This window comes from Hibiscus syriacus, unplaced genomic scaffold (genome assembly GCF_006381635.1).
Source record: "Hibiscus syriacus cultivar Baekdansim isolate YM2019G1 unplaced genomic scaffold, ASM638163v2 tig00110607_pilon, whole genome shotgun sequence".
NCBI classification, from domain to species: Eukaryota; Viridiplantae; Streptophyta; class Magnoliopsida; order Malvales; family Malvaceae; genus Hibiscus; species Hibiscus syriacus.
In genome coordinates this window covers 1,732,435-1,876,613 of record NW_024062799.1, presented here as the reverse complement: position 1 = coordinate 1,876,613, position 144,179 = coordinate 1,732,435, and the positions used below count along the sequence as shown (strand labels likewise).

The 144,179-nt window shown below is 34.8% G+C and overlaps 5 protein-coding genes, 1 long non-coding RNA gene, 1 other non-coding gene and 2 pseudogenes across 9 annotated transcripts; 3 read left to right on the top strand and 6 right to left on the bottom strand.

The window, feature by feature from the left end:
* Positions 1-23,915: 23,915 nt before the first annotated feature.
* Positions 23,916-25,599, top strand: LOC120135349 (3-ketoacyl-CoA synthase 1-like). Its single transcript, XM_039151625.1, has one exon. It carries the CDS (start codon positions 23,921-23,923, stop codon positions 25,514-25,516), a length of 1,596 nt encoding a protein of 531 aa, XP_039007556.1. The 5' UTR covers positions 23,916-23,920; the 3' UTR covers positions 25,517-25,599.
* A 172-nt stretch (positions 25,600-25,771) lies between these two features.
* TRNAQ-CUG lies at positions 25,772-25,844 on the bottom strand. The gene has a single exon. It is a non-coding gene; the product is annotated as a tRNA-Gln (tRNA).
* Positions 25,845-27,242: 1,398 nt separating this feature from the next.
* LOC120135269 lies at positions 27,243-31,799 on the bottom strand (annotated as a pseudogene).
* A 5,965-nt stretch (positions 31,800-37,764) lies between these two features.
* On the bottom strand, positions 37,765-39,900 carry LOC120135258 (protein IQ-DOMAIN 1-like). Of its 2 annotated transcripts, none has more exons than XM_039151556.1 (5): positions 39,742-39,900; positions 39,374-39,613; positions 39,027-39,275; positions 38,805-38,942; positions 37,765-38,708 (listed from the first exon to the last, which is right to left on the bottom strand). In XM_039151556.1, exons 1-5 carry the CDS (start codon positions 39,877-39,879, stop codon positions 37,854-37,856), a joined length of 1,620 nt encoding a protein of 539 aa, XP_039007487.1. In that variant the 5' UTR covers positions 39,880-39,900; the 3' UTR covers positions 37,765-37,853. The 2 variants fall into 2 exon arrangements, with proteins under 2 accessions (XP_039007487.1, XP_039007486.1); XM_039151555.1 differs by having other exon boundaries at positions 37,766-38,708; positions 39,374-39,616.
* Positions 39,901-45,455: 5,555 nt separating this feature from the next.
* Positions 45,456-63,080, bottom strand: LOC120135276 (annotated as a pseudogene).
* A 10,392-nt stretch (positions 63,081-73,472) lies between these two features.
* LOC120135350 lies at positions 73,473-100,709 on the top strand. The gene is made up of 3 exons (XR_005517244.1): positions 73,473-73,482; positions 86,216-86,220; positions 100,575-100,709. It is a non-coding gene; the product is annotated as an uncharacterized LOC120135350 (long non-coding RNA).
* Positions 100,710-102,687: 1,978 nt separating this feature from the next.
* Positions 102,688-104,238, bottom strand: LOC120135287 (NAC domain-containing protein 43-like). The gene is made up of 3 exons (XM_039151573.1): positions 104,061-104,238; positions 103,711-103,979; positions 102,688-103,528 (listed from the first exon to the last, which is right to left on the bottom strand). Exons 1-3 carry the CDS (start codon positions 104,230-104,232, stop codon positions 102,896-102,898), a joined length of 1,074 nt encoding a protein of 357 aa, XP_039007504.1. The 5' UTR covers positions 104,233-104,238; the 3' UTR covers positions 102,688-102,895.
* A 19,943-nt stretch (positions 104,239-124,181) lies between these two features.
* Positions 124,182-124,679, bottom strand: LOC120135406. Its single transcript, XM_039151668.1, has one exon. It carries the CDS (start codon positions 124,677-124,679, stop codon positions 124,182-124,184), a length of 498 nt encoding a protein of 165 aa, XP_039007599.1.
* A 13,585-nt stretch (positions 124,680-138,264) lies between these two features.
* Positions 138,265-141,007, top strand: LOC120135310 (RNA-binding protein 24-B-like). 2 transcript variants are annotated; one of them, XM_039151590.1, is made up of 7 exons: positions 138,265-138,348; positions 138,437-138,914; positions 139,004-139,136; positions 139,313-139,439; positions 139,531-139,567; positions 139,642-139,888; positions 140,029-141,007. In XM_039151590.1, exons 2-7 carry the CDS (start codon positions 138,708-138,710, stop codon positions 140,115-140,117), a joined length of 840 nt encoding a protein of 279 aa, XP_039007521.1. In that variant the 5' UTR covers positions 138,265-138,348; positions 138,437-138,707; the 3' UTR covers positions 140,118-141,007. The 2 variants fall into 2 exon arrangements, with proteins under 2 accessions (XP_039007521.1, XP_039007520.1); XM_039151589.1 differs by having other exon boundaries at positions 140,026-141,007.
* The last annotated feature ends 3,172 nt before the right edge of the window (positions 141,008-144,179 follow it).

Below are 144,179 nucleotides of genomic sequence, written 5' to 3'. Positions count from 1 at the left end.
TGATAAATAATCCATTCATAGTTTCTTCAACTATGTCTTGATCTTTCGTCAACTTTTCTTCTTTAAAGGCTTCAACAAGCTGCTGTTCTACATTAATTGTTCCCCCTGATCTGAATGTTGTCTTCAACTGTGGGAAAGACATGTGTTTCCAAAGGATTTCTCCCCCTTTCAATTTTGCCTTTCTCTCTTCACATCTTCTTTTCATCTCTTTGTTCTTTTGCTGAAGATTGGGCTTAAACCCTAGCCCAAAACGGTCTTTTTTCATCTTTATACTGATAGGAACTGAAATCCCTTGAAGATTCTTTCCTAGACCTTTCCCAGCTTTAGCTCCGATGCCTAAAGTTTGTCGTACCGTCATCTTGGTGCAATCAGACAATCTGGGATATGGAATTTTGCTTCCTTCTGCAATAAAGGTTGCATTTACAAATTCAAGAGCTCGAAAAGAGCATTCAAGAGCATCATCATTGGTGTCGATATATGGAACATCGCTTATTACAGACGCAATGATTTCTTCTTCAGCACCGACGCATATTAGTTGTCCATCAACAACAAATTTCAATTTCTGATGTAATGAAGAAGGAAAGGCTCCTGCTGAATGAATCCATGGCCTCCCTAATAGACAATTATATGTGGGGTGGATGTCCATCACCACAAAGTCGATATTGTACACGACTGGGCCAATTAACAACGGTATTTCCATTTTCCCAAGCACTTCTTTTTGAGTACCATCAAATGCTCGTACTACATTCTGATAACTCTTCATGTGTGATTGATCCAGAGGCATTCTTTGAAGTGTGACTAGAGGCATCAAGTTGAGAGCGGATCCATTGTCAATCAATACTCCTGGCAACACATGACCATGACAATGTGTAGTGATGTTCAAAGCTTTTACTGACCCCATTCCGCCTTCTGGTATTTCATCATCCGTGAATGTTATGTAATTGTCAGCGGCTATATGTCCCACAATTCTGTCAAGTTTATTGAGGGATATATCTTCAGGGATAAAGGTTTGATTGAGAATTTTCATCAAAGCATTTCTATGTGCTTCTGAATTCATCAATAGATCAAGAATAGAAATTCTCGCTTGTTGTTTGTGTAGTTGTTCAACCACACTATACTCACTATGTTTCAGGAATTTCAAAAATTCTTGGGCTTGTTTTTCTGTCACAGGCTCATTAAATGCTGGAAGGGATTCATCCTCAAATACTTTCTGAGGTATTGCCATGGCTTTTCCTTTTGCTTTCACTTGTTCTGAAGCATTGGATGTTTCGGGAGAGTAACATCTCCCACTTCTCGTAAAGAAACCGACTTCGCTCACTGCTTCAGACGTCGATGTTGTACCCAAACTCTGTATTTTCTCTTCTGTTTTTTCTAGAGAAACAGATCCTCCTACCATTGAAATATTGGTAGTATAATTCCAAGGTACCCTGCGGGTATCTTTGTATGGAAATGGTAGAGGAGTGGTGATAACTACTTTCGGCTTTATTGGTGCAGGAATCACTGTAGATGATTTCACATTAATGATCACAGGATCATTTGTTCTTTGACTAGGTTTAGAATCCTCTGATGAGCAAACATCATCTTCTTTTTTTCCTGGTTCTTCTTCAAAGAATTCTATTTCTCTATTGTTCATCAATTTTTGCACCAAATCCCTAAACTCAGGACATAGTTGAATTTTATGCCCTTTCTCCTGATGATATTCACAATAATTCTTGCCTTTATTCTGCTTTGGCCTGAATTGTTGTGGAATTATACCGGCTACAGAGAGTTGTTGGAATATCCAAATAAACGGAGATTTAATTTCAGAAATGTCAGTTTTTGCTTTCTTTCTGTTCTCTTCCTGAATTGCATTCACGTTTTTATCTCCATGATTTGGCAATGGATGATTTGATGCAGATGGTGTATTGAATTCCAATTTCCCAGTGTTGATCAAATTTTGAACCACCCTTTTGAATGCTAAACAGTTTTCAATGGAATGACCCGTAATTCCTTCATGGTAAACACAGTGTGCCTTTGTATCATACCAAGGAGGGAATGGTGGTTGCATGGGAACCAAAGGATAAGGCCTTATGACATCTGCTTTTAACAGTGAATCATAGATCTCCGCATATGGTACTGGTAATGGTGTAAAAGACAACCTTTCATTTTCTTTTCGAGATCCTCTGGACTCTGTTCGATTAGTGTTTGTTTCCTCTCTCTTAACCCTTGGCTGGGTTATTGTAACACTTTTCGATGAATCCTTGCTGTAAGAATTTGCATTGTTGACTTTATTCTCCTTTTTCCGGTACGTAGGTCTTTTGGAACTAGACCAATCATTTGATTCAATTTTGCCACTTTTCAAGACATTTTCAATGAGTTCTCCAGAAATGACCAAATCTGCAAAATTTCTGGTTGCATTCCCCATTAGATGATCTAAATAAGGAGCCTTCAAGGTATGAACAAATATTACTGTGGCCTCTTTTTCTGACAAAGGTGGTTGAACTTGGGCCGCAGTGTCACGCCATCTCTGGGCATACTGTCTGAATGTTTCATTATTCTTTTTCTCCAAATTTTGGAGAGCCCATCTATCAGGGACCATGTCTGTTACATGGCGATACTGCTCTAAAAATGCTTTAGCCAAATCTTTCCAGGATCTAATGTTGGCTTTGGTCAATTGAGTATACCATTTTAAAGCCGGTCCTGTCAAACTATCCTGGAAGCAGTGAATTAACAATTCTCGTCCTTCACATATCCTGCCATTCTTCGACAAAACATAGTAATGTGGGATGAAGGGAATGTAGTACCGTCATATTTATCAAATTCGGGAGCTTTGAACTTGATGGGGAGGATTAGGTCTGGAACCAAACTTAACTCACTAGCATCAAACCCATAGAATGATTCAGTTATTTCCACGGATTTCATTCGTTCTTCTAAGTTCTTGATCTGTCTGGTCAGTTCTTCATTTACTTTTTGTTTCTCATTCAGCTCATTCAAATCTGGGATCAAATGCTCAGTATTAAGATCCCCTATTTTCACATCGGATATAAGCGGATTTTTGCTTGAAGATGCAGGATCCACTTGTTGGTTTTCATGTGGTTTGGCTTCTTGAAATGCAGATGTACGAGCATTGATTTGTATAGGTGTAGTACCAGAATGATAAATTGGTTCTGGTGGAAAACCTAGAGGATATATAGGTTCTTGGTCGAAAGATACAGGATTTTCATGCATTTTTCCACTGATAGCCTGCCTTTTAAACAAGTCCTCTATTTTCTTCATCATACTGTCTTGTGAATTTGCAATACTGGCTTCAATTTTTTCCAGCTTCATTCTCATTTCTTCTTGTTCTTTATGATGTTGTTCCTCAATACGCTGTATTTTATCCTCCATAATTCTTTTAGTAGCTTGTCTAGTACCGTAGTGATGTTGTATTTCTCTTTTGGCCAGAATAACTGCGATTGAAAAATCTTTTAATATTATTATTTTTTTCAAATTTTAATTAATGAATTTTATCTTATTAAATAAAATTATTCATAAAGAAAATTATGAAATGAATGATGAATGTATGCAAAATGTATGTATGCAAAAAAGATATTGATCCCAAAAAGTTAACTGTCATAGAACAACTTTCATTGGCATACAAAAGTTTCTTTATAATAGTTCAGAACTACAGATAAGGCGTAGCTTTCCTATTAAGCTCTATAATTTCTTTCATTAACCATGACACATTCTTTCCGCACTTAGAAACTGGATCAACGTGATGCTCAATTATTTTGGCTTCAACAGCTAGTTCCCCAACATATCTAGCAACTTCGCTCATTTGAACCATGGCCTCGAACACCATATTACTTCTTTCTTCACTTCTTTCAACATAAAACTCAGTTGACTTTTGCCATTGTTCATTAATTTCTTCAAGAGTCTGCTCTAATTCATTGATTCTGACTTGACAATTGTGCAGAATTTTTTCAAGATCTCTAATGCGTCTTCGCAGTGAAGCATTTTCCTCATTACTTTCTTTGAGGTCATTAGGCCCTAGACGAACCTTTTCTTGAAATAACGATTCCTTAAGTTGCAAAATGTAAGCATTAAACTCTGAGTTTTTATTTCTAGGCTGATCCAGATCTTCTTCAAGTTTTATTCGTGCTTCTTGCGTTCTTTGATTAAGCTTCTGGATCTGAACATCTTTGTTTCTGCATCTTCGCATCCAATTTCTAGCCACTTCCTGCTCTACCTCAAGTCTGGTGTTGAAATTTTTTCTTTCCAGCTCCCATTTTTCTTTTTCAACATTGGATTCTTCCATCTTTTGGCCTCTGACTTCAAGTTCAGCAATCAACTGGTTCATTTCAGATTCAAATCCTTTGAACATGATTTTTCTCACCTTCAAATTTATTAAAGAGTCATTCTTCTTTCTTCTACATCTTTGGCTCGATCTCTTTCTCTTTGCATTTCATTCATGATCTCGCGCTGCTCAGCCTTGTGTTTTATAATTCGCTCTCTTCTGTCGACCTCAAAATCTTCCATTTTTTGCTTTCCTTTCTCAAGGCTTTTGAGTAGACGGCTATTCTTTCCTTTCAGATCTTCAACTCGTATTTTCTCGATGTTCAACTCTCTAGTCATCTGTATTGTTGCTTGGCTTGATCCTGATGTTTTCCGGGATTTATATAACTCCTGGTAATTTTTCTGTAATGCTCTGAACTCATCATCACCTTTTTCTTTATCTTTTCTCAACATTGCACATTGTGATGAATGAAAGTCAATGTCAAACCCCAACATAGCTTTATCTTGTCTCATTTGCTCTAATTCTTTCGACCAGCCTTCTCTTTCTGCTTCAAACTCAGCTCTCAAGATTTCAATCTCTGACGGAACCACCTTAATGCGATCTTCCATAGAGATATCCTCATTTTGATCTGGTAGAGGAATATTTTCGTTTTTTCTGACAGATCTCCATTCTTCATAATCAGGAGTTAGCATTTCTTTTGCTGCTTTAGCTCGGATACAAAAAGTTGTTTTCCAAGCTGTAACGGCTTCCATGATACTTCTTTTATAATTTTTGCTGTGGAATGCGAACTCAGATGACTGTAATCTAGCAGTGACAGGTACAAATTAACGACCTTCATACTGTCTTATAACCAGAAGTGGTGCATATCCAATTCCTCCCCATAATCCGAGCAGCATTATCCAGTTGTAATCTCCACATTTGTAAAAGAATTCCCTTTGGATTTGCCACGGGGCTCGCCAAATCACGTCATTGCTTTGTAGATTTCGAAAGGCATTAATCCACATCTCTTTCTTAATTTCTTTCGGCCATTCCTGCTCCAGAAATTCTTTTAATGGTGAGTAATCCGTATTAAAACGTCGGTATGACACTTTTTCTGTCCTCCAGAAATGACTACGGATCCAAACATATAACAACTGGGTACACCCTGAAAATCGTCCACCTCCTAACTTTCTACAAGCATTTAACGATCTGAAGGTCTCTGCTAGGATTGCAAAAGCAGGATTAATCTTTTTCGGCAGCTGTTCAAACAAATCTACCACTGCAGCTTCAACATATCCCAATACTTTTGGGAAGATGACCATACCATACATACCCAGAGCAAATAAATCGAATCGTACTTTAATATCTGGATGACTCTGAATAAGTTCTTTAATATTGGTCCAAGCAATGCCTTCGCTTTCGCCTTTTTGTTTTGTACGGGATGCCACCCATTCTTCTCGTACCCCGGCAATCTTTGCTAATTTAACTCGAAAGGGTTGAGTTTTAATTGACTTTGAATAGATTCGATTCTCCAAAACCCCATCTATATGTAGCAAAGTTGTGTACTCTTCAATAGTAGGGACCAAGTCTTATTTATTGAGAGTGAAGCAATTGTACCCTGGATTCCAAAATTGAATTAGGGCTCGGAGTAATTCATCATCAACTTCTACATAGAGCAAATATGGGATGTCTCCGTAAGTCTGATAAAACTGCAATTTTTTTTTGAATCCCAACTTTCTCAAATACTTCGCAAATCTTGCATATCATTTCTTTTTAGTGAAACTGGAGCATAACTGGCCAAGTCAGATACATAATCATCCTGCAGACTGTCTCCTTCTTGTCTTTGTAAGTCCTCAGCCCACTGTCTTACTTCTGAGTTTAGAATTACTTGATTTGAACACTTTTTATCCATAGATGAAGCCTTTCCAATGAGACAATTAACACAAGGATCAATGTCTTTATCCTGTATGATGCTATGCAAACAGAAAAATAAAGAACACACAAAAAGAAATAAATTAGTTTACATAATAAAGAAATTCAATAATAACATTTACATAATATTTTTTATTTAAACTGCTTTTTCTAAATTTAAATAATTTAAATAAACATGTAATTTAATCAATAAAGAAAATAAATAAACAAGAAAGTTAGAATTCATTTCTCCTGTATGTACTCCTATTTAGACAAAATTTCGGCATGACTCGGATCGGAAGAGTTTCTAAGGTTTTTTATATGCAGGTTTCAGATCTAAGAATAAAGGTACCGAATTGTCCTTGTTAGTGCCCCCTTGGGTTGCTAACCCTCAATCCTAGTCCATCACAGACTAAAATGGATCAAGTTCAATTCGAGGGGATACATTTCTCTATGCCTGACACGGAGAATAAATCTCACGAAGACATAGAGCATATGAACCCCGAAAGTTACTTGCTAGGTCTGACACGGAGAATAAATTCTCACGAAGACGTCGCTTTCACTCCCACTTAAAAGGGACAACTCAATTATAGAGCTTTATGTTATGCAATGCACGTGTTGTGTGTGAGGAGAAATGTTCATACCTCTGACAGAAAAATAATGAAATAAAATAATTGCAAATAAAATAAATGAAACAAATATTATGAAAATAATAAATAAATATAAAAATTTTGAAAAGATAAAATTAAATTAAATATATGAATTTTTAATTCTTAATTAATAGAGACAATTCATAATTGATTTTTAAAAGTTTGACCTGTCCCCAGCAGAGTCGCCAAGCTGTCGTAACCATTTTTCGTCCGGGCACGAAATTTTAAATTTGGCTGGAAAATTGATTTAAATAAATGTTTTTGAAAATAATTTGAGAGTCGCCATCGGCCTTTTGGGTCAGGTAGGTCGAATACCTAAAAATTATTTTTTAAAAGAGTTTAAGAAAACACTAATAAAAATGAACTGATCTGCATTTATAACCAAAAATTCATTCTTTTTAATAATAAAAAGGGATTCGTGGTCGATTACGTTTAGGGAAGGATTAGCACCCCTACAACGCCCAAAATTGGTACTTTTTAATTATAAATTGTCTCTATTAAAAACAAATTCAAAAATATATTTAATTTATAATTCTATTATTTCAAATTATATAAAAAAAATATTTATTTATTTAAAAATCATAAAAGAACTTCTAGGTGCCTTAAGACATCTCTTTTCTTTCTATTTGATTAATTTACATAAAATTAAATAATAAATTTTTATAATGTTTAATTTTAAATACCAGAATAGGACATCCAGTTGTATTAAGACTGTCCTTTTCTTCGATATGAAAAATAAATATTAAAATAATTATTTGAAGTAAATATTTATTTATATATATATATATACTATAAAAATATTTAATAAATAACAAGTAAAATAAAACAATAAAATACAACTAGAACGATATATTTAAAATAAATAACTAAATGATAAAAAAATAAAATTAAAAACCTAATTCATAACTAATCAAAATATTAGGGATTAAACATGCTATTTATTTATTTTATTTATTTAGTGACTAAAATAAAATTATCTAAAATTCGGATATTATAATAAAATAAATTAAAAATGTAAACTAGGGATTAAAATATATTTATTAAAAATTAAGGATTAAATTTGTTATTTATCCTAAATATATTATTTTAATAAAAAGGATTAAATAAATAAATTGAAATTCAAAGACTGAATTAAAAGTTTTTATAAATTCGATTTAGTGACTAAAATGTAAAAATTATAAATTGGAATGGCTTCGGATGGGATTTACCCTTTGTGAAATTACAGAAATACCCTCCCCGAAACGACGTCGTTTGGGAGAGAGTATTTATAACCCAAACCGGCTGGCCCGTAGGGCCAGCTTCTCATTTCATTTTCCCTGTTCTCTCTCTAACAGAGAGAACAAATTTGTTCTCTGCCTTCTCTCTAGCTTCCCTCATCGGAGGAAGCCGGTCACCGGACGGCAACCGTCTGCCGCCGTGACTGTCACCCCGGCCACCGCATCCGGTGGCCGGGAAAAATTTATTTTTACACTAATAGATAGATCGGACCGTCCTAAGGACGGATCCGGTGGTATTTTCTCCTAAAAGCTCCCAATCGGAGCGAATCTACAAAAGTACTTCGGTGTTTCGAAGGTTCCGGTGAGATCCGGTCGGGGCGTCCTCGGTAAGTTTCTCTTCTTCCTTTTTCCTTCTTTTTTGTTTCTGGTTGTGGGATGTTTGACTGAGATCGTTGGTTTAGTTTTTTTTTGTTTCTCTGTTTTTTCTTTCTCCGGTTCTGTCTCTCTCTTTTTTTTTGTCTCTGTCTGTTTTTTTTTTCAGGTTGGGGTGGTGGCTTTTATAGCCACCACGGTGTGGCCATCGGACCGGTCCGAAGATGGGGTTTCGGTGAGTCACCGGACTACCAGTGGTGACTCACCCCGTAGCCATGGCGTGTGGAGGGCATCTGGTCTTCTGGAGTCTTCATTTGAGACGTGGCAGCGGCGGAGGCGGTGAAAGAGTGTCGGCAGCGGTGATTGGAAACTGGGGCGCGCCGCGTGGCCCTAGGGTAATGATACCCTAGGGTTTCTTCTGGCATATCTGAGGACCGTTGATCTCTCAGTCCAACGGCTGTGATGAGCGTCGGCTAGATTAGGGTTAGGAAACCCTAACTGAAACCCCCAAATGTTTAGGGTTTCTGGTTTGTTCTGGACCGGTTCTGGTTTGTTTGTAACTGGGCCGGTCCATTTGTAATTGGCATGTAATAATTATTTATATATATTTAATATATATTTAATAATAATAATAATGATAATAATAAATAATAATAATAATAATAATAATAATAATAATATGGATAAAAAATTAGTATCTTCAGGTGGTATTGTATCTCTGTATTATTCTCCTATATATCCTAATCACTCTTATCCAACTTAGTTCAATTCTGTACGTTTATCTTGAGATACACATAAATGTTATTTAGTGACTTAATAGTCTGTTCTGCTTAGGTAAATGATTTTCGTACTTATACAATAGTGTGTTATTATTAGGTCTTCAAGCCGCAATATCTAGTACTATCGATCGTGAGCAGTGTAGGGATTTATTGGCACTCATTAGCTACTATAGGTGTGTTCCCTTCAGATGTTCGATACATTTAATATTTTATGCCATTATACTGTATGATGTTATCTATAAACATATACGTAATCTAATTATGTTTATCTGGGATATGACTAATTTTTGATTAATTGTTGAACTATATTTTGATATAACAATTAAGGCAAAATGTTTTTGGACTTGAATTGAATTTATTCAAAGTTTTAAAAAATAATTCAAAGTACACTTAACTTGGAATTGAGCACAAAATGTTTTTTGGACAAGCAGTACAGATACTGTTCTTGCAGTATCGATACCTCATGAACAATATCGATATTGTTCACCAGCGTTGCTCAAATTCCAGAATACAAAAATCGTACCCATTCCAGAATACAAAAATCGTACCCAAAGGGGTTCCGATACTACTTTACATAGTGTCACGATCGTATTTCGGTTGGGCCCAAAATTGGGCTTCGATTTGGATTAAATGAATTGGAAGTCGCCACCAATCACTTTAGAAAACATTTAGGTGGATCAGACACCATCTTACCTTGTCTGCGTTTTACCAAAACTATGTCGGGTTCGGGAGTCGGTTACAGTCAAGGAAGGATTAGCACCCTTGAACCGCCCTTTCGGTACCAATTAATTTGTTGGTTGTCTTTAATTACGAAAATTAAAATTTAAATCAAAATTTAAAAATTCGATTCAAATTACTTACCTTTGATTGGTTGGAGTTCTTCTAAAAAAGTCGAAAATGTTAGAAAAATTAATAATAAATAAATGTTAGATAAATCAAAGAAAAACATAAAAAATTAAATTTAAAAATAAAATAAAATAATAAAATCAAAAGGAATTTTTTTTATTAAATCTAGGTGAAAGATAAAATAAATAAAAGTAAAAGTAAAAAGGTAAAAGAAAAAAACAAATACAAATACAAACTAAAAAATAAAAAATAATAACATATATATATATATATAACATAATATTTAAAAAAGAAAAAAAAAGAAAAAAAAACGTATATACATATGAAACAAAAACGAAAAGAATGATAAAACAAATAAAAAAAATGAATATATATATATATATATAAAGTGTTAGATAAAAAATAAGAAAATGGGCTAAATTACATTAATTGAAAATTCAGGGAAACAATCAATATAAACAAAGTGACCAAATTAAAATAAAGAAAAGATGAGTACAAGAAATGAAAATACGAAACTCTTAGATGACCCTTGTAATGATTAACCAAATAATTCCCAAAGGCATAAAATCCATAGTTTTCACATGTGAAATTCATTCTGAGAGTTATCTCCCTTCTTTCATTTTTTTGCGCCGTTGTGCTCTTCCTCTCTTCTTCTTGATTCCTTCGATACGAGATTCCAAAAAAATTGGCGGTATGGCCAGCGATAAACAGCAAGCTTTGCAGTGGTCGATGACGACTTTAACGGCGGAGGACGATGATTTTACGGAGAAGGATAGTGGTTACCACCGAAATGGTAATTACTTTACCTTTCTTCGTATTCCTTTCTTGATCTTGATGTGTGCAAAATAATTTCGAGTTTATTATAATTCTCACTAATTTTCCCTTCGATTTCCCCGTGTGTTTTTCCTGAATACTCTGTATATCTCCCCTTTTCCGTGTGTGTTTTACACTTATTTATAGCTTTATGAACCCCTATTTTTGGGTGGATTTAGAGTCCTAATAGAATTCAAAAACTGATTTGAGGCTGTTGATTATTTTTTTATTTTGAGCGGGTGCCGGGAATTTCGGGTTGTTGGAAGCGTGAAGAGTGGGGAGATGTGGCGGAAAATTAGTGTCTATAGTTGTACCTCTTAATCTTTTTTCATGAAACGAAAAGTAGGATAAAGATAAAAGGACACAAATTTTTGTTTGGTGGAGTTGAAAAATTGACTCTGAAAGAATAACTCCCTGTCGAATTGTGTTGTGGGTGGCTTCTTCGTCGCAAAGTCGAGTCCATCTTGAAATGATATGGAATTCAAGCCGTAATTCAGAATTTGAAATCAGAATACAACTTCTCGTTATCAAATTGCAATCAACTTCGGTCTTATTCTCGGTTTAAAGACCTTGGTTTAAAAATTCGACTGGAAAATAGTTTCTTGACTCCACCATGTGGTTGATAGGCCCTCAAGCTGAATGAAATCGAACTCGAAAGGCCTTCGTTGACAGATAGCTTTTCTCGACTTAAGCTATGCTGCCGGAAAATAGTTTCTTGTCACTAAGGCACGGCTAACTCAGGTCTTCTTCTTGACTTGAAAACCTTGGCTATCACCGGAAAGTAGTGTGACTGATGTGTCATCGAGCTAAATGAAATAGAACTCGATAATTTTGTTGACAGATAACCCTTCTTGCCTTAAGCTATGCTGTAAGTTTTATTTGCCTCTGAGCTGAATGTAATCGAACTCAAAGGTCTTGGGTTGGCAGATAACCTTTCTAGCCTTGAGTTATGCTGCAAATAATGCGCCTTGGAGCTGAGCGTAGTCGAACTCGAAGGTCTTTTGTGCTTCAAGAGAAAGGTTTTTTTTTTGTGTTTCAAGAGAAACAATTTCAAAGGTTTTTTTGTGTTTCAAGAGAAACTGTCTCAAGGGAGGCAAAATTTTGTTTCAAGAGAAACTGTCTCAAGAGAGACAAAACTTAGTTCCAAAAGAAACTGTCTCGAGAGAGACAAAATTTGTTTAAAGGAATACATATTCAAAGATTTTGTTTCAAGGGAAACTGTCTCAAGAGAGACAAAATTTGTTTCAAGGGAAACTATCTCAAGAGAGACAAATTTTGTTTCAAGGGAAACTATCTCAAGAGAGACAAAATTTGTTTCAAGGGAAACTATCTCAAGAGAGACAAAATTTGTTTCATGTGAAACTGTCTCAAGAGAGACAAAACTTAGTTCCAAAAGAAAATGTCTCAAGGGAGACAAAATTTGTTTTAAGGAAAACATATTCAAAGATTTTATTTCAAGGGAAACTGTCTCAAGAGAGACAAAATTTGTTTCAAGGGAAACTGTCTAAAGAGAGACAAAATTTGTTTCAAGAGAAACTGTCTCAAGAGAGACAAAACTTAGTTCCAAAAGAAAATGTCTCAAGGGAGACGAAATTTGTTTCAAGGAAAACAGATTCAAAGATTTTGTTTCAAGGGGAAACTGTCTCAAGAGAGAAAATTTGTTTCAAGGGAAACTGTCTCAAGAGAGAAAAAATTTGTTTCAAGAGAAACTGTCTCAAGAGAGTCAATTTTTTTTGAGTAAATTAGTCTTAAGCGAGATGACCCCTTGTTTCGAGAGAAACAATCTCAAAGGTGATCGATAATTTGCTTGTTCCTGCATGTTAAAGAAATCCTTTCAGAAGCTCTAATTGTTGACTTAAGGAAGTCAAGTATGTGGATGGCATGTTTGTTATGACACTAAATCACTTCATCAGGAACGATATCCTTCTTCGTGAAGTCGAAATCGTGGATGGTTCATTCGCTGTGAAATCGAGCTTTTAATTGGACGTCCTTCACTGTGAAGTTAAAATCCACACTTGTAAATTGTATCTCTTTCGAGTTCAATATCTTTCGCTATGAAGTTGGAATTGACTCTAGCATGAATCTACAAAATTATGCACATTTACGATGCTATGGATGCAATGCTCTTTTGTATGCCTAAAATGTATATAAATATGTTAGGGTTTGGAGAGAAATCTCAATCTCTGGTTGTCAGTCTTGGTGACTCTTGATTCTGGAATCTTGAATTTCTGATTCTTGATCTTGGATTCTTCAACATGCTTAAATCTGATGTATAGAACGTTGATTTGTGAATGGAATAATTGTGTGAGCAGTCTTCATTCTATCACTGACTCAGTTTGTCTTCATTTCTACCAGGGTGTACTATTGCAAACCTCAACTTGAGACAATTTGTTTTCCTTACTCCAACAAATTTTGCCCAAAAAAATTGGCTTCTCTTGCCCCAGCTTCTATATTGAGCTTCGGAGAGATATTTGTTGATTTTCAAGATATGCTTCCAAAGAACTTATCTTGTTTGAAAATGTTTTCCTTCTTCTTATTTTCAAAATTTTGAAAATTATCGAAAGGAGTTTTTGAAAATGTTACTTGTTTCTAGGTTTCACAGTTGAAGCAAATCATAAAACAGGAGTTCATAAATATCAAAAGAATCAAATGATCTTTTAATCTTTGATAGTTGCAATACTTTGACAAATATCAAGATCGAAAAGTTGTTTTAGAGGTGGGTTATTTAAATTAAGGTTTGTTTCATCGATTTGGTCATTGTGAAGATCATGGCATGCCCATCTTTCTTGATTTGGCATTTTAATCGGAGGTGAACAAAATGACACAACTAGCATAATCAATGGCTAGACCTTTCAGAACACTTTTGTTTCAGTTTTCTGAAATCTTTCATTTGTTCAAGCTTCGTAGGCTTACCTAGTCAAGGTAGTGCAGGAATATCGGCCTAAAAATGAGATTTCTGTGTGTTCGTGTGAATTCGACTATAACAGGTGTTCCTCAACTCCCTTAATCCATTTTTACCGAAACTCCTTATTTAAATTTGCCATTGTCTGGCTAGATGAATCCATAAAGCTGGGGCGTTTAACCAATTTCTCTAGAGGGACAACTTAATATCATTGTATAGATATTACAATCGCCTTTATTAGGCTAGCTAAATATTATCCATAAAGACAGGGCGTTTAACCAATTGCTCTAGAGGGACAACTCAAGTTTTATTGTATATTATAATCACCTTTATCAGGCTTAGCTGAATCTTATCCATAAAACTGGGGCGTTTAACCAATTGCTTTAGAGGTACAACTCAAGCTTTATTGTATATATATAATATTATTATAATCTGGGTATACGGATCCAATTTCTTAAGTTTTTCAAGAAGAACCTGTTATAGTCTAGATGTTTTTGAAAGTCAAGGAATCTCATCTTTAGAGTTCAATTTCCAAACAACTGACCTAAACTAGATTTGATTACTCGACTATTCCATATGTGAAGATCATTATCATCATTGAACGTTATTAACAGAAGTAGAAACCAATTAGCTTTGTAATTTCAGGCACTAGATGCCCCCATTTTATATGTTCCTAATACATGTCTGAATGCCAAACCCTTGATGGACTCTTCATGAGAAGAGAAAACTAGCTCTGTCCCTGCAAGAAAAAAACATGTAGTCTGGTGTATCTTTTAAATTAGGATCAAGGGGTCTTTGTTTTGCAGGGTTCAATCTTGTTATTTGTCAAAGATTTACAACCTCAATTATTAAAAGGTTTTTAATTAAGGTGATATTCAAGGAATTCAAGATTAAAATTTGCTCATTTCCTCAGAAGGAAGCATTTTATTTAAAATGTTTGAACGTCAAGTGACTTTTAAACATAAGAAGCACAAAAAGAAAAATATTTTCAAACAAGATCACCTGTATGAGAATACAACTAAACTCCTGATGGATGCCCCAATCAACTCCCGATAGGAATACCCTATTACACATTAAAAGCTAATGCCCCTGAATCGATCAGATCTTGGACCCTACGCTTCAATGCCCCACAGTTCTCAGTGGTGTGCCCTGTGCTCCTAATATGATAGTTGCATATGACGTTAATATCATGGCCTTCAGGATATGGGGCCTCTCTAGTTTTTGAAACATGGTAATGTGGGCGGATGAGTAGCTGTTTCCATCAAACTTCTTGAACTCCGAGGACTTGAATTTCAGAGGAAGAACCAAGTCTGGGACTAGACTGAATTCTGCGGTATCGACTCCATGGTAGTCATGGTATCCTTTAACTACCTTCATTTGGTCCTCCAATCGCTTAATTTTTTCTTCCATCTTCTTTGCTTTATCCTCTTCATCCAAATCCGGTATATGGTAATAACCTGGATTGTTCTCAATATTAGATACAATAATCTGTATCTTTGTAGCAGATGGGGTCTTTACTTTTGCAGCGGATGAGTCCCCTTGAAGTTCTGGTAAGATTCCAGATAAGACAACCACTTACGGGATAGGTGGCATAGTTACCCCTTCCAATGATTCTGCCCCAGGTGCACTTGTTTGACTTATGCCAGCTAGCTTGGCCATAATTTAATCGACCAAGGACTCATGGTTCTTCTTGATGGACTCCAGGGTACTTTGACTGTTCTGAGTCATCTTATTATCCAGCTCTTTCTGTAATTTTTCCATATTCTCTTCGATTTGAATGATTCTGGCCTCCATTTGCTTCTTTTTCAAGCGGGTTTATACGGATGGGGTGTGTCCAACGCTTGATGTGGTGTATCTAATATTTGTTCCTTTTCATGAGATATTCTTTCGTTAGTAATACGAATGCAAATGAATGAAAATAACAAAATGCAAAATATGTCTAAATGCATGATGCATGAAATATCCAAGGCATTGATCCAAAAAATGTTTCTTTTATTATAAATAATCCTTATTGGGGACAAAAGTGTTACGTCTGAAAAGACAAAAAACATTTTGATGGTTAAAGATCCCGAACAGCTTCTGACAGGTTGAGTTGAATACCCTGTCGAATCGCTCTAGCTTCTCTGGCTAAACCATGCAGGTGACGAGCTGCTTGTCCCAAAAAAGTCTCGAAGGACTGCATCCCGGACTTTCACTCTCGAAAGTGCCATTGGAGTCCTCCATCGATAGGAATTATCCGAAGTTTATCTGTTTGCTTCTTGAATTCATCAACAATGGTCTCTAGCTTAGCTAAGGTTTCGTCATCTTGTTCTTGTTGTCTTTGAAGGGATTCTATGGGTCGGTAATCTTTTTCTCGTCTTTCCCCTACAACCTTTGTTAGCTCGTCTCGGTCTATCCTGAGTATTCTCTGACCATAGCTGGACTCCTGAGTTTTTTCATCTCTTGTATTATAACCCCTTTGTCCATTAATACAGATTATTCAAATTTAACAAACACATTTTTGGTGGATCAACACCTCTTTTAAATGATGCGAATGATGAAAACAAAATAAAAGTGAACAAAAATAAAAAAGTTAGTGAGGTAAATCAAAACGATAATAAAAATGAAAAATCCTACCCCACATGATATCTAACCCACATACTTATTATTCCTACACGTACATGATCTCTGTCCCGCATGCTAATTTCAAACAAATCATAACCGCATATTTGTCTAGTTCACATGCTTTGAACAGAAAGTAAAGCAGGAAATAACTCAGGCATCCTAGGGTTTGAAATGAGGTTTTGGGGAGGGCTCTAATTTTTCATAGTCTCCTGGTTTAAGTTCTAAAAAAAAGGTACTCGAGTTCTCCTTACCGGTGCCCCCTTGGGCTTGCCAGACCCTTAGTCCTAAGCTCATTACAAACTTGTGTGAACTAAGTTAAACTCAAGAGGAAACATTCTCTTATGTCCGCACGGTGAATAAATTCACACAAAGACATAAGGTATATGAATCTCGAATGCTGCTTGCTAGGCACGCACGGTGAATAAATTCACACGAAGACTTCTCTTTCACCCCTACTTAAAAAGGGTTTGGAGCTCGGGTATAGAGCCTGAGATGAAAATTTTGAAAATCTGGAATCATTGAAAAAAAAGTCACTACAACTATTATTTTTAAAAATAATCAAAGATAAATAATTATAATCAAATGAATAAATTAAAATTTAAACTTGTAACTTTCGCGAAAAAAGACAACCGTAAATTAATTTCGGCCTGACTCACTTACCTGTCCCCAACATAGTCACCAAGCTGTCGCGGTCGTCTTTCGGTTGGACCCGGACTTGGGCTTCGACTTGGATTAAATGAATTGGGAGTCGCCACCGATCACTTTATAAAATATTTAGGTGGATCGGACACCATCTTACATGGTCTGCATTTTACCAGAAATATGTCGGGTTCGGGAGTCGGTTACAGTCAATGCAGGATTATCACCCTTGAACCGCCCTTTCGGTGCCAATTAATTTGTCAGTTGTCTTTAATTGTGAAAATTAAAATTTAAATCAAAATTTAAAAATTCGATTCGAATTACTTACCTTTGATTGGTTGGAGTTCTTCTTAAAAAGTCGAAAAGGTTAGAAAAAAAATAATAATAAATAAATGTTAGATAAATCAAAGAAAAACATAAAATAATAAAATCAAAAATAATAAAATCAAAAGGAATTTTTTTATTAAATCTAGGTGAAAGTTAAAATAAATAAAAGTAAAAGTAAAAAGGTAAAAGTAAAAGACAAAATACAAAATACAAATACAAACTAAAAAATAAAAAAATAACATATATATAACATAATATTTAAAAAATAAAAAAGAGAAAAAATGTATATACATAAGAAACAAAAATGAAAACAATGATAAAACAAATAAAAAAGAATGAAAATATAAATATAAATATATATATAAAGTGTTAGATAAAAAATAAGAATATAGACTAAATTACATTAATTGAAAATTTAGGGAAACAATCAATATAAACAAAGTGACCAAATTAAAATAAAGAAAAGATGAGTACAAGAAATGAAAATACGAAACTCTTTGATGACCCTTGTAATGATTAACCCAATAATTCCCCAAAGGCATAAAATCCCTAGTTTTCACATGTGAAATTCATTCTGAGAGTTACCTCATTTCTTTCCTTTTTACGCCGTTGTCTTCCTCTTCCTCTCTTCTTCTTGATTCCTTCGATCCGAGATTCCAAAATAATTGGCGGTGTGGCCAGCGATGAACAACAAACTTTGCAGTGGTCGATGACGACTTTAACGACGGAGGACGATGATTTTACAGAGAATGATAGTGGTTACCACCGAAATGGTAAATACTTTACCTTTCTTCGTATTTCTTTCTCGATCTTGATGTGTGCAAAATGATTTCGAGTTTCTTATTATTCTCATTAACTTTCCCTTCGATTTCCTCGTGTTTTTGTCCCCGAATACTTTGTATATCTCCCATTTTCTGTGTGTGTTTTACACTTATTTATAGCTTGATGAACCCCCTATTTTTGGGTGGATTTAAAGTCCTAAATTCAAAAATTGATTTGGGGCTATTGGTTATTTTTCTGTTTTGAGTGGGTATCGGTAATTCCGAGTTGTTGGAAGCGTGAGGAGTGGGGAGATGTGGCGGAAAATTAGTGTCTACACGTAGTATTATCGATACCATAGGCATAGTATCAATACTATCAGGCCCCAACGGCTAGTAACGACTAGTTGTATTTAAAAATAACAAAGGTAGTACCGATACTCCCTTTAGGAGTATCGAACCCTCTCTACTGGTAATTTTATTTTACAGGGATTTCATCCCCAAATGGCTAAAAATCATCCCCAACGGCTAGAAACGGCCACAACTTCATTCCAACATATAAATACAAGTTCAAGACACTTGAAGAAGGGTTAGAACACCTATCCAAGCAATCAAACATAAGAGAATAACTTTTCACTCTTTATTCCAATTCTCTTGTAAATATTTTGTTCTTGTGAGCTAAATTTTGTTAACACCTACCTTAGAGAGATTTCTTATTTACTTCTTTTATTCCTTTGTAAATGGGTTTTTGGTTCTATCTTAGCCAAGTGAAAAACTAGGGAGTGTAAAGGTTATCTCTTGATCATGTAAAAAGAAAGACAAATTAGTGAATTTGTTAGAAAATCCTAGTGAGGAGCTTAGGTAGTGGAGGTAGACTTGGTTGATAAGTCGAACCACTATAAATTGTTGTGCCAATTTTTCTCTATCTTTTACTCTCCTTACTCCCTAAACATTTTATTGCCAATTCACCCCATTGCAACTCTTTCAGTCGTCAATTCGAGCTTCCACAAATCCTAATAATTGGTATCATAGCCTAACTCTTTATAAGATTTAACCACCTTGAGACGTTCCTAAAAGAAGCTCTACAAATTTCCGATGCAACCGACAAAGAAATGGATTCAACCTCCGGTGCCTATTTCATTCAAGATTCACAACCGGTCAACAAGCCACCCTACTTCAATTGAGAAAATTATGCCTATTGGAAGAATATGATGATGCTCTTCATTCAAGCTAATGATTTAGGAGTTTGGAACTCAATTATTAAAGGATACACCATTCCAACATACGAGATGGATGATTGGAGTGATTGAGAGAATAAAAAGTTCCAACTCAATGCTAAGCCTGTGCACATCATTTTTTTATGCACTATGCCCTTATGAATATGGAAAAGTCGCATCTTGTTCCAATGCCAAGGAGATATGGGATAAGATCTAAGTCACTCATGAAGGAACCGATGAAGTGAGAGAAACCAAGATAAGTCCTCTCAACCATAGCTACGAGAATTTCAAGATGAAACCCGATAAAGGCATCAAAGATATGACGGATAGATTTTCCATAATTGTCAACGATCTAAAGGGATTAGGAGAATTAATCCCTAATGAGAAGCTTGTGAGGAAGATGGTATCCTCTTTTCCAAAGTCTTGGCAATCAAAGAATACGAAAATTATCGAGGCTAAAAACCTAAGGTCTCTCACTCTCGACGATTTTATTGGTTCTCTTCTTACTCATGAGTTAATGATGAAGGAAGAGGAAGGCGATGAAGAAAAGAATGACAAGAAGAAAAGAAGAAGGAGGTAGACGTTGCCTTCAAGTCCACCAACGAGAGCTATCAATATTAAAATGAAGAGGTTGATGAAGACGATGATGAAGAAGAAGAGATGGCTAAGCTCTTCAAAAAGTTCAAGAGATTCATGTCTTCTAAGGAAGTGAAGCATTAATCGAGCAAGAAGATGAGTCCCCCTGTGTGCTTCAATTGTCAAACAACATGGCATGTCAAGTATGAATGTCCCTTCCTAATGAAGAATGGATCATTTAAGAAAAAGACATTTGTGGCAGCTTGGAGTGATGAAGATGATTCCAATGATGAAGGTGAAGTAGCCAACCTATGCCTTATGGCCATCGAAGAAGATTCAATGGTATATTCTAACTCAAATGATTTAAATTCACATTCTTTTGATGAGTTACAAGATGATTATAATGATTTGTATTTGGAATTTGAGACCATGAATTCCAAATATAAGAAATTAATTTCAAAACTTAAAGTTGAAAATGATTTGGGTTTGAAATCAAAAGTTGATTTTGAAAATCAAAATGAAATGTTGAAAAATGATTTAGAGCTTTCAAAAGTCAAAATCAATGATTTAGAAAAATAAAATTTTGATTTGAAAGTTAAGCTTGAAAGCTTAACAAAAGAAAAAAAATTAATTTCTAAAAACAACTCATTCTGTTTAAAAATGGCAAAATGCTCACATTGCCATTTTCATGGTCATTTGGAACATACTTGTCCCATAAAGAAAAGAAAATCTTTTAAAATTAGACAAGTATGGGTTCCTAAGGGAACAAGGGGCATTGAAACTAACGTCCAAGGATCCAAAGTAATTTGGATACCAAAATCCAAATAAATGTCTCTTGTAGGTGTGTGAGAGCAATGGTGATGAAAATGAAGAAATCAAGATGCTCTAGCCACACTAAAAAATGAATGGGTAACTTCTAAGCTTAAAAGCTTTTTAATTTTGCTTAATTGGTTGCTCATTTCTTTATGCATGCATGAGTTTGATTTTAAATGATTATGCATCGTTTTTTAATCTCATGTATGTTAAAAAATACTTTATGATGAAATTTTAAAGTTTTAATGTTTTTTCATAATTTTTAGTTCATCATAATGAATTTTGGTCAAAATTGATTTTCAATGCAAATGATATCTCTCTAACAATTGATATCAACTTTTCAAATTTTAAATTTTTGACCTAATTTTAAATGTTTATGCATGTGTTTTAAATGCAAAAGATATATCTCTAACAATTGATATGAAATTCTTCGAATGCATAACATTTTTGAAAGCTTTATGCACATGTACTTAATTTCAAAATTTGGTATTGCATAAAGTATTTTAGACTTGCATATATTGAATTTCATGTGTTACTAACATGTTTGTTACTCTTGTTAAAATTCAATTTGTTTAGTGTAAGCTTTTAAATTAAATTTTTTGTTTGGAATACACTTTTTGAGGGGGAGCTTTGATTTTTCAAATGCTTTTAATGTCAAATTTATCACTTACTCTCCAATGTTGTTTTAGAAATTTAAAGTTGAATTGTTTTTTATGTAACAAAAAGAGGGAGACGTATGAGTTTGAAATTTTCAAATTTCTTAATGAAAAAAGGGGGAGATGAACATTTTCACATATTTTCCAATAATTGATATTTTTTCGTTAAATATTTTATTAAGGGGGAGTTTTGCAAAAATGATTTTTCAAATGTTTTATTATATCAAAAAGGGGGAGATTGTTAAACTATATTTTGATATAACAATTAAGAGAAAATGTTTTTGGACTTGAATTGAATTTATTCAAAGTTTTTCAAAGTTTTCAAAAATAATTCAAAGTACACTTAACTTGGAATTGAGCACAAAATGTTTTTTTGGACAAGTAGTATAGATATTGTTCTTACAGTATCGATACCTCATGAACAATACCGATATTGTTCATATGGTAACGATACCAAGGTAAGGGAAGTATTGATACTCACTAGGAAGTATCGATACTCACTAGGAAGTATCGATACTCACTAAGTAGTATCGATACTACCAGCATTGCTCAAATTCCAGAATGCAAAAATAGTACCGATACCGAAAGGGGCACCAATACTACTTTAATTAGTAGTATCTATACCATAGGCATATTATCGATACCATCAGGCCCCAACGGCTAGTTGTATTTAAAAATAACAAAGGTAGTATTGATGCTCCCTTTAGGAGTACTGATACCCTCTGTACTGGCAGTTTTATTTTGCAAAGATTTCATCCCAAACGGCTAAAAATCATCCCTGACGGCTAGAAACGGCCACAACTTCATTCCAACATATAAATACAAGTTCAAGATACTTGAAGAAGGGTTAGAACACCTATCCAAGCAATCAAACACAAGAGAAGAACTTTTCACTCTTTATTATGATTCTCTTGTAATATTTGTTCTTGTGAGCTAAATTTTTTAACACCTACCTTAGAGAAGTTCTTTGTTTACTTCTTTTATTCCTTTATAAAGGGGTTTTTGGTTCTATCTTAGTCAATTGAAAAGATAGGGAGTTTGTAAAGGTTACTCTTGATCCTTTAAAAAGAAAGAATAAATGAGTGAATTTGTTAGAAAATCCTAAGTGAGGAGCTTAGGTAGTGGAGGTAGACTTGGTTGATAAGTCGAACCACTATAAATCCTTGTACCAATTTTTCTCTATCTTTTACTCTCCTTACTCCCTAAACATTTTATTGCCAATTCACCCCCTTGCAACTCTTTCGCTTGTCAATTCGAGCTTCCTCAAATCCTAATATTAATGTTGCATCACTTTTATTCTGTATATTGATGCATTTCTGTCATTTGCGTGGGATCATCTTCTGATGGCAATATCTCTGTCATGTTTCTGCATGGGATCATATCCTCGTCATGTTTCTGCATGGGATCATATTCTCATCATGTTTCTGTTTGGGATCCTCTTCGGAGGGTTATATCCTCATTCCGATTTTTGTATTCTGATTTGGATACCTCTTCAGACGACAACGTCCCCATCATGATATCTACGGTGAAAGGTAAAGTTGAGTAAGTTTCCTATTATTACATTCCAATAACGGTCAATTGGTTTACAATTGCCTAATTTTAAATTGCATATTTATGACATGTCATTTTTAATTATGTTATTTATCGATATTTGTTTTATTGTAGAGGACACATTAAGCTCTATAGCTAACTCTTTTAGTTTTTGTTAGATCCCTCATACCTCTAGGATTACTACTGATGCTTGGAGGATCATTTAGTAGCATGTTTTCCTTTCAGATCTCATATAGATGTTTTTAAATTTTACATTATTTATTTTTTTAAAATTTAAAATTTATTATATGAGACTTTGAGATACTATGTTTTACATGTTTGGGCTTTAAACTTGTATTATAATATATATTATGAACTCTTATTTCTATTTACGAATTTGTATCAATTTCTTGACGATGTATGTTATAATTGAAATTTCATGATTATGTTAATCTGAATTTCTATGGTCTCTGAGTTTTGATCCTAATGTCTAGATCGAATTTAGGGGTTACATAATTAGTTTTTAGAAAAACATTTTCTACATTTCCAATATTTATTTTACAAAAATCATTTTTTGAAATCCACTTTACCTGAAACGGACTCTAAATTTAAATACCAACCTCAACTGTTTCTATGCTGGGAATTTGGACAGGTTAGTTGTCTGTCAATAGGCATGACCTACAACAATCCATTGCCTAACCTTTCCACTTTACCCACAGTATACTATTCTCCCTCTTTTCTTCCCATTTATGTTAAAAAAAACACTGCCAATAGTTCCTTGGCAATAACTACAAAACTCTGAACCACGTACAATTGGAAACTTGGAGACGTCAAAAACTCTTTTCAGCTTACTTGCGAGAAACCTCGCTCTCTTTATTAGATTTTTTAACATGATTTCTTTATTTGTATTATCATTAAATTTATTGTTGTATCGAAATTTCATCTTTCATCTTATAATGATTTTACCTATAAATAAATGAATCTATTTGATAAAAATGGAAACCTCGCTATAATCTCGTATATACACAAAGTGAATATTCCTTAAATCCCTTGAAGAGAGTGATTAGAGAGACGATATGGAAAGGGATAGCTTAGAGATGGATAAAGAGAAGCCGACGGCGGAAACGATCTTCAAAGACTCCTCATCCGCCGTCATCAAAGTCCGGCGGAGATTACCTGATTTATTGCAATCTGTAAAGCTCGAGTATGTAAAGTTAGGCTATGGTTATTTATGTAACCCCTACTTGATACTCATGTTTGCCCTAATCCTACCGCTTTCCATTCTAAGTCTGGTTTACTTCGCGGGTCTAAAACGGGATCCGAATTCAGAGCTATGGACCAATCGAGCCCTTCGGCTTGAGAGCATTGATGCTGCTAAAAGACTAGCTGGTTCGCTAGTTGTATTCTTTCTCCTTGGTCTCTACTTGGCCAAGCGGTCCAGGCCGGTTTACCTCGTCGACTTCGCTTGTTACAAACCCGAAGATGATCGTAAACTATCATTCGACTCGTTCCTGAAGATTTCGGAAAACAGCGGAGCTTTCACGGAGGACACGCTTGAATTTCAAAGAAAGATATCGATTCGGTCTGGTTTAGGCGACGAGACGTATGTCCCTCGAGGAATAACATCGAGTCCACCGAATCTCTGCATGGAAGAGGCTCGAGCTGAAGCTGAATCTGTCGTGTTCGGAGCACTCGACTCGCTTTTTGAGATATCCGGAGTCAAACCAAAGGATATCGGTATCCTTATCGTGAATAGCGGCTTATTTAACCCAACCCCATCTCTCTCATCCGTGATAGTCAACCACTACAAGCTACGTACTGATATCAAGAGCTACAACCTTGGAGGAATGGGGTGCAGCGCCGGCCTTATATCGATCGAGCTCGCTAAAAACCTCCTCCAAGCCATTCCGAACATGTATGCAGTAGTGGTAAGCACCGAGAACATCACCCTGAATTGGTATTTCGGGAATGACAGGTCCATGTTGCTATGCAATTGCATATTCCGCATGGGTGGAGCCGCAGTGCTCTTGTCGAACAAGTCCCGAGACAGGGTTCGTTCCAAGTACGAGCTCGTCCACTTGGTTCGAACTCATATGGGTGCGGATGATGTACATTACAACTGTATTTACCAAAGAGAAGATGAAAAAAGGACTGTTGGGGTTTCATTGGCACGTGAACTAGTGGATGTGGCTGAAGAGGCACTGAAAACCAATATCACCACTCTGGGTCCACTTGTATTACCATTGACAGAACAGTTGAAGTTCTTCGTTACCCTTGTTAAAAAGAAGATTTTCAAGGCCAAATCTAAGCCCTATATGCCTGATTTCAAGCTTGCTTTCGAGCATTTCTGCATCCATGCGGGTGGAAGGGCGGTTTTGGATAAAATACAGAAGAAGTTGAAGCTAGCAGATTGGGATATGGAGCCTTCAAGGATGACTCTACATAGATTTGGGAATACTTCAAGTAGTTGCCTGTGGTATGAGTTGGCATATTCGGAGGCAAAGGGTAGGATCTCGGGTGGTGACCGGGTATGGCAGATTGCATTAGGGTCGGGTTTTAAGTGTAACAGCGCTGTTTGGAGAGCTCTTAGGAAGACACCCATGAATAAGTCCAGGGGTAACCCGTGGAAGGGTGAAATGGACAAGTATCCGGTGAAGGTTCCTCTTGTTTGATGACTTTCTTTAATGTTTCTGTAATTTCTTTAAATACTGTTCAAAGACCTGCATTTCCTCCAAACTAATCAAACGACATGTATCTGGAAAGAACATTATGGCATTCTATACGTTTTCAATAAAGAACCCTTCAAGTAATGCTGTCATGATTTTTATAAGTAACGATTCCTAAAGAGAGTAATTATGCTATGTATTATCATCTAAAAGATGAATAATATATGGAAAATAATCTTATACAAGTTCACAATTTTCTGAAGGTTCCACTGAGATTTAAACTCGGGGTTACTGGATTCAGAGTCCAATGTCCTAACCACTAGACCATGGAACCGCTTGACAATGTTGGCTACTATTATTTAGTCTAGAAACTCTGTTTGCTAATTCCCTAGTTATATTTTTTAAATAATGGTGAATTTTATTGTTCAAAGTGAGCAGAGTAGTGATTCTAAATTACTTAAAGAAATAAAACAGTGCTAATTGCTTTTAGGGTAAACTATACATATGATCACTTAGTTATTATTTTTATTTTAATCATGATCTTTAATTTATATCATCAAATCACATGTCATTAATATTTAAAGAGATTCCAATTAAATCACATGTTAGTATTGCACGAAATATGTTATGTAAAGCTGATATAATTACACATTTGTTCTCTTATGCTTTATATTATCATTTTTAACTTTTCAATCAAGAAGTAATGTATCGGTATTTAGCGAAAATATTAACATGACAATTAATAAAAATGTATGATACGAAGAAAAATGGTCTGGTCCCCTAAATGAATTTGAAAAGCAGGGAAGATGAGCATGTGGAATTCGTCTCTCAATGCTTTCGTACCTTGCTTGCCCGCCCTCATTCCCATACGAACAAAATATCGACCTCCTTGTCATTTCTGATCAACACTTGGGCCAATTACCATCGCCAGCCATCCGCCTCTATTCCCAGCAACAAGATGGAAAAGAGATAACTAGATCGGATGTGTGTGGGCTCTGCAGAGAGCAGTCACCTAGAAAAAAAATGCCAAGGGAAAGAAGAAGGGTTTACCATGGTCTGAAGTTCACAAATATGGACAATAAAAAGATTTTATGTTAGGGGACGAACTTTTAAAATTTGAGAAGAAAATGAGTATATAAAATTTTAAGGGTAATAATATATATTAATTAAAATAAAAAAACCAAGAATATATATTAATTCAGATTTTCAAAGAGGACGATTGTATCCATAATCACATGGAAGGGATGGCATTGATTACATTAATGGTAGAGCCTTGGAGATGAAGTTTATATTTTTTAAAGCTTGTGTTTAGTTTCCAGCTTCAGGCTGTTAATAATGTTTAAGCATTCAAGTTGGACTTAAACTTAAAACTGCAGTCACCAAATTGCATAATTTCTTGTCCGTCTATTTCCTTGTTCATACCCACTAGGGTTTTGGTAGGTTCTTATTCGGCCATTAACGTGTAGGATTCTTTCATGTTCGTTGGTTTTTCTACCACCAATATCCCTTTGGATATTCAATCAGTTTATACTTTAGCAATCGACCATAAAACAAATTTCCAGAAAAATTCATCCACTTCAACCATTAAAACAGCTTTATATATATATATATATATACTCGACTACTCGAGATGGTCTTTTAGCTTTGAGCGCTTTTTAAAAGCATGCTTTAAAAAGGGAAGGCATGGACAAACAAAAAATAATGAAAAATGGGGGAAAAACATGATGGCTGCGCCAAAAATTTAAGTCGAGATTTTCCCAAAACCAATCCAATCCAACCCAATCATATTATTACCACAATACGGAGTGGCGCCTGTTACTGTATAGCCCTTGAAGGCAAAAGCCAACTTTCTGTTTCCTGCTACGTAACAATAAAACAATCCACCACGAACCAACTAAACACGTCAAACAATACTAATTCAACTACCTCTTCTAAACAGAGAACCTTTTAATGTTTTTCATATGATGCTCCAGTTTCCTGATTCCGGCATTGTTTATGCTCCTCGATTTTGGGTTGTTAAGGAAACCATCCAACTACGAGGTCTCCTGTTTGGGCAAAAGCTGCATGTCATGTCTACACCTCTGCATGAACTAATAGGGTCTATACCTTCTACTGCGGTTGCATCTGCGCCACCATTATTCCACCGCGTCCTGCTGCTCCACTTGAACCATTGCTCCAATCTGCTCTTCGAGGGAGTGGGGATGGCATCTGCACTCCAGGCTGCTGGCTGCTCAAATTCAACAATAAAAGCTATTGTTGAAAATGTGTTGTCATCTTACAAAAGTATTATAGTTTTAACGAAATGAGTGGACTTACAGGACATATCCTATTTGGCCATCTGGAGAACCATCGGTACCATAGCCATATTTGTTGGCATTGGCCCTCTTCCATATATTACTGGCTGTTGATGTGCATGATTATGCATTAGTTTTACCAATACGAGAACTATATCTAAGAAGAAAAAATGATACAAATCAACCTGATTACCTGTTGAAAAACTGTAGCAGCACCAAATCCAGCACTTGCAGAGCCATATGTAGAAGCTCCATTAAAACCACCATACCCGGGATGCTGAAGATGGTTTTGCATGAGGCACTGCACATAAGTATATGCTGCATCTGTCTTCCTATCAGCCTGAGGTTTGGCAAGGACAACCTCCAAGACTTGGCCTGCATTCAGTCAGTCGAAAACTTTTTTAGGGGAAGGCAACGACGATAGCATGTCCTGAAGAAATATTTTTAAAAGCCAACTGTAAGCAAATCCTGAAAAATGGAAAGTTTTTTTCCTTGTATATTCACAAGGCAATATACTTACAAGGACACTGATTCTATTAGATCATAATAAAGTAATTCTCATCTTCACTAGAATCCTCAATAAAATGCATAAAGATCAGTTATCACAGCAGTCTTGATATCAGTTCACTGAATTTTTTTTTGATAGAAAATATGGCCTCGTTAAAACCCCTTTCATAACCGCCAATCTACAAAGGTAGCTCAGCGGACATTGGAAGGAGGAAAAGAGTGCCATAAATTTATTACTGAAAAACCAGATACAACAAAAGTACATTATACCAATTACATCCGAACATCTCCTACCACCGAACAACAAAACCCAGTACATAACTCCTAACCAATCCCTACTTTAAACCCCCTCTTCAAACCTAAACCAATTCCCAATTTGACTCCTAACCAGTTCACTGAAAATTGATTACCTGAGACAGATGGACAAGCAATACGGGTATGGCAACCAGTAATTCTAAACATCACGACATAAGTACAACAAGACACAACACCAAGAAATATTATGATGCACAAGTATTTATTTTTCATTCACATACAGTCAATTTCTCCACAACAATTATTATCATTAAATTTCTATTTCCACCGAATAATGTCAAAAGCCAACTATTCAAGCCAAAGTTAAACAAAGATCCAATACTCATTCAGAAGGCCCAAAGTATTTCAACCCATATTACAAGCTTGCATTCAGTAGAGCATGTTACAGAGCTTATAAAAGGGGAGCTTTTATCAGGAAGTAAATAACTTCCAAAAAGTTAAAGAGAAAAAGTGCACAGGAATTTCTATGCAACTCGTAAAAGAAAAACAATCGAACATTGAAGATATGTATTAAAAACCATTATGCAGAATTAAATGGCATGCAAGCACTAAGAAGTAGATTACATGCAGAATATAGCACAGCTTTTTCCTCTTGAATGATTTAAGTAGCAGCCATACCAATCATACCTAGATTTTTTGTTTCCAAAAAGGAGTATGGGGAAATTCAAGAGAAAAATTACCATCTATTTCATATTTCTCTGTATCTTGGACAGCCTTCAAGGCACTTGACCTTTCAGCGTAATGTATAAAGCCAAAATCTCGCTTACTGGCTTTGCCAGGTGGCATAACCCACTTTTGTTACGTTCCCATGGCGCTGAAATACTTCCTTGAGTTTCTCCGTAGAAGTGTTATCGGGAATGTGTTTTTGACATACAGTGCTTTCACCTAGTAATTTCAAAACATGTAACACAGTACAATAATCTTAATATGAAGATTAGCTCTTTGATTAGTGATATGCTTAAAACAGGAGGTTGCATACATCCAATTATTAGCATTTAGCAATTTATGATACAAACAAGAGCTAAAAAAGCTTTACCCCCAGCTTTAAGAAAGAGGGGATGCGGGGGGACAAATGAGCCATAGAAGAATCCCGATAGTGGTTCCACAATATGGCACTTCAAAATAAATTTCAATATTAGAATTACCTGCAAAGCAGCAGAATTTCAGGTGTACTCTTCGGATCAGCCAGGTGACAGTAGGGTTATTGCCATCCAGCTTAAAATTTGCATTTGCCATTTTCTGCCTTGAATAATCAGCGCATGCATTGTTGTAGTACAAGACAAAAGCAAAACCACGGTTACGGCTTGTATTTTGAGGATCCTGCAATTCACAAATTAAAATGGTAAGTGGATTTCCTAATATTCACTTACCATAAACTAAAAGCATCATCTAGAGAAAAAAATCCACCTTTATTAGTTCTATATTTTCAACTCCAGGACCAGCACTCTCGACAGCTTTCTGAACTCATCCTCAGTCAAGTTCTTAGGAACATTACCGATAAATAATCTGTTCTTAGTTTCAGAGAAAGAACACCTTATAGTTTTACCCTGCAGAGATTATTGGGCATATTAAAAAGAATAACAAACACATTCGAAAGAAGCAATGGAGGTAAAGGATTGCATCGACAAGCAAATGCAAGGGACACCAAAATTACCTTGAACTCTTTACTGTGCAGCTCTTCAACAGCCTTTTCAGCAACCTCTTTTGTTTTAAATGCCACAAACGCGTAACCCTTGCTTTCACCAGATTCCTTATCTTTAATCAAACGTATCTGCAAACAACTTGCTGTTAACAGCTAACACGAGATTACCCCCACCACAAAAAATAAAAGTGCTTCAAAATCACAAGCACAAAATTGCGACCTCAAAAATTTCTCCTATTGGATCGCAAAGGTCCCTCAAGTCATCTTCTGAGGTATCCTTCGGAAGCCTCCAATAAAAACCTCGAGCCATTAGGAGGCAAGGCAAGAGGTTGAGCCCACTCCCCTTTTTCTTCTTCACTGATCGAAGACATGGGCGTTTCTTCATCTTCAGCATGTTCTGTTCAATGCGGCTTCTTTCTACTTCGAATGATGATCTTTTCCATCCGCTTCAGATTTTGAGTCCTCAGACTCTTCTTCATTTGTTCCCCATTTCATCACCACCACTATCCACTCTGTCCTCATAATCATGTTCTTCAAAGTCATCATCCTCTTCCTCCGTGTAATTGTCATCAAGATCCACCGCTCATCAACTTCTGCATTCTCCGCCATGTCTGGTTCTTGTTTCTGATCAGATTGAATGATACGAGATTACATATCTATATATTACCAAAAACATGTTCACGTACGTAGCAATAGTATATGAATATTCATAACATTCAAAATTATTCCGGTACGTAGCAATAATATATGATTATTAATAACATTCAAAATTATCCTGGCCCAAAAAAACAAACGAAAGTTAAAAGAAAAAAAAAAAGGATGAACAAATAAACAGCTGAAAAAACTGCAAGAAGGAAAAGATATAAAATTTGATACTCGATTTCTCAGCAACCAATTAGAGCTGTACTGTCATTAAAACTGAAGGTAAAAGAATCAAATTCCCCTCTCCCAGTAAATTCCAACAGCAAAAAGAAAATTAAAAGAAGAAAATTTTGTATAAATAAAGTAGCAACTGGATATCAATTTGTATAAAAAAAAAACTCAAATTGAAACAAGCCTAAAGTGGTTAACTGAAAAAAATATCAATTCCTCATTCAAATAATTCCTAAAACCCAGAAACAATATGAAGAAAGCTAAAATTCAATGCCAAAAATGTAAAACCCTACTTAAAGATAATGTCACGACGTTTGTCTTCCCCTATATACACATGCAAAGCATAGCAAATTTCAACACCAAACTATAAACAAATAAATTCCAACGACAAAACAGATGTAAATGTGACAAATCTAATCAATATGAAGGAGAAAAGATTGAGACTTTAGGGCATCAGAATGACCATAAGAACAAAAAAAATCACTAAAGAAAAGAGATTGAAATTTGGCTTACCTCACCAATGATAAATATATTGACTTTGTTAGCTAAAATTTTGATGGCTTTGTAATTGAGTAATCGGAAATATTTCCCAAAATCCAAACAAGAAGCAGTATATTCAACTACAAACAGAATTTGTTTGGGTATTCATCAGAAATAAACAGAAAAGGGAATACCCGATTTTGAATTGATGGGTTTCTTTTTGCTGGGGAAATGACCATCGAAAATGTATATATATATATATATATATCTTTGGGTTGAAATTAATTGGTTCTCCGGTGGTTAACCTCTGCTAGTTTTATTACCCGACAGCGGCTAATGTGCTGCGTGTTTCTTTGTTCCAGAACCACCCTAATTGGGAGAGTGACAGAATACGCTGCGGTTTCGGTTTTACTGGTAAAGTGTGATTGACCAATCAAATTTCGCCATGTAATTGGCAAGGGTAAAATTTTGCTGCGGTGGTGATTTTACTGGAAATGTGGGATCGACGAATCACTTTTCGAAACATATTTAGTTGACACGTGGGTGTTTTGCTCCTTTGTGCGATGAAATTTCCTAAACGCGGTTATTGAGCTGGGCCGATTATCTAATACAAATAAAGGGTTAATGCATGATTAAGTCTCATTTTTTTAAAACTTTTTTCATTTTTTCCTTAATTTTTTTTAATCCATATCAGTCCTGAATTTGAATTTTTGGGAACCATAACATTATAGAGATGTCATATAATCTAAATGAGAATAAGTGAAAAGATTATAAAATTCAGTAATTAAATATTGATTTACCTCAATAATAAACAACGGGCGGACTTAGACAAAATATGAGATTAATATTCAAGTTAAATTGAACTTAAATAAACACAAATTTATTAATCTCATGTATAAACCCAATATAATTCAATTCATGAACACATCTAGATCTACATAAAGTCATTAAGATATAATTTTTTTGGAAGTGATTCACATTATGGATACTATAAAAAGCCACAAAAGCTTAAAAGTTGGTGAGAAACATATAGTGTATGTGAAATCAGGTAATCTTTCAAGTTTCAGTCGAATCCGATCAGGTCAAGTCAAATCAGATATAGATCGTGTCAGGTTAATTTGATGGTTCGACTCGGATTACGAAAGGTCTTAATCAAATAAATTCATGTCATTTTCAAGTTGTTTTGACATTAAATTTAGTTAGGGTTCGAATCGATATCAGTTAAGGCCAAAACAGTTCAGGTGTGAATCAGTTAAATACCAGGTTAATTCAAGTTTAGATGGATTTCGGCTCGTATCTCGTTCAAATCGGGCAACATCTTTGACATACAAAATTCAAGTCGGATCTTACAGGTACAGATTGACTTCAGGTTGGGTCATTTTTGGGTTAATTATTTTTTGCCTCTCATGAATGACAAGTTCTAATTTGTAATTGTATATGGTTTGGAGTGAATTACAAAAAAATATAAATAATTATGGGTCAATTTTAATAAAAAAACATTTTTAAGGACTAAATTGAACAAGCATAAAATTATAATTTGAGATTTAAATAAAAATAAATAACATGCATGGATGAGGGATCAAATCGAAATAATTATAAAATATTAAGTTGAAATTAATATAAAATGGACTAAATTGAATACATTTAAAATTTTGGTGAACAAAGTTTATAGGGTTTTTAGATTATGATATAATTTATAGAGTTTGAAATGAAGTTTATTATGTGATTTATTGTGTTTGAAGTAAATTATAAAAATATAAATAAGTATGGGTCAATTTAATATACAAATATAATTTTAAGGACCAAATTGAACAAATATGAAATTACAAGTTAAGATTTAAATAAATTAAATAACATATAGGGATCAAATCGAAATAATTGTAAAATGTGAAGTTGAAATTATAATATTTATATGGACTGAATTGCATTCATTTCAAATTTGAGAAACAAAAGTTTATAAGTTTTAAATATCATAATATAATTTTAGAGACTAAATTGATTAAACATGAAATTATAAAATAATTTAAATAATAAAACAACATGTACGAATCAAATTAAAATAATTAAATATATATTATTTATAATATGTGTGTGATGAATGTTATAATACATAGTATATATGAGTACATTACACTTATGCATCCATTGTGCATAATATATATATACTTATGCATATTTATTTATATAAATTTATACTTATATATATATATATGCACGAATCAGCTTACCTTAGTGGTTGAAGAAATTGTTATTGTTCCTAGAGGTCATGGGTTCGAGCACTAGTTGATCATTCATTGTAGGTGGTTGTTTAATCCCTATGTTAAGAATTTGTGTACACAAATTTTAATATATAAAAAACGAGTTTTATTATTGAAAAAGAATATATATATATATATATATATATATATATATTGGGTATTGGGTTTTATTTAATAGACATATATTACTTATTTTGTCTACTTATAATGTGCACTACTATATTTATATTGAATTTACTATATTTAATGAACATGTATTGTTATGTTATTCAAAATTTCAATTTCAAGTAAATTCATCTTTTATATATATATTTTTAAAATTGTAATTTAAATTATATTTAAATTATCAATCAATTATTGCATAAAAATAAATTAAACCTATAAATATTTAAATTAATTTTATATAATCTAATAAAATCATGTTCAACACATAAATACATAATTATTTAATAAATTTAATTAATCATGTTAAATAAATAATTATTAAGTCTTCTCACAAGATTTCAAAAGTTAAAACTTGTATAGAAGAGAAGAAAGACCAAAGTAAAAGTCTTGTTACTTTGGATGTTGAGACAAGATGAAATTCGACATTTTTAATGCTTGAATATGCTATCAAGTTTAAAAAAGACGTATGCTAGTTTGTACATGAATGATTCTTATTGTTTCGAAGAATTTAGAAAATTTGGTGATGGTCTCAATGAAGATTATTGAAAGAGAGTGAGCCGTTTTTTTTACATTTTTTAGTGTTTTTCATGATGTAACATTGAGATTATCTGGCTCCCGTTATGTGATTTGTAACTCATACGCACATGAGATTTATGGGGACTAGATTCTTGATTCCAAACAATATAAATGATGAGGATGAAGGGGTTAGGAAAATGACAGCCTAATGATGTCAAGTATGAAAAATATTATGAGAACATTGATGATTTCAATGTTTTGGTGTTTGTGGTTGTGATCCTTGACCCTAGACACAAGTTGAATTATATTGATTGGATTGTACGAGGCTCTTATGATAAAACAGAAATCAATCTTTTGTGCCTCAATATTAAGATGGTTTTGTGCCTCAATATTAAGATCGATGGTTTTGTGCCTCAATATTTGATACATATGCTTCCTCAGTACCTTGTTCAAAGATAAGTGGTACTTCTTCTTTCACTTCTACATCTTTCTCTACTTTCTCTCAAAGTGGACATAAAGTTGATCTTCAACAATTCTTGACTTTAAAGTATAAAAGGAATACATATTGCTCATTAACTAATGCCAACAAAAGTGAATTGCATAAGTATTTAGATGCTTGTGAACTTAATGTTTCAAGTTTTGAAATCTTGCAATGGTGGAAAGATCAACCAATAAGATATCACATTCTTTATAAGATGTGCTTATCATACCCATTTCGACTGTAGCTTTCAAGTCGGCTTTTAATATGGGGTCGTGTTCTTAATTCTTTTCGTACTTCATTGAATCCGAAAATAATCGAAACACTTGTTTACTTTCAAGATTGGTTACACACCTCTTGATCACCTCTTATAATAGAGGAAAATTTGCTTGTCTTGGAAAAATTGGAGGAAGACTAGTTTAGTTTTCATTACTTTATTTGTTGTTTATTTAATATTCAAACATAAATGCATGTTTTAACTTTATTTTATTTCATGTGTTATAAGCATGAAAATTTTAACTTTTGAGCAACCGAACATCATAATTGATGAAACAATTAATATTTTAGATTATTTCTAAAGTTTGGAACTTGAAACTTTAAAGTACTTACTTGGTGGCCTTATTATTTGTTTTATTGTGTTACTCCTTTAGATTTAGAATGTTTATTTTGAACCTTTTGTACACTTGTGATATGTTTATTTTGAACCTCTTGTTAAGATTTTTTATTATGTTGTTGGTTTTATTGTGTTGTTAGTACTTTGGATAATTATTAATGTTTATGTGTAATGTTTATTTATAACAATTAATATATGTTATCGTGTTGATTTTATTAATGTTTATTAATATTATGATAGTAGGTTACTGAATGTGGAAATTATGTTTCTACTGAGTCCGTAAAGATTAATGAAAGTTCTCCCTTTTATCAATAGTTAGAAATGAAAAAAAAATTAAATGCATAATAGGATGTATTTTCTAATGTCTCTTGAACTATTACATATAAAACATATTATTTGAGTGCAGTAGATACTTAAGGGAGATGTCTGCAGTAGATGTCTTCTTGAAGACTTAGAAATTGAAGAATGTCCTTTACTCACAGTCTTTCCAAAATAGAGTTTAGCTCCTAAATTAAGAATCTAAGGGTGTATCAACTTATGTTTTCTACTTAAGGGATTGACGCAGGCAAACAACAACAAAAAAATAGTTTAAACACTAAAAAAAGTGACATTTGGATCGGACACTCGATTTGAAATTTTGGATATCCGAAAATTCAAATATTCAATTATTTTGGATCATATTTGGATCACTATTTTGGTAATCCGAAATTTCAGATCAAATATACGATTTTGTATACCCCTAGTTCTGTCATTACTAATTTGGATTTGAATCGATTTCGAATCATCAGTACTTCAAGTAACAAATAATTTTAACTTAAGTCGGTTTCAGTCAGTTTTTTACATCCCTAGTTCTTGGTTGGTTTTCTCAAAGATAACATAATATATAAAAACAAATAGAATTCTTTTTTGTCATAGGGATATTTATAGGCGAAGGTAGGCTTGTGTTAGGAAAATAAACCGAGTACAAGTAATTTCCCTATAACCAGATTAGTGAGAATGCGAAATAAAAGCGGAAAAATAATACCCGAAAATTGATAACGGAGTTCAGCCAATTGTGCTTACGTCTCCGGGCTGCTGCAGATCTTTTACTAAGAGAGAAAATTTACAGGTGTTTACAAAACACTCACTACTCACAAGAAAGCTTTCTAGTATAGGAAGAAAGAAATGTTTTGGGATGATTTAGAAGCTAAATGAGCTAGGGTATTTATAGTTGAAACTTAGGGACTAATCTTTGAAAATACCCTAAAGTGCAATGACTAAATGTGTGATTTAACCATTTTAATTTTCAACAAAATTATACCAAACTTTGAACCAAGCATTATCGGTGCCAAACTTTGTTGAAACTTCAGCCCTCTTTAATTTCCACAGGCGGTGCCCACCCCCTCCTTTCTTTGACTTTACAGCTTGGGTTTGGTACCGGCTCCTTAACGCTTTATCCCGCATGCACAAGTGATAGAACAGAACATGTAAATAATAAAACAGTGGTTATTCGCCCTTTATTCTATTCCCTTGACAAAATTGCTTCTTTTAGGATACAGCTTCGTTACGATGGGAACAGTTGATACTCGGATGTGTGTTTGTATATATATATATAGTTATGTAACGTAGGAGAGGCTTATGACATTCATTTCTGCCTCCCATCATGTGACTCCGATTAACGTGCTCAAAAGCATTGACTGGCAGGACTTTCTGAATCTTTCACATAAATCTGGCTACATGCAATGATATAAACCATAGCACATGCTCTTTCCCAACCCCAGTCTATTGCGGTCAGGCCCTTTTTGTTGGTGGGGGAGAGGGTATCTTGCCCATCAAATGCATTAGCACCAGCTTTGGAGATGACAAATAATAGAGACTTCGAAAGCTAGATTTTACTGTTGTGGGTCTATCTAGAATTGCTGTAAAGTACATCTCATATAATTTTAGATATATTTGGTTGATGTTGGATCAAAATGAGGTTCCAGAGTTATGATAGTTCAACATTTCCATATATAAAAGCTAAAGAGATATAGAGGGGAACAAAAGTGAAGAACAAGAACAAAAAGTTTAAATGAACAACGAACACACAAACTTTGGTAACCGAAACCTCTATGAATACGATGAAAGCAAACAAGGCAAAGAAGCTATACATTGTTGGTCAAGCTGATTCTAAAGTTTAACCGAGGACGAGGATTACCTCAACCACCTTCTAAGATCATTAGTTTAAGATGGGGAGATTTCACCGCCATGGCTTTCGGTATAGCAAGAAGAACAGTTAGACTGTTGTTCCAATCCAAGATGTGACCCTGTTACACTCCTAAAACTTGGACTCCTCAAATTGGGACCATGACCTCCACATCCCGTCCGACCACCATAAGATTCCAGGACCGGATACGATAGCTGTTTCCTTGCTGACCCGTTTCTGTCCCTCTCCAATATAGATGGCCTTTGCCTTGGTGCACTTTGAGACCTTATTCTGGCCTTCGCAGACTCTGTTGCAGCCATATAATTCGGCAAAGTTGCAGCATTGTTGCCACTACTACAAGCATGAGTATCAACCCTGCCTGTGTAATGGTAATTGGACCTTAAGCTTGGTGTTTGAGATGAAACTGAGCTCCTATCTCCTCTAACACAATTGTTGCCATTACTACAAGCATGAGTATCAACCCTGCCTGTGTAATGGTAATTGGACCTTAAGCTTGGTGTTTGAGATGAAACTGAGCTCCTATCTCCTCTAACACAACGAGGGCTAGCAGATTGAACTTGAACAGGCTGGTTTCTGGACGGAGAGGGGGTAATAGGAGAATGGTGGATGGATGCATTGTGTTGAGCTCTATGTAGAGGTGAACTAGGCCTTTGGTTATGGTGTTGGGTTTCATTCTGGTGATATTGGTTAGAATTAGTTCTATAATTAGGTGCTAAATATGAGTAAGGCTGGGGTTTATCTATTTCTACAGTTTTGGAAGACATCCTTTGATCTGTTGAAGCTCTTCCTCTTCTATCCCACGTGCTAGTAGGAGCCCAACTTTCGAGCTCATACTCATCACCTATCGACGGGCTCCTACGAGCTCTTCTCATCTATATGCAAAAGATGGGACTAGTTAATTTTATGGGAATCAAAAGAATAAAGCAAAGGAGGCATTCAAGATAAGGGCTAAGAGCAAAAGCATGAACCTGTTGAGACAAAGCCCGAGATAAGTTCTTTTCACGCTTCAAAGCAGCTTCTTTCCTTTGTTCTAGCATAGCTTTGACTTCCTCTATTGTGTGTGGCCTTTCATCCCAATCATCTGCAATACTACTTCCTTCTCTTGACTGAATATTATACAAATGCCTAAGTTAATACTATTAGCATCTGAATCCTTAAAGTAGAAAATACAAAACAGTTAAACTACTTACAACTAGTGATCTTCTGTCTGAAATGTCCTGAAGATACCGAGAATCAAGTACGCTATTCGTGTCGCTGAATGCGGATTTTCGGCTTCCATCATGCGAGAGCCTCATTCTTTGATCAAGAACCCGAGCCTGCACTCTAACAAGAGCTTGCATGCACCTGAGTGTCATCTTGGCTTGCTTTCTCACATTGTGACCTCTTACCAAAGCTTGCAACTTCACTAATCCCTTTAGTGCACGAAGAGCTCTCCTCGCCTTCACATTCACAGATTCCATTTTTTTTTCTCACGAGGGCCAAAAAAAAAAACTTATAAATTCCTACTAGATGCTAGCTATGCACAAAATTTTCATACCAGGTAGCCTCTAAAAGCCGTCTGAATAACAATGACAGCGTAGTGGTGCTCTCTAGGATAATTGGAAGGTCTAGTCAGCCGAGCCACCGGAAGCGGCGCCTCATCCGTAGCCACATCCGCAGCCTCCCCTGCTGCCCTGGCCGTATCATTATGACCACTTGCCTTAACAAGTGTTGTTTGCTGATGAATCACCGGTTCTTGAATCGTGGGTTTCCTAAAGATCCACCGTCGCTTCTTTCTCTTCTATCAAATAACAAGTAAACAGATGGAGAATTTTTATCTAATTTAGAGGCATTGAGAAAGGAACAAACAACTGCATCTACTTGTGTTTCATTCATAGTATAAAATAGTAATTACAAAGTAGAAACCTTTTCTTCATCTTCTTCAGGGTGGTGGTCGGATTCATCCTTTCTTCTGTTACATTTCTTTTCATGACTCTCTTTAGTAGGAGATCTAAATGCCCTTTTCACAGCGGTCAACCACGATGTCCCTCCTTTCTTCCCCATCAACTACCAGGGTGCATTAAGAGCAGAAAGAAGGAAAACTTTGCATAGAATGACAGCGGTCACTTCTTTTAACCAACAGGGAAACAGGCAACAGATTCAGATTCATTCAAACATTGCATGTAAGTAAATCTAATATTAAACATTAAAACCGGGTGTTTTGGTTAATTAATTTGAGGAGAACGTGAGGAACAGGGTGTAGTGGACGTGGTGTGGTTGTTGGTTATCGAGAATACGTTGAAACCCAGATTAGATAATTAGAAAATAGTAAAAAAGATAAATGAATAAAATAAAGGGAACCACGTTGAATTTGCACGAAAATCAAAGCGGCCAAAGGGTTGTTTTTCTTTTAAAGTATTCATCAATAATCATTGCTTAAAGCTGAAAGCTTTTGATCACCACTTGCCTTTCTTTCATTCTGCCCGACTTGGAAAAAAAGAAAGAAAGTATAGCAACTGGACAGGTCTCGTGGTTTCACGTGGCAGGAGGCGAGCAAGCAGTGAAAATTGAAAAGGATAATATAGATAGATAGAGCAGAGAAATGTGGGTGGTCCAATTTGCTTTTATTTAATTGCTACTAATTGTAGTAGATAATAGTCCAGTGATGTTCATTAATGCAAGAGATCAAGTAAATGGTCCAAATTCGATAGCTGCCAGCTTCGGAGTTGTACTGCAAATCTGCCATCTTGTGGGATCTTACAGTATTAAGATAGTCTAATTCTTTACTCCCATTCATTATAATAAAACCAGCAGAAGACAGTAATAAAAATCTGGGGAAAATACACCCACTTCCCATTCAATTCACACCACTTTATTACTTTAATTTTATGATTTGAATTGGCACAATGTTAAAGGGGAAAAAAGTAAATTGGCTTATCATCAATTGTAATAATCGATTTATATAATTATCAAAAGAAAATCAAATTATATATACATAGTCACCTCAATGCATAACAGGCTTCAGTTTCTGGTATTGGGCTTTGAACAGCTGTGCAAGAAGCACTAAAATGATGATCACCGAAATGGGCCAAAGATTTTACCTTTTGTGAGGTTTTTTTTTCCCAATAGGGTAAACAATTTTTATTAATTAGCCCAATAGGGTATATTGAAGTTTATTTTGGAATTTACGACATTTGTTACAGTGTTGAAAAAACTTGTCACCACGACGTGATGAATCTTACTGGAAATTATATTTTATTTGATCGATTACTGGAAAAAACTTGTTATAGTGCAATCAGTTACGAAGCATGTTTAACTGTATCAAAACATACAACAATATATGTTGAGATAGTAATGATCTCAAGTCTGAGGATCATATATATAGTCATCACCATGAGCAATGTTGTGACTGTCATATAATAATCCAAGACATGCTTACAGTATGTCAAATCCAGTACATTGTTCTCTAACAATATAATCATGTATCAATTCTAACATCTATATGTCAATGACAACTCATTGTCATCAATCAATAACATGTTTGTCTTAAGTGAATTGAAACCTTATCCATTTGAAGCATCCTCAGCGATATCGAAATCATCAATTATTGGTGTGTCATCGTTTACTATCATTTGAACAAAAATTTCATCATCCTTGCCAACAAGGTTATCATTTGTTGATGGTCCTACTTATTCAGTAAGGAACGCAACTATTGATGAAGTAGGAAGATCTACAACATTTTTTTATTTCAGTGTATATCTTGATCATTTGATTATTTGAAGATTGATATAGTCTAACCATCACAACAATATTGTCATCATCTTTAAGCTTGATCGCTCCATATGTGACTGGAGTCTCTAAAATTATGTGTTGATAACTCAAACATAAAACAAAAACTCCAAGTTTTATTTTCAATTTTCTATTTCAGATGGCAATGAGATACATCAACATGAAACATCATGTTTACATGCCTTTGAGATGTAAACACAACACTATCACCAGTTTGTATAATTTGGCCATTTGAATGGACAACTGTGAAAAAATTGTTAACCATTGTTTGAGAAAAGTTTCTGGTGGTTTAATGAAGTGATATATCATTAAAAAGTTTATGAAAAGAAACTTTTCAGTGATATATTACTTCATTTCAGAAAAACATTTCAGTGTCTAATTACTTCATTTCAAAAAAATTTCAGTGATATATAACTTCATTTCATAAACTTTTTAATGATATATCACTTCATTTCAGAAAAACGTCTTTTTCTCATAAACCATTTAATACATAATGACATAAACCTTTTAGTTCCTAATTACTTCACTTCATAAACTTTTTAGTGATATATAACTTCATTTCATAAACTTTTCAGTGATATATCACTTTATTATAAAAAAAAAACCTTTTCTCATGCACCATTTAATACACAATCACAAAAACTTTTCAGTGCCCAATCACTTCACTTTAGAAACTTTTCAGTGATGTATCACTTCATTTCAGTATTATATCAGACAAGGACTGATGTAAACATATTTTTATATGCTTTTATTTGATGTTATATAGTTTTTCATAAACCTATTTTTTGTTATATTAGCTCATCCTACAGGGAGCACTTCCTGAGGGTCTATAAATATATGTGAAGTGAAAGTTATTTTACTCAATTGAAACAAAAATCATCTAAAAGATTTTGAATCTTTCACTTCCAAAGCTTGAGTTTTTTTTTTTTTTTTTTGCTAACATGGCTACTATCCTTGCAAATGTTTTTTATGATTGCAAATCTTTAAGCATGTCTTCAACTCGAAGCAATAGAAGAATATCTTCATTATATATAAATTGCCATTATCATACATGAGGTTTCATCTAAGCGATGATGTCGACCTTGTTGGTATGATTGAGACATACTACTATCATTCTATATCTAATGTCCATTTGTTTGTAGAGTTCGCTGATGTCTACCTTGCTCGTGTGGTTGAGGATGCTACTTCCAGCTCGAATATCCTATCAACTAAGAAAAATCATGAAGAAATAGAGATAGATGATGGGGACCCGAAAGCATGGTTGTAATTTGTACGTGAACGACAATAAGAAAAAACATAGAGATTTGAAGAATTGAATATTACTTATGACGAGTCTACTGATTACGAGGATTAAAGCATTAATATGTAATGTTTTTATCTTCTTAATGTAATGTTATGGTTTGTTTTTATCTCTTTAATGTAATGTTTTATGGTTTAGGGCTTAATATAATGTTTATGATTCGATATTTTTACAAACAAAATCTATTACAATCTCCTCAACTTTTCAGTGAGATATCACTTTACTTCAGTGCTCAATCACACCATCAGGGCCGTGGCTAGGACATTGGAGACCTTGTGCAAATTCTTAAAAAGAGGTCTTTAAATCTCATTTTTTTTAAAGATGACTTTATTAACTAGAAAACCTTTACAATATTCGACCGGAGATTCTGTGGTTTTTGGCCTAAAAATTTTACTACTGGTCCATAATATTTTATTTGTTTTTTTATTGTAACAATAGTAATAAATCTAATTTTTTGGGTCCTAGCTATTCCGGGGCCCTGTTCCGTCGCGCATGTTGATCATGCCTAGCCCCGCCTCTACACACCATTTAATACTTTATATTTAATAAAACCTATCAATATGATCGTTGGAATTCGTCTCCTCATCATGACGAGTTCCATTTATTATTATTTTTATATTTGAAAAAAACACTTCAACTTCAAAAAAATATTTTTTAATGAAACTCGTCACCTTGACAGGATGAGTTCCAAGAAAAATAATAAAATACTAAACCAAAAAAATCAGTCGAATAAAATATATTTTCCAATAAAACTCATCACCTCAACGTGATAAGATCCAAAAACACTATAAAAAATGTCATAAATCCTAAAATAAACTTCTACGTGCCCTGTTGGGCTTAATTATATTTTCATTTTGTCATATTGCGCCAATTTTACCTTTGTGAGGAGGCGTTAATTGAGGGTGAACCAGCTCCATAAAAATAAAAGATGAAGCACAAAAAAAAAAGTACGTTAATTGAGGGGAAAATTAGAAGAATATTACGGGCAAAACAAAGAATTACGAAAATGTCACCGGTAAAAAATTATTTAGGCATCTATGATATTTGTTACAATAATTTGGAATTCGTCACAAGAACCTGATGAATTTTATAAAATATAAAATTTTTATTGGAACTCTTCATGAGAGATGACAAATTCTATATATGAATTTCATAAAATATAAAACTTTATTAAACTTGTCATTTTCTAGTGACAAGTTCTAATAAAAATACTCACTATGTCCTATTAAATATGTTCATTTTTTTATTTTTAATATTTTTTAATTTGACTCATTATTGTTTAAAATTTATTATTGATAGAAATATAAAAAAATATTTAAAAATCTTTAATCAAGTATTTTTAACTATATATTTTATAAAATATAATTATTTGAAATATTTAAAATAATTAAGTTAAAGTTTAAATTTTTTATTCTTTTCTTTTAAAAGTCAATAAAAGACAGTTTTTATATGACGAGAAGTATACTTTATAAAATTTGTCATACTCTCGAATTCTTAATTCATTCTAGTAAATGCCTTTTATTCTTAATTTTCCATCAAAAATATATTTCAAATTAAATTTGGCATCAATATTATTTCACTAATTTTGTTATGACATATACTCTTTTTTTTTTTTTGCTACTCTCCCGATTCGTCACACACCTGGTTTTTTTGGGTGAGTCTCCCGACATGAATTTTCTACATACATAAAGACTCAAACTTGAGACATTGCTTAAACTATATCAAGATTCTTATCACTTGAACAAACTCATGTCGGGTTGAACAAACTCCTGTCGGGGTGGACAATGGATACTTTAAAGCCAATATTAAAGACAAAACGTGACATCATCACAACAATGATTATTTAATTAAAATTTTGAATTCATTTGCTTAAATATTGTTCTCTTAAACCTTGAATCTTCTTCTCATCGTTTTGGTTGGCATCGGAGGAGGCTAGTTGACGATGTAAACGGAATTTGAACGAGAAATTGACGGGAATATGATGAGAGATCGATATTGGGGGTTTGATGGGTATGGGAGCGGGCAAGCAAGGTACACAAGAGACGTAGTCCACATGCTCAGAAACACATTTTTCTAACCATAAGAGGAGAGAGAGAGAGAGAGAGAGAGAGAGACGGTGTTTATCATCAAAAATAGCTAACTAATTCACTAATTGGCTCAGTTTATAGAAGTAAAACCTAAAAAATAAGCTTAATTAAGTCCTGTATATCGTAGTTGTGAAAATATTGTCTGAGAAAATAAGCCTACATCTGAGATAGAAATATTTGCATTATAAATTTCAGGACGGTATAATAACATTACTTTTAAAGACGGCTAAAAATCTGCTTCGACCTATTGGCTAGAGGTTGTTGACGAATATATAAGTATTCATTGACAACGCTTAAAAATTGTATGCACGGTTTAGCTGTTAACATAATATAAATATACTATCTTGAACAACCGGTCAAATACAGAGTTAAAACATGATTCTCGAGCACTAAGAAATAACAAAAAACATAGAAGAAAGACACGTGCTTGGCATCCAATGAATTGACTCCACTTGAAGATGATATCAAGCAACAGGTACCTTCACCGGATACTTATCAATTTCACCCTTCCACGGGTTACCCCCGGTCTCATTCATGGGAGTCGACCTAAGAGCTTTCCAGACGGCACTGTTACACTTAAAACCGGACCCGAATGCAATCTGCCACACCCGGTCACCACCCGAGACCCTACCTTTAGCTTCCGTATAAGCCAACTCATACCACAAGGAGCTGCTTGAAGTATTTCCAAATCTATGTAGAGTCATCCTTGAAGGCTCCATATGCCAATCTGTTAACTTCAATTTTTTCTGTATTTCATCCAAAACCGCCCTTCCACCCGCATGGACGCAGAAATGCTCGAAAGCAAGCTTGAAATCAGGTATGTAAGGCTTAACTTTGGCCTTCAAAATCTTCTTTGGAACAAGGGTAACCAAGAACTTGAACTGCTCTGTCAATGGTAAAACAAGTGGACCTGTAAACACCCGTTTTTGTCCGGGTTTTTTCCGTTATTTTATTATTATTATTATTATTATTATCATTATATTATTATTTTATTATTATTTTATTATTACAATTTTTGCAGGCCTAATCCCTAAGCCCAATTCAGATTACAGAGGCCCAACAACCCGAAGCCCATTTGGCCCAGAGACCCGAAGCCCAATTCAGATTAGGGTTTTAAACCCTAAAACATATTAGGGTTTCAAACCCTAATCCCCTTCCAGCCGCCGTGTGACCCTTCTCTGCCTCAGCCGCCACAGCCGTTTGGTCTTCAATTTCCCAGCCGTTCAAGCTGGCTGCTTCCCTCGCCGCCGCTGTCATCGGAGCTGTGAGGAACCCATCCATCAAACAGTGACCGATCCCTGTAAAAAAACAGTAACCAAATCAAAGAATAGTGGCCTAAACTTACCAAATCTAAAAATCCATTAAAATAACACCCGAAAATCCCGAAAAATCTGGATTGTATTCACCCAAAGCAGAGAAATCAAAACCTATCTACCTAGATATCATCATCATCTCAATGGAAATTCACATGCAAGCAAGCATAAAAGAAAAAAAGAAGAGTAATCTGAAAAGGGAGAGAGAAATTCGAAAAAAAAAACAGAAGAAAAAAGGAAAAAAATAAAAACCAAGCAAAGAGAAAGAGAAAGAAAGAGGTCTTACCTTCCGAGTTATCTCCGTCGTGAGCTTCACTGGACCAAACCGCTTTTGTTTCAAAGGTAAAGATTTAGTTGTTTTAGTTTGGTTGTGGGAAAAGGGGCTCTGTTTCTATGTTGGGTTTTTTAGGAAAGTAGAGGAGAAAGAAGGAGAGAAGGGGTTATTAGGGCGTTTAACCCCGTGGCCATCGTTCGCGGTGGCCGGGGCTTTGGTTTGCCACATGCGGCGGCGTGAGGGTTGTGGTAGAGAGAACTCTCTCTGTTTGTGGTATTTCGGCTGAGGGAATGAGAGGGGAGAGGAAATGATTTTTAGGGTTTCATAATAACCCTTAAAGGGGTTATATTCCAGACGTCGAACGGCGTCGTTTTGAGGCCGAATGCTGGGTTTAAAAGGGCTAATAGCCCATTTGGTCCTCTTATCTCTGTAATCTTGCACGCGTGTCCTTAGCATTCATGGGTGAACTACATTTTAAATCCTTTAGCTTTGTAATGGTTGTAATATGATCCTAAATGAATTTCATCTTTCTATTTGAGCTCTTTATTTACATCTTGTTCCGTTTTAGTCCTATATGATTAGTATTATTTTCTAAGTGTTTAGATTTTTAGTTGCTTGTTTCATATAATGATCGTTTTAGTCCTTATTTGCATGTGTTGTGTAATTTTAGCTGATGTTCGAATTTGGCCCTCAGATTTATTCATCTTCTGTTTTAGTCACTGTTTTGGCATTTGGTTTAAATATTTGTTTTATCCTTCATGTTTTTGTGTAATTTCAGTTTAGTTATTTAACTTATGTTTCTTCGATTGTAGCCCTTTAAATTTCTGTATTTGTATTTTGGTCCCTGAAATTATCATATGTGCTTATTTGGTTTGTATTTGGTTTGTAATGTTAACTTAGCTTTATTTTAGTTATTTATGTATGAATGTATTTTAAATATTCTATGGTTATTTGTATTGTGTAAGTAATGTATTTAATATAATTTAACATAAACGTTTATATTCCCAATTGTATTTATTTTCATTATATTTGATTTTATTCTCAAGAACACATATTTATAGAACGGGCGTGGAAAGTATCACTTGATCGAAGTGGTACAATCTGATACGACGTTCAAACTGAATAAATAAAAAATGCAAATTCTTCCTTTTACAAGCTTATAGAAATTATTTTTATTGTTTTTATTTTTTTTTTTGATTAATTTATTTGATGGTCATATTGTTTAATATTTAAATTTTAATCTTTATTATTATTTCTTCATTGAATCTTAATATGAGTGATGTATGTTTTGGAAAAGTATAATATGATGTATTTATGTCAATTTTCGTCATTATCTTTTAATTTAAAGAGAAATATTCTTTACAAGTAAGAAATAGACGAGGTAGCTTTCCCGGTGGAGGATTGCAAATCTCGAGATTTCTTATCGAGAAAAGGATTTTTTTATTTAACTAATATTCAATAAATAAATCATAATTTATTTATTATTCTATTTTCATAATTTTTATTGTATTAATGGTTGTTCTGTTAATATTAACGATACATAAATTAGGCATATGGTATCTTCTACTTATGACGATATTATTTAGTGGTAATTAAAAGATAGGATGTACTTTATAGATAAGAAATAGATGAGATAGCTTTCCCGTTGGAGGATTGCAAATCTTGAGATTTCTTACCAAGTGAAGTATTTCTATTATTTTAATTTTAACAAATATTCGATAAATAGATCATATTTTTACTTCATATTCAAATTGTAATTTCCACCATTTACGACGATGTGTAAGCGACACAGTACCGATTTTGGGCGTTTTGGGGGTGTTTATCCTTCCCCACACGTAACCGACTCCCGAATCCATTTTAATTGAATCTTTGGTAAACGCAGACTATTTTTGTCTTAAAAATGATCTTTCTTAAAATTGTTTTAAAAGACGTTTTTAGGTATTCGGCCTACCTAACCCAAAGGTCGATGGCGACTCTATTCAATTTAATTCAAATTAATTTCAAATCACCAATTTTTCCAAAATAAAGTCGTAATCGTTTTATAAAATAATATTTAATTGTTTTACAAAAAAATGGTTATGACAGCTTGGCGACTCTGCTGGGGACCCTAGAGAGTCAGGCTGTCGGTCGCTTATATATGGTCGTTATGGTGGAAATTATAAGTTCGAATCTTTAGTAAAGCTATGATCTATTTATTGAATTTTTATGTATTATTCTTATTTCTTTATTTTTATATACTAACATTTTAATTGTTTTCATTTTTTTCCAGATATTTCTTAGTTCTCGTTGGGTTTTTTTATTTATTTTTATTTTCCCTGTTTTTGAGTCAAAGGTTTGTTTGTTTCTCCTCACACACATCACTTTCATTAGCATAACATGAGCTCTAGACATGAGTTTCGATCCAAATTAATTAGGGTGATTGCTTTACTCTCGTAAGAATTTATTCTTCGTATGAGTTTTAGCAAATAACCCATGGGATACATACCTTATACCTTCGTAGGAATTTATTCCTCGTATGGGTATAAGGCAGTGAATCCCCTCGAATTGAACTCGGTCTGTTTGAAACCTGTAATGGGTGAGGATTGAGGGTTTGGTAGCCCAAGGGGGCACCGACATCAAGGACAATTCGAGTTCCTTTTTTCCTGTTAGAGCTGAAACCATGCATATAGTGAACCATAGCACGGTCACACTAGGTAGAGTCATATTGAACCTCTGTCCGTCAATAGGTACCCAAAATAGGCGTACACAATGGAGAAACTCTCTAACCTCTTTATTTTATTTTATTTATTTATTTTTGAGTGTGTAGAATAGATTTATTCTGTTAAAGCATGTGAAGAATTTAGGTGCAGTTAGAATTTAATTAATTTAGGAGGGTAGAGAGCATGTTTGGGTAGGACCCTTTTTGAGGAATATTATTCGGGTAGATAATACATAAATATAATAGATTTATTTCCCGTTTTACTTATCTTTTTATGTTAAATTTATGCAATTGTTTTGACTAACTGTTTTGTTTGTTTTGTTTATTTTTTTCATTCTGCATAGACATATCATTAGAAAAGGCGATGATCTGTGAGTATCGGTAAAGTGGAAAGACTTTCACGATGGAAAGGAGTTTCCTAAACAGAGAAGTGAATCCAGCAGATGTAAGGAACTGGTCCGAAGCCAAGCAGAAAGAGCAGGGAGATAGTCTATCAGGGGACTACGTGTCGGATCTGTCTGATTATACACCAGCTTCTTTAAAACAGAATGAGCTTCAGGGATTGAAAACCATTTGGGAAAGTTGGAATCTTATTGAGAGGCAAGCTTTTCAGCAGACTTATGGGGATATTTTTCATCTGATATACGTGAAGGTAGACCCGGTTCTCATACGAAGCATAATACAGTTTGGAATCCGGCCTATAGTTGTTTCACATTCAACCGAGAGGACATGACTCCAACCCTCGAGGAATACCAATTTCTGTTGAATTTGCCAAGCGTTAAAGTAGACAAAGTTTACTCCCGATCGATAAAAGGGCCTTCCTTTAAGTCAAAGCTTGCAAAGATCTCGGGCACAAGCGACAAATGGGTGAATGATCGTTTGCAACGCAAGGGAGAAAGTGAGGAGTGCCATGGTCTCACTTACAAAAGATAGCTGAAGCACATGTAGATGAAAACGTGCGTAGAGATGTATTTGCTTTGGGTATATATGGTTTGGTAATTTTTCCAAAATGTTTGGGATTGATCGAGCTAGCAGTAGTCGATTTGGTTGAGAAGTTAGGAAGAGAGGTGAATCCAGTCCATGCAATTCTTGCTGAAACTTTCCGATCTTTGAATATATGTAGGAGGTTGGGGGGAGGTCGTTTTATGGGCTGTGCTCAATTGCTTACTGTGTGGATCAGAAGCCATTTCTGGAAGGAAGAAAAAGTCAACTATAACCGTTTTTTGAAAGATTATTCTCCTATTGCTGAGTACCTTACGAAGGAGTGGCCTGAAGTATCTCAGAAAGATCAATGGATTGATTTCTTCCGGAATCTACAAAGTCAAAACATAGCATGGCGAACACCGTGGCTGATGCATACACAAATCTTGTTCAAGTGCGGAGATTTGGACTGGATCATATTATTGGGACTGTGGGGAGGAGTGGGATATGCTCCTTTGTTGATATTGAGACAGTACGGTGCCCGACAGTTTGTTCCCGTGACTCAGGGGTTGACTGGTGCTGAATTTGATTATAAAGAAGGCAATTATAGAAAGAAAATCAAAGATGCGGCTGATTCCTGGAGGATGACTTTTAGGACTAAAGTAATTGGAGCGGATGTTATCTTGACGCCTGATTATGAAGCCTGGAGAATCAGGAGGATAATGATAAGACACCTTTAACATCTGGAGAGGGATCAAGGTCGATAGAAGAACAAATCAGAAATATCCCTTCGAATTTGGAAATCCAAAGAATTGAGTTTGAAATGGAAAAGGCTAAAGATTCCAAGAAAATAGAAGAGATGGAGAGAGAAAACTTCATGTCGACTATCGAGGCTGAATTTCATGCCAGACAGTTTATAATGATGAGAGAACGGAAAGAGGAGGTGGAAGCTGATTTAGAAGACTTAAAAAAAGATTATCAAAGGGTGCAGCAAATGAGAAAGAAACTTGGATCCAGAGAATTAGCGGCTGCAAGACGGCGAATCAAAAGTCTGGAAATTGAGAACAAGTGTCAGATCAAGAAGATAGAAGCTGGAAAAGCAAAAGTATGCGAGCTAGAGGCCGATAAAAAGGAATTGATCAAGCAGTATAAAGCTGAGGCTCGTAGAGCTCAAAAACTCCATGAAGAAAAAGAAGTCAGCCTGAAAGAATTAGAAGAAGAAAAGAATCAAGTCCAAGGGTTAAAAATTGAGATGAACAGTATAATTGAGGACTTTGAGGACAAGATCGAAGAATTTTAGAGCTCGAAGAAGAAAGAAAGCAAAAGAAAGAAGAGATGTGGTCTGAGAGACAGGGATGGAATCGATTCCTCGATAGAAAGCAGGCAGAGATTGGATCGTGGATGCAGAGATTCTCGACAAAAAGTCAGCAAGTAGATGAGCTCACGGGAGAAATGGGAGAATTACAGATGAGATTCGAACATGAGATGAACCAATCTCGAGCTATGAATGATGAGCTCAAAAGTCATGTATCGAACCTTGAGCAATCCCTTCTGCAAGTGCAAGTTCCTCCTGCTTCAGTGGACCTAAGAGTTGCTCTCGAAGAAACAAATCCTTCCAGAAGGAAATCAGAGAATTGAAAGGTGAACTCCAGAATGTCGAATTCATATTACCAATCTAGAAAAAGAGATCAAACGCATCAATAAGGGATGGGAAAATACATACGAGCATTATCGATCCTTAGTAGAAGAACGCGAGCGCATGATGGGGGAAGCTATTGCTCAAATGGGTGAAGTGGCTCGGTATATGAACGAATTAGCCAATAGAGCGGAGATCATCCAACTGCGCACAAATCCGGTTTCTGAACATACAAGGGAGATCATCGCCATTATGAATGAAATTGTAGAGCTGAGTCTGAGGGCTAGGCCTTATATGTAATAGAACTCCTTTGTAATGAGTGAAACTTTTTATCCAATGAAAGTATTTCCGAATGGTTACTGCTTGGGTCAACGCCTTTTATTTGCATTTCATACTTGCATCATTCATTATGCATAAGTAAATTCATCATTTATAATGCATCACCAATAAAATGTATCATTTATAGCACATTACCAATAATATGCATTCAAATTTAAAAGAACAATAAAATTAATTTCCGAAGGGTTATGTGACAGACGATTCTGGCAAGTAAGAACTCCAATCCTTATCACACGCGAAGTAGAGCCATAGAGGCCAAGCTTGATCAATTAAAGAAAGAAATGCAAGAAGATTTGCTAAGAATACAACAAGAATGGCAGGCAAAGATGGATCAGTCACAAAAGTCAATTATAGATCAAATCCTGCAAAGCCAGGCTAATATGATGAATGAGATGATGACCAAGATGTCTGGGTTACGTACTGAAACAGTTAAAGAACCAAGCGCTGCCCCTGTTGAAGTTTCTAGGCAGGAGTCTACCCCGAGACTAGTTATCTCACCTGAAAAGCTAGTGGAACATCCTGCAGGGTCTTCAGCTGTAAAGGTTCAAATGGCCACGACTAACCCTCAAAACAGTCCTTATGAGTATATTGATGTAGATCCTGAGGAATTGGAGAAACCTAAAACGGAAGTACCGGAGCATTTAAAGGACTGGTGCAAAGGGTTTTTTAAAGAAATGGGAAAGCAGGGTTTTCAAGACGGAATGAATGCAGAGGAATTGAGTCTTGTGCCAGACCTAGTATTACCACCAAAGTTCAAAATGCCGGAATTTGAAAAGTATGATGGAAAAACTTGTCCTGTTGCTCACTTGACCATGTTTTGTCGAAGAATGACAGGATTCGTGAAGGATGATGGGCTATTAATTCACTGTTTTCAGGCCAGCTTGACGGGGTCAGCTGTCAGATGGTATAACCAATTAACCCGAGCTAAAATAGGGTCTTGGAAGGATTTGGCCAATGCGTTTAAAGAACAATATCAACACGTTACCGATATGATGCCTGATCGTGTTACTCTCCAAAATATGGAGATGAAGCATAATGAGACCTTCCGACAGTACGCTCAGCGCTGGAGGGATATTGCTGCTCAAGTGCACCCACCACTTATTGAGAGGGAGTTTATAACCATGTTTATAGATACGTTAAAATCTCCTTATATTGATCATATGTTAGGAGTGGCAACTAAGAGCTTCTCTGATATCGTGATGTGTGGAGAGATGATCGAGAGAGCATTAAAGAAGGGGCAGATTGCCGGTAGCCAAGTTCCTGCAAAGAAACCCTATGTGAAAAGGAAAGAAGGAGAGGTGAATAATGTAAATTTCTCTGTGAGTAAGCCGAAAATGGGAAATTCTTCTTCATCCCAAGGGGAGACTAAGCGCGAGCATAACAATGAAAGGATGACGTTCACTCCCATACCAATGACTTACAGTGAGCTCTTCCATGGATTAGTCCAAGCTCACGTAGTGTCACCAAAATTCATTGATCCAATTAAACCACCTTATCCAAAATGGTTCAACGAAAATGAGACATGCGAATATCATGCAAATCTCAGAGGACATAACATTGAAAAGTGTCTCGCTTTTAAAAGAGTGGTTGAAGATCTGATCAAGAGAAAGGTGGTGTCCTTTAATGATTCTGAATCACCCTGTGTTGCTGCAAACCCGCTTCCAAATCATCAGAATCAGGGAGTGAACGCTATTGAGAAAAATCAGAAAATTAAGAGGAGAATTGAAGAAATAAGAACACCACTGAAATGGGTATATGCTCGAATAAAGGAGAGAGGGTTGTTGAGCCCTAGAAATGAATGCTCAACGGAAAAGACAGAGATCTTTTGTGAATACCATGGTGAAAATGGTCATCATATTCAGGACTGTCAAGAATTCAGGCAAATAGTCCAAAAATTAATGAACAAGCAGGAGTTGCAGTTTTATGAAGAAAGAATGAGTGAGAATGAAAGATATATCTGTGCTTCTGAAGAAAATTCAAGGGAAGCTGAAAAGAATTTGAAAAAGCCTGTCCTGGTCATATCGAAACCAAATTACGGGGCCAGCAGTGGAAGTATAACATCTAGGGTGGTGATCAAACCCCTACGCCTTTTGCCTACAAGAGTAACAAGAGTGTTCCCTGGGACTATACATGCCAAATTAATACTCCTGAGAGTAAGGAGGAAGAGGTTGCTGAAGTTGGATTTTTCACCAGAAGTGGAAGATGCTATGCTCCTGGAAAGGCTGATAAAGCAAGAGATGTGGTTATTAAAGATCCTGAGGATAAATTGAATGAGCCTGTTAAGATTGAGGAGGCTCAGGAATTTTTAAAGTTTCTGAAACACAGCGAGTATAATATTGTGGAACAGCTTCATAAGACCCCAGCACGGATTTCAATGTTATCTCTACTATTGCATTCGGAAGTACATCGAAATACTCTGATCAAAGTGCTGAATGAAACTTTTGTAGGGAAGGATATACCAGTGGAACGTGTGGACAGGATGGTAAATCATATTAATGCAGATAATTTTATTTATTTTATGATGACGAAATACCTGAAGAAGGAAAAGGCAGGGGCAAGGCTTTACACATTACGGCTCATTGCAAAGGAGTCATCGTCTCAGGGGTGTTAATTGACAACGGATCGGCCTTGAATGTTATGCCATTCGCCACTCTAAATAGACTTCCTGTGGATGTATCACAAATGAGGGTTTGTGGCAATGCTGTAAGGGCATTTGATGGGACAGAACGCAAGATAATGGGGAAGATGATTATCCCTCTCAGAATTGGCCCTACAACATTTGAAGTAGATTTTGTTGTCATGGATATTCATCCGAGTTATAGTTGCTTGCTAGGGAGACCCTGGATTCACATGGCTGGGGCAGTTCCTTCCTCCCTCCACCAAAGCTCCGATTCATTGTTGATGGGACTCTAGTGACCATCAAAGCGGAAGAAGATATCATTGCCTCTATCACTACAGATGCACCATATGTGGGGGTAGATGAAAATGCACTAGAGTCCTCCTTCCAGTCCTTAGAATTTGTTAATGCTACTTTTATCTCTGAGGGCAAAAGAATTCCCATTCCTCATCTTTCAAAAAATACAAAGATGCAATTAAAGGAGACCTTAGCTAGAGGAGCAAAGGTAGGGAAAGGCTTGGGAAAGAAACTGCAAGGAATCACTGAAGGGTCGGCTCCAGTTCCTAAGAGAAATTATTTTGGTCTCGGATACAAACCAACGTACCATGATAAAGTCAAGGATGCACAAAAGCTTAAGGAAAGGAGGAAGGCAAGAGTAAAGGGAGAAGATCTTGTTTGGGGACCCATGGTCATTCCACCACTCTCCAAATCTTTTGTGTCTGGAGGATTTGTGATTGGCACGCTGAAACAGTCAGGAGATATTGAAGATACAGAATTTGTTGAAAATTTATTGGGAAGCCTGAGCATCAACGTTATCACAGAAGATTCTACTGGAGAGTGTTCATTGGCATCAATTCGTCCGTGTCCTCCCGGCTATGTTTTGAACAATTACACTGTTGAAGAACTCCCTGTGTTCTATAAGCACTTTTCAAAGTAATGCATAATAACAAATCTGTCTCCTTTTGACCCAAATATAATAGGGCTTTTGTAAAAGGACAAATTGTTATTTGTCATTGCTTTAATGAAACAGTGTTCTCTTTCATTCTAATCTTAGCAAGTATTTTATTCATCTCTTGAGTATTCTTTATTCTTTATTGATAATTATTCTCTTGATAAATATATATAAAATTTTGTCCACAGCCAATATACTCCTTTGATTCGCAGGTCTTCAGATATCAACTGTTCGAGTAATGATATTTTTGAACCACAAATTGATTTTGAAAATGACATGTGTCTCGAAGAATCTGAGGGTTATAAAGATGAAGAGGAATGTGAGTTAAACTCTGAGCTTGTTAGAATGATAGAGCAAGAAGATAGACAAATATTGCCCCACAAAGAGACAACTGAAACAATAAATTTGGGAACAGAAGAGGATATAAAGGAAGTTAAAATTGGCACTTCACTCTCACCAAAAGTAAGAGATGGTCTTATAAGCCTTCTTCGGGAATATAGGGATGTGTTTGCTTGGTCTTATCAAGATATGCCGGGGTTGGAAACTGACATTGTAATGCACAAGCTACCAATAAAACCGGAATGCAAGCCTGTTCAGCAAAAACTTCGAAGAATGAGACCAGATATGCTATTAAAAATTAAGGAAGAAGTGAAGAAACAATTCGATGCTGGATTTTTACAAGTGGCCAAGTACCCTGAATGGGTAGCAAACATAGTGCCAGTTCCAAAGAAAGATGGCAAAGTTCGGATGTGTGTTGACTACCGGGATCTCAATCGAGCGAGCCCCAAAGATAATTTTCCACTCCCACATATCGATACTTTGGTTGACAATACGGCTGGTCATGCTCTTTTCTCTTTCATGGATGGTTTCTCAGGTTACAATCAAATTAAGATGGACCCAGGAGACATGGAAAAGACAACTTTTGTGACAATGTGGGGTACGTTTTGCTACAAGGTGATGCCCTTTGGACTTAAGAACGCCGGGGCAACATATCAAAGAGCCATGGTTACGTTGTTCCACGATATGATGCACAGGGATATAGAAGTGTACGTGGATGATATGATTGCCAAATCAAAAACTGGAGAAGAACATGTAAAAGTCTTAAAGAAACTATTTCTAAGATTAAAGAAATACCAGCTTAAGCTTAACCCGGCCAAGTGCACATTTGGAGCTACTTCAGGGAAGTTATTGGGATTTGTAGTCAGTGAGAATGGGATAGAAATAGATCCTGATAAAGTCAAAGCAATTTTGGAATTACCTCCCCCTAGAACGCAAAAGGAAGTACGAGGTTTTCTGGGAAGGTTAAATTATATTGCCAGATTCATCTCTCAGTTGACCGAGAAATGTGATCCAATATTCCGATTACTGAGAAAGCAAAACCCAGGAGAATGGGATGATAGTTGCCAAGAATGCTTCGATAGAATTAAGAGTTACTTAATTAATGCTCCTGTCTTGATGCCACCAATCCCAAACAAACCATTGATTTTATATTTGACTGTCTTTGAGAAGTCAATGGGATGTGTGTTGGCCCAACATGACGAAACTGGAAGAAGAGAGCGAGCTATTTACTATCTCAGTAAGAAATTCACTGACTGTGAGACTCGATATTCCTCTATTGAAAAGCTGTGTTGTGCTTTAGTATGGACTACTAAGAGGCTGAGACAGTATTTGTTGTATCATACTACCTGGTTGATATCAAGACTGGATCCATTAAAGTACCTGATGGAATCAACGGCTCTAACTGGAAGGATGGCGAGATGGCAAATGTTGTTGTCCGAATTTGATATAGTCTACATGAACCAGAAATCAGTTAAAGGAAGTGCTATTGCAGATTTCCTGGCAAGCAGAGCATTAGAAGACTATGAGCCAGTAAAATTTGATTTTCCGAATGAGGACTTGATGAGTGTATTTGTTACTGAAGAAGATACTCCGAAAAATGAAGCATGGAAAATGAACTTCGATGGCGCTTCTAATGCTGTGGGACATGGAATTGGGGCAATACTAGTTTCACCTGAGGGAGATCATTATCCTTGTACTAGTAGGCTCGCCTTTGAATGCACTAACAATATGGCAGAGTATGAAGCATGTATCTTGGGTATTCAAGCTGCAATTGAGCGCAAAGTTAAAAGCCTAGAAGTATTCGGTGATTCTGCTCTGGTTATTTATCAGCTTCGTGGGGAATGGATGACTCGAGACTCCAAGTTGATAGAATACAAGAACTTAGTGATGGAGTTGATCAGAGAGTTTGAAGAAATTTCTTTTGCTTATCTTCCTCGTGAAGAAAATCAAATGGCAGATGCCTTGGCTACGTTGGCAGCTATGTTTAAGGCCGATGATCAGTCTCGAATGATGCCTATTCGGATGAGTATAAGAGAAATGCCAGCTCATTGTTGCAACATAGAGGAAGAAGAGGATGATAATCTCCCATGGTATTATGATATTCTCCAATACGTAAAGTATCGGGCTTACCCGGCAGAGGCAGCGGAGAATGATAAACGGACCTTAAGAAGATTAGCAATGGGGTATGTCCTTGATGGAGATATATTGTATAAAAAGGGCAAGGATCAGGTGCTTTTGAGGTGTGTGGATAGAATTGAGGCCAAGAAAATACTTGAGGAAGTCCATGAAGGAGTTTGTGGAACACATGCTAATGGATTCACAATGGTTAGAAAAATCATGAGGTTTGGGTACTATTGGTCCACTATGGAAGGAGATTGTATCAGATTTGCTCGAAGATGTCATAAATGCCAGATTCATGATAACCAAATACATGTTCCTCCTTCACCACTCCATGTAATGAACGCACCTTGGCCGTTTTCAATGTGGGGCATCGATGTCATTGGGGCAATTTCACCGAAGGCCTCAAATGGACATCGTTTTATCTTAGTGGCTATAGATTACTTCACCAAATGGGTTGAAGCTGCCTCTTATGCTAATGTCACGTAGGAGCCGTGTCAACATTAGGATAACCAGCCGTCCTCATCACGTAGGAACCGAGTTATCACCCTTCCTAAAGGTGGCCAGAGTTTTTCATCATGTATGAACCGTGTCATCCCCAGACCAGATCTCTTCATCACGTATGAGCCGTGTCAACCATAGATAACCAGCCGTCCTCATCACGTAGGAACCGTGTTATCACCTTTAGATGGCCAGATCTCTTCATCATGCAAGAGCCGTGTCAACATTAGGATAACCAGCCGTCCTCATCACGTAGGAACCGAGTTATCACCCTTCCTAAAGCTGACCAGATTTCCTCATCACGTAGGAGCCATGTCACCCTTAGACGACCAGACCTCTTCATTGCGTACGAGCAGTGTCGTCCCCACCAACAAAATTATCCATTTTTTTCAAACCCAAAAAGAGGAAAACCAGACAAAAAACGTGTTTTCTTGTCGTCTTTGCCCTATTCTTGTTAACACAAGAATGTGCAAAGAGGGGCAGCTGTAAACACCCGTTTTTGTCCGGGTTTTTTCCGTTATTTTATTATTATTATTATTATTATCATTATATTATTATTTTATTATTATTTTATTATTACAATTTTTGCAGGCCTAATCCCTAAGCCCAATTCAGATTACAGAGGCCCAACAACCCGAAGCCCATTTGGCCCAGAGACCCGAAGCCCAATTCAGATTAGGGTTTTAAACCCTAAAACATATTAGGGTTTCAAACCCTAATCCCCTTCCAGCCGCCGTGTGACCCTTCTCTGCCTCAGCCGCCACAGCCGTTTGGTCTTCAATTTCCCAGCCGTTCAAGCTGGCTGCTTCCCTCGCCGCCGCTGTCATCGGAGCTGTGAGGAACCCATCCATCAAACAGTGACCGATCCCTGTAAAAAAACAGTAACCAAATCAAAGAATAGTGGCCTAAACTTACCAAATCTAAAAATCCATTAAAATAACACCCGAAAATCCCGAAAAATCTGGATTGTATTCACCCAAAGCAGAGAAATCAAAACCTATCTACCTAGATATCATCATCATCTCAATGGAAATTCACATGCAAGCAAGCATAAAAGAAAAAAAGAAGAGTAATCTGAAAAGGGAGAGAGAAATTCGAAAAAAAAAACAGAAGAAAAAAGGAAAAAAATAAAAACCAAGCAAAGAGAAAGAGAAAGAAAGAGGTCTTACCTTCCGAGTTATCTCCGTCGTGAGCTTCACTGGACCAAACCGCTTTTGTTTCAAAGGTAAAGATTTAGTTGTTTTAGTTTGGTTGTGGGAAAAGGGGCTCTGTTTCTATGTTGGGTTTTTTAGGAAAGTAGAGGAGAAAGAAGGAGAGAAGGGGTTATTAGGGCGTTTAACCCCGTGGCCATCGTTCGCGGTGGCCGGGGCTTTGGTTTGCCACATGCGGCGGCGTGAGGGTTGTGGTAGAGAGAACTCTCTCTGTTTGTGGTATTTCGGCTGAGGGAATGAGAGGGGAGAGGAAATGATTTTTAGGGTTTCATAATAACCCTTAAAGGGGTTATATTCCAGACGTCGAACGGCGTCGTTTTGAGGCCGAATGCTGGGTTTAAAAGGGCTAATAGCCCATTTGGTCCTCTTATCTCTGTAATCTTGCACGCGTGTCCTTAGCATTCATGGGTGAACTACATTTTAAATCCCTTTAGCTTTGTAATGGTTGTAATATGATCCTAAATGAAATTTCATCTTTCTATTTTGAGCTCTTTATTTACATCTTGTTCCGTTTTAGTCCTATATGATTAGTATTATATTTTCTAAGTGTTTAGATTTTTAGTTGCTTGTTTCATATAATGATCGTTTTAGTCCTTATTTGCATGTGTTGTGTAATTTTAGCTGATGTTCGAATTTGGCCCTCAGATTTATTCATCTTCTGTTTTAGTCACTGTTTTGGCATTTGGTTTAAATATTTGTTTTATCCTTCATGTTTTTGTGTAATTTCAGTTTAGTTATTTAACTTATGTTTCTTCGATTGTAGCCCTTTAAATTTCTGTATTTGTATTTTGGTCCCTGAAATTATCATATGTGCTTATTTGGTTTGTATTTTGGTTTGTAATGTTAACTTAGCTTTATTTTAGTTATTTATGTATGAATGTATTTTAAATATTCTATGGTTATTTGTATTGTGTAAGTAATGTATTTAATATAATTTAACATAAACGTTTATATTCCCAATTGTATTTATTTTCATTATATTTGATTTTATTCTCAAGAACACATATTTATAGAACGGGCGTGGAAAGTATCACTTGATCGAAGTGGTACAATCTGATACGACGTTCAAACTGAATAAATAAAAAATGCAAATTCTTCCTTTTACAAGCTTATAGAAATTATTTTTATTGTTTTTATTTTTTTTTTGATTAATTTATTTGATGGTCATATTGTTTAATATTTAAATTTTAATCTTTATTATTATTTCTTCATTGAATCTTAATATGAGTGATGTATGTTTTGGAAAAGTATAATATGATGTATTTTATGTCAATTTTCGTCATTATCTTTTAATTTAAAGAGAAAATATTCTTTACAAGTAAGAAATAGACGAGGTAGCTTTCCCGGTGGAGGATTGCAAATCTCGAGATTTCTTATCGAGAAAAGGATTTTTTTATTTTAACTAATATTCAATAAATAAATCATAATTTATTTATTATTCTATTTTCATAATTTTTATTGTATTAATGGTTGTTCTGTTAATATTAACGATACATAAATTAGGCATATGGTATCTTCTACTTATGACGATATTATTTAGTGGTAATTAAAAGATAGGATGTACTTTATAGATAAGAAATAGATGAGATAGCTTTCCCGTTGGAGGATTGCAAATCTTGAGATTTCTTACCAAGTGAAGTATTTCTATTATTTTAATTTTAACAAATATTCGATAAATAGATCATATTTTTACTTCATATTCAAATTGTAATTTCCACCATTTACGACGATGTGTAAGCGACACAGTACCGATTTTGGGCGTTTTGGGGGTGTTTATCCTTCCCCACACGTAACCGACTCCCGAATCCATTTTAATTGAATCTTTGGTAAACGCAGACTATTTTTGTCTTAAAAATGATCTTTCTTAAAATTGTTTTAAAAGACGTTTTTAGGTATTCGGCCTACCTAACCCAAAGGTCGATGGCGACTCTATTCAATTTAATTCAAATTAATTTCAAATCACCAATTTTTCCAAAATAAAGTCGTAATCGTTTTATAAAATAATATTTAATTGTTTTACAAAAAAATGGTTATGACAGGACCCAGAGTGGTGATATTGGTTTTCAACGCCTCTCCAGCCACAACCATTAATTCACGAGCCAATGAAACCCCAACGGTTCCGTTTTCATCTTCTCTTTGGTAAACGCAGTTGTAATGCTTATCATCCGCACCCTTATGGGTTCGAACCAAATGAACGAGCTCGTACTTTGAACGAACCTTGTCCCGGGACTTGTTCGACAAGAGCACGGTAGCTCCACCCATGCGGAATATGCAATTGCATAGCAACATAGACCTGTCATTGCCGAAATACCAATTCAGGGTAATGTTCTCGGTGCTTACCACTACGGCATACATGTTGGGATTGGCTTGAAGGAGGTTTTTAGCAAGGTCGATCGATATAAGGCCTGCACTGCACCCCATTCCTCCAAGATTGTAGCTCATGATATCAGTACGTAGTTTGTAGTGGCTGACAATCATGGCCGAAAGAGATGGGCTTGGATTAAATAAGCTGCAATTCACGATGAGGATGCCGATATCATCCGGTTTGACTCCGGTTTTCTCAAAAAGTGAGTCTAGTGCTCCGAACATGACAGCTTCGGCTTCAGCTCGAGCCTCTTCCATGCATAGGCTAGGTGGACTCGATGTTATTCCTCGAGGGAAATACGTCTCATCGCCTAAACCAGACCGAGTTGATATCCTTCTTTGGAATTGCAGCGTGTCCTCCGTGAAAGCTCCATTATCTTCAGTCATCTTCAGGAACGAGTCGACTGACAGTTTACGATCATCTTCAGGTTTGTAACAAGCGAAGTCTACTAGGTAAACCGGCCTGGACCGCTTGGCAAAGTAGAGACCAAGGAGAAAGAATACAACCAATGAACCAGCTAGTCTTGTAGCAACATCAATGCTCTCAAGCCTAAGGGCTTGGCTGGTCCATAACTCTGAAATCATGTTCCATTTTAAATCCGTGAACTGAACCAGAATTGCACTGGAAAGTAGCAGGATTAGAGCTAACAAGAGTATCATGACGGGGTTACATGAATAACTGTAACCTAACTTTACGTTCTTAAGCTTCACAGATAGCAAGAAATCAGGCAGTCTCCGTCGAATTTGATGACGGCGGAGGTGGAGTCTGTGAAAGCCATTTCCGCCGTCAGCCTCTCCTTATCCATTCTGTCACTCTAATCACTCACTTCCTAGGGGTCTTATGGAATATGCACTTTCTTGTTTGGGGAAGAAGGCCAAGGGTGCAAGCATATAAAGTGTCTCGAAGAGTTTTATACGTTTCCACGTTTTTTCCCACTGCATGTCGTTATATACACGTATTTGGTTATTGCCAAAAAATTATTATTGGGCAAAAATTTTGAGTTATCGTAAGCCATGGGTGAAGTTGCGTAGGTGACTGGCAATGAGAGAACACTAAACAGGGTCAAATAAGGTTTGCCACGCCAAATGACAAGCAACTTTCCACGTGAAGAAACACAAAAGGTCGGTCTTTTAACTTTAGTCTTCTTCTTCACAAATATGACAAATTTGCAACGTGTTTGTTTGAAAATTGAAACACGAGAACTAATGTTTTTCTACATTGCAAAGTGCAAACAAAAACAGAAATTTCTGACAACTTACGTACAGGAACTAATTTACACTATTCGTTTTTTCAATAACCCAAGTTGAAGCTTTTTAATCTCTAAGAATTCAAGTTAAATTCAAATACTGCATACTTTGTTCTGGGTTTTTGCATGCTGAATTTTCCCATGTACTGCATTCGGGGAATATTCCGATGCATCGTCTTGCTATTAACTCTTCTCTGGACGCGGATTTAATCTCTCTGATTATATATATTCGAATAAAATAAATCGTATTCTATAATTAATCATTTATCTGTTGGAAGAACACAAGTAACAAAGATGATCAATGACTCTTACTAAAGGTAAATATCCTAGCTTTAAGGGGAAGACAATAGGAGGTGACAGTGATTTGGACGAGCCATATAACTTGTGTGGCCCAACAGAGAGCATTGGAGCAGCTTTTGTTTTTTTTTCATATGGGCTGAAATGGGTTTTAGAATACCGACAGTGTACATTTTGGTACAAGCAATGAAATTATTGGATTCTCATAGGAAAATGAACCCCGAAGACTTCAGGTTCAGAAGGTTCAAACTAGGGGTGGGACGGAACGGTCTTACATTATCTAATATGTCCCTAACAATTGTAGGTACGATTTTGAGAATCTCTATTATATGTTTAAGAGATTTTATTGTCTTCATACTATCACTTAAGGATCCATGCGAGTTTCGGTTAATCCTAATCCTAAAAAATAAACAAACATTTTTGAAATCAATGCAATACTTAAAACATGTAAGATATATCAGATAGTCTCAAATTGGTATCTATCTATCTATATAATATGAAATTTTCAAACGTCAATATTCATCTAACACCCAATATATATGTACAATCTTAACCATTTTTAATCTCAACAAATCAATGTATATTAAATGAGAAAATATTTAAACTTCAATTTTAGTTCCTTTAAGATGTAACTGTGACAACACGTAATCTCACAATCTTATCATATATAATTTTTTATTAAAATATGTATTACGGGTATATAAGTAAATGATTATAAATATATTTTTAAAATTTTGTAAAATATCAGGGATTCCTACGGATATTTTTCGGGTGATCCCCATGGATATTCACAGGGTACGGTTTGGTTCTCCCCACAGTTCAGATATAGCAATCCCCATCCCCCTTGAGCTTCGGAGATAAATCTTCCCCCATCCCCGTGGGTGAAAATTTCGGTTATTCTCCATCCCCATCGATTCGGATCCCCACGATTTTCGGTTTTTCCCCACCCAATTGCCACTTCTATTTCAAATCAAATAATCCTAAATTTTATCAGCAGACGATTAAAATAAAATTTAATATTAAGTATCATTTTAAAAAATTATTAATAATTAAAATAAATAAAATGTTTGTTAGAGTATTTAATGTGTAATTTATTTATACCTAAAACTTAATTGAGATTTACATATAAATTTATAGATTATTCATCAAGAGTAATGGTGACAGGATTCGAACTTGACCTTATAAACTCAAATTTGTGAATCACAACCACTTGTACAAACTTATCTCAAGTTAAAGAAATCATTGTTATTACTAGAAGTCATAGGTTCGTGCACTAGCGGCTATAGCAAGGTAATTGAGCTCCTATTGTCAAATGACTGTGAGTATTTGAAACAAATACTACTTTATAATCATTTTAGCTTAATAAAAAAAATGTGTAACATTAAATTCTTTTGTTAAAAATAAGGAAACCACGTTGTGATTTTTTTTATAAATTTAAGATAAATATAAAGAAATATCTATTTAAATATTATTAACCTTTAATAATAGAAACACACACCTTAGAAATATACAATGTTGAAATTTAAAATCTTAAAAGATAACAATAATTATTGAGATTATTTAATTCGGGTTATAATTTAAACCAGGCGAAATGAAAGATTTTGCCTTTTGAAGGGGCGGGATAGTGGTGAGAGGGTGGACCGTGGAGGGGGCTCGACGAAAATAAAAGAAGATGTTCAACTAAAAGGTACACCTTTTTATATGCAATAATTAGCAGAAAATTATAAGAGCAAAATTATTAGTAGTTAATGACCAAAAAGATAATTATTAGTAGTTGATTTCTTTATCATAAAATATAGTTTTTTTAGAAATAAATTAAGTTTAATTATAATTGGTATGATGATAAATTTAACTCATAATATTTATATTTTATTAATTGAATTTGATTTTTTGCATTGCTAAAAAAATCAAATGACTCCTAATTTTTTTTAGAAATAAATTAAGTTTAATTATAATGAAAAAAATAAACTGAAAACATAACTATTAAAATTTTGATATTTTTTTAAATTTTCAATTTTTTAAAGACTTTGTTTACTTTTATTATACATTAACAACCTCTAATTGGATGATGAAATTTTTTAAAACGAGATTTAAATAAAGTAATAAACAAAATAATACTATAAGGGATAGATAAATTAAAATAATGCAAGAAGTAAATTTAAATTAAATAGAATACAAGGAATAGTTACTAAGGCCTAATATAAATATTTTTGAATAAAAAACTAAATAATTTTTTATTAGTGATAGAGGTGTCCATAAACGAGTTGAGGAAAAAAAATAAGGCCAAACAAAAAACATTTAAATCCGTTTTACTATTTAAAAGATTTAAAAATAATTTATAATATTCTAAAATATATTTTTTGGAAATTAGACTGCTGCAAAACGAGACATCAACATTGAATAGAAAATATTAAATAAAACAATCAATGAGAACGATAATTGTGTTGTGATAATCCACTGCTTTAGAAGCAAATTCGTCCCGATGTGTGTAATCGCTATAATGGACGAATGACTCCTCGAGGTTTAGCACGATTATTCAAATCTCGTACACCCGAAAGATAGAGTGGACTTGGTGGTTTTGTTCTTCTCTCAAAACTCAAGGCAACAATCTAAACAGGTTTATAAAAACTAAAGACAATGTTTCTAAACCAAACAATTTCTTAGAGATATTTCTCTTAAAATGCCATATAAAATGAAAAAAAAATATCCATTTATAGGCTCAACAAAGGGGTAAAATCGTAAAAAATCTAATAGCAATTACAAAATAATTAATTGTCATAAACATTATTCTAATGACCATAAATTATATTAATTATTTTGTAACAACTATAAATGATAAATAAACTCTGATAAATAATATTCTACCGGGAAGATATGGACTAAAAGAAACACGTGCGAATCGAATCAAATCATGTCAAATGGTTTATACCCAATGTAAAATTCTTTGTATTACCAACATTCCCCACTAATACAAAAGAATTATTTTATAAAAATGAGAAATTTGAAGCTAAAACACGAGAAGAGCAATAACAAAATTAGTTGCTTAAGCACTAGTGAACGTATCTAGAACTAGTACATAGTGATGACAAGTAATTTAAAATTTAACAGATTTATCTTTATAATATAAAATTTTACTACACTTATACATAACCACTTAATATCTTTTCATATTTTTACTTTTTCTTATTATTTTTCTTATGCTATATTATTTCTCATTTGAGCATGGTTTATGTACTTTCCTTTTTCTAACACTATATATAAAATATCTATAATCAGACTTATTTTAAAACAGATTTCTTTTGGTTGTTGTCTACCATCACACTACCACCCATTGACAATAACTTTTATTATATTATCATCATTACATAGATATGCATATCGTTCATATGTCAATTCAAACCAATATAACTCCTTGTGTATAAACCTTTCAATGTAATTTACATTATTTTTTAAAAATTTAACTATAAAATATAATAATTAAACTTGTATCGTTTCTTTTCCTATACTCACTCTTTTTTTTTCTTGTACTAATCCTTTCATTATACTATTCTTTTTCCTGTATCGTTCCTTTCACCATATTGTTCCTTTTTATGTGATGATTCTTTTACTGTATAATTTCTTTTATTATACTATTTATTTCACTATATTGTATTTTTTATTGTTCTATATCTTTTACTTTTGTTTTATGACCCAATGTATAATCATGAAAATAAATGACACGTGAGTCTATGCTTGAGTGTTCTATGCTATGTGCAATATAAACTGCCAGTAATTATGTGGCATATTTGTGCCATGTGTGCAGCAGAGGTGCCTGTAATCTATAACTATATGGCACATTTAGTGCCTTGTGATTGCACCGCAGGTGCACTGTATTGTACTATATACAACATAGTTTCCTGTGGTCTATAGCTGAATGGCACATTTAGTGCCCTATGATTGCGCCGTAAGTGCACTATGAATGTACAAGTACTGTAGAATACATAAATGTATTCGGTAACTATGTTGTACATGAATGTAACTTGGTATGTTCTATCAATAACATTCCACCTCGCATACCACTGTCTCTCAAGTCTTATACATTGGCCTTTTATTTGAAATCTTATATCCTTCTTCCTATAAAAATATTTATAGAAAGATTATCAAATTCGTTTACTATTTTAATCACGTGTTCATACTTTAATTAATATAATAAATTCATAATCGTATAATTATTCTTAAAATACCATGAATATATATTAAATACCAATTTCTTTTACCAAATTGAAAACTAATTTTAACTCTATCGAATTAACCTTCTTAGTCCCTTGAATAATTTATTTCTCACAACAATTCACCTAACCTTTCAACATTTCACATTTAGCCACCATAAAATTTTCTTTAAATTATAATTTCAATATTTCAAACTATCAAAATCAGTTCCTCAATATTCCATTTGAATCCATATCAATTATTTTCAATCTAATGCATTAACTTATATATAATTATCATTTTACCACCAACTTTCCTAAAACTTACAAATTGTACCTCTATCTTATACAACTTTCCATATTGATATAAATTCATTTTGTCCTCTTAATTATAATTTTCAACATACAAATTTTCTAACCTTTACATAGTAATTCTTTAATTTCTCAAGTAATGTAAAAATGTCATTTTCAACTTATCCATAATTCAATTTGCCTTTCAAATCCCGAACATTTATTATTACTATTCACTTAAACCTCTCATATCATCTTATACTAAATCTATATTTTAATCCCATAATTTCTCCTCCTTTTCAATTTGATCATTTGGCTTATACATATTTCTAAATCAGTCTCAAATAATATTTTAATACCAAAGTCATCATTCTATTATATATTGTTCAAGTACTTTTATTATTCATATTTATTTTGTAACCTTTAAGCTTACCATTTAAGTATTTTATATTTTTGTTCCCAAATTTAACAAACTAGTGCAAAATCAACATTTCGATATTAAATCATTATTTTAATATTTGATTCCAATATATTATTTAAAATCTTTTTTAATAACTATACAATTGTCATTTAAGTCTTCAATCTCTTTCCATTTTGCGATTTAACTCTTATACCATTATAACTTTCCAAATTCAATTCTAAATTCATTATACCATAATTTTAAGAGAAAATAACCTCAGTGACCAAAAATCCTAGATAATATACGATTTTGACCATTTTTTCTTGGATTTGCGAAAATGACCAACAAAATCGCAATGCGATCTCTAATTCGCATTGCGATCTCCACTATCGCAAATTCGCGTTGCGATAGTTGAAAATCGCAACGCGATTTTCCATTTCGCGTTGCGATAGTTGAAAATCGCAACACGATTTTCCATTTCGCGTTGCGATAATCTACAGTTGTTGTTGCGATTTTCCAAATTCGTTGTGATAGTTAAAAAAAAGATTTTGTTTCTTAAGAATTTTCTCTAAAAAGATAGTATCCGCACGGACGTGTCGAAGACACGTATTACCACGACCAGACCACGACCACGACCCGAGACGGACGGCGGCGGCGGCGGCACGCGAGAGTCCCCCTTGTTCTCTATCACTCAACAAGGAAGTGGGAAAGCCAAGCCTTAAATATCATTCCCAATAGTGTTTCAAATACTATGTGGGATTGAGCATTACCAACACTTGTTTCCAATACAATGTGATTATTCAGGAAACAATTAAAAATCATGCACCTTAAAACAACTGAATTAGCAACCAATTGCATTAGTATTATACGATTAAATATGTCATAATTAAAAGTCAATCTACAATCAATCGCGATTATTGCAATTTTAAGCAAAACATTCAAAAATAATATCACTATTTAAGGCTCAATCCCACATAGTATTGGGAACAAGTGTTGGTAATGCTCAAATCCCACATAGTATTGGAAACACTATTGGGAATAGTATTTAAGGCTTGGCTTTCTCACTTCCTTGTTGAGTGATAGAGAACAAGGGGGACTCTCGCGCACCGCCGCCGCCGCCGTCTGTCTCGTCTCGGGTCGTGGTCGTGGTCGTGGTCGTGGTCGTGGTCGTGGTCGTGGTCGTGGTAATACGTGTCTTCGACACGTCCGCGCGGATACTATATTTTTAGAGAAAATTCTTAAGAAACAAAATCTTTTTTTTAACTATCGCAACGAATTTGGAAAATCGCAACGACAACTGTAGACTATCACAACGCGAAATGGAAAATCGCGTTGCGATTTTCAACTATCGCAACGCGAAATGAAAAATCGCGTTGCGATAGTCAATTATCGCAACGACAACTGTAGACTATCGCAACGCGAAATGGAAAATCGCAACGCGATTTTCAACGCGAATTTGCGATAGTGGAGATCGCAATGCGAATTAAAGATCGCATTGCGATTTTGTTGGTCATTTTCGCAAATCCAAAAAAAGTTGGTCAAAATAGTATATTATCTGGGATTTTTGGTCACTGAGGTTATTTTCTCTAATTTTAAACATAGGATAAATTCTTTTTAAAATTTTATCTCAAATTTTCTATTTTATTTAATATAATCCTTTTTGCTATCTAATCGTAATTTAAGCATCGTAAAATAAATTCGAACATTCCAATAACATGTTTAGTTTCTACTTATTAACTTATACCAATTTCCATTTCATACCCATAACTTATACAAATTTGTAATTTAGTCCTCGATCTTAACAATCTTGCATATTTAACTTCAATTCAAGCTTTAATTAACATAACCAAAGTTTCCAGCATTTAATTAAAACATATCACCTAAAAAATTACAAAATTTTCACTTAAGTCTTTATATTTTCCGTGTTTATTATTTAATCCCAAAACTTTACTAATTTTTCAAAGTAATCCAATTTCATAATTTAACATTAATTCAATATTCTAAAAATATAATTTCTAGCATAGTACTTTAACTATTAAATAATTAAACCTTAATCCTCATATTTTACAAAGTATGCAAATTATTCCTATCATCCCAATAAACATCCTAATGTCAAATTTATCATTCCAACATTCAATTTCAACATAACACATCAAATATTAAAAAAACATTACATGAATCCCCATGTTTCTCAATTTATGCAATTAAGTCCCTATACTTTCAAAAAATTTCAAATTGGTCCTAATTATATTTAATCATGCAAAATCATTCAAACATCATTTCTAGACCTTGTATAATTTTTTCACTATTTTTCTTTGTCTTCTTCTCTTAGGCCTAATTGATTAAAGTGTATTAAGCTTGATTTTCAACTTGGTTCAGGCATGATTTCATATTCCTAATAATATTTCCATGTAATATCAATCATTTCCATAACAAAAACTAATCAAAATTTCATTTCTTCATGAATCTTAACTATGACCGAATAGTATATAAAAATTTCTAAGCAATTTTGGTCATTATTTAAACTTGAAAACAACTTTATAACATTAATAACACAAACATATATCCATGAATAATCAAAATCTAACTTATCCACTCTAGAAAAAAAAATCATTGATTCAAACATGTAAATTATGTAATATTCATCAAATGGTAGATAATTTGATATAGATCATTTTTCGTTTTTACAACTTATTTCAAAAACCAAAGTAAAAAAGACTAAAATGAAGAAAATAAAGGAAGAAAACATACCTTACTTATTTTATCTATGGTGTAAAAAAATTATAGGGAGAAAGAGTTTTCTTGATTTTTCTACAAAAATATCTATGTACACTTGTTAAATTCTAATTAAAATGAATTTAAAATTCATTTTAGTCCAAAAGTCATTTCTACCCTTAATGAATCTTGATATTTACCACTTTTACATGCTTTCACCACCATTCTTACATCATCATATAAATATCAACATTTATTTGATTAATTTTATCTTAGCCCTTTCACTTTTCCAAAATTTCAATTTAGTCACTTAACTTCCACTATTCAGCTTTGACATGGAAAATCCACTTAATCCCACAATTCCATGTTAAATTCTACTGATTAAAATTATAAATATAATATTTCAAACCCAATAATACCATTCTTCAATTTTTTGTAAAATTTTGATTCGATATGATTATCTGAATACTTTACCGAACTTTATCGCTTACTAGCTCTTTACACAAATTTCATATCAAAATATGAATTGCATAAAGAATCTATTCTTAAATATGAACTATTTATGTATAGAATAAATTTTATTTTTGGGAAAATTACCTCTTTGGTCCTTGAATTTTTCTAATTTTCTACTTTGGACATTAATCTTTCAAAAATTAAGTTTATCAAAGTTTTAGGGTATTACATGAACAATATTGATACTGTTCTTCGAGGGGTCAAAATAATGGACTGTTCTAGTTGGGAGTATCAATGCTCATTCTTTGAGTATATATGTTGTCTCTTGGGTACCGATACCCAATGGGTAGTATCAATACCATTTTAGGATTTAGGATTCTAGTAGCCTATCGATACTCAAGGTAGTACCGATAATGAGGTAAGGGTATCGATACTTAGCTAATTTTACAAACATTAAAGACATTTTTGGTATCGATACCAAGAAAGTGACATCGAAACCCAAAAGACTAGTATTGATACTATAAGGCTAGTATTGATACCCTCATTATGATTTAGGTAAAAAACCTATCACATCTCACGTGAGTTTGGTTAAAAGATCAAAGGCCATCTAAACTTCATAAATAATATTCTAAGAGAGAACAACACTAATGACTATAATCTCATGTAGAAACGATATAATTTAAGGAAATAAAACTAGCCTTGTATGGTGTGCAGGAAATGAACATGACAATAGAGCTACTCTAGTAGCTAGGTAAATGCTTGTGTGGTAGAATTTTTGGACAAGTCTTAATTAGTGCACAAGACACTTCTTTACTGATTGGACGTAGATGCCTCAAGTACTCTTTTGGAGTAGGTTGGTTATGTGAACTTTCCGATGCAGAAATTTCAGATCTCATCCTAGGTATGCTAGAAGGGTGTGTGTCTCTTAGATGTAGCGAAAACCTCCAACCACACCATAATCCCCACCTTTATATGTATGTTTAGATTTTTATTTTCGTATGCAAATATTTATGTTAGCAAGCATGATCATATAATGGACGCATATAGTATAGTTTGGTTATTAGTGTGGCAATGAGATTATGACCTCATTGTTTGAAATTTGTTTCTGTGCATAAGTTCTTAGAATGAGTGTTTGAGGAACTTATCGTGCAGTTCGCATTCCATACCAACATCATCTTTTGAGTACGTTTTAAGCATATTTTTAGAGGGCATGTACTATATATGGACTCTCTTGCATTTGATTCATATTTTATTTTGAATTACTTTTTTTAAAATGGTTAGATGTATATTTTGGCGGCTCCCGTAATTGTAAACTTTGGCATTATACTTTTAGTTGTTTGGATGATTTTCAATGGATATTTTAATTCATTTTAATCGCTTAAAAAGAAAATTTTTGGATTAACTACCTCGGTGGTCCCCGTGCAGGGTAATTCATCGATCTTCGGGTCGTGGTGGATTAGGACATTATATGTTTGTTGACGACGTTGTTCCTTCATGTTGAGGACAACTAGTCGTATTTGAGAGACTGCATCTGAAGATAATAATATTCCTTCGCGTTGAGGTTTGATTTTGGAAATGACTCTGCTCCTATGTGATAAGGAGTTCTAGTCACTTTTGAGTGATTTGCTCGATGTCAAATCCGATGATGACATTGCTCCTTCACATTGAGGATGTCTAATTAGTGGATGACATTGTTCAATCATGATGAGGAGATCTTGTAAAAATTGTGCATATTTAAATGCAACTATCTTAAATGTTTTCATGAATGTCAATATGAAATTCATCTGATTTTTTTTTATCTTTTTGAAAATAAGCTTTCAAATTTTTCCTCATGAGAGGTGGAAATGGTCTTAAATAAGAAAAAATTTCAAGATAAATTTTAAAGACATCCTCGTGAGAGGGAAGTCTAAGTTTTTTATGTTGTATGTGACGATGAATGTTTGATGCAAAGATGCAAATTCATGTAACATGTATGTATAAGTGAATGTATGTTTCTTTATCAGTAGTTAGGAATGATTGCACGGTTTTCTTTATTCTCATCATGATTCACCCATTTCCTTCTTTTTCACACCAGAGTGCACACTTAAAATTCTTAACTTGTGTCCACTTGTTATTCTTGCCCTAGTTTTGATTCTAAGCTTCTATGTCCGAGAGACATTTTCCAATTTTCAAGATATACGCCAAGAGATTTTCTTGTTCTATATGTTTTCCTCCTATTTAATTTTCAAAAAGTGAAAAAATTTGATGAAAAAGTTTTGAAAAATGATGCCTCTTACTTTGAGTTCACAATTGAGACAAATTATAAAACAAGAGTTCATTGGACATCAAAGAATCAATTGCTCTTTCGATTCAAAATTATATAGCTCTTTGATAAGTGTCAAGATTAAGCAGCCTGATTTTAGGTTGGCTTCTTAAATTTTCTATGGTTTCTGTCACTGAGTTGTCATTTTCTTCTCTGTCCATGTGAACATTGTGACATACCCCTTCTTCTCGGCTTGGCATTTTGATTAGATGTGTATAAAATGATGCAACTATCATACTCAATTACTAAACCTGTTAGAACACTTCTATTTTGATTCTTTGAAATATTCCTTTTTTTCAAGTTTCGTAGACTTCTCTAATATAGGTAGTGCAAAAATATTAGTCTAAAAACAAAATTCCTAAGTGCTTGTGTGAAGTTAACTATAACAAGTGTTTCTCAACTCCCTTAGTACCGATACTCTCAGAGTATCGATAGGGTATTGATACTCTAGGTGTAGTACCGATATTTTCCTATTCTTAATGGCTAGAATTTTGTGATTAATACAGGCAGTACCGATACTCCAAGCCTGTGTACCGATACTTAAGGTGTCTAGGATGCATTTATTGCGTGAAAAATTCATCACAATGACTCTATTAACTCCCACAACAACCAAAACAGCTAGAATTGAATGAAGGGGTATAAAAACAAGATTTCAAGTCATATGTGAAGACAAGAGAATATAAAGAAAGCCAAAGCAATCAAATTGAGCCAAAAATCAAGTCAACATTCTTGAATATTCTTTTTGCTTTGAAAGAATACTTGTGTACTCCTTTGTTTTATTTGTTAAGTGTTCTTTTTGTTCTTGAACTGCGCAAACACATTCTTAGTGAGGGTTTTTCTAAGTTTTCTATTTGTAATTTTTTCTTAGGAAGGGTTGTGCACTTGAAACTTTGGGGTATAAGTCTAAGTGTGTTGTAAGGTGTAACCTTGTCCTAAAAGGTTTGAACAAATTAGTGAATTTGTTGAAATCCTTAGTGTGGAAACTAATGAAGTGGATGTAAACTTCATTAAGGAAGTTGAACCACTCTAAAATTGCTTGTGTCCAGTACTTTCATTTTCTCTCAAAAAGCTTCCATCATTTTTCTTATTTGTCAATTCACCCCCTCTTGTCATTTCATTGGTTCGATTTACTCAACAATAATACATTTGATTTTAATGATCATAATCAAGACTATTGATAAAATAATTATTAAATACCATTTAAGATAATTTACAACTAATTTATCATTTTTAAATAAAGTGTTATTTTTCACCATAACTAAAGACATTTAAAAAATGATATTATTATTTTTAATTAATAAAATTTCACAAAAATATCGTTCTATCCACAATAATTCAAACGTCTCTATATTTATCTAACCACCATTTTCATTAATGCATAGTTTACAAAAAATTTAATTGTCATAATGATGCATATTAAAAATATGCATATTAATGCATGTAAACACTCAGATGGCATTTGCCGTTTCAAATTACCATTGCAATTTTATTATCCGAGCATAATATTAATTTCATGTATTATTCATCATTAGTCAACCAACCATTATCAAATATGGAAAGATTTATTCAATGTTTGATATCCTTAACACTAAAGATTAATTCTGACATATTTCTTTAGTAATTTTGTAGGGATACAAAACGTTTATGAATATTCTTCCTTCAGTAATAAGATAGATTGAACCTGAATTCGGATTAAAAGTTCATGTATCGATAATCAATCATGACAAGTATGAATCCTTTTAACTGATCAAAAGATTATTAATCCTCGGAAAAAAATACTTATTCTTTACTTTACCTTATTTTGGCTGATAATAATCCACTCATAATTGTATAGACTCATCTTTCTTTTTCACAATTAACATTAATACATCACAGATGACACGCTTAGTTATGTAAGTATCCGATCTTAACAATTTTCATAACTACACCTTTAATTTTCTAGGCTCAGTCGGAGCCATTTAATACGAGGCTATAGAAATAAACGCAGTACCTGGTAACATCTCTATTTTATATTATATATACCTTAATCTGGAGGTAATCGAGATAACTCTTCTAGAAACATATATGGATACTCTCAAATAGTTAGAATATCTCCCAACCTAACCTTAAATTTCTATATATACTTCACATTGATTAAGAAGACTTAACAACCTTGTTACAACTTCTTGGCAGTTATTGCTAAAATCACATCAGATAACGGGTTTACTTACCAATCTCATAACCTTTCGAGTTCTTTTAAATCGATCACTTTAAGCGATAATTCATTATGGCATGGTAGGAGGCAACCAATCCATACAAAAAATTACCATGGAAAGATAATTCTATTAAGTCCGTCAAGACTCATCACTTTGAATTTTTAGTAGACAATTATTGGCTACTAATACGACTTACCCTCGCACTCTGACCTAAATTGTTAGTTATGCACATGTCACTTATGGCCTATTCTATCATAATGTCCCTCTATTTAATCAATGTAGTACTTGTATATGAACAAGGTTTTCTTAATCTTACATTGGTACTTCCTATGGTGCCGGTGCACTATCAAAATCAGATTAATCAGGAAGATTATAATTAATTATATTATCATCACTATCTTTCTATTCTCGAGCCTCTTGTCCGATCATTTACCTTAAACCTTCTATTTCAAATATTTTATACATATATTATGCTTATTCACTTTCATTAGTAAAAAGAGTGACATCAATCAAATCATATATATAACAAATCGGTAACAATGACATCCTAGTGGCATGTATACACTTTTCAGCTCAAAATAGGTTCGGTTTAGGCCTAGAATCGGTTAAACTTGATGCTCTGATACAAAAAAAATGTAACAACCATAGATCGTATATGTCTCAAAATGCGAGCTAAATATGATACATCAACTTTACAAACATTCACTGATAAAAAATGCTTAAAATTTTGTTCCATTATAAAACATTTCATTATTAACTTTACATTTATTCCATTGTTTGTGTAAAATCATAAATAATAATTATCATATAAATCAAGATTAATTTTAGGTAGAAGTTTAGTAATTTAATAGTAAACAATACTGCTTAAAAACTACCTAATTTTAAAATATTTCTTTGTTCTCGTAAAATACCCTTATAATATATCTTAGACATTTCTTATTTGTATACATGTCATCTAAAAAAATTTAAAATAGTAGGATGCCATTATTGATACTTGTAATTGTTCTTTGTTGATTGATGCTAACTAAACTCCTTACTTCACTTGCCCTTCTTTGCCTACACATGAAAATCATCACACATTAAGTATTGACTTAATGATGCATTATAAACAAACTAAGGTGACATAAAATATTAAACAACTTAACAATATCATAACATTATTTTTCTTTATATAAAACTTAACTTGAAATATCATAACAATTCTAAACATTACATTTAAATTCAAATAAAATCATTAAATATCCAAACCGATTTATTCAAGTCATCTTTCCTCATCAGAGACCTGAAAATCATCATCTCATGATTTTATAAAAACCACGATAATCAATAATAAACATAACAATCATATCATACTCTATTTCGTTCAAATACTTTTCAAAATTTTCTTATTTTTTTTTATCATTTTCCACTTTCATATTCATTCACATATTCATTTTTATATTCCATTTTCATAATAAATATTTTCACGTTTTAGAATTTATTTTCCGAATCAGAACTTATTTCTAGATTCATAGCTTATTTTCAGATTCATAGCTTACTGTCAAATTCATAGCTTACTGTCAGATTCATAGCTTATTTTCAAATTCATAGCCAAATGCATATTTATGAGAATGCAAGGTATATGAGTAGAACATAAGGTGCGCACAGGGCACATCATAGTGCCAATCTTAATTGAAACATATAATGCATTCTGTTATGTATGGCTCATAAAAAGTCTCGTTGTGGGGTTACGAATTATGTGGGTTGGGGGTGCGGGGGCGCAGACTCCGCGGTACGGTACAGGGTTGATTTTGTAATTATGTACCAGGGTTTTCTATTATAAAATAGAGATGTAACCTAGACCTAAAATATCATTGAATAAAACTTCTAGCGCCGCCTAGGCACCGAGGACGTAAGCACATTGCCGAACCTCGTAAAATTCTCATGTTCTTTTGTTTTCTTTACCCGTTTTCGTCAACAATTGGTATCAGATGTCAGGAGCAAAATTCGAAGTCGCGAAATTCGATGGTCAGGGTAACTTCGGATTATGGCAAACGAGGGTGAAGGATCTATTGGCGCAACAAGGGATCTTGAAGGCTTTGCGACCTACAAAGCCGGCGTCGATGGATGAGGAAGATTGGGAAGAATTGCAGCAGCGAGCGGCAGGAACCATACGATTATGCTTGGCGGACGAGGTCATATATCACGTCATGCATCTATCGTCTCTAGACGAAATTTGGAGGAAGTTGGAAAGTCAGTTTATGTCCAAATCCTTAACGACAAAACTGTATCTGAAGCAGCGGCTGTATGGGCTGAAGATGTAGGACGATCACGATTTGGCGCAACACGTGAATGTCTTCAATCAAATCGTTTCTGATCTGGCTCGGCTTGATGTGAAAATTGAGGATGAAGACAGAGCGATGATTCTGTTGTTGTGTTCATTGCCTCCCTCTTACGAACACATGGTGACTACTCTTACATATGGGAAAGAGACTATCAACGTTGAGGAGATTACTGCAGCCTTGTTGGCTCACAACCAGCGGAAGCAGAATGCAGGGGAAAGCTCTTAAGCCGATAGCTTATATGTCAAGGGTAATCGAGATCGTGGACGGAAGCCAGAGAAGACAGGGTCCGGGAAGCGGAATTCCAGATCCAAATCCAGGGATAAGAAGACGATTCACTGTTACAAGTGCAAGGAGGCGGGACATATAAAGCGAGACTGTCCTAAGTTGAAAAAGCAGACTGATGAGAAGCGTGATGGCTCATCCAAGTCTGTGAACGTGGTCGAGGATGATACTTCTGATTGCAGTGAGGGTGATATGCTTTCTATTTCAACGACACAATTGACGGATGCTTGGATTCTTGATTCTGGATGTTCTTATCACATCACGCCAAATAGGGAATGGTTTTCGACATACAGGCCGGTTAATTCTGGTTCGGTTTATTTGGGTGATGATCGATGTTGCAATATTGTTGGTATTGGTGATGTCAGAATTAAGATGCACGATGGCTCCGTTCGGACATTGAGTGGTGTTCGACATATCCCAGACTTGAAGAAGAATTTGATTTCCTTGGGCACTTTGCACAAGAATGGTTTTATCCCTAAGGCTGACGAAGATAGGGAAACCATTCGGATCGTTAAAGGAGCATTGACTGTGATGAAAGGCAAGATGACTGCAGGGAATATCTACAGATTGTTAGGGAGTACCGTTGCAGGTGGAGTTCACTCTGTTGAGTCCTGTGATGATACGACAAAATTATGGCATATGCGCCTTGCTCATCTTAGTGAACGTGGTATGGCAGAATTACATAAGAGAAACTTGTTGCATGGTGTCAAAAGCTGTAAGCTCGATTTTTGCAAGTATTGTGTTCTTGGTAAACAGACTAAAGTCCGTTTCAAGACTGCGAAGCACACAACTCAAGGGATTCTTGATTATGTGCATTCTGATGTATGGGGGCCTTCCACGACATCGTCTTTGGGTGGATCTAGGTACTATGTTACTTTTATTGATGATTTTTCACGGAAAGTTTGGGTGTATTTTTTGAAACAGAAATCTGAAGTTTTTGAGAAGTTCAAGCTGTGGAAAGCTGAGGTAGAAAACCAAACAGGACGAAAAATCAAGTGTTTGCGGTCTGAAAATGGTACGGAGTACACATATTCACAGTTCCTACAATTCTGTAAGGAGCATGGGATTCAGAGGCATTTTACAGTGCGCAAGACACCACAACAGAATGGTGTTGCGGAATGAATGAACAGGTCGTTGAATGAAAGAGCCAGATGATTGCGGTTGAATGCGGGGCTTCCCAAACACTTTTGGGCTGAGGCTGTTAACATGGCGTGTTACCTTATCAACAGATCGCCAAGGGCATCGCTGGCTGGGAAAGTTGCAGAAGAGGTATGGACTGGTCATAATGTTAGTTTTGATAACTTACGGATTTTTGGTTGTCCTGCTTATGTGCATGTACCTGCTGATGAGAGATCCAAACTTGATGCAAAATCGAATGAGTGCATTTTTCTGGGTTACAAGAAAGGTGTCAAAGGATTCAAGTTCTGGGATCCATTTGCGAAGAAAGTTGTGATTAGTAGAGATGCCGTTTTTGATGAACAGTCCATGTTGCAGCAGAAGCAAGACACGACAGTGGTAGATTTCGAGCAGTTTCCAGTTGAGAAACCAGAAACTTCTCAACCGACTTCTGGTGGTTCCACTACGGATGATTTGCAGGATTATAGTCTCGCCAGAGACAGGGTGAGACGGATGAATATAAAGCCTCCGAACAGATTGGGTTTTGAAGACTTGGTATCTTTTGCACTTATTGTTAGCAGTGATGATCCGGTTACTTTTCATGATGTCGTTACTAGTCAGGAAAACGACAAGTGGATGGCAGCCATGGTTGAGGAGATGGAGTCTTTGAATCACAATCGCACATGGGAGTTAGTTCCCCTTCCTGAGGGTAAGAAGCCGATTGGTTGCAAATGGGTGTATAAGAAGAAACCAGCAGTAACAGAAAAAGAGGGGGAGAAGTTCAAGGCTCGTTTGGTAGCGAAGGGTTTTTCACAGCTGAAATGAGTTAATTATGATGAAATATTTTCTCCTGTGGTCAGGCACACTTCAATCCGAGCAGTACTTGCATTGGTGGCTAGTTGGGATTTGCATTTAGAGCAGATGGATGTTAAAACTGCTTTTTTGCATGGTGATTTAGAGGAGCAGATCTACATGCGGCAACCTGAAGGTTTCACTCAACCTGGAAACGAGCATTTAGTTTGCAGATTGAAGAAATCTTTGTACGGGTTGAAACAGTCTCCGAGACAGTGGTATAAACGGTTTGACTCCTATATGATCAAGATTGGCTACAACCGATGTGAGTATGATTGTTGTGTCTATGTTAAGAGCCTTGATGATGGTTCTTTTATTTTTCTATTACTGTATGTTGATGATATGTTGATTGCTGCGAAGAACATGGATGATGTTATCGGTTTGAAAACTTTATTGAGTCATGAATTTGATATGAAAGATTTAGGTGCTGCAAAGAAAATTCTTGGAATAGAAATTTGCAGGGACAGAGACTCAAGGAAACTGCGGCTATCTCAATGGGGTTATGTTGAGAAAATGCTAGAAAGGTTTGCGATGAGCAGCGCGAAACCAGTTAGCACTCCATTGGCGAATCACTTTAAGCTCTCATCAGAACAGTGCCCTAAGACAGATAAGGAAGCTGAAGATATGGCAAAGGTTCCGTATTCTAATGCTGTTGGCTGCTTGATGTATGCGATGGTATGTATTCGTCCTGATTTAGCTCATGCTGTTAGTCAAGTTTGTAAGACATGTCTAAACCTGGTAAGCAACATTGGGAAGCAGTCAAGTGGATCTTTCGGTACTTAAAGGGTACTGTGGGACATGGAATTGTTTTCGGGAGTCAGCGGGATAATCCTTTGGTTGTAGGATATGTGGATTCAGACTATGCAGGTGACTTGGATAATAGAAGATCTACGACAGGGTATGTCTTTACTCTTGGTGGAGGGCCTATTTGTTGGAAGTCTACTGTTCAATCTGTTGTGGCTCTATCTACAACTGAAGCTGAGTACATGGCAGCGGCTGAAGCTGTAAAAGAAGCTTTATGGCTTACTGGTTTAGTGAAGGAGTTGGGTGTTCAACAAGGTGGAGTTCAGTTGCTTTGTGATAATAAAAGTGCTATTCACTTAGCTAAGAATCAGGTGTGTCGTGCTAGAACTAAACATATTGATGTAAGGTTCCACAAGATCAGAGAGTTGGTTGCATCTGGAGAGGTTTTGTTTCAGAAGGTACATACTGATGAGAATGCCGCTGATATGTTCACCAAGCCAGTTACGACAGACAAGTTCAAGCATTACTTGGACTTGTTGAATGTTTCGAGTTGTTAAAGAAGCAAGGTAACCCAATCCACATTGAAGTTTCCAAGGGGCAGGATATTCACCAAGGTGGAGATTTGTTATGTATGGCTCATAAAAAGTCTCGTTGTGGGGTTACGAATTATGTGGGTTGGGGGTGCGGGGGCGCAGACCCCGCGGTACGGTACAGGGTTGATTTTGTAATTATGTACCAGGGTTTTCTATTATAAATAGAGATGTAACCTAGACCTAAAATATCATTGAATAAAACTTCTAGCGCCGCCTAGGCACCGAGGACGTAAGCACATTTCCGAACCTCGTAAAATTCTCGTGTTCTTTTGTTTTCTTTACCCGTTTTCGTCAACACATTCCAAGTGCAATCATAACATGAACACCAATTGTGCATATCATAATGTAAACGAATGTACCTATAACTCTCAATGCAGCAAACAATGGGCTTTTCCATTAATTATTATATATTATTCAAATATTAAAAATATCAATATATCAACATATCCAACTCTTCATATCATAACATAATGGGCATTTCATACCCTAAACATTTCATTTCCACATAACATTTATATATCGTAATCATCGTCAATTATATTTCTTTAACATATAAACATCATATTGATCATGTAATAAATATCACAACTATCATACCAATTGTAATAAACTTGACTTATTTCGAGCATTTATTATAACCTATAACATAGGATTAACATGAAAACATAATTTATGACAAGTTTTACATGCTGGCAGTATGCACTACTTGCAAAGAAATATTATTTTGTATTAATATACACACTTAAAATTATTCCATTTATACCAATAGAAACTAGAATCAAATGTAAATCTAAATATATAAGGCACTTTTTCTAGTTCATCTTATACAATTTATAGTGAATTTTCAAAGTTGACCTACAAAAGCTGTTTTGAGCGGAATCTGCTGGCCTGCTTTCTGACTTATCCTTAATTAAAAATTCATATATTTTTCTATACATATCGAATCAGTATCTGCTTGTTTTAAACGAAACTATACTGACATACAAATCCAACGGAGTAAAAATCGTCCTCTAATCATTTCTATATAATTTATGATAATTTTATAAACTTACTGTTTAGAACACAAAACTTGGCAGATTTCACTAACTTATATTTTCAACTTATTAACTAATTCTATTAGAATATTAACTGAACATATATGTATGAATCACAATTCACATAATAGTTAGAAGTTACTTCTTACCATAGTAATTCTGTCACTAACTCATCGCAAGCCAATGTTTGATCGATAACACAAATACAAATTAAATATGCACTCACCTGGTGTTCTTAGCTTGTTACCTTCCTAGCACTTCATATTACATTCTTAATCTTCTCCTTAGCTTCAACATTTCTTGATCTTGATTTCAATCATAATCTAAATGAACACTATTTAAATAAGATATACATTTAAAACCATATAATAGATTCTTACTAATATAAACACACAATAGAAAATAAATTCCTGAAAAAACCTTTTGATGCTCATTCGATACGAATTTCATATCACATCATCAATGTTAACCTTAATACTTCAAATTGACCAATAAATCACTTTTTATCCAAATTCACATAATATTTTTAAACTTTCCATTTTAACAACCATATATGAATTCTTTTAGAATTCTTCTCAATTTTCCATTTTATTCCAAATAGTCATTTACCTTTTAGCTTCAATTCAAGTTTCAAACAACTTAATTAAATTTCCATAATCTAATTTTAAGCTCAATACCTCAAAAACTCCACTATTACCACTTAAGTCACTAACTTTCTCAATATTTGCCATTTAGTACTCAAACTTTGCCAACTTTTCAAAATAGTCAAATTTCACATTCTAACATCAAATTCAATCTTCTAACTTTCAATTCAAGCATAGAACATCATATTTATAATATTTTCACATAAACCCATAATTTTCCATAATTACCGAATAGGCCCTTCCCCTAACTTTCATAAAATTACAAAATGACTCAAATAACTTTCTAAAGCTTGTAGAACCTTTCAAACATCATTTCTACGCCTAGGGAATTTTTTCCCAATTAATACCTTAGGGCCAAATTTCCTAGTGGTTAGGGTTCTTGATATACACTTGATTCAAGCATGGATTCCACCTCTAAACAACATTTCAAGGCTTCTATAATCAAATCCCTAACATAATTTCACCAAATCACAATTTTCTCAAAACCCTAGGTCACGGCTAAATGAAATTTCACCCAATTTCAAGTAGTTTTAATTATCATACAAGCTTTAGAATTAATCTCCAACATCAAAAACATAAAAAAATAAAACCCTCAAAATCAACAAATCCTACATAAACCCAAATTTCCAAAGTCCTCATATAAGCATAATCTCCATGTAATATTTATACTAAATGATAGAGAATTTAAAGGGGATTAATTTTCTATTTAATAGCTTAATCCAAAAATTAATCGAATAAGCTTAAAAATAAAAAATAATATTATTACCTTGTAGCTATGGTGGTGCACATTATGGGGCTAGAAGAAACTGAAAAATTCTGATTTTTCTTTAATTAAAACATAATACACTTGGCTTAATCTAATATAAATGAATTTAAAATTCATTTAATGTGAAACTATTATTTTACCCTTAATGAAACATGATAATTTCAACTTGCCATTGTACTGTCATCCCTTTTAATATTTCAAATTCCAATATGAACAAATAAAAATCCACTTTCCATCTTTGCCTTTGCAAATTTTAAAAAACTACAATTTAGTCACTAAATTTAAAATTCATTTAATGTGAAACTATTATTTTACCCTTAATGAAACATGATAATTTAAACTTGCCATTGTACTATCACCCCTTTTAATATTTCAAATTCCTATATGAACAAATAAAAATCCACTTTCCATCTTTGCCTTTGCAAATTTTAAAAAACTACAATTTAGTCACTAAATTTTCTATGTAAAATCGATTTCAATTTCACTGACCACATTAAATTTCACTGCTATAAAATTTAGAAATAATATTTCCAACTTTTATAATTATTATTTGAGCTAAACATTGTTTATTCTCCTGTCTTCTTCCTAGCCTACAAATCTCACTGCTCCCGTATTTTGTCTTCTAATCTTCATTTCTGGACTGCTGCATTTATAATTAGAGAAAATAACCTCAGTGACCGAAAATTCCTTATAATATACGATTTTGACCAACTTTTTTTCGATTTGCCAAAATGACCAATAAAATCGCAATACGATCTCTAAATCGCAACGCGATCTCCATTATCGCAAATCAGTTTCCAGATTCGCAACGCGATTTTGACTATCGCATTGCGATTTTCCAAATTCGCAATGCGATTTTAGAAAATCGCAATGCGAATATGTAAATCGCAATGCGATTCTGACTATCGCAATGCGATAATACATAATCACAATGCGATAATACGTAATCGCAACGTGATTCTGACTATCGCAACGCGATTCTGACTTTCGCAACACTGAATTTCAAATTCGCAACAGATTTTAGTTTTGCAACACAAATGTTTTGGGTATATAACTACGCAGCAGCAACAACTCATAACCTAAATCCCTAAATCGCAACTCATTTCATCTCCATCTATCACTCTCTCCGGCGACATCCTTCCCCATCCGGCAACATGTTTTAGTTTCGCAGCTCGTTTGTTTAGTAAATTAATTTACAATAATGAAATCATCTAATGTTGATCATGTTTGGATAAATTTGTGTTTTGGAGGGTCATGGTAAAATGTTCATGGTGTTTTACAATATATGCCTTTACCCATGAATCTTCAACTAAAACTGTCATTAAAAAAGTTAACTTATGAAACTCTAATGTTACGTGTTGCAAATAAATTGAATTTAGAGCCCCTAAGTGGATTTAGGCTATCTTATCAGAGAAAAGGTAAAGTTTATTTGTTAACCGACAATGAAGATGTTGAACGATTCATTGCTTAAATTAGTGTTTCGCAAGATGATGTTACAGTGTATGTTGTTGAACCTAGAAGTAGTGAAGTTTGGTCAGTAGCGGGTAGTAATCAACTAAGTTTTTCTACCCCAGTTTATGGTGCTCAAAATTTAATGGTTCCACCACAATTTCATCACCAAGCAAATTTTGTTTCACCACATTTCCAATACCAAACATAATCTCAAAACCCACAACCTTTCCCTAATCCAAATCCCAATCAACTTTCAGCACCAAATTCCGGTTTTCGTATTGACCAGTTAGACGATGATGAGCCAACAGAAAAAATTGTGAGTACTAGTCAGTATTCGAAATTTGATCTTGGTCAATACCCGGACTTTGATCTTGGTCAATACTCAGATTTTGATGATGTTTCAGAAGAAGAAACAGACCATGCGTGTAATGATTTTGATATTGGTCAATACCCGAATTTGGATGATGAAACAGCCGCTGCCGAGGAAGATGTTGTTGATGATAATGAGGAGGAAGTTACGAATGTGAATGAACATGTTGAACATCCATTCTGTAATTCATATAACCCTGAAGAAGAAAAAAAAGAAGAAGAAATCCCCGAAGAAAATACCATGGGAGTATAACTGGAATATGCCAGAATTACTTCAGATACTGGAAGAAGAGTTGGTAAAGATAGCAGTTGATTGTTACACAAAAATTATTCGTATCAAGAAAGATGATTGTTTTGATACAAAGGAAGACTTGAAGATATCATTGTATACGAAATGTGTGGAAGATGGCTATCAACTAAAAGTTAACAAATCAAGCAAAGATCGTTTCGAAACAAGGTGTATGATTGACAAAAAATGTACGTGGCGTATGATTGCAAAGAGGATAAAAGATTGCGAAATGTTTCAAGTTAGGACTTTTATTGATAAACATACATGTTCAAGAACCCAAGTTTTTCCTCACCATAGACAGGCAAACAAAAAGGTGTTGGGTGGTTTTCTGGCTGAGTTAATGTCTTTGAATGGCAAGGTATATCGGGGACATGAAATTATGACTGACATGAATGCTCGGTTCAAGATTAGTATCTCATATTCTCAAGCTTGGAGAGCCAAATGTTATGCCTTGGAATTGTTGAGGGGGTCGCCAGAAGCATCGTTTGCCCAACTGCCGGCTTATTGTCACAATTTAAAGCTGAAAAATCCTGGGTCGGTAACTCATATCAAAATAGATAGAGATGGACGCTTTGAGTTGTTGTTTATCGCCATTGGTGCTGCGGTTAGTAAATCAATATAATTTTGTTGACTCATTTTTGTTAGTTACATGCATTTCACATTTAAATGATTATATTTCTTGTGTATATTATTTTGTAGATTCGTTCGTTATTACTTGCATACGCCCAGTTATTATAGTTGACGGAGCACATTTGAAAGGTTGATACCTTGGAGTAAACTTATTGGCAGTAGTCATGGATTCTAACAATGGGATATTGCCAATAGCTTACGGGGTTGGCAAATCTGAAACCTCTGATTCATGGACATGGTTTATGGGCCATCTTAGGGATTGCATAGGTCCTATTAGCAATCTGACAATCATATCCGATAGGGCAAACTCAATTGACAACGCTGTTAGAAGGTGTTTCCCAGATGCTTTTCATGGACTTTGTGGTGTTCATTTGTATAGAAATCTAAAATCAAGGTCTGCTGGTATAAAAAATCACAAATGGACATACTAGAATGCTGTAAAAGCTTATCGGGAAGTGGATTTTAATAAGCATATAAATTGTTTAAGACGTGTTTTGCCTCAGTGTGCTCAAACACTAGAAGATGTCGGGTTTGAAAGATGGTCAAGAGTACATCAACTTGGAGCAAGATATGGTTTCATGACGTCTAATAGTGCAGAATCAATAAACGCTCTAAGTCGTCATTCCCGAAAATTACCCATTACTATGTTAATGGAGTTTTTTCGAGCCTCTATTCAACAGTGGTACTACAAGAAAAGAAACCATGCAGGTATTATTTCTTTAAATTCGTAACTTATCATATATTTTACTAAGTATTATTTATTTATTTAAATTTACAGGAACATTGGAACACCGTGTTACACCATGGACTGAAAAAAAGATAACGAAACCTGTTGTGAAGTCAACGTCATGGAGAGTTGAACCATGTTCAAACACTTTGTTTGAAGTACTGGATAAAAACTTAAATGGGCTTGTCGATCTAAATGGAAAGACGTGTAGTTGTATGAAATGGCAAACATCTGGTTATCCGTGTGGCCATGTTATAAAAGTTGCTCTTCATCTAAACCAAGATGATTCAAGCGCATACGCTATGGATTGCTACACTACAAAAGTATATCGACAGACTTATGCCAAGATTATCTACCCTATTCTACATCCTTCTGAGTGGGACATACCAGATGACTTACAAACAGTTTTGCCACCAGCCATGGACATAAGGCTACCTGGCCGACCAAAAAGTCACGATCGTATACCGTCTAAGGGTGAAGAGAAGAAGTGATCGACATGTAGTCGGTACAAGGAAAGTGGTCATACAAGGTTGACATGTGGATCACCAGTGCCATCACAATCATCTTTTCCTCTACCAAAATATGGATCCTCATCAAAATCCAAAGCTCATATGGTGTCAAGCAAAAGGCAATCAAAATCAAAATCCCAATCACAACCGGCTTCACCTTTTGGGACTATTAACTTAGGTGATTTTTAAATGCAAACGTTTTATTATGTGTATTTTATGTGTAAACTTTTAACATTTTCAGTTAGGCATTTATTAGTACCTTGATTTTGATCATTGCTATGATATGTTCAGTTGTTATCACTTGTTACACATTCATTTTAATATCGCAACGCGAATTTGACTATTATGTGTATTTTATGTGTAAACTTTTAACATTTTCTGTTAGGCATGTATTAGTAACTTGAGTTTGAACATTGCTATGATCTGTTCAGTTGTTATCACTTATTACATATTCATTTGAATATCGCAATGCGAATTTGACTATCGCAACGCGAATTTGACTATCGCAACGCAAATTTGACTATCGTAACGCAAAAATCGCAACGCGAATTTCACTATCGCAACACGAATTTGACTATCGCAACGTGAATTTGATTATCGCAACGAGAAAATCGCAAAGCGAATTAGACCATCGCAACGCGAATTGACTTTCGCATTGCAATTTTGGCTTTCGCATTGTGATTTTGACTATCGCAACGTGAATTTGATTATCGCAACGGGAATTTGACTATCGCACCGAGAAAATTGCAAAGCGTATTAGACCATCGCAACGCGAATTGACTTTCGCGTTGCGATTTTGGCTTTCGCATTGCGATTTTGACTATCACAACGTGAATTTGATTATCGTAACGGGAATTTGACTATCGCAACGAGAAAATCGCAAAGCGTATTAGACTATTGCAACGTCTTTTGCCTGAAATATGATGCATATTGAAATCAACAAAATCAACTTTTACATTTCAATCAATTAAACAAGCACAAATAAGAATTATTTACACATCAATTAAACAAATCAACTTTTACAAATCAATTAAACAAGTAAAAAATAATAATTCTTATTTTCCTCATCAATTAAACAAATAATAATTTCATGGAGCTCACTTCAGGATTAACCAGCAGAAACCAAGCATTTGCTCAAACAACACTTTCTACATATCTATAACAAAAAAAAAAGCAAATTATTGAATTCTAGGTACTTAACAACACTTGCATTTGACTTACCAATTGTTTATGGACACTTTCATAACACGGATGCAGGTAGGCAGCGTCTCGCATATATCGCTCTAGCCATAAAATGCCAAAACCACAAGCCTACTGCACCTCTATCTCTATCGGTGGGAGGTAGAAAATGTATACTTCCTATCGTCAAACGCTCCAAGCACATGCATACGAGAGGACCACAATCCCCTCTGGCTTCCTGCATTTGTTGTGGCGCGGTCTCGTCTCTGATAACTGTAACATTGAATTTCTTTGGCTTCTTGTTTCCAGAATAAGTCCAATAATTAATCGCATCCAAGAATTTAGCCAAATGAGAGCTCCATCACTTAATAATATCTCTCAAATCAGACAATGATATGTAATTTATCATGCTGTCATATACTATTATCTTCAGGGATAGGAGCTGAAGCTCGACGAAAAGCCAATGAGTACGTTCCAAAACAGGGATAAACATCTGCAATCATAAGTAATAATTCAATTGCGCACTTATTTATGAACACCTTTAAAATATTTAAAAAAATAAAATAAATACTAACCTTATCGACCTCCCACCATGCAGGACAAAGTTTAGCTTGTCCATTAGCCAACACATATGATTCCTGTCGTTGATTCTTCAAGTGAACTACGTGAAAAAACGTCGGCATAATTGTATATCGCATTTTTTTTATTTTTCCTCATTTTCCTTATTATTAGAAGACGTGACACCCATGCATCAATATGCTGTTTTACAAAAAAAGACATATATTAGTGAATTACATAAATTTAAAAAAAATTAATCAAAATGAAATATAAAAAATATAAGACTTACCCCCCATCGAAATAGTCTTTGTCTTTAACCCCTAATAACACACCCCACCAAGACCGATCAATCAACAAATGCATATCATCGTTGAGTTTGTATATGTCAGCGTAACACCCCTGGCTCCGCTCATGTAATAAAATCAACTGCGGTCTTAGCCCAAAGGGTATTATCCAGAATTGTTTCCGGTAGTTGTTTCCTCTCCTCTTCATCTGCCGGAATGGTACTGGCCGGTAACTCATACGAAAGCCAACAGTCATCCATCATGTCCGGCATATGAGGGGGTTTCTCAATAATTCGACATATTAAACCGTGTGAATCGGGCTCTATAATGGTGGGAGGGACCTCTTCAACGATGACAGAGGCCTCTTGAACGGTGAGAGGGGACTCTTGAGGGATGATAGGGGCCTCTTGAACGATAGGAGAGGCCTCTTGAACGATGACAGGTGAGTCGGGCTTCTTACGGAGTCTTTGCACTATTGGGGTGAATGGAGACGTAATGGCACGTGCACGTCGTCTGATGCATGAACCCCGTCGTGCAAGAAAAACCCGACGTAAAGCATCCACCTTATCGGGCCGCTAAAAATAAATTAATACATAAATCAGTAAATAAACAGACATGATGTTAAACAGTATTCACCCAAGTCATTATTCTATCATAGTTCACAAAATGCATCAGATAACATTCCGGAAGTAAGCACTTATATAAACATTTAAAAGGACAACATATAGGTTTAGTGCATGTTCAAGGACAACATAAAGGGTAGTAGTTTATTCTTGAAACTTAAATTTGCAACACTGTGAAGTTAGTATTTGTCTTTGTCTTTTGGTTGAAATAATGCAATCCATTCAAGTTTCAATTTGCAGAAGAAGAATAGTTTCTGAAACTTAAAATCGCAACATGAAAATGACTATCGCAATGCGAAAATGACTATCACAACACGAAAATGACTATCGCAACGCGAATTTGAATATAGCAACCGGATAATCGCAATGCGAAATAAAATCGCAACGCGAAACCAAAATTTTTCGCGTTGCGATTTTCATTTTCGCATTGCGATTATCCCGTTGCGATAGTCAAATTCGCATTGCGATAGTCATTTCCGCGTTGCGATAGTCATTTTCGCTTTGCGATTTTAAGTTTCGTGTTGCAACTATTCTTCTTCTGCAAGTTGAAACTTGAATAGATTGCATTACTTCAACCAAAAGACAAAACAAAGATAAATACTAACTTCACATGGTTATTTTAGAACTGTTTAGCAGTATTGGCAGTAACCGAATGAATTTACTAAGCAATCAAAGTGAAATGTTAATCTAAGTGAAATTACGAGTAAATCAAGTTAAATATGAAAAATCTTAAACTTACCTCGTTGCGTAGAGTATGGACCTCATTCTGCAACGATGCTACCATCTCACGTAGAGCCACTACCTTACCACGTAAAGTAGATACCTCATCACGCCATGCACCATTTTCATCGCGTAAAGTACCGACCTCCTCACGCAAGGCATTGACCTCATCACGTAACTCCCCTAACTCATCCCGTGGAGGTGGAGAACAGGAAGATAATCGTCAAGGCATCTTTGTCGGTCGCCTATCATGAGGTGATGGTGGAGAAGAGGCTCGATGATGTGATGGAATAGGTGATGGCTCTCGTTGTAGAGGTGTATAGTGTGTTCGATCAGGTGATGGCTCTGGGTGAGGTGATGGCTCTCGAAGTGGAGGCTGCTCATCATCCGTTCCATCAAAAAAACGCTTACTAGCTTGCCACCAATCAGTGACAAGCTCAGCCTTCGTGGGTGTCAGCCTCTGTAATGGAGTGTTGACATCCTAACAATATAAAAGCTCAAACAAAGTTAAACGTGTACTAGTAATAACTTGTTTATACATGGTCGTATTTGTGTTAACTTACATCATTTATTGTCGTATACCGTAATAACTCTTCCCAAATCAACAGTCACCGTTTCCTCTTCTAGGAAATAGCCCTAGGAATATCATTTGAAGTTTTTAATGCATATGTCTGCATGTCGGGAAAAGCCTCAAATATCCAAATCTACAAACAATATAATACACAAACATTAGTAACTGTTAAATAATTAATTATAATTTTGGAAACATTATAATATAGAAATTCTTACCTTAAAGGCCCAAATAAAGTCTGACAAAGTGTATTTGGAACCATCGCCACGCAAACTTTTGTGGTCATCAAAGGCAGACGACAACTTATTCCAGGTAGCTTTTCATTGATACGAACCCCACGGAAATAAGTTTCATGCATTTAGGTCCTCTACCAATAATATTAGGTCCTTAGGAATAGGTTGTCTGGCCTCTCTGCCTAAAAAGCCGGCATGCAAAAGTACTAAAAGGCATACTCGAACAACATCGACGTCATCCATCCGAGTAAAACCATCTTTCTTATTAAATAATCTCGTCAAGTATTCGACGTGTAAATTCGGCTTCTCCATTGACAGCTCAGGAAAAACCCAGGATAACCATGATAGGCGGGTAATATAACTAGTATATCGACCTACATCATCGTGTCCGAAGCGTAGACCAGTGATTAAGCAAAAATCCTCCCGCCCAAAACACGTATACGTCGGTGGAAAATGAAACCATATCTCTTCATTACCACATTCTATACTCTCGGGTAGATCGCGTGTCATGGTCTGAAGCCACAAATGGGTCAACATAACATCTCCACCCGGATGTTGTACTTTCAGCCATGGCCCGAAGCAAGTATCCTCAAACAATTGTCTTTGTACAGGTGAAAGTTTCGACGCAATTGTAGTGACTAGGCTTATTTTATTCCTTAATGTCAATTGAGCCGAAAAAAAGTTCTACAAAAACAATAAACATACCAAGTTAGATATACCAAAAACTACACTGTGAAGATATACCAAAAACAATAATAAACATAAAGAGTAGTAGTTTATTCTTCAAACTTAAATTTGCAACACTGTGAATTTCGTATTTGTCTTTTTCTTTTGGTTGAAGTAATGCAATTCATTCAAGTTTCAATTTGCAGAAGAAGAATAGTTTCTAAAACTTAAAATCGCAACACGAAAATGAAAATCGCAACACGAAAATGACTATCGCAATGCGAAACTAAAATCGCGTTACGATTTTGTAGTTGCGATTTTTATTTCGCGTTGCGATTCTCGGTTTCAGATAGTCATTGTCTAAAATTGAAACTTGAATGAATTGCATTACTTCAACCAAAAGACAAATCAAAGACAAATACTAACTTCATAGGGTTAAAGACTAAACAATTTAGCAGTATTGGCAGTAATCGAATGAATTTAATAAGCAATCTAAGTGAAATGGTTAATCTATTATTGAAATTACCAGTAAACTTATCATCAATTTCAATATGAAAAACCTAATAATAATGCAAAAATTTCAACATAAAAATAATTAAAAAAACTAACCCTCGGTAGTTGATTTGGTTGATTTTCCATTTCTGATCGTGAATGATTATGAGGGTGGTTCTGAGAGATGGAGATAGACGGATTTCGTCGGAGATGGGGACGGATTTTGTCGGAGATGGGGACGGATTTCATCGGAGATGGGGACGGATGTCGCCGTAGAGATGAGAGATGGAGATGGGATTGAGTTGTGATTTAGGGTTTTAGGTTAAGAGTTGCAATTACGAGATATATTAATATTCGTGTTTGGAATTTGAAAATAAAATACGCGTTGCGATACTAATGACGCTTTGAAAATCGTATTGCGATTTTGTATTATCGCAACGCGATAGTCAGAATCGCGTTACGATTACGTATTAGCGCGTTGCGATAGTCAGAATCGCGTTGCGATTTACATATTCGCATTGCGATAGTCAGAATCGCATTGCGATTTACATATTCGCATTGTGATTTCTAAAATCGCAACGCGAATTTGGAGAATCGCATTGCGATTTACATATTCGCATTGCGATTTCTAAAATCGCAACGCGAATTTGGAAAATCGCAACGAGAATTTGAAAAATCGCAATGCGATAGTCAAAATCGCGTTGCGAATCTGGAAATTGATTTGCGATAATGGAGATCGCGTTGCGATTTAGAGATCGCATTGCGATTTTATTGGTCATTTTGGCAAATCGAAAAAAAGTTGGTCAAAATCGTATATTATAAGGAATTTTCGGTCACTGAGGTTATTTTCTCTTATAATTATTATTTACAATAAATTAATTTGAATTATTTATATATATTATCCCTCACGTGACTTCACAGGTACCACTTACATACACATCCCAAACTAATTAAACATCACACACGCATTTTGTAAATATTCGCTTGACTTCACGTGCTTGCATCTGCATGCAACAGATAAACACAACGAAACCCAACTGCTTTAAACGATCCAACAATAGAAGATTGCTATGATGCATTAAAATAATAACATGTATGCATGTATGATAGGGTTAGTGAAAAAGCACAGACTTTTTTTGATAAAGATTTAATAGGGAGGAAATGGAAAAAAGGAAAGCCGTGCCGTGAAATTCAAAGAAAGTTGGGGGGGGGGGGAATAGACTCTCCCACCGTTTGATCACATCAAAAATCCATGGAGATTTGATCCTCCGGCCTTGTTTTGTTTTCCCAAAGCTAACCCCCGCACCCCTTCCCACAAATTAAAATTATTCTATGTGCCCCCCAATTTTGGTCCAAGATGTAACAACTTGCCTGCATGGTCCGACCCCACCCCCCACCATACATGATTAACCCTCTTAATTCCCATCTCTAATATGCGATTTAGCTGTCTCCACCATGATTAGACCCTTTGATCACCAAAATAACAACATTTATCAACCTTGGACGCCGATCAAACTCCTCCGCCCAACAACCATTTTTTGCCCACTACAGGGCTTTGTCGGCAAATCCACTTTCATTTTGTGGCTTGTGACGTAAAACATAATTTGCATGTAAATTAATCAAAACATAGGCTTTGCTTAAGTGCCAAATTGTATTTGATGGAAAACCAAAACTTTGACTTGGTGACAAATCTTGTAACATTAAAAGGAAACATGATCGCAATTATTTTACTCAGTAGATATTGACAACAGATATTAAAAACACATTCGTTTTTAATAATATATTATTATCTTATTCACACATCATCAGTGCTTAAATAGGAAAATTGGATATTGAGACTATTTTTTTTCCTCAGAAAAATTCTCACTATCAGTGGGAGAAAAACAAAACAAATTTTGGAGGAGTGCCTGACGACAAAGAAGCGATAAAATTTTAAGCAAATAATCCCTCCTTTTCCCTATGCTCTTACCCTCTATGTTCTATTGATTTTGTACAATGGAATATTTTTCTTTTAATGCCGCGTAGGGAAAAGACAGTGTAATCAAAGCAAGAAGAATCTAATAAAGAGCTAGTTGGATATTGACTTTTAACATATCATTTGGACTATTGATTAAACTATCAGGTTAAGGGTTTAGCAAATTATTATTATTATTATTATTATTTTGCTTTATGAACCAAATTGGCATTCTTGATTTCAGTGGCAAGCTGTTGGGGCTATACAACACACGGTGCAAAAGAATAAATACTCTTAATATTAAGGTGGACAACAACAAACAACAACAAAACCCAATTCCCATATGTATGGGGTAAGGGGGAGGTAGGGTAGTAGGCTACCCCCAACGCCAGGTTGAGAGTAGCTTCCGTGGAAGACCTCCAGCAGTCAGAAAATTAAAAATTTAGATAAAATGCAATGCATGTATAAATAAATACATAAATACATAGCGAAACAGTATTCATATGCAGTCATTAAAATCATATGTGCGTCTGTAACGGGAATTAATCCCTGCATAATAATCCCTGCGAAAGAATCTCTGCATATAGACAGAAACATAAGATCCGACTAAATTTAAAAGAGGAAACATGAAGAGAATGATACACAAAAGTCAACGTTAGCAAGCCCAGTTCTAATCCTTCATAAATACCAATAACAGAAACGTATAAAAAGTATAAGTCATGGGAAATACTACAAAGACATTAAAAGAAGACAGAGATGATACACCCTATAGATGTGACCCACACTACTCGACTACCCTAGTCTTTAGCCTCCATATTTTCCTATCAGAGGTCATGTCTTCGGTAAGGGCTAAATCCCTCAAATCAGATCTTAAGCAGTCTTCCCACTTTCGCCTTGGTCGTCCTTTCCTTCTGGCACCGTCGACTGTAATCGACTCTACCCTCCTTACCGCATCCGACGGTAGTCGCCTAAGGACATGCCCAAACCACCGTAGTCTTCCCTCCCTCAATTTTTCAGAAACAGACACCACCCCCAAGGACATCCTAATAGCAGAGTTTGTCGTCATATCCCTCAGAGTCCTACCACATGTCCATCGAAGCATTCTCATTTCTGCGGCCTCAAGCCTCCTTACGTGATCCTTCTTGGTTGCCCAACATTCTGATCCATACAACAGCGCTGGTCTTATTGCCATTCTATAAAATTTTCCCTTAAGTTTTAGAGGGACCTTCTTGTCACACAGAACTCCAGTAGCGGCCCTCCACTTTAGCCATCCCGCCTTTATACGGTGTGTAACGTCATCATCTACACCCCCATCTTTATGTATCATAGACCCTAGGTACTTGAAACAATCCTTTGAGGGGAGAACGTGTCCTTCTATGCATACTTCTACATCTTCATCGTTTTGGTTCCCATTGAAGTTTGAACATAAATACTCTGTCTTTTCAATATTGATCCTTAAACCTTTTTCTTCCAAAGCAGTCTTCCAGGTAGCCAGTCTGCTATTCAAATCAGATTTTGTTTCAGCAACTAAGACAATGTCGTCAGCGAAAAGCATACACCATGGTACACCGTCTGGTGTCGCACAAATGATGTCGTCCATAATCAAGGCAAAGATGTAAGGGCTAAGAGCCGACCCCTGGTGGAGTCCGATTTCCACCGGGAATGCCTCGGTGTCGCCAACTGTAGTCCTGACGTAAGTAGTAGATCTACAGTACATATCACGAATCGCCCGGATATAAGCAGTTGGGATCCGTCTCGTTTCCAAAGTCTTCCAGATCGTATCGCGGGGAACACTATCATAAGCCTTCTCAAGGTCAATGAACGCCATGTGAAGATCTCTAGACTTTTCCCTATATTTCTCCATAAGCCGTCGAAGTAGATGAATCGCCTCCGTGGTAGACCTGCCTGGCATAAAGCCAAATTGGTTTTCCGAAACCCTAGTAACTTGTCTCAACCTAGCCTCTATCACCCTTTCCCATAGCTTCATGGTATGGCTGAGGAGTTTAATACCTCTGTAGTTACCACAACGTTGGGGATCTCCTTTATTTTTATAGATTGGTATCACCGTAGACTCTCTCCACTCCTCTGGCATCTTGGCAGTCTCTAAAATAATATTAAAGATGTTGGTCAACCACTTAACTCCCTCTTCTCCTAGGGCCAACCACACAGTGATAGGAATTTGATCAGGACCGACAGCTTTGTCCCTTCCCATCTTTCTAAGAGCCATTTTGACTTCCTCAAACCCAATCCTACTTGTAGGGCAGTCATTGGCCGTAGTATGATAGTCGGCTAACCCATCAACGATACTATCTCTACATGGAGAGGCACCGTCATTAAATAAGCCAAATAAGTAACTACCCCAAACCCTCTTAATATCGTGATCTTTCGCTAAAAGAACACCATTGTTGTCCTTAATAAACCTAATGTTACCTAGATCCTTTTTCCTAATCTCCCTAGATTTTGCAAGTCTGAAGATGCCATTTTGTCCTTCCTTGGTGTCTAATCTCTTGTACATTTCCTCGTATGCCTTATCCTTTGCTTTAGCTACCGTTTTCTTGGCTTCCCGCTTTGCCTCCTGGTATCTTTGTTTAGCTCTCGACCTTTCTTCTTCGTCATTGCATTGTAGAAACTCCTTGAAGCAAGTTTGTTTTGTCTTCACCTTTGTTTGGACTTCGTCGTTCCACCACCACGATTCTTTATGTTCCTTGGCCTTCCCCGTCGACAACCCAAGGGTATTTTTGCCAACATCTCTGATGGAATTTGCCATATTTTTCCATAACATATCTGCATGTTTTGAGTTTGAAGTTTCAAAACTTGTATTAGACAAAACCTTACTCCTAAAGTCATCAGTTTTCGCTCCATGTAAGTTCTTCCAGAGGATCCTAGGTTTACCAAGTTTAGCCCTCCTATGAGTGCTCCGCCCGTGGGGTACGCGGTACACCAAAACCAACAATTTGTGTTGTGATGCACATGCCTCTTCAGGGAACACCTTACAGTCAATGCAAGCCCATCGTTCCTGATTTCTAATCAAGATGTAGTCGATTTGGGTACAATGTCCCCCGCTATGAAACGTAATCAAGTTCGCATCTCTCTTATTAAAGAAGGAGTTAGTGATCACCAAATCGTGAGCAGTAGCAAAATCAAGCAACGTACGCCCCCCATCGTTCCTGCTACCATAACCGAAACCCCATGAACACCGTCATACCTGTCGGTTGCACTTCCTATATGGCCATTGAAGTCTCCCCCTATGAAAACTCTTTGGTCCTCCGGAATACTCCTAAGTATATCATCTAACTGATCCCAGAAGCAACGTTTCTCCCCCTCCCCTAGGCCAACGTGTGGGGCGTACACTGAAAGGACATTCACTACTTCCTCTTCTATAATAACCTTAATCATCATGATCCTATCTCGGTATCTGCAAACTTCAACTACATTTTCCTTGAGCCTAGAGGATGCCAAGATACCCACCCCATTTCTAGCGTTATCTACGCCTGAATACCACAACTTGTACCCATTACACTCTCTGGCGCGAGACCCTTTCCACCTAGTCTCCTGAATACATGCAAAATCTATTTTTCTATTATTAAGTACGTCGGTCAGCTCCAGCAGCCTAGCATTTAATGTGCCTACATTCAGCGAGCAAACTCTTAATCTAGTCTCCTTGTCACCACTCTGTCGAGCCCTCCCCCTATACGCCCCATGGGATCTAAAAGAATGACATGACCTCAAGTAATCATCTGTAACAGAAGCTATGAGGAACTATGAAAAAAGAATCCAAATAAGACAGAAGATGCACTAATAAAACGCTAGAGAATTGAGGAGTACTAAAAATCCTAGTTGGTTACTTAATAGGATTTTAAGAAAAAATAATACTATCTTATTTAACTATAGGCCAATATCTAGAAACTATAATTTAAAATGTTCAATAAATATCCGAGCTAAGCAAAAAAGGATTAAAATTGTAACACGAGATATAAGAGTAATGAAATCCTACTCAACTAGTTAAAAAACATCAAACCCAAAGCTGGTAAAAAAAGATCAGTATAAAAACAAGAGAAAAAACAGCAAGAAGCTAAGTCAAAGAAAGCAGATCCAACAACAACAAGATTAAGAAATATTAAGTACAAAAATATGCAAGGGATATGCGAAACAACGACAGAGTTAAAAGGGATATATCAAAATTCGTGGATGCGAAATTAACAATCTTTGTTCAGATAAAAATCTGATAAAAACCGTGCTATAACACAAAATCAAACCTTTACCTATCAAGAAATTAGCATGCAAAATATTATGAAATTAGAAGAAAAAGAGAAAATCCAGAATTTTTGTTCAGAAATTAAACCGCTGACGAAGGCGATCGTTGCTCTACGAGGAAGGTGGTCCGATCGAACTGCAAGGCGGAAGAAATTGAGCCTGGAAAGTTCGTTCGGAAGTGCGAGAAAACTGAGCTGAAAACAAATAATAATACTAAAAATACAGAAAGTTAGATTCAAATAAGCGAAAAATATAATAATAAGCTGTCCCCTGATTCTAAACCGATTACCCAAATTACGATGGAAGTATCAAGAATGATAAAACCCCAGGAAGATCTGGGATCTGAAGATTCTGAAGTTTCGGTACTTAAATCAAACGAGGGATTAAACCAAGCAGAAGAAGAAATTATCCACGGATCTGTTCAAACTGACGTAGTACTGGAAATGGAATTTGGAAATTTCGAACAAGGCTGCAAATGCTTGGTGTATTATACCCAGTTGAAGATAACAAAAGACAAAAACAAAGTTGAAACTCTGTCCACAAACGGGCACTGTTGTAGAGAAACTCAATCGGATGAGGACAGGTTTTACAAATGTTGCTAGCAGGAGAATACAAAAGCGAGATTTTTTAGGAAAAATGGTTTTTTTTAACAGATAACCCTAAAAATTAAATAAAAGGGGAAAAGGGAAGATTCAAAAAGCGGATTAGTAGTTTGGAGATTTTGCAGTTGCAAGTTGAGGCTTCATAAAGGTGCAATTGAAGTTTGACTTAAGCTTGTTAGTTTCTTCTAACAATTAATTATTACAGTTTCATATCACAAAACGACAACAGGAAAGACCATAATAAGAAAAACACGGATTTGGCATGATGATTAAGGTAAAAGAACGAAAAGATTGCAGTCGGCAGCAACTTAATTAAGATAGTTTAACACAAACATCTGCTGCAGCAACCTACACTGAATACAGTATATAAGTTCGGATCCTTTCAAGTTGGCCGACAGTCTATGCCGAGGCAACCGATAGTTAAGACACACTATATGCTAAGCCTAGCTAGTGCATGCAAGAAAAGTGTAACATCTTTTTGTTAAGGCAAAAGTTGTTTGTTTTGAAAAAATGTCGAGATTTGGAGATGCCCGAGGCATAAACACTATGATTAAGGAATACTGTCTTTTCTTTTCTCTTTTTAAATCTCATGTCCAATATGTCTTCCTCTTCTTCACGGTGTTTGAGACAGAACGAGTGGGTTGATGTTCAAACACAGTATATATATCTTCCTATAGGACTTTTTGGTATCGCATCAAATAGAGAAATTCTTTCCAAAAATGAAAAAAAGAAGTTATTATGCCTTGGTTGGTGGCATGGCCTAGAATCCCGCTACTTGTTTGATATTAAGAAAGTACCGTTTTGGAAGATAATTGGGTATTGGAATATATACACATATGGGACCCCTGGTTTTACGAATAAACCGACCCCTGTCTGAAAGAGAGCCAATGGTGGCCTGGGAATGAATTTCAAGTTTCAACAAGATATATCATTGGAAAATTCTCCCCTTCCTTGTCTCAACAAACTACTTGATGTTATTCCCTCAACTAAAAAATCATTTATGTATATATTTGTGTATAAATGCTACCCTTTTGTCGGTTAATTTCAATTGTAATTGATAGCTACATGTCTTCTCTCTGAAGGGTATATCCAAGCTAATTCAATAAATACCTATATATATATATTATGTTCAGTCAAACAATTACTACATTTTGTAGTTGGTTGATTATGTATAAATGCATATATATATATATATATATATAGGTATAGCAACGTGCTGGTAGGACTAAAAATATTTTGGTCAAATTCTATCATTAGTCTCTGAATTATGCGTGAGTTGTGGATTTAGTTCATGTACTTTAATTTGATCAATTTAAATTTATGTACTTTTAAAATTTGAAATTATAATCCTCTCCATATAATACATAAACAATATGATTAAATTATATGAACTTAAACTTTTTAAAGTAAAGATTATGAATTAAATTTACACTTGCGCATAATATGGTGTCTAGTAACATAAGTTGACTTAACATATTTCACGGCTACCAATTGAATCAAAATTAAAATTTTAAAATATAAAAAGAACATGGATTAAAATTGAACGGTTTAGATTATAGGGATCAAATCCACAACTTATGAATAGTTTAGGGACTAATGGAAGAATTTGGCAAAAAGTATTTTGTAAGACAGACTATTTTGTCCTTTTCCTTTAATAGTTACAAGTAATCCCATAATGGGTTGATGAAACAAAAAATGCATGGACCGAGTAGTACCGTTGGTTCAAAACCTAAAAACAATCCGACAGATCATGTGGCTTGAAGATAATTAGAAAACAAAGCCGCTTTGATCATTGAAGAAGGGAATGATTATATTGCGGTTGAAAGGAGAGATTAATGAAATCAGCTAGAGAGTTTTTGCAAGGCTTCTAGAGGGCACATTTACGAATATGGAAGACACCTTGATTCAGTAAAGATAAGGGTCCCTCATCGAAGAATAATTTTCACTTTCTTATTTATCATCTCTCCACACATATATATATATATATTCATCGACATAAATGCTAGCTGTAATAATAACCTGCTGACTTTAGGTACTAAAGGTATGATTATATGTAGGGTTGTCCTGTTATATAGCAGCATTCACCACGTGGCACAATGGGTCGGATGACGACGATGATCTAGTGAAACTCCACAGGTCTATCTCGCTGTTGTATTGAACAGCCGGTAATTGGAGATCATGATGTTGATGATCGGTGCTGGGGTTGCTGTAAGCCATGGAGGTGTCACTGAAGCAGGCCAATTGCCTAGATGTCTCTGTTTGGCCGTTGAGTTGGGAGGCTACGAGCCGGTCTAGCGCAGCCCAGTTTGTGAGCCGTGACTCATTGCCACTCACCTGGTTTGTAATCGAACCTCCATTGTCCATCATCATCATCGGCCGATAACTGTTTCTGCTGCTGGTCGAGTTCGGGCTCTCGAGGCTCGGGAGTTTCATGAATGAGTCCGGGTCTGTCTCGATTGGCTTGATGAATCTCGAACTGTTGTTTGCCATACCATCTTCATTGCAATTCCGTCGCATGTGTTCGAGTATCTGCTCCAAGTCTCCTTCATTACACGAACCGAACATATGGTTCCTGGTGTCTGAACTCAGAGATGAGCTGATGGGATGATCATCCAGGGTTTTGTGATGATTTTTCTTCTTGAAGATACGACATACAACCCATCCTTCTTCTTGTGTTCCCTCTCCCATAGCATTGGAGACCTTGATTTATAAAAAAAAAAATAGTACCAGAGTTAACATTATACTAAATATTTTTCTCCTTATCCTGTCCTGTTACAACGTCAAACACCAAAGATAAAAGTCTTAAAGTTTCGACAGTTATTGTGTCCTGATAGAAAAGCATATACTAGTAATGAAAAAGGTTGACTTAAAGGCTTACTTACCGTTGTTTCAACGATGTTATCGTCTAGTCTGTATTCATGCATGATCCAATTAGATTTTTGGCCATGAGGGGCTCGTCCTTTATAGAAAACCAACGTTTTTCTCATCCCGATTCTACGGAAATTGCTATATATGATCTTGTCTCGTCCTGTCGCCTTCCAGAACCCGGCAGCGGTGGCGCGGTTCGTGCGAGTTCCGGTGGGATACTTTTTGTCTTTGTGGCTAAAAAAGTACCAATCATTCTGAGGAGTGGATCCGATTTTGCAACTCTCTGCATATAAAAGTCAATTATCGATAAAGTAAAATGGGAATGGAAAGTATATAAAAATCAATAATGACACTGCATATGTACCTTGAATATCCCAGGGCTCGAGCTTATTAAGATCAACGTCCCGAATCACATCTAAATCAATTTTCTCATAGGAAACTTTCTTTCTGAGATAGTATTGCAAGAGCTCCTCCTCGGTGGGGTGAAATCGGAATCCGGGTGGGACTTGGGACTGTCCATTTACAGATATGCTCATGTTTTCCGGCAATGAGAGAAGTGAATGATTCCAATTGTGGTGTGGGCAATGGAGTATGTAGAGAAGGGTATATATATATGTATTTGCAGAACACAAAAAGGCCAAATTGACACACAAATTAATAAAAATGAAAAAGGAAAAGGGTTTGGGTTATCGATGGGGACTGGTGGTGCTGACTAAAGGGCCAAAGGAGATGAAGTAGGGTGGGGGTTCTAGTTTGAGCATGCATTGGAGAAGAGGCAGGCTACCTAGATGGAAAGAGAAACTGCATTATTTTGGGATAAAATGTGGAAGTGGGGGATCCAAATTGTGGGTATCAACTATCAAAAGGAGAGGGGTTGTAGGTCCCAATGTGGGGGCATGCCTGCATCCAAACTACGACCTTCGACCTTAAAATCTCCTTAGAAAACCACCTCTTTAACTACCCAACCATTATCATCATCACCTCTTCCCTTTCTTTCTCCTTATCAACCTCTCTTCTCCCTCGAACCAGGTTCAGTTCACACAATCACATATAAACGTAAAATTTTATATTAAAAATACAAAATTATATCATCAATAGAGAATATAAAGAAACTACGTATATTATGTTAAAATTTAAAATTTTCAAAAATTATGATTGTATTTTCCAATACCCCCTTCATTCCATCTTGCACGTAACCAAACTTTTCTAATAAAAAAATAACATAATTCAGATTTGAATAAGTAAAATTTTATTTTCCGGTCATTATTAGCATTTCTTGATTTCACCTTTGGTTCTCCATCTATTTTAGGATTGTTTTATTAACTTTTTGCTTTCACTTATTCCATGCATAACTGTGAAAGGCTGATGATTGTCTCTTGTTATTTTCATTCTACTGAATAGTATTAGATATATTTCCCCCCTATGCTGTGAACTGTACTTTTGAATGATGAAATCAATATATGTGATGAATTATTGGCAACACCTTTTGGACAAAATACACTAAATCACTTGAAATGTTTTGTTTACTACTTCCTCTTTTATTTAACTAAATATTATTACTGGTTAGGAGCTGGAATGAATTTAATTGCATAACGTTTACAATTAACTGTTTAATATTAAACGGTTAATTTTTGTGCATTGTATTTTAATTTTAAAACATATAATATAATGATTTTCTAACGATTATATGCTGTCAAAAAAAACTGAAATTATTAATTTTTTGGGTTTTAGGGTAACCTTATCCCCAACGTCGCAAGCAATGGCACGTAATTGTGTATTTAGTTCAAGGAAGTCTCTAAGGTCACCATTCTAATCATTTTTATGCTCTTAATTCCTTAACTCTAATAATAATCTTTGGTTGATATGACGATGGACCAACCACTTTATAGTTTACTTACTCACCGCCATATTTTACCTTTCATTATTTACTCATCTTTTTATCTTTTATCGTGACACCTAAGTTATAAGTGAACAAATATTTTATAAATATATACATACATATATTTAAATTTAACAACAATATCTCAATTAGTTGAATAATAATACTTTTATATATAAATTAATATTAAAGATGATAACCATCTTTAGATAAATGGTTTGTAATTTTTTGTTTAATAATTATACAATAATATAAAAAATGAAATGTTATTATTATAAAAATATTAATTATTATTTATAATAAATTTTAGGTAAAAATTCATCAAGCCCTGTACTTTCAAGAAAAATCAACTTGACATTTATATATTTTTTCACTCTCCAACTTAAAAAATAGACTCAATGTGACTCTTTGATCAATGTTTTTCGTCGTTGATCGTTATGGTGTTAATGTAACAGTTCACGATGATGATGTTACAAGCCATGATACTTTCGTAACAATCCACGATGGCTAGTGACATTATAAATGACATGATAAAAAGACTAAATTGGTTTTTTAGTTTTGGTTGAGATCCAAATTAATATTTTTCCTAAAATTTCAACGCTTATTTAATTTCAAAAAATAAACATTATTTTAAAATCTAAATATAAAATTATTCAATCATTAAAAAAATTAAATATAAAAAGTATTAAAAATAAATTACTAAAACATGAATATACATATTAAATATTAAAACTATTATATTTTTTAAAAAATTGAATATATATAATAGGTTACAAAATAATTACTTATAAATTATTAAAAAATTTAAAAATATTTCTAAAAAGGTATAGTATACATAATATATACATGTAACATACAAACATATCATGATCACTTATACAAAGTATTCTTACAAGAATGATCGAGACTTACAAAATATAAATTTATCAAGATTTATAATTTTTGGATTAGTCGAAAATTATTCTATCTTTTTATAATTCTCGACTAATTTAAAAGATAATTATATAATTTCGACATAGAAGATAATTAGAAAACATTGTAAGTTTTGATTAATTTAAAATTTATAAGTATCGACTAATTTAATTTATAAGTTTCGATTAATTCAATAAGAATATTTTGTATAAGTGTTGATTATATGTTTATATGTTACAAGCACAAATTATTTATAATATATATTTTTTTCAAATATTTTTATTTTTTCAAATAATTTATAAGTTATTATAACTATGATCTATATTAAAAATTATAATAGTTTTAATATTTTTAATATGTCTATTAAATTGTTTTAGTGATCCAATTTTTATTTTTATAACTTCATTCTCGAACAAAATCAAGAAACCAAATTAGCTCATATATCATGTCATCAACCACCATGGGCTGTCATGTTAGCACTCTGACAGTCAACGACGAAAATCGTTGGTTAAAAGGTAATAATAATTTTTCCCCCTACGATGATGGTCACATTAGATAAAAAAATAATACAATGCCCCTATTGATTTTTTTTAAAATACATAAACCCTTGATATCTTTTTGTCTAAATTTTATATGAGTTAACGGTGCTTTTATATTAAAATAATAAATATTATATGTAAATAGTTGTATTTGTAACGAAAATATAATGTTTAAAGATGTACGGAACCCTTAATTTAATTTAAAAAAAACGAGCCTTTAAATTTATTTACACTCAATTTATAAAAAGAAGTTGAAATTGAAATTATTTGTTAAGAAATATGTTCTCTTTGTATTTTTTTCAATTAAAAAATGTATGCTCTAAATGCATAAAAGAAGCAATGATTAAATAATTTCAGTGCACGTAATCCCCAATTAACTTGACCTATATGTATGAATATTTATCGTGTGGTAGTTGTACCGGGATGAAATTAGAAAATCTTTTGAAATCAAAATTAAATTATAAAATTTAAAAGGATTAAAAAATAATTTTACTATATTATTTTAAAAAAATTATAATGATAAAATCATAATTTTATCATTTTAAGATATTAATATATAATTTTATTTTTAATAATTTATATTTAAAAAACATATATGATTTTATCATTTTAGAGAGGTCAACCTACTTCATCACTTTTAATGGTAATGGTACGTTATCTATCTCCTTAATAGGGACAGACAAAACCCGAATTTCACATTAGTAGTCTAAATAAAATTAAAAAATTTCGAAGAAAGATAGAAATTTTGTATTGAAAAAAAAATAGAATTATGGCAATGAGCATAGCAACAATATAATCAACTGAACCCAGGTTCCAAGGCTCTTAACTGTACATAGGATATGTTGTGAATTATGATGTCGAAACTTAGCATGACATCAATATCTTGACAGCTTGTACACTCACATTGAATTTTGGGTGTTTCTATACTAAAATACAAAACCTATAATATTGGAAATACATATGATATAGCACAAGCATGATTATAGTATTTTCATGAAAAAGAAGAAAAGGGGGTGGAAGTTTGCATGGAAAGCAATGTTGATGAAATTGTGTTTTTTGTGTGTGTGTGTGGTTATGGTTAAGTAAGAGTTGTCATGGTATTAGTCGTAGGGATAATCATTTTCATTGTGAGAATATCAAGACTGCCTCCAAATAACATTGAAAATGTTTTGCTAAGTTTCAGGCTGCTAATCATATATCACACAAAGTGTAATTATTTGTTCCAATGAGAATGGAGCTCACCGGTTCTTATTCCTTTTTGAACGGAGGCCGGTGAAGTCACTATTATTTGACTTCCAAACTTATTTTGAATTCATTCTCGGTTACAACAATTTGATTTTGACAATAAAGGTTTTGATTAAACATTAACCTTTGGGTATGTTACTTTTTACGTCGGATTTGATTAATTTGATAAGAATTAAAAATCTAAGGGTTAAAAGAAGCGTAAAAGCATTTTTAAGGACCAAAATAAAAATAGTTATAAAGTTTAAGGGCAAACATGAATACAAAATAATTGGTTAATTAAAGCAAAATCATAAAATCTTTGTGCGTTTCAATTTGCATGCCACATAACTATCATTTATTACATATACTATTTTGTAATTATCTTAACTTACTCAAAAACTATCATTTCTGGATCAAACCAACTCCCAGACCCAGCAGTTTATGTCTTCAGTCTTCTGATACTGTCTGTAATAACATACAAAATCTTGTACTAATAAAAGACCCATGATTTGTTTGAAGCAACTTTAGTTTCATGGTCTTAGGACTAATAAGATATTGTATCTCTTGTTTTGTGCTGTGATTACTTTATATATGTAGTTTATTACACAAAATGTGTGTCGTAGCTTTTGCGAGAAAAGCCACTGATGTTGGAGCACCTTTTAAGGAATTATTAGTTGAATAGTGAGATTCTGGGTGTTGGTCGATTCCATGGCTTGCTCTCCCCAGTAAAATTCTGCATTTTTTTTAATCTTCAGAACTGTAAAGCATATTCATTGTTTGTGCGAGATGAGAATCCAGAGGATCGGACCCTTTGAATTCCTTTTTAGAGTTTTATATTGAACATGAAATCTCATGCGTTGAAATCGTCGTTAAAGAATATTGTCAAAGCTATGTTTCTGGGGGGGAAAGATTCTCATCCGACCCGACAAGTGCTTGAAACTGAGTAATTGAAGATAGTGGAGAATATTTCCCCATTCAAGGGGACCGGACCAGTGCCTAAAAAAAGAAAAAAGAAGGTGAAATGAGAGAAGATGCCTTCGGGATTGCCGATAAGGACCCTTTTTTAATTCTTTTATTCGAAAACAATAATTCACGAGCATACATAGTTCAAGTGTATAAATTGGAATACAATAATCCAGGTAAGGAGTTTTGGCCTAACTGCTTACACAAAGATGAAAGATTGTTTGTTACTGAAACAATTGTATTGTCGTTATCGATCGTTCCAGTGCATGGCTCCTTTCTGCCCTGGTCGAGGCATTGATCAAGTTAATTCATTTTGTTTCGTCTTTCAGGCTGGTCCACAATATACCTCATACCTTATTTAATTAAGGATGAGGATGTTGCTCTAATATGCTGCCTTTTTCTAAAAGCAATAACATGTAGAATCCACACTGTATCCATTTCATAGTAAAGAGGAGCCATACTCAGCCATTTTATAACATTTTTTATTTTAACTATTTGTTTTAAAAATTCGTTAGTGTAGGCTCCAAAGCACATTAAAATGAGGCTCTCATTGCTAACCTTCCGTCCTGTTATCAGACAGCTACATCCAACAGCATGAATATTAAATGTAACGATTCATATCAATACCATAATCATATATCCCATAAATTGAACACCAAATGAGAAATTAATGTTTTGTTTTTAACATGGGCTTTTGAAAAAGGAATTAAAAGCTGCAACTCCTTTTGTGTCTTCTTTTGAATTATAGAGGGCAAAGGTTGCTTTCCAAAATCGAAAAGAAGAGTTTATTTCATCTTCAACAAAGTAGAAGCAAGCTGGAGATTCGCAAAGCTTTTGAATCTGTGTCCCGATTGATTCTTGTGGATGGGGTCGAGACCCACGACTCACTCCTTTCTTTCTTTACACTTCCTACGACGTCATCTCATTATACCTACTAAAACTTTAGATATATTTGGCAAAATAACACATTCAATTTTCATGTCTTTTAGTGGCAAAATTAAGTTTATTCAAATTAATATCTAAACTGATTCTTTTGGGTTCAAATTAGTATTTATATTTTTAACCAATTTAAAAAAATAAAATTCAAAAATTAATTTAAACCCCAAAAAAAAAGATTAATCTTGAAATTAAATCCAAGTAACCAATATATATTACAAAAGTAACTTCTCCACCATTCATACGCTATATTACTCGTAAACAAATTTGGGGCCAGAATAAAATATAAAAAAATAGTCATTAGCAATGATCAAATAAAACTATTGGTTGAAGAATTTGTTTAGGGCCACAAGTTTACCATTAAGCCGAAGGTTTCATCGACTTGAATTTTTTTATAATTAAGTAATGAATTTATAAACATGTGCCGATTATTAGATTTTATACTTAATCGATATATAAAGTTTTTTTTGCAGATAAGAAATCGGTCGGACTAAATAACGTGTTAGGTCTCTTGAGTTGGTAAATAATATTTAAAGCTTAAATTATGATGTTGTAAATAAAATAAATTTAAATTTTAAAATTGTTCTCATACTATCTTCGTAAATTATTTTATCTAAATCAATTAATTAATAAATTAAATTTTAATAATTATAAAATATATATATATTGTAGAGAAAATAACCTCAGTGACCAAAAATGTCTTATAATATACGATTTTAACCAACTTTTTTTAGATTTGCCAAAATGACCAACTAAATCGCAATGCGATCGATAATTCGCAACGCGATCTCCGGTATCGCAAATCAATTTCCAGATTCGCAACGCGAACTTCGACTATCGCAACGTGAACTTCGACTATCGCATTGCGATTTACATATTCGCATTGCGATAGTCCAAGTTCGCGTTGCGATAGTCGAAGTTCGCGTTGCGATTTTCCAAATTCGCGTTGCGATTTACTCCAAATTTGTTGCGATAGTCCAAGTTCGCGTTGCGATTTATTACAAATTCATTGCGATAGTCCAAGTTCGTCGCGATAGTCGAAGTTTGCGTTGCGATTTATTCCAAATTCGTTGCGATAGTCCAAAATCGCAACGACTGGTGGTATTGCATTTGTTTCTTAAGAATTTTCTCTAAAAGATAGTATTCGCGCGGACGTGTCGAAGACACGTATGACCACGACCACGACCACGAGACGAGACAGCGGCGGCGGCGGCGCGCGAGAGTCCCCCTTGTTCTCTATCACTCAACAAGGAAGTGGGAAAGCCAAGCCTTAAATACCATTCCCAATAGTGTTTCCAATACTATGTGGGATTGAGCATTACCAACACTTGTTTCCAATACTATGTGATTATTTAGGAAACAATTAACAATCATGCACCTTAAAACAACTGAATCAGCAACCGATTGCATTAGTATTATACGATTAAATATGTCATAATTAAAAGTCAATCTATAATCAATCGCGATTATTGCAATTTTAAGCAAAACATTCAAAAAAAATTGCATCACTCGCGAGAATAAAAAAATTTGTTATAGTGCAATTACAATCAATTGAAAATAAATTAGAATTGCATGAAAACTAAACGAACCACAAATACTTTTCATACAAATACTAAAGTCATTAACTATAATTCACAAATAATATCACTATTTAAGGCTCAATCCCACATAGTATTGGGAACAAGTGTTGGTAATGCTCAATCCCACATAGTATTGGAAACACTATTGGGAATGGTATTTAAGGCTTGGCTTTCCCACTTTCTTGTTCAGTGATAGAGAACAAGAGGGTCTCTCGCGCGCCGTCGCCGCCTCCGTCCGTCTCGTCTCGTCTCGGGTCATGGTCGTGGTCGTGGTAATACGTGTCTTCGACACGTCCGCGCGAATACTATTCTTTTAGAGAAAATTCTTAAGAAACAAATGCAATACCACCAGTCGTTGCGATTTTGGACTATCGCAACGCGAACTTCGACTATCGCAACGAATTTGGAATAAATCGCAACGCGAACTTGGACTATCGCAACGAATTTGGAAAATCGCATTGCGATAGTCGAAGTTCGCGTTGCGATAGTCGATGTTCGCGTTGCGAATCTGGAAACTGATTTGCGATACCGGAGATCGCGTTGCGAATTATCGATTGCATTGCGATTTAGTTGGTCATTTCGGCAAATCCAAAAAAAGTTGGTTAAAATCGTATATTATAAGGCATTTTTTTTACTGAGGTTATTTTCTCTATATTGTAACCCCCTAGACTCGGCCTATGCATTTCGACTAAGTCTAGTGGATCACATTCATGATTCTTAAAGATATTTTTTCCGAAACCGTTATTCTATCAACGAAAAATCATATTTATAAATGAAATTTATGAAATTATAATAAATTATACTATAAAAAAAACCAACTCATAATTATGAGAAAAATAACAATTTAATTAAAACATGTCTTTAAAAATCCAAATTACAATAAACCAATATAAATTAGCAAAAGGAGTACTCATTATAAACTCCAATACTTTTAAAATAAGGCCCATGTTACCATAATAGAGTCAACTTAAAAGATAAAACATTACAATACGATATACTTCAAGATATATGTTGATCCTCCAAGTGCTTGATCTGAGTATCTAACCAACAGTATCTGAAAGGGGAAAATATTTTCGAAAAGTGAGCTAGGCTCAGTGTGTCCCAATAGTACAATAAAATCATAGTAGGTACAGTAATTGAGTAATAGTTCAGAAATTCATCATCAAACCATAATGAAGTTTAACTTTTGAAACTCGTAATTTAAAACCCTTCTCATGTACACCATCCGCAATTCCCCATAACTACGTCCATAGGGCTTACCTTAAGCACACAGCAGAAAGGAAGCCAACCTAAAAATAGGCTTTGAGGCTTGTATCCTTAAGTCCGTAAGTCCGTAGGGCTTACCCCTAAGCACACAGTAAAGGGGGCGAACCTAATGAAGCATCTTGAGGCTCGTGGGCCTACCCAAGAGTCACATTAGGTCCATAAGGTTTACCAGCGTGATCAAAGTTGTACCTCCGTAATGCAATCCAACCCAAAATCAGAATTTCAAAATTACTATTTATGCAGTAAGCATAATTTCCATAATTTCATAATCAATATTATCATATACCAATGAAAACAATCATATATCAGTCATATTCCATAAACCATCACCAGTAAATAGGTGGATTAATAAAACATTAAACCATAGCTTTCAATGTACCATATTTCAAAACATATAAAACAATCAAGTAGTACACAGGGAACACACCTCGACAATAGGTTCAAATAGTAAATCTAGTGATTGCTGGCCTCGCCACGCTCTGCTACTGTTTTCGAACCTAATCCATAATAACACTATATTACTAATGGGTAACAAAATTAATTTCTGAAATCATAAAATTTACGGGTCTTACGGGTGAATACTGGCACACGCGGCTTAACTAATCTAGAGGAGCTGGGTCGAGCTGTCGAACGGTCAGGAGAATCTCTTGTACCTTCAAACATTAATAATTTATCAGACTTTTGAGTCTGAATTTGATCAAACGGAGTGCGGAATCGGAATCAGGGCATCGAACAACATAAAGTATGACTTTTCAAAAATTCAAATTCTTGGTCAAAATCAAATTTAACGGGTTTGACTGATGATTTAGAGGCCTTCTGGTTCGAATTTGAAAAAGGGACTTCGGAAACCGATTCGGCACGTTCAAAAATGTCAGAATAGGTATACTCGAACAAAATCAAAGGTCGTTTAATGGCCGTTTAAAGCCAGTCAAAGTTATGGTCAAAGGGGTTCAATAGTCCACATTCGAAAATTACAAAAATATCACCTTTATTAAAAATAATTACCAAAATATCACCATTTTACAAATAATTCCCAAAATATCATCATTTTAAAAATAATTACCAGAATGTCATTGTTTTTAAAAAAAATCCAAAATGTCATTTTTTTCAAAATAATTCCCAAAATGTCACTTTTTTCAAAATAATTCCCAAAATATCACTGGGTCGGGTCGGGTCAGGTCAGACCGGTCAATTCGGTTCATACCAGTCAACCCGATTCAGACCGGTTTGGACCGGTCAAGCCGGTTACAACATCACCCAACCGTTCGCATCCTGCAAAAATTTCCAAAAATTATTTTAAGCGATTTTGAGTCACTTACCAACCTTGGTTCAAATTTTTGAATGGTGGAGAGCTCGATTTCAACTCGGTCGAATCTTTGACCACTCCACCTCCCTCACGCGCCGCCGCCTACGGAGACAGGAAGGACACCGTCGGACTCGGAACGACACAAGGAACATGATGGTGCGGGAGGTGTCGAAAACCGATCAACGATCGGAGATGAATTTAAGATTTTCTCGGCGGTGGTGCTAAAAAAACGTCGAGACTTTGACTCGAAATTCACGTCGTTTGGCAGTGTTTCGCTATAATTGGTTTACTGGGTTTTGATCACGGGTCGAAGATGAACACGACAGTGGTTTTAATTTTACGATTGGAGCTTGGACGGCGTCGGAATCGGACTTGAAATGAAGGGTACGAGAGAGTAAAGCTTTGCAATTGTTTCTAGTATGAAACCAGAAAAACATATTTCATATATTTAAGTTTGAAAGCTGCCGACACTCCTTGGCTAAATTCAGGGATTGGTCCCTGAATTTCTTTTACTTTTAAAATGGCCTACAAGTTTTCATAAATTTTAATTTAGTCACCAAATTACACCGATTTAAACATTTTTTTTCTTCAAATTTTCCGGGTTGTTACAATTCTCCCCCTCTATAAGAAATTTCATCCTCGAAATTTACCTTATGAGAATAGTTGAGGAAACTGAGCCTCCATTGACTCCAATGTCTCCCAAGTAGCTTCAGAGGGGCCTCGGTTACTCCATTGAACTTTTACCATTAGAATACGCCTATTCCGAAGAACTCTCTCATCTCTTTTAAGATCTGAACGGGCTCCTCCTCATATGAAAAATTAGGTCTCAACTCTACCTCTTCAACCTGAATGATGTGATCGAGATCTGGACAGTATCACCTCAACATTGATACATGAAAGACATCATGAATACGATTGAGATCAGAAGGCTACTCAAGCTGATATGCAACAGGTCCTATCCTCTTCAAAATGCGAAATGGTCCAATAAATCTTGGGCTCAATTTACCCTTACGCCCGAATCTCAATATTTTCTTCCAGGGTGATACTTTTAAAAAGACCTGATCTCCAACTTCAAACTGAATATCTTTCCTCCTTTGATCTGCATAAGACTTCTGTCTATCAAATGCCTCTTTCAGACGGTCACGAATCAATCTAATTGTGTCTTCCGTCTCGCGTATTAACTCAGGCGCCAAAGTCTTCATGTCACGCAACTCAGTCCAACATATCGGAGTGCGACATTTACGCCCATAGAGTGCTTCGTAGGGTGCCATACGAATGCTGGTTTGATAACTGTTATTGTAAGCAAATTCAGCCAATGACAAAAAGTTCTCCCAGCTACCATGAAAATCAATTACGCAACCCCACAACATATCCTCCAGAATCTGAATCACTCTCTCAGATTGACCATCAGTTTATGGATGAAAGGATGTACTATAATCCAATCTTGTTCCCAAAGCTGTATGTAGCGCCTTCCAAAATCTCGAAGTAAATCTCGGATCTCAATCAGAAATAATAGACAATGGAACACCATGCAATCTGACAATCTCCGAAATATACAATCTCGCCAGCTTGTCCAAAGTATAATTTACTCGCACAGGAATGAAGTGAGCTGACTTTGTAAGTCTGTAAACAATCACCCAAATTGAATCCTTTTTCGAAGGAGTCATAGGTAATCCGGTAACAAAATCCATAGTAATACGCTCCCATTTCCATTCAGGAATCTTGATAGGCTGTAACAAACCTGATGGATGTTGATGTTCTGCTTTAACTTGCTGACAAGTCAAACACCTAGCTAAAAAATCCGAGATGTCCTTCTTCATGCCGACCCAATGATACCTCTCTCTCAAATTCCTGTACATCTTATCTCCACTGGGGTGCATAGCATATGGACTAATGTAAGCCTCATTAAGAATAATCTACCTCAAATCAGAATCATCAAGCACACAATATCGACCTTTAAAGCATAAAACTTCATCCTGATCAAGGGCGTAATCTGAGCTTGTCCCCTGCTCTATTTGCTCAAAGATGGATAACAATGAGCTATAAAGGGGCTGATTAACTTTAATTTCGTCAACCAGAGTCGGCTTAACTTGTAATTCTGCTAACAAAGTGCCATCATCATATAAATTCATCATGGCCATTAAAGACCTCAACTCTGATACCGCATTCAAAGCATCCGCCACAATGTTAGCTTTATCAGGGTGATAATCAATCACACAATCATAATCCTTTAGAAGCTCTAGCCAGCGCCGTTGTCTGAAATTAAGCTCCTTCTCGGTCAGAAGATACTTTAAGCTCTTATGATCAGTGAAAATGTAACACTTCTCTTCATAAAGATAGTATCTCCAAATCTTCAAGGCAAAAATCATTGATGCTAACTCCAAATCATGAGTAGGATAATTATACTCATACGATCACAGTTGACGTGACGCATAAGCCACTACCTTAGCCTCATGCATTAGAACACAACCAAGTCATGAATGTGAAACATCACTATACACTGTAAAATCCTTCCCGGACTCTGGTTGAATCAACACTGGTGCTTGAGTCAAAATCGCCTTTAATTTTTCAAAGCTCTCCTGTTGTGCCTCACCCCAATCAAACGGCACGTTCTTCCTTAACAGCTTTGCAAAGGAGCAGCAATGATCGAGAAACCCTCGACAAAACGTCAATAATATCCAGCCAAACCCAAGAAACTACGGATCTCAGAGACGTTCTTAGGTTGTTTCCAATGCACAATAGCCTCGATCTTGCTTGGATCGACCTGAATACCTCGAGCAGAAATAATATGCCCAAAAAACGACACTTCTTGAAGCCTGCCCCAAAAATGACACTTCTTGAAGCCAAAGCTCACACTTGCTTAGTTTGGCATATAGTTAATGCTCTCTCAAGGTTCGCAGAACAATCTTCAAATGCTCATCATGCTCTGTTTTCGTCCGAGAATAAACCAGAATATCATCAGCAAAGACAACCACAAATTGATCCAAATATGGTCAGAACACACGATTCATCAAATCCATGAAAACTGCGGGAGCGTTCGTCAAACCAAAAGGCATTACTAAGAATTCATAATGACCATATCTAGTGCGAATGGTCGTTTTTGCAACATCAGACCCCTTAACTTTCAATTGGTAATACCCTAAACGAAGATCAATCTTAGAGAATACAATAGCTCCTCGCAACTGATCAAATAAGTCGTCAATCCTGGGTAATGGGTACTTATTCTTGACCGTCATCTTGTTCAACTTTCGATAGTCAATACATAGCCTTAGCGACCCATCCTTCTTTTTCACAAACAAAACTGGAGCTCCCCAGGGTGAGGTACTATGCCGAATAAATCCTCGATCGAATAATTCTTGCAATTGGACCTTCAACTCCTTAAGTTCCTTTGGAGCTATGCGATAAGGTGCCATAAAAATAGGTGAAGATCCCGGATAAGTCTCAATCTCGAACTCTACCTCTCTATCAGTAGGTAACCCAGGCAACTCCTCCAGAAAAACATCAGGAAACTCGCTAACTATACGAATCTCCTCGATCGTGGACAAGGAACCTTTAGTGTTCAAAATATAGGCAATGAAAGTCTCATATCCCTTCCTGATCATACAATCAATTTCCATAGCTGAAACAATATTGAAGAGATAGCCACGCCGTTCTCCAATTAACACAACAGTCCGACCATCTGAAGTCTTTAGAGTAGCTCGCTTGTATTCGCAATCCAGATTAACCTTGTGTTTATTTAACCAATCCATCCCAAGAATTAGATCAAACTCCTCTAAATGAAGCTCCATAAGATCAGCGAGAAAAATTTCTCCCTGAACCTCCAGAGGACAACGCCGAAATACTTTATTCACTAATATTGCCTGTCCTACTGGACTCGTAACCGTAATAGTATTATCAGTGTTCTCAATCGGAATCTGAAGGTTTCGAGATACTGAACTCGATACATATGAGTGGGTGGAGCTATTGTCCAGTAACGCAAAGTATGGAATAGAATATATATAGTAAATGTACCTGCAATAACCTCAGGCTCATCTCTGTCATCCCGACATCTAGTGGCATAAACCAACACTGGCTGTCTAGCCTCAGATACTATTGGCTCTCTATTCAGCTGAGGTCGGGCTCTACTATCTGTTCTGGATGCTGATCCGGAAGGTCTTCCCTGACTACAACCTCTGGCTGGAGTCTGAACTGATGCCTGGAAACGCGCAGGAGTCTGGTTAGTTGTCCTCTCAGATGAAACTAACTGTGGGCAATCCCTCCGGAAATGACCACTGGATCCACACTGGTAACAAAGTTCCATCTTCTTACGACATTCTCCTCTATGTCGAATACCACAATACTCACATAGGGGCCCATAATAAAATGACGAGGAACCACCTCGATTGACAATTGAAGGTGAAGATACTGTAGGCCTAGAATTGGTATTGTTTCTCAAAGGACCTGAAGTACGAGTCTTCTTTCCAGGACGTGCAGAGAACTCATTCGGACCATAAAATTTCCCAGACTGCTATCGATCAACATGATATCTTGCTGGAGCTAAGGTCTCTACCTCCTCAGCATCCTTCGTTCTGCCCACCAGCACATCAAAAATCTCATCTTGATGGGTAACAATCTGCCTACGTAGCTCATATCTGAGTCCGAGAGCAAATTTACGGCATCGATCTCTCTCAGTAGGTACCATACTGAATCCATACTTTAGCAACTTCAAGAACTCGATCTCATACTCAGAAATGGTCATGTCTCCCTGAACCAAGTCCTGGAACTACTGTCGTCTCTGAGCTAAGTAACGCTCTCCCAGAAAACGGCTCCTAAAGCATTCTTTAAAGAAATCCCAAGTCAAACGATCAGCCGAAACACTACTGACTACTGACTCCCACCAGGTGTGTGCATTGCCATCTAACATCGCCACTGCACCTAGATATCTCTTAGTTGGATCCAATCCTAACTGATTCATGCGTCTTTCTGTATCATGGAGCCAATCTCCCGCTTCAGTAGAAGGTCCACCAATCTGTCCTCCAAAAGTTCTGACTCTATTGGCAATCAGAGTCTGAGAAATAGGCACCTCGGATCCAACACCAGCAGCTATGACCGCTCCCTGAATCAACTGTAGAAATTGTCTACCAAAATTCTCATCAGGTGCAACTCTGGTAAAATCAGGCTCAATATCAGTCGCTCCTATGATCGGTGTAGTCATGCCAATATCAGCGGAAGGAGGCAAATTCGTCGGGGTCGCAGGAGCAGGATCACCTGTCGGAGGTGGGGGATCTACTCGAATCTCATCGATTGGGTCTATAAATCTAGCCATTCGACCTCGTCCACGGCTAGTTCGACGTCCACGTCTAGCACTCATTTTGGTAGATCTCTAGTTTACTACAGAAGATAAAACTTAGGGTTAGATAAGCACTTGGAGTATCTAACACAATTAAAACCGTAAAAACTTTGAGACATGGCCTTAGCAACTTATTTTGTAAAATATTTCAAAACCGTATTTTTAATTTGGACGCATACACAGTCCGATGTTTAAAAACCAAAAGCTCTGATACCAATTAAATGTAACCCCTTAGACCAGACCTATGCGTTTCGACTAAGTCTAGTGGATCACATTCATGATTCTTAAAGATATTTTTCCGAAACCGTTATTCTATCAACGAAAAATCATATTTATAAATGACATTTATGAAATTATAATAAATTATACTATAAAAAAATCAACTCATAATTATGAGAAAAATAACAATTTAATTAAAACATGTCTTTAAAAATCCAAATTACAATAAACCAATATAAATTAGCAAAAGAAATACTCATTATAAACTCCAATACTTTTAAAATAAGGCTCATATTACCATAATAGAGTCAACTTAAAAGATAAAATATTACAATACGATATACTTCAAGATATATGTTGATCCTCCAAGTGCTTGATCCGAGTATCTAACCAACAGTATCTGAAAGGGGAAAATATTTTCGAAAAGTGAGCTAGGCTCAGTGTATCCCAATAGTACAATAAAATCATAGTAGGTACAGTAATTGAGTAATAGTTCAGAAATTCATCATCAAACCATAATGAAGTTTAACTTTTGAAACTCGTAATTTAAAACACTACTCCTGTACATCATCCGCAATTCCCCAAAACTGCGTCCATAGGGCTTACCTTAAGCACACACCAGAAAGGAAGCCAACCTAAAGATAGGCTTTGAGGCCTGTATCCTTAAGTCTGTAAGTCCGTAGGGCTTACCCTAAGCACACAGCAAAGGGGGCCAACCTAATGAAGCATCTTGAGGCTCGTGGGCCTACCCAAGAGTCACATTAGGTCCATAAGGTTTACCAGTGTGATCAAAGCTGTACCTCCGTAATGCAATCCAACCCAAAATCAGTATTTCAAAAATACTATTTATGCATTAAGCATAATTTCCATAATTTCATAATCAATATTATCATATATCAATGAAAACCAATCATATATCAGTCATATTCCATAAACCATCACCAGCAAATAGGTGGATTAATAAAACATTAAACCATAGCTTTCAATGTACCTTATTTCAAAACATATAAAACAATCAAGTAGTACACATGGAACACACCTCAACAATAGGTTTAAATAGTAGATCTAGTGATTGCTGGCCTCGCCACGCTCTGCTACTGTTTTCAAACATAATCCATAATAACACTATATTACTAATGGGTAACAAAATTAATTTATGAAATCATAAAATTTACGGGTCTTACGGGTGAATACTGGCACACGCGGCTTAATTGATCTAGAGGAGTTGGGTCGAGTTGTCGAATGGTCAGGTGAGACTCTTGTACCTTCAAACATTAATAATTTATCAGTCTCAAGTCTTACTCAACCATTCAAAGCTTAAACTCTTTAGTACATAAGCATTTTTCGGATTTGACTATCAATTTGAAAGATTTCGAGTCTGAATTTGATCAAACGGAGTGCGGAATCAGAATCAGGGTGTCGAACAACATATAGTATGACTTTTCGAAAATTCAAATTCTTGGTCAAAATCAAAGTCAACGGGTTTGACTGATGATTTTTGAGGCCTTAGGGTTCGAATTTGAAAAATCAGACTTTGGAAACGGATTTGGCACGACCAAAAATGTCAGAATAGATATACTCGAACAAAATCAAAGGTCGTTTAAAGGCCGGTCAAAGTTATGGTAAGAGGGGTTCAATATTCCACATTCGAAAATTACAAAAATATCACCTTTATTAAAAATAATTATCAAAATATCACCATTTTACAAATAATTCCCAAAATGTCATCATTTTAAAAATAATTACCAGAATGTCACTGGGTTTAAAAAATTTCCAAAATATCACCTTTTTCAAAATAATTCCCAAAATGTTACATTTTTAAAATAATTCCCAAAATATCACCTTTTTCAAAATAATTCCAAAATGTCACTGGGTCGGGTCGGATCGGTCAACGGGTCAGGTCAGGTCAGACCAGTCAAATCGGTTTGGACCGGTCAAGCCGGTCACAACATCACCCAACCGTTCGCATCCTTCCACACGCGCAAGGGCGGCGCGTTGGGGCGCGTGAGACCTCCTCCGGTCTCCAAAAATTCCTGCAAAAATTTCTAAAATTATTTTAAGCGATTTTGTGTCACTTACCAACATCGGTTCAAATTTTTGAACAATGGAGAGCTCGATTTCAACTCGGCTGAATCTTTGACCGCTCCACCTGCCGCCTACGGAGACAGGAAGGACACTGTCGGACTCGAAACGACACAAGGAACACGATGGTGCGGGAGGTGTCAAAAACCGATTAACGATCGGAGATGAATTTAAGATTTTCTCGGCAGTGGTGCTAAAAAAACGTCGGGACTTTGACTCGAAATTCACGTCGTTTGGCAGCGTTTTGCTATAATTAGTTTACTGGGTTTTTGATCACGGGTCGAAGATGAACACGACGGTGGTTTTAATTTTACGATTGAAGCTCGGATGGCGTCAGAATCAGACTTGAAAGAAGGGGTGTGAGAGAGTAAAGATTTGCAATTGTTTCTGGTATGAAACCAGAAAAACACATTTCACATTGAAAGCTGCCGCCACTTCTTGGCTAAATTTAGGGATTGGTCTTTGAATTTCTTTTACTTTTAAAATGACTTATAAGTTTTCATAAATTGTAATTTAGTCACCAAATTATACCGATTTAAACATTTTTTTTCTTCAAATTTTCCGGGTTGTTACATATACATTTTTTATTGAGTGGCTTGACGAAAGTAAATATCCTGATTATTTGTTTTTATTATAACACAGAAAGAAACTAATTAAAACTCATGTAGTCCTTCTGCAGCAACATCGCAGTCTCCTCAGGTGGAGCAGCGAAAAGCGTGGAACTGATGGGAGTGTCTCATCCCAGAACGACTAGTCTATCAGCAATAGAATTATGTTCTCTGTTAGTATGTGCAACTCTAACAGCCCATTACGGGAACGAAGCTCCTGAATAGCAGAAACTAACTCTTGTCCGACTAAAGCATCAGAATTGTCATTGAAAATCCGAATAATCTCACTATTATCCGTTTCTATATTCACCTATCTGAAACCCAACCTCTGGACATGTAACAGGATATCATGAAACGCCCAAAGCTCAGCTAAGCTATTATGACTGAGCACCTTCCCAAGCTCCTAGTAAATCCGAAAATTCATTCTCCCTCGTGATTCCTAAGAACACTTTAGTAGCAGTCACCTAACTATTTTTCTTAAATATTTGAATGGGTTTCACGCTGACTCTCTTAACTCTAGATATGGGCCCAATAACCATTGGAATAGGTCAAGGCTCCCAATCGCATGCGCATTAAATAGTCATTTTTGCTATTGGGGCTTTGATTGGACCAAATGCCAGCTGAGCGTTTAACTAATTAGCCTAGATCCTGTCCTAATAAGACACCTCCAAGATCTCTCAGTTTGGAACATACAGATCTCGCTACATTAAATATATAATTCTGAAAAAGTTGTCTTTTGATTGTTAATATATTATTATGAGTGAATCAATAACTTTTTTCGGGAGGGGGGGGGGAAATCATGTATATATAAAGTTATTGTGCGATATATTAATAAAAAAACATAATTTTACAGATGATATTAATTTGATTATAAATATTATATTTATTCTTTAAAATTTTTAAAAATACTTACAATAATCTTAAGAATGTATATGAAAAATTCTTTTTACTGACAATATTACAATAGTAATCCACTTGTATATATATATATATACACATTCAACAATAACACAGTCTCCATAAAAACTGCCTGATCATAATATTTTTTTCCATTTGTTTTGTTCATTATCCGAATATTCATTTCTCTCAGCCAAAAATGATTGATTTTTAGAACCTAAGATAGAGGCTAAGAAGCTATAAACGAGTAAATAACCGAAAGTAAAAGAAAGCCTTCTTTTTTGAAAAAGAACAGACTCAGATACCATTTGGCTAAGCAAGTTGCATGAGCAGTAATTTTGTCGTTCACTAAGACTAAAACAAGCAGGAGAGAAGTTATGTGATAATATAAAAGAGTGGAAAAGCTAAAGGCGACAAGTCAATTATGTTTTGTGCCGGTGGTTAAGAAGGTAACTTTTTGGGATGCTTCATCTCAAATCTTCATTTGATTTCATCATTATGTAATTCTACTATTAAAAGTGAAGATTAAACCCTCCTCTAAAATAGTTGGAGAAGAATCAGTGCAAATGAATTATAATCACACACATTACTACACCTAAAACATCAATTACAAATTTACAAATGCAGATATTGAGTTCATCTCTTTCTAAAATAATAATGAAGGTCATCACAGAGAAACATATCAGCATGTTTTCATTTTTACCATATACCTTTCAAACTACTAGAAACGCTCAACTGATCAGAATTAGCCACCGACGACGACTCCGTTCCCACACTTAGCCACCGTCCTCACGCTCTCAATCAAAGCCTCCGTTCTCGACTCCTGCGCCAAGATTTCCGCCAACTGATCCGGACTTATCACCAGCTTCACCTTCCATACACCGCTGCTGTTATACCTAGGTAACACCTCCGCCGTCTCCGCCCTCTTCAACACCCTCTGCTGATCGAAGGACATCCGATAGGGTGTATTCATGGACGAAGACGTTGGCGTAATATCGTTCCGTTTGGTGAAGCTGGTGTTGATAGGGAGGAGATAGTAGAGGTGGCCGGCATGGAGCTCCTCGTTGTGAAGGAGAGGCTGAGAGAGAAAAGCGGGTGTTGGGTAGATGGCGTGGCCGGGGAACTCGTTGGTAATGCACTCGGCGGTGATGGGTGCGAATAGCTCCATGATGCCACCACTGGATGTAACCACTCTCACCATGTCTTCGACTTGTGGGAATCCTTTGAAAACACAATTACCCATGCCTGGTCTTCGAGGATGTTATCTCGTTCGCGCTGTTGCTGTTATTTATGGGATTGAATGTTAAAACTTTGGGGTGAAATATTAGAGGGATGAATTGGGGTGAGGGAATGGATTTTCTTGAGGGTTTCGTTTGGTGCCGACACAAGTATCCTTTCCTTTGCCATCCCAAATCTAAAATCCCGTCGCCTTTATAGTGGAATGGCCCCCACTTAGCTTGTATGGTTAGACAAAAGATGCACCGTTGATCTAGGAAAATTAAATACCAAAATGTCTCAACGTTAAACGAAACTAAATATGTTATTTATGCAACCATTACACATATCTATCTTCTAATCGATTTTTAAAAACTTTCAACAAATTGACAATCTTGATTGGTAAAATTATTTATTTCTTTTCCTTCATATTATTTTAATTATGGGTTCAAGACTTAACATGACGATTTTTATATCTTTTCGGTCGAAATTTTTAGGTTTAAATTTGGAATTTGTCAAAATAAATCCAAACTCTCCTATTAAAATATAATCACACAGTTAATTCAAATTGATATTATATTATTGATCAGGTTTAACTCAATTGATATTATTATTGATATATTATATAAAAGAATGTGTGAACAAACATGTTTAAGTGTTTAATATCTATCGATTAATAAACGAGGAAACTTTTAAATAATAAAAATTTATAAAAATTATCATTTAATTATTCTATGTACTGTACTCTAATTTTAACTTTATTTTATGTATTTTTTCAATTATCCCATGCATTATTATTATAACTTATGCTTGATTATTATGTTATCTTAAATGATATAAACTATGTTAATCAAACAAATATATAGGATTATAATTCTTAAAATAATTGAATTGATATGTTTAAGTTTAGGGTGTAGAAAATTATCCAATAATTGAATTTTGAATATAATTATTTAAAGTTTAATAGATTTAACATGTGTGAGTAAATATAGCGATAAATTAATATTATAAAATTGAATGTAAAATATTAATTTTAAATTTTTAAGAGAGAATGAAAAATAAAATAATTATACATATAATTGATCATTTAACTATACTGCTATTATACTATATATAAAAATATAATTATTAAAAAGTAATTACTAGCTAATTTATGTGTTTTCTTTATATTCTCCAAACACTAGGGTGAATAATATGTGACCTTGTAATCTCAAAGCTTGGGGCCAATTAAATTCATTGTTAAGTAGAATATTAAGTCTAGCGTTGGTTGAATTGACCACATGTATGCGTTGGGGATGATGATGATGATGATGATGATTATGGAGGGTTTCATGGTCAATAGCGCCATCAAGTGTGTTAATTCCTTTTTACCGTTTGCTTTTAACATGAAAAGAAGAGAAGCGTTGAACTTATTAAACCATGCGAAATCATCAACATACAGTCCTATGTTTCCAACACAAGAAATATAGACCCTCAACCATGTAAATTACAACATCATTTGATATATTTGGTTAAGCCAAGTTGTTTTTTAATAAGCCAAAGCAACACAGATTTTATATATGAGGTAGGTCAAGGACAGGCGGGGACCAGGAGATTCTGATCGATCTCACTGACAACGAAAGCTGATCTCAATCCTAATTAAACTCGATTAATATCTTTGTGTATTGCTAAATCTTTCGCTTCCATATTTGAGCAAACAGAGGCTAACATATAGAACTGAGTATGTATCATAAAGCCTATGGATTAGATGAATTATTAAGGACGCCGCAGCATTAACATGTTTACAGCTTTCGGTAAATGTCCCACTCGTTCAACTTTGCCTATGACTTTTTTTTTCATTGAATAAGCGCGTTGCAAAAATGTTCTTTACACTGGTTTTACAATGTTTAGGGCTTGGATAGTTTCTTTTCTTAAGTACAAAGCTACAATATACAACTTTAAAAAAGTTGAAATCATAGTTACGACCTTGATATATATTAATGCACCGTTTTTAGATTTTTTTGGGGATAAATCAATGAATCCATTAAAGAATGTACTTAACCTACAAAGAACAAGCAGGAAAATTTTCACCTAAAAATAATACCACATTCCACACATAGCCTAATATTCACACTATCCCCATGTCTATACAAGTATTACTCAGTTTTATACAAACTATCTCCTTTACACAATCAACAATGACATCAACCGAGCGAGCGATACCTCTAAACTGCTTAAAGTTACATTCTTCCCAAATGCAATAAACAAAACAAGTCCAAGCCAATTTAAGAAGACGAACAATAAACAAATTACCTCTCCAATGAATTGCCGCCCAACTCACAACCTGCTCCCATCCCATGCAGTACATCTGCAGCCTACAAACCCTCAAAATACATTGCCAAACACAACAAGAAAACGAACATTCAGCGAACAAATGATTCTTAATTTCCTTCTCAACCCCACACAACCCACACAAGCTTATCTCTAGTTGGCAATCTATCCAAACAAGCCATCCAAGTAATGATTGAGTACTTAGGGATGTGACCGTGGAACCAAATAATCTTATGCCAAGATACCTTGACCCTCCTATCACGGATCATTTTCCACACCCAACCACTAGAAACAACCGACCTATCAACAATTCCCTCAAACAAAGCTTCAGGCCTCAATTTCATCCGTTTCCTTATAGCCTAACTAAAACAAGATTTACAATCAGCAGTCCTAAAATCAACATCTTTCAGAACATAAGCCCCAATTCAAGCCACCCAAAGAGAGCCCTCACATGCCAAGATCTTCTTGATCAACAACAAACAACCGACTTTATTTCACCCCTTAAGATTCTTTAAGCCCAAACATCCTTCAAACTTAATAGAACATGCTTGATCCCAACTGACACGAGCTCCTCGAGTAGAAGAGTCATCTCCACGCCAGAAAAAATGCATAAACCAGGCTAACGACCCAAAGAGCATGCCCAAATGAAGCAAGCCAACACAACTAGGGTTTCATCCTGTCAGCTAGATGCTTCCATTCGTTGGATCTGCCCTTCATCAACGACCCAGATGCTTCTCGGGACATCCAATAATCAAATGAGGACCATCACAAAAATAACACTTCAGCTTTTCCTTTCTCGTCTTCTTCTTCTTCATACCGGACTTAGCCTTGCCATTATTTCTCGATGGCTTTCTTTGGCTACGAAAAGTCGATGGCTCACCTTGGTCATTCGAAGAGCTTTCTCTACCATCTCCCTGTTGCACCTTTTCCCGGTCTCCCCCACTGTTGCCACTATCTTTGGGCATGGACCTGGACAACACATCGCTACTTGGTTTGTTTCCCGCAAGCTCAGTCAATTTTCCGGCTACAGTTGTGACCTCCGAAAGTCTCTGGGCATCTCCTTGCTCTCCCCCAAGCAACACCCCTAGTCTAAGTCCCTCCAAGAAGGTCTTGAGCGTACCTCATCACTAATTGCTCCCTTGCATATGAGCAGCTCCTTCTTGAGCTCATCCACCTCATTTTTCAAAGCCATCACCTCGACTTCATGGGCATTATTCCCTCGAACCATCTCCAACTCATTGAGAACTTGTTGTGTCTCGTCCTTGAACCTATCCTCAATAGACTCTAATTTATCAAGGCGGGACTCCACAACACCCTGGGTCTCATTGGTCTCATCATCGTCTTTTTCAAGTCTCCCGACCCTCTTATCACACAAAGTTAAGATCTACTCCAACTTAATGAGCCTCTCCTTGTGGAAAGCTAAACCTTCCATCAAATAAGCTCATTTCTCGTACATTATCAGTTCCTCTTCTTGTTCCTCATCAAGACTCTCATCGTCTTCATGAGTGAACGTATTGTCTCGCTCGAACACGCCTTCACCCTTTAGCCTATCTACACTGAGATCTAGCTATCATTGGTGTGTTTTTGTTACCTCGAGCATTTCTTGAGAACTCATCACGACATCCCCATGCTTGGACACCGACGATGCTCTCGATCCCACTGGACTCTCTTCTTGTTCCCCACCACGACTCTCTTTACCTTTGCATACGAAAACTTCTTTTCTCTTGTGCCTCATCTCATTTAACTTTAACACGAACTAGCTCAATTCACTCTTGACTAGCTCGAGCGCAAATCTTTGCTAACTTAATTACTAAAGTAAATTAACTAAACAGTAAGTAAATCAAACTTACCTGGTTTCACACTTCCACCAAACACGGACAAAACGATCGTTGTCTGCTCACAACGCTCGCTCTGATACCACTTGTCACGCCCTCAAAACCTTCAAGCCTAAACCATCGGAATATCAGAGTTAAGGTCTGATGGGTCGTGCTGCCTTAGACTCTTCTTGGTCTTCTCTACGACTAAGTAAGCCTTACCCAAGCCTAGTGAGCATGCAAACTCACAAAGGTTTGAACTAAGCCCTCAAGGCTTCTAGGATTGCGGAAGCTTTAACACCAACGTGGCTACTCCAAGCCACCAAGGCTGGACTATCGTTTGGAAGTGTAAACACAAGTGTGGCTACTCCTGGCCACCAAGATAGAAAACAACACAAAGAGAATGAAGAACAAAGAACACTGAAAGTATAGAGGAACTGCCTTATATATTTTAGGGTAAAGTATAGTAATGGTCACTGAATATTTCTGAAGCTTGCATTTAGGTCCCCCAACTTTTAAAACTTACAATACAGTCCCCCAATATTTATTCCGTTTGCAATATGGTCCCCCAACTTAAATCACTGTTAGAAAATTAGGGTAAATTATATAAACGGTCATTGAACTTTTCAAGCACTTGAATTTAGGTCCCCAACTTTTAAAACTTGCAAAACAGTCCCCCAATAATTTTATTTTCTTATTAAATATAGATGTATAGAAAATATAAATGATTCAATTTATATTTAAATGTATGAATCATTTATATTTTTGATATATTTTATTTTTCTTGTATAAACTAGTATTTAAAATATGTTTATATTTTAATCAAATATTTCAATATACGAATAAATATATTTATATAAATGTATATTTATATTTAGATGTATAAATAAAAAATATATTCATATATTAATGTATGAATCATTTATATTTTTTGAATATTTTATTTTTAATAAGAAATTAAAATATTAATTATATTAGAAATACTCAACTTAAGATTATATATAATTATGAATTATAAATATGAAAAATATAATTATTAAATTTAGTTTAAAAATATATAAATCTTAAATTTATTCTTTTAAAATATTGTATCAATTAATATTTAAAAATATATTAAATCTATCAAACAATTTATCAAATATAATATTTTTATTGTAAAAAATATAATATTTTCCCATCATTTATTGCTTTTAAATTTTTGCCGAAGTTCAAATCCCATTATTTCCATTTTCCATTATATTCTTTTTTTTCTGGCATTGGTCATACTATTAGTATATGTATTATTGTATATCTCTTAACACAAACGATGATGTTAGCTTAGTGGCTCCACCCTGTATCTTTCATTTGCGTGACTCAGGTTTGAGTTTGCCCAAGACCCAAATTTACTTCTTTGTAACTTAATTTTCTTCTAATTAGGTGGTGACATGTGTCACCAATAACATATCATGATCATGTGTTAACACATGTTAGATCCTGGTTAAATGATTAATTTATTAAATTTTATTTAATTTAGAACCAAATTGATAGCATATAAATAATTAGGTGGTGACATGTGTCACCAATGACACGTGTCATGATCATGTGCTAACACATGTCAGATCCTAATTAAATGATTAATTTATTAAATTCTATTTAATTTAGGACCAAATTGATTATATAAATAATAAAGACTGAATGTATAATAATGTCAATTCTTTTTAACTGCCACTTCATCATTTGTATCAATTGGTAACGTCTAGTGGCTTAGTTGAAACAGTTAAATAATTATGTTGTATGATTGATAATTTTAAAAGATCGATGACAAAAATAAAAAGGGCTAGATAGTTAAGTTGTCAACCTAGTAGTTTACACTTTTATTTATACGTCAAAATAACATTTTATAAATTTAAAATTCGAATTATTTTCAACCTCTTCTATATCCTAACTACTTTTTTTAATTAAAATATTTCTTCAACAGATAAGAATTATACTATTATATTTATATAAAAAATACGTATCACATGAAATAAGATGAAATTAAATAATAATAAATCTGACATAATTGAATTTAATTGAATTATTTTGGAATTTAGGGTTTAGAATGAAATTGAATTACTTTGGAAATTGGGGTTTAGAATGAAATTGAGGACTGTTTTGCAAGTTTTAAAAGTTGGGGGACCTAAATTCAAGTGTCTGAAAAGTTCAATAACCTTTTATATAATTTACCCTAATTTCTAACGGTGGTTTAAGTTGGGGGACCATATTGCAAACGGAATAAATGTTGGGGGACTGTATTGCAAGTTTTAAAAGTTGGGGGACCTAAATGCAAGCTTCAGAAATGTTCAGTGACCATTACTATACTTTACCCTATATTTTATTACTCTCTCCCAAGAGAATGGAGAATGAAAGAATGGAAGATTACAAATGAGGATGAGAGCTCTATATTTATAGTTGAGCTTCCTCTCAATCAATAACCAAGATCATTTTACATCAACGGCTAATAGCTGCCCAATTAATAACAAAATCCCTTAAATTAATGAATGACAACCAAATCCTACCTAATTACATCTATTAGTAGGATTCTTTACTTGGATAGGTGTTCACACTGGTTATGGTAAGATTCTCCCACAATATTTTCCTGATTTTGTTATATCTTGCCATATTTACCAAGCTTATGTGATAATCTTCGGATATGATACACTTTCCTTTTCTATACGGCCAATGTAAATGGGCTCCATAACATTCTCCAAGTGATGGGCCAAGTCTGGTGATCTTGGCAAGCCTGATATCTATCTTGAGCATCCATGTAGAATACTTGCACCAATGTCTTGTCAAGCCCAATACTTTGTCTTAACTCCATATCGGACACTTGCACCAATGTCATGGAAAGACCGATACTCTATCTTGAACCTCCTTGTCGGACGCTTGCACCAATGTCTCGGACCCAAGTTCCTAGCCCATGATAAATAACTTAAGTTTAGGGGTGTGATAACTTCGTAAAAATACTATATTTTGGGTCTTTTTACTTAAGTTATTAATTGTCTAAAAGCTATTGTCATAAGCATTTTAGCTGCATATAGTTTCTTTTAGGGCATTTCAATGCATGTGGTGGAAAGTTTTTTCGCGACTAGTTTTTCTTGATAAAACTGATGATGCTGGTGAAAAGGGTTGTGTGTTGGTTGTGATTATGCAGGTGATGGGAAATGACCGATGAGAGAATTATTTTCCATGAAAATTTTACAGCGAGGGCCAAAGATATTGACGATGATGATCCTGACGAATTTTTTATTGCGCAAATTTTTCTTACAAGTTTGGACACAATACAAGATAAAGTAGATGACGTCGTGTGGCCAACTATCTAATGCATCTCACGTGAACCCCTACCCCTGCTGATAATTTGGGACCACTGCCAACGCCCATGATAAACGTTTTGGGCGAATTTAAGGCCATTTAAGGGAATATAAAGAGCACAAAACCCTAGAAGTTCCCTATTATAAATAGAAATTGATGTCCACCATTCTAAGAAGACACTTTTACCTACCCTAAAAGCTTTAGAAATACGGTTGCAACACCTTCTTCTCCACCATTCTCATCTTTTCTTTTCTTAGGGTCATCCATAGTCGGGCTTCACCGGAGTAGCAGCTAGGCCCTCAAGAGAGGCTAGCACGTTGGAGCAGTCATGGTGGTGATCTGACGTCACGGTAACAACTCTATTTTGGGAGTTTTTTTTCTCCTCGTTCTTCATTTCATATATGTTTAAAGAGCTTGTGCTTAATGAATATTTTGGGATGCTTTTAGCCACACCATAAATTATTCTACTTGGTGTTGGATTTTTTGGGATGATGTTTTTATTTTGTGTTTAATGGATGATTAAGTATGTTTATGTTTTACGTTGTTTTGTTCACTATTTTAACTTTATGTCGTAGCATTGTGAGAGGTTTTAAGAGATTGCCTAATGCCATGACATAAATTCTTAGTCTTTGTAAGAGTTATTGAGAGATATCCATTTTTCTAAAAGTATATACCTAATATCGAGATAGTTAGGTTAGATCTACGTGAACAAGGGAGCTAATCAGGGATGGTGAGGTTATAATCTGCCTTAAAGATAAAGAGAGGGTTTTAAACGAATAAAAGGAATAACACTCATTCAATAGGCTAGGGTCATAGTTTATGTTGAGAGATATTGTCATGGCAATAGTTTTATCAGGTTCCTTACTAAAGATATCCTAAGATCACTTCTAGTAAATTCTATCGGACAATATAGTCATAGCGTACTTAGATCATCCTAGACATAGAATAATTTCTCGTCGTAGCAAATCCAACCTAAGTGCTCCGTAAGAAGTTCGTTTGTGTGAGGTTTTCAGTCTATGTTTAGAACTTAGATAGTTCTTGCCTTAGAAGTTTTTTATTATTTACTCTTGCATAAATTTCTTGCCACGACACAAAATTCATGTTCACTTCACAAAAATTTCTTACCATAACATATTTTTTCATCTGTTCATACCATCTGGCACAACATATATTTCCCTTGTTTATATCATTGGACTTAGACACTTAGTAATAGTTAGTGACACATTTTTCTAGTTATAACTTGCTTTAAGGAATCCCCCAATCCCTGTGGAGACGATCTCACTCACTACTATATTATTTGCATCGATTGTGTATACTTGTACATATTTGCATGCCATATAACACACATTTACACGCGATCACCTAGTCCCTAGTTTGAACAGTTGTGTCTACAGGATGTGTGTATATTGTCAATGCTTAAGAAAAATTTTGAACGAATACTACCTTATAATCACATATTATAAAACAATTCGAACACATTCGAAATATAACTTGAAATAAATCTTCTGTACTAATTTAAGACCTAAATGACATATATCAATACCATATTGACTACTCAGGTCAAAAAGGGTTATGTTAACTACTTGTTACCATGATAGCAAAACCATTGGTTAAAGCAATCATTTATCTAAGTCCAAAAGATTTACTAGTATATTTTTTTGGGATAAATTGTTGTGTATATTATCTAAAGAAGAAGCAGTAACCTACTACAATCAACAAGGTACTCACACCAAAGAACCAAAACATCCTTTTAAACTAACCCCAACTATCACAAAGTTTCCTATTTACATCATCTTCTTTACCAATCTTCCTATGAACAAGTATGACTCTCACTAACTCACAAATATTATAAAGTATAGTCTTTCAATCTTTAGCAATTTTCTTAAATTGTCTACCATTTCTTTCTTCCCAAACATAATAGATTAATGCATTCTGAGCAATCGTAAGGATAAAAGAGAGAAGATATTTACCCTTAAGAAATAGCATGGTCCAGTTCAGCTCCTCGCATCTCTTGGAAGGTAACAAAGCAATAAAACACCTTCTCAGATTTTCCAAGCAAACCAACATTCAAAGAACAAATGGTTTTTGGTTTTTAATCCATCACAAAAAACACATCCTCCCTCCACCTCAATCCCCATATTCAAGAGTTTATTCTTTGTGGGATGCCTTCTCAAAATGACCATCCACCCAATAATGGAGTGCTTAGGAATGTGCAAGGGAAACCATAGTAATTTATGCCATCCAACCTTATCCCCTCTAGACCGAACCAAATCCCATATCCACACCTTACAAGGCAGGTAATATGAGCGGAGAAATTAAAATCAAAATCATTATGGCGTACGTCAAGTCATGAAAACTAATTATAACCAACGGTTCAAGCTTTCAACTTTGGGCATCAATTATAGTGACAACATTTTCGAACATTCAATTCACCTCGTTCGTTGATGATTTTGTCCTTTGCAATCACTAACAAAATACCTATAAATCTTGGTGGCTGATCTCAGAAAATGGACTGTGTTCATAATTCAATGCCGTCGCCAATATATCGTTGCATGCTTCAAGCTCAATAAATTCTCACTTCATAAAGTTCCATTTTGGGCTGCTTTGAGTGACACTAGTTTTAGCATGGGCCAAAATCATTGAGATACCTTTGTCAAACAATGTGTTGGGCCATTAATCCAAAGAGAGAGGGAGAAGCAATGTGTTGGATGCAAATATTGATGTCGGCTTTCTGGTTCTTTGATGATAAAAAAAAAATATGTATTCATTAATCAAAAGGGTATTTCATATTTAGGGGGTTTTACTTTTGAATAAATGAAAGAGATGTTTAAGACTTGGTGTGTCCAACACTTGCCATCGCCAACTCACAGTGGCCTACTTTTGAGTGATTAGGAAATCACACAGAATCTTCGAGGGAAATCTGGGTATAAGTTTGTTTGTTATTTTGGGGTAAACTACATTATTCATCATTAAGTTATGATTTTATTTCTATTCTAGTCACTAAAAAGTTCAATTAAGATAGCAAGATAGAAAATTTATTATTGATGGTAGTAATATGTGTTATGTCGACTATAAATAATTCACCCCTTTTGATTTAGACAAATAATTATAATCGTTTATCTTGTGGGTATTCAAAATGATAAAAAAAACCTTGAAAATGGAGAAAAAGAATCTTAGAGAATAAGAAATATAGAGAAAGAATGACCTCTTCTCCTTGTGCTTTGAGGCTTTCATACTTTTCCTTGGTACATATAAGAATCGAGTTTAATATAGGTGTCAGGTATAGAATAATGATTAATATCAATATGTTGACAAAGTGAATTGACGAGACTATCTCGTGATAGAATTTATCGATGATAATTTTGACAATAATCAAATCAAAATTTAAAAGATAACAATGGTTAGTTAAATGAAAAAATTGAAATTGTTCTGCTCCAAATAACTCTTAAAATTTTAAAGGTATTAACGATAAGAGGGTGTACAACATATTTAAGTCACTCATCTATGAATACTTAACCATAATGATAATACAGTCATTTTTATTGATATAATAACCTATTTAATTTTTAACTTATATACATTTTATTAATTTTATCATAATTTTAACCGTTTCAAAATCAAATCAACACTTTTTATTTATAAATTTTATAAATTTAAAATTAAGACTAAACTAAAAGATGTACACATATAAAGAGTTAAATTTATTATTATATGAATTAAAAAAAATCAGTGATTTGAGTGATAAATTTGATGACGTTAATGCCTTAATTAATTTGATTGGTATAGTGACCAAAGAAAAACACAGTCATAATTCAGTGGTGAAGAAAGTAATTTAGCTTTGTTTATTTGTCCCAACCAGTAGAAATAGCGTGCTCCATCGCGGGATTGACGAATGGCATGGATTATAAGGATTGGCAGGTAGGGCACGGCTATTAGGCCCCTGATATTTTGTTATAGACTCGAAGGATGTTGGCGTTCGTCAAAAGCGTAATTTGAGGGCCTTTCCCATTTCGCAGGTTCTAACAGCTGGAACCCCCCCCCCCCCCAATTCCTCCTCCTTCAGATGCCTGGTCGGCGCCTTAACACAACCTTATCCTTACCATATTCATATTTTTGTGCGTCGACAAATAAGATAGCATCGTTTAGAAAAATGTATATACTTGTTACTTTTGACCACCAAATACATAAATAGATTAATGGGTCATGTTTCACTCCCAACAGTTTCAGCAATGAACCCATTCTCCTCTATCTACCCTACAATTTCCTCCATCCAACGGTCTGTAATAATTAAAAAAGCGATGAAGCAAAAATCGATAATGAAAGGTCTGGCCAGTTACATGTGCGAAACTCTGACTCTTGACCGACTGCCCCTTTTTTATTTTCTCTTTATCTATCTATTTGTGCAGCCTTCATGTGGATGGGTAGTACGACAGTCTGCACTTGTTTTATTTTCACCCAATGACTCAGCTCGGCTCTCCTTGTCTCTCCAAGCCAGCCGCCAACAACATCCTTCTTACACGGTTCCTACGACTCGAATATTTATGTTACTTTTTGTATTACTTTTGTATATAAATGTCTTGTTTTTTTCTTCTTTCGGAGATGTTTGCATTACCGTTTCGTATATACCAACCAGATCAGCCATTATTATGAAAATTGATTCACCTTTAAGATTATGTTAATCCATCCATCCCATGTGTATGCTTTGTGTCACAGAAAAGTTTTTCTTTAAATAAAGTTTAAATTCTGTATATTTGGAATTTATTTTATATATTTAGATTTGATCATTAACAGTAAAATAACAATACAAATACATAATTAATATAATCATTAAAGTATCTACAAATTAGAGTACCGAAATGAAAGTGGGTTAAGCGTACAAGTTTATCTAAAATTGGCTCCATATACGGATATATACTGTCATTATCAGCCCATTCTACAGCGTCCCAAACACCACTAGGTGCCAAGAGATGAGTCCATTGCCAAAATTAAATATAAATCAAACAAATAAGTGTCTTAAAAGAGAAGACGCTGCTCAATAATATACAATATCTAGTTTTTAACCTTAAAAAAATTGTAAGAGCTTTGACCAGATACCTACGGTAGTCCAAAGCAGTTAGTATGGGCCAGGTTTTACGATTATTTACTCCTAATAGATTTGGTCCATTTTGCTTAGTATTTTTTTAATAAAATTTTAGATTAGTTTTATATAAAAACCAGATTATTTACCATTGTTATTTTATCTGTATATCTACGTGTAAACATTTAAAAATAAATTTTATCTTAAAATCATTCGTACTATTAAAAATAAATTACCCTGTTTCTATAAAAAAATATCCCTAATTATATGTTAAATCCAGCGAATCTGACTACCTTATTTACTCTTTTACTTCTCTCTCCTCGCTTGTAGCCCATAATTATCCTTTCCTTTTACCATTATAAACGCCGCTGACCACGCTTTGACGCTCACCATAATTTTCTCTGTCTTCAATTCCGTTATTTAATTTTTAAATTTAAAATTTAAACAAAAAAAATAGGATGTTAGACGAAATTATTATTTATTTATTGTTTGAATCATACAGGGGCAAATTTGGGAGTTTTGATTCTGTTTATATAAAAGAAAAAACAATGGGTGGCTAACTGTTTAACTGCTCCCCATCCTGAATAATTTATTACTAATTATCCAAAATAATAAATTAAAGAAAGAAAGTAAAAAAGATTGAGGCAGAAAGATTTGGCCCATCCATCAATACAAGTGCTGTTTTTTTCGGTTAAGGGAAAATAGCTGCAGACGAAGACGAAGCCAAACAGAACAACAAACAGGAAAAAACCCCAGAATTTCTCAAGGTGATATGATTTAACGAATGGTATCTCAAGGACCCACAAATGCTTGAAACAGAACATGCAAACACTCGAGAAAGAGAGGAAATAAATAAATAAATATATTGATGGTTGGATACAGCGAAGCAGATGATAAAGAGTCCCCCACCCTTCTCCTCTCCCAGCACGCTGATTTGTAATAACAAATAATAATAATATATGTATGTATGTAAGTGTATGTTCAAGAGAGAGAGAAAGTATTGTAAAAGAAAAGTTTGGGTCTTTGGTTTTTCATTGGACAACCTTGCCTACTACTGCCGTGCCCGTGGGTACCCATTAGCAGCTTTTTTTTTTCTCATTCTGCAATTCATATTAATCATTTTTCTTTCTTTTTCTCTCGTTCGGTTCTGTTATAGCTTGTAATAGGTAGGTGTATTATATATATTTATATGTAAAGTTTCTTTTTTTTTTCCAAAAAAATCAGCTTTCTTAACAGTAAAGATTTTCTCGTTAGGGGTATCGTTGCTGTGGAATCTGAGACGTTTTGGTGGTGAAAAAGTGGCAGTTATCATTATTAAAACATTAGAAAAACAACAGCAGCTAGAAGAAGAAGAAGAAGAAGGTCATCGCCAAAAGAACAAAAAGAGGATACACGCTATTGCTGCTGCACGAGTGGTTGAGGAAGAAGGGCACAGAGAAACAAGCCTTGGGCTTTGATTGATTTGATCACCTATCCTTTTTCCCCCTGTTTTTTTTTTGTAAAGTCTGTGTCGATATTTTCTCCTATGTCTCAACCAAGGCAATTCCACATGGTGGGTGGTAACAATCCAGGGCAGTTCAATAACACGACGTTTACGAAAATATTTGTTGGTGGATTGGCTTGGGAAACTCAAAGGGATACCATGAGGCGTTATTTTGAGCAATTTGGAGAGATTCTTGAGGCTGTTGTGATCACAGATAAGAATACCGGGAGATCCAAGGGTTATGGCTTTGTAAGCTTATTTGATCCTTTTTTATTAACAAAGCTTCGTTTGTTTCCTTTGTTATTCATGCTATGAATTTTTCATCTTTTTGTTTCCAGGTTACGTTTAAAGATCCAGAGGCAGCCATGAGAGCATGTCAAAACCCTTCACCTGTCATCGATGGAAGGCGAGCAAACTGCAATCTCGCTGCATTGGGTGCTCAAAAGACTCGTCCACCAATTTCTCTACATGGTTCCTTTCTTCCCTTCACATTTCTTTGCTAGCAAATGTTGAAAAAAAAAAACCATTTTTTTTTTGTATACTGGGGAAGCATTTTCATCTTGGTTAGGATCTAATGAAATGAAATGCAGATCTGAAACACCAGAGGTTTACGGTAAATTTAATTTAGGAAGACCAATTAAATGCAGGGGCAGGACGGTTTAGACCAGCACCTGGTCCTGGATTGATGGCACCACCTGGCTACCAAGTTTCGTCTTCAACTTATATCCAACATCAACCAACTGGTCAATATTCAATTCCTTACTCATCTTATGGGTGAGTCACTGAGTTCAACATTGTAGAAATTGGAATTCTATAGCTTTTGTTTTTAACTTGCAATATTCATTCTCCATTTGTTTACTTTCAGATATACTGGATATTCACAAGAAGGCATTTATCCTTTGGTTAGTGTTTACAGAATGACATCTCAAATCAGTTTCTTGACATTGCTTCAGCTGAATTCAATATTGTTTTGCAGAACTACTATAACCTCTATGGAGGTCAACAGTTTTCGCCTTACTACACCGCCGCCGGGGCATCGATGACACCGGGGATGTTTCATAATTTGTACCCATTTTATGCTCAATATGCACAAAGTATTCAAGCTCATGGTTTCGGAACTCAATTCCCGCAAATCGTACAATATCCTTATGTACCTCAGCATTATAGCTCAACCGGTATGCTATCCGTTCCATCTTCAACGTCCATGGCAGCAACTACCACAGGTGATTGTTTCATATAGCTTCTAAATACATTTATAGAGTACTTGTACTTTAGCTGGCAACCAGATAATCTTTTGGTTTATAAGTGTTTTCAATGCAAAATGCATTTATAGATTTTAACCATCAAACAATATCTGCAGCAGGTATTGCAGCAACAATTGCAGAAACCACAGCAGTAACAACGACAACACCACCGCGAACAGCAACAGCACCTACAACAACAACCGGGTAGTGGGAGCAGTACCAGGTCCATCACAAGCTCCCGAGATCCCACCCGAAAAGAAACCACCATGTTAGTTTGCCGTTGATGTATGCGGTGTCAATGGAGAGCTTTCGAAAGGAGCATAAAGAAAGAGGAAACATTTGATCAACTAGCATAACAAAAAACGGAACTCAGGAACTTCCAGACAGGGGGATTGGAATGGGTGTTTCATACATAAACTTAGTTCTACTAACCGTCTACAATTCATTCTCGGTAGGATTGTTTTATTACCGTCATCATCATCATCATCTTGAGACAGCAATTCATCACACATGTTTGGTCTTAAGGAGAATAGGGAGTCGTTTAATTACATTGTTTAGGCTTAGGAGAACAATATCATATTCATTCATGTATTTGCATGAGGTGGAAACCAAATATTGGCTTTGGATTCCACCTTAGACACTAATTACTAGATGACTCTGTCTCGGTTGCAGAGAGCATCCGATGTTCATATTTGTAGCAAAGTGGTTCAAAAGATGGATTTTGTATCTTTGAACCCCGAGTTTATTTATTGGTCAAAGGCAAAAGGGGGGAGCTCGGATAGATCACCTATTAACGTGTAATTGGTTTTCTCCTTTTTCATTATTCATGATCGGTATATTTATTGTTTTTCAAAGGTAGGGTTAAGATAATAAGACGGTATTAACACATGATCATCTATTTTGTGTTTCAACTTTCACTTTCGATGTGTACTCTCTTTATTTGATGTATCAAGTCTTTGCCCTTTCTCCACTTTTGGGGTTCGACGCCGTGCATAGGTGCATGTGATTTTGGAATCCAAGGGGAATGGCATCTCTCATATGGCAAAAGGTTGTCCATGCTTCTTTTTTCAGTCAAGACATGCATGCTGCTTGTATGTACAGGGATGGGTATTTTATTTGGATTTGATGGTTCCAACCGATTTTTTTTATTAATAATATATTTTTATTTTTTAAATTTTTACAAAATCGTACTCTGAAGTTTTATAAATTCCACTTAATATAAAATTTTAAGTCTATCTTAATTGTAAAATTAAATTTGTATTAATACTTGTGAATAAATTTAAGAAAAAGAATTATATATATATATATATTAGAATTTAAATCAAATGAAATTAGATAAATGTATTCACGACATCAGAGAAGTTAATTACAATATTTACACCGATATATGAAACTTGTATGGAATAAGATAAACCAAAGTCTTATTTTACATCCCCTCATTTTCTTTACAAATTAATTTAAATAAGTAATAAAACAAATGAAATTTTACATTTTATCATATCACATCATATAATATGAATGAATGAATATTTCATATAAGAAATATATTTATAAAAATTTATATAAATGATCTTTATTAAACACGAATTTAATTTCTGAATATGTGATTTATTATTTATTTTAATTAATATTATACAAAGAAAAATATTACTATAATTTGTTTTTTGGTAAAACAGAAAAAATGAACAAACGACTAGTAGTTAACTCGCCTCATGCAAGTCAGTCTGCAAAACAGATTCTAACTCAATAGCCTGAGAAATATTACTATAATATTTATTATCTTTTTTAGGGTGAATATATGTCACACGTCACACATCGTAATATATCATTAAAGCGACGTATTAAAATGTATTATTTGTTAAATTGTTCTTATTAAGTAAATAGTAAAGATAAATTATATGTTTAATACTTACACTATCATTTTTGTTTCATTTTAGTGACTAAACTTTATTTTTTCCAAAAAACATTAACGATAATGTGATGTGAGATAACATGTTAATTTTTTTATTTATATTTTTTAATTAATTTTATTTAACCAATTAATTTTATTTAACAAATTAAATGTGACATGTGTCACCAATTACTAGAACAAAATAAAAGAAATTATTCTTGCTCTTAGCATGAATTGAACTTAAGACTCTTACATGAAATGTAAGACATTGAATTAAACTAATCATTCATAATAATTTTATCATATTTTCTATTTAACTTATATAATGATATCACCACAAATTCAATACTTTTTGATAATTATTAAATTCGAATATGTGATACTTTAAATTAATGATCAAAAAATTTAGTCATTCAACTATAATGTGAATCTATTTTTTTATTAAATTAAAGAGTAATTTTTTTACTTTATTTGGAAATAAAAAAATAATTAAATAAATACTTTTATGTATTTATAAAATTTATATTAAATTATTCTAAAAAGTTTATTTATAATATTATAAAAATATTTTAAAATGTTTATTTATTTTTTTAAATCATATTATCTATTTGAAATAATATTATTTTTAAATTATCTATTTAATTTTAAATAATTTAAATTTAGGGTAAATTATACGTTTATTGTCTAACTATTACTTTGGTTCCGTATAATATTATTTAAAATTAAATAGATAATTTAAAAATAATATTATTTCAAATAAATAATTAATTGTATTTTAAAATATAAATAAATATTTTTATAATATTATAAATATAAGTTTTATAATTATTTCATATAATTTCTATAAAAAAAACAAATGAATTATTTAATTATTATTTTTTATTTCTAAATAGAGTGAAAAAATAACTTTAAATTTAATAATAATACAAGTGAGTATTAAATTCAGTATAATAAAAAAATTCTTACTATAGTTGAGTGATTAAGTTTTCGGTGATTAATTTAAAGTGCCCCGGTTTCCGTAATTGCGTCCGATGCAGCCGTTTCCGGAGATGGTGCTGCCGCTGCTGCTCCGCCTCCTGCTGAGGAAAAGGTGGGACCAAAAGTTGCAAATTAATACGAGAATCTTATCTAGTTCGTTTCTGATATTTGATTTGTTCGGTAATTTTGCAGGAAGAACCCGAGGAATCAAGTGATGGAGATATGGGATTTGGTTTGTTCGATTAGGATGGGTTGATTACTGGTTCATTGCACTAAGCTGCGACAGTATCACGTTTTGGTATATGCACTTCTGTTTCAGTGAAGTGACAATAAGCAGTTGTGTAGTCGAATCTTCTTATATAAATAAGCATTGTAGAACAATCTTTTTACATTTATCACCCAGTGTTGTGCTTTATTCATTGCATGGTTAGTAGTTTTTTTATGCTATTGCTGGCATCTCTTGATTTGATTCCACTCAAACTTTAACCAACATACAAAAACATGATAGATTTGACCGGGTAATTAAGATCAAAGTTGAGTGAAACTGCGGTAATTCTCCATTACATTGACATTCCAAGACAAACTACGCTTTGCAAAGGACATTGTACTCATCCATCGCCAACTCCTGCCTGGTTGGAATTGGCCTTATCTAGTTGAAACCGATGGAACATATTTAAACCCTACGCCCACTTCCCATGCTACAAGGCCATATCTCTTTATTTGAATCCAATCCAATTTTAGTTTCATTGTTTTCCTTTCAGTTAGATGACTATATGAAAAAGGTTCAAATCTACCGTACAACCTTATTTATTTACGAGTAAAATTTGATTTAATTTGACTTGAGAATATTCCATTTGAATTGATTTTAAGTTATAATTTCGTAAATTCAACTAAAAAAAATTAAATTTGAATTGAGTTGTAAAATATAAATCAAATGATAACTCAAATTTTTTATTAATTAGTTAATTGATTTTTATGTTTGAATCGATTATCTCAACTTTGTATGATATATGTATATCACAAAATACGAAATATATATATATGTATTATATATAGTTATAAAAAACCATTTAAATTGGAATCAAATAATAACATAATATTATAAATATTAACAATTAAAATTAAACATAAACTCAAAAATTCGATTCGATTTAAAAAAAAATTCAAATAACTTTAACTTGTAAAGTAATATCCATCAACTTGAATAACTCCAAAAAAAATTTAAGTCGACTCGAATAAATCAAATATTTATCCCTAAACTTATATGCAAAATCATACAAAGCTGTTAATGTCGCCAAACTGAAAACTTTACAAAGACTTCAATAACCCTAATTCTTATCTTAAATTAGAACATTGGTTTTATTCGGATAATAATAAACGACATCGTTTAAGAACATGAAT

What these genes read in the sequence shown, in the direction of transcription:
- LOC120135349 (XM_039151625.1), top strand. Translation starts at nt 23,921, where the DNA reads ATGGAAAGGGATAGCTTAGAGATGGATAAAGAGAAGCCGACGGCGGAA.
- LOC120135258 (XM_039151555.1), bottom strand. Translation starts at nt 39,879, where the DNA reads ATGGGGAAGAAAGGAGGGACATCGTGGTTGACCGCTGTGAAAAGGGCA. An exon ending in CTGAAGAAGATGAAGAAAAG is followed by an intron (nt 39,617 to 39,741) that starts GTTTCTACTTTG and finishes GTTATTTGATAG; the next exon opens with AAGAGAAAGAAGCGACGGTG. An exon ending in CTCGGGCTTTGTCTCAACAG is followed by an intron (nt 38,709 to 38,804) that starts GTTCATGCTTTT and finishes TTTTGCATATAG; the next exon opens with ATGAGAAGAGCTCGTAGGAG.
- LOC120135287 (XM_039151573.1), bottom strand. Translation starts at nt 104,232, where the DNA reads ATGAGCATATCTGTAAATGGACAGTCCCAAGTCCCACCCGGATTCCGA. An exon ending in CGAGCCCTGGGATATTCAAG is followed by an intron (nt 103,980 to 104,060) that starts GTACATATGCAG and finishes TTTTATATGCAG; the next exon opens with AGAGTTGCAAAATCGGATCC. An exon ending in ATAACATCGTTGAAACAACG is followed by an intron (nt 103,529 to 103,710) that starts GTAAGTAAGCCT and finishes TTATAAATCAAG; the next exon opens with GTCTCCAATGCTATGGGAGA.
- LOC120135406 (XM_039151668.1), bottom strand. Translation starts at nt 124,679, where the DNA reads ATGGGTAATTGTGTTTTCAAAGGATTCCCACAAGTCGAAGACATGGTG.
- LOC120135310 (XM_039151589.1), top strand. Translation starts at nt 138,708, where the DNA reads ATGTCTCAACCAAGGCAATTCCACATGGTGGGTGGTAACAATCCAGGG. An exon ending in ATTCCTTACTCATCTTATGG is followed by an intron (nt 139,440 to 139,530) that starts GTGAGTCACTGA and finishes GTTTACTTTCAG; the next exon opens with ATATACTGGATATTCACAAG. An exon ending in CATGGCAGCAACTACCACAG is followed by an intron (nt 139,889 to 140,025) that starts GTGATTGTTTCA and finishes CAATATCTGCAG; the next exon opens with CAGGTATTGCAGCAACAATT.